The sequence below is a fragment of the Kogia breviceps genome, chromosome 15 (assembly GCF_026419965.1).
Source record: "Kogia breviceps isolate mKogBre1 chromosome 15, mKogBre1 haplotype 1, whole genome shotgun sequence".
Classification (NCBI taxonomy): domain Eukaryota; kingdom Metazoa; phylum Chordata; class Mammalia; order Artiodactyla; family Physeteridae; genus Kogia; species Kogia breviceps.
The window spans coordinates 26,692,267-26,814,957 of NC_081324.1; the positions used below are offsets into that span (position 1 = coordinate 26,692,267).

Sequence of the window (122,691 nt, forward strand, 5' to 3'; positions counted from 1 at the left end):
CCTCCTTTTGGTATTATGAATAATGCTGCTATAAACATTCGTGTACAAGTTTTTGTGTGGACATATGTTTTCATTTCTTTTGGGTGTATACCTAGGGATAGAATGGCTGAGTCACATGGAAACTCTATGTTTAACCATTTGAGGAACAAATTGTTTTCCGAAGCAGCTGGACCATTCCCACCAGCAATGTATGAAGCTTCTGATTTCTCTACTTCCTTACCTACAGTTGCTGTTATTTGATTTTTTGATTCTAGTTATCCTGGTAGGTGTGAAGTGATATCTCATTGTGGTTTGGATATGCATTTCCCTGATGACTAATGTTCATTTTTTTTTTTTTTTTTTTTTGGTGGTACGCGGGCCTCACTGTTGTGGCCTCTCCTGCTGCGGAGCACAGGCTCCGGACGCACAGGCTCAGCGGCCATGGCTCACGGGCCCAGCCGCTCCGCGGCATGTGGGATCTTCCCGGACCGGGACACGAACCCGTGTCCCCTGCATCGGCAGGCGGATTCTCGACCACTGCGCCACCAGGGAAGCCCTGAGCATTTTCTCATGTGTTATTGACTAATTGTATATCTTCCTTGGAGACATGTCTATTCAGATTTTTTTAATTGGGTTTTTTGTCTTTTATTATTGAAAGTGTTTATATATTCTAGATACAAGTCTCTTATCAGATATAGGATTTACAAATATTTTGTCCCTGTTTACTTTCTTGATGGTGTCCTTTGAAGCACAAAATTAATTTTGTTAAAGCCCAATTTATCAAATTTATCTTTTGTTGTTGCTTATGGTGACATATCTGAAAAGTACTGAGGGCGTCTAAAAGGAATCAGCTTCAGATATCACTCATTTCCACTAATATCATCTGGAACGTCATAAAGAGCTTTTATTCCTTCTGCTTGAGACAGAGAACAATTTTTATTATGAAATATTTAAGATATACATAAAGGTACAAATAATAACATACATCTGTGTCCCCACTACCCAGCTTAAGAAATTTTGCCCGTAAAGTTGAAGTCCCCGTGTCCCCTCCTTACCTCCCTCTCCAGAGGCAACCATTACTCTGAATTTGGTGTTTATTGTTCTCATGCATTTATTTATACTATTATTATGTGTGTATCAATTTTTTACCAATATGTAGTATTGTTTTGTCTGTTTGAACTTCATATAAATGGCATCATGTAGTACAGATTCTGCAACTTGCTTTTTTTCCACTCCACAGTGTTGAGGTTTATCCATGTTGATATAACTAATATAAGTGTATAAATATTGCTCTAGTTCATTAATTTTCACAGTGGCTACACCTTCTATAAACACAATGTTTATCCATCCTATAGATGAACATCCATGTTGAAATAGCCAAAAACTGGGGAAAAGTGACACTAAACATTTCTGAGCACGTAAACCAGTTTCTCTAGAACCAGGGCTTCCCATATCTTTTTACTGCGACCCACAGTAAAAATAAATAAAATACATTTTATATCTTGACCCTATGCACACATACATATGTCTGTGTGTAGATGTTTATCAGTATATAACAAAAGTTTCATGTAACAATATTGTCTCCTGTTATTTCTATGTTGTTAATATTTCCTTAAATAAACAAAAGATGGTTTACAGACACTGAACTGATTTCATGACTCCCCTACCTAGGCTACCACCTAAAAGTTGCTCACGGGTATCATCCCAGAGAGTGTAACTGCTGGGTCATGGGTGTCTTAGTCAGCTCCGGCTGCCACAACAAAATACTACAGAGTAGGTGGCTTAAACAACAGGCTTTTTTTTTTTTTTCCCCACAGTTCTGGAGGCTGCCAGTCCAAGAGCAGGGTGCCAGCATGGTCTGATTTGGATGAGAGGCCTCTTTCTGGCTTGCAGACAGCTGCCTTCTTACTGTGTCTTACATGTAAAGGCTAAGGTCTCCTCCTCTTCTAATAAGAGCGCTAATCCCATCATGGGGGCTCTGCCCTTAGGATCTCATATAAACTTAATTACCTCCCAAGGGCCTTACCTCCAAATAACATCACACTGGGGAGTAGAATTTCAACATATGAATGGGAGGGAGGGGAGACCCAAACCTTCAGTCCATAGCTTGAGGTATACACATATTCAGCTTTTTACTAGACAATTCCACCGTTTTCCAAAATAACTGTAGCAAATTATGCTCATACAAGAAGACAAGTGAATTGCCATGGTCCTGCCTCCTTACTGGATTTAAATGTATTCCTATCTGATTCTGCCTATGTGAAATGGTGTCCTGTAATGTAAGTTTGCATTTACATAATTGGGAGTGAGCCTGAGCATCTTTTTTATGTTTACTGACCATCCACATTTTCCTGTTCCATAAACTATGAGACAGGGAATCTATCTACGGGAAAAGTTTCCAAGGCCATTCCTGAGCTTGAGTTGAGAGGCATATGCAGGTGTGTGGTTCTGATGTTTAAATCTGTGACCACTTGCCCAGGAAAAAAGGGAACCAATCAAACATTACCTTCTCAGGAAGACTTCTTCCAATTCTTCTCAGGCCAGAACAAAGTAGAATCAGCAGCAATAACAATGAAGGAAAAAAACAGGTGGAAAAAAGAGGCTTTGTTTTTCTTAAAGCTAAAAAAGTCCTAATTTGGACCATAGAAAAAATCTACTCTTGCTAAGTCGAGCTATGTAAATCTGGATATGTTATTCTTCTGTTCTCAGTCTTCCAATCTGCAAAATCAGGATAACAATCTGTACCACTTCTTACCCCCATGTGAAAATTCTGAAATACATACTCTTTTAAAACTTTGAAAATAAAGAATTTGTAGAAATTCAAGGTTTTGTGGGCGTTAGTCATCCAACGCCTTCCAAAAGCTTAAGTGAGATGATAGAACTGTAGTCCCCTAAACAGCTTTCTGGAGTGAGCCACTCTCCTCAATTCCTGCCTGAAAAGCGACGGCTCTGCAGAACAATGAATTATTCCCTAAAATAACACAGTCCTGTCTTTCAGATTCAGAAAATAAATCTTAGAAATTCTCCATTTTAAGGCATAGAAATCAAATCCCTTAGTGGTCAGATAGTCTTTCTCTGGAGTCTCCTGCTCTCTGCTTCAGGCTATTTAAACATCAGTCCCTCTACCCTCTGGTCTAATTTCCCTCCTGTTGCAGATGCCAAGATCCATCCTAAAGTCACACTTGCTTGCTTTAGACTCAAGCACAAGAGTGAGGGCTCAATGGTCGACAACACTTCACCCTCCCACTCTTAGGACAGAGCAGCCATGGGAAGGAAACAGAAATGACTGCTTCGAGGTGTTAATTATCAAAGCACAAAGGAAAAAAACTGGTACCAAATAGTTTCCTTTACCAAAGAATAAGAAGTTAGATCAACAGAATTTACAACCAAGAGGTGTTCCCACCCTGAAGGCCAGGATCTATGAGCAGATCACACAAGCTGCTGCCGCCACCTTCTTTCTGAGGGTTGACTTCACTGCCAGCACTCGCTCTCATCCTTTACTAACATCCACCTACCAAATGGGATCTCGAGGCTCGGCAAAAAGGAAAGAAAGAAATGGTGAATCCTCATCACACAAAGGGATCCTTGCCTAAAGCCATCTCCACCTAGAAGGCATGCTACCCGCAAAGCAGCGCAATGGCAGTTGAATTGAGCCAACAGTGTCACAACCTCTGTTGGGCTAATGGATGCTCTTTCCACATCACTATCATGTTCATGACCATCACCTGCATCTTTTTCTGAGCACACTGCTCCTTCCAATATTTGACACTGCCTTCTTTTGCTCCAGGCATATTCTCCCAGCCAAAGCTCCACTGTATAGCCCAGGAACGTCTCTAATTCTGTAAATCACTGCTCTCAAACATGGTGTCAAGAAAGTAAAGAAAATCATATCTACCAGTGACCTAGGAGGACCACTCCATAGATCAGCAAAATGGTTAAAACAAAACCTAAACCTAGAAGAAATTCACCTTACTTCAACTGCAAAATTGGAGCTGAAGAGATGTTTATATATTTTGTAAAGATTTATATAATTTTTCTGTTTGGACTAAAGTTATAAATAGCTGTCATCTACTGTGAAAAACATATAAACAAGGGAAGGCAACGCCAAAAGCCAGCAAAGAATGGAAAGAGGAAGCCAGAATGAGATTAAGTACTAGCCACAGATTATTTTACTTACTCATGCTTTGTCTATTCTTCAAAAGCAGCATCCAAGGGCAAAAGGGTTCAAAAACAAGACCCTAAGTAAAAAATTTTCTTCTAGAGCCCAAGAAAAGAAGTTTCTCATAGGCACTAACATATTTAGGTCTCAGATACAAAGTAGTATAAAAGAACCATTTCCAGGCTTCCCTGGTGGTGCAGTGGTTGAGAGTCCGCCTGCCGATGCAGGGGACACGGGTTCGTGCCTTGGTCCGGGAAGGTCCTACGTGCTGCGGAGCGGCTGGGCCCGTGAGCCATGGCCGCTGAGCCTGCGCGTCCAGAGCCTGTGCTCCGCAACGGGGAGAGGCCACAACAGTGAGAGGCCCGCGTACTGCCAAAAAAAACCACACCATTTCGAAAAACTAAAAACGCTTCCTAACTGTTAACAGTGTACTTCCTAATTGTTAACAGATCTCTTTCCAGTGCAGGTAGGACTAAAAATTTGATGAACAGGAAGAGATCCAGGAGTGAGTATTTTAATAAACACAGGCTTTACTCTCTCTGGTTCCTCATTCTCCTTTACATTAAGTAAGTTACAAAAGTCATGAGATGTTAATGCAGTAAGTAGTTCCTGTCATTTTGATAACCAAATAAAAAACCTGAAAATAGAACCAAATTAGGAGGAAAGTTCTTTGGGCTATTTTTGAAACACCCTGTACTTGCTTCAACCATGAGCAAAGTGCACACAGTCACAGCATCTTACCCTGGCACGTTGGTCTCTGGGAAGTAACTGTCAGCTGAGTTTTGTTCCCAGGAGAAAAGGGGCCTAGCACTAGGGAGCCTTTCGCCAGCTTTGAAATCTCACTGGTTCTAACTGGAAACGGAAGTGGGGGCTACAGGAAAGCTAATGCAAAACTATTTTTATCTAAATCTAACACACCAAAGGCCACCTGCAAAACATTCTAGGAGTAGGATACAGCTGTTGCTTGGAAAAAATCAGGCAACTTTGACAATAAGATCTGATAACAAAATATAATTCACTTTCACATCCAAAAGCTAACTTGGGAGCTGCTCCAGGCACCATCTAATTAACTGAAGCAGATAGAAAAAAAAAATCCTCAGAAATTATCTTTGTTTAAATACACTCTATTTTATTTTGTCTTAAAATAGTTTAACCTTTATGCTACAGACTTATTTCAAAAAACAGAAAATCTTATCTTGCACCAAAAAATATATATATAACACTCTGTTTTATTATTTTTTTTTCTCCAAAGACCATTAAATACTAATTGGAAACAAAAACTAAATAATGAATGTAAAGAAGAACCAAATTTTGTTTTAAAAACTAGAGTCACACATTTTAAAACATTAATTCTAAGCAATGATTTGTCGTCACTGCATCAAGTCCACGCTCACACTCCAGCAACAGCAGATCTGTTAACCACCAAGTGCATTGGTTCCTAGCCATACAATGGCTAACATTTCATTTTCACGGTAAGAGGAGCAAAAGGCTTCAATGACCTTTGTACTCTTTAAACAACAAAAATATTTCCTAGTTATCCAGTGATTTTTTTTTTTTAAGATCACTACCCTTTAAAACTTGTTAAAAGAATAAGAAGTACGTAGTGTTTTAAATAAAATGAAAAAATACAACAGCATTGGACTAAAATACGTGATTATTTTAAACAAACAGTGCACAATCTGAGGAAGTTTGGTTAGGGCGCAATCATTTTTATATATACATGGAAGTCACATCATACACATACTGAAAAACAGGGATGGAGGGGAGCTCTTTGCCTTTAAAAAAAACCTTTAAACTGAAAGACAATACTGTGTCCCCAGCTTTTTCAAAAACCTTGTGACACAGTATAAAAAGCAGGCAACAAATTCATTTTTAAATTGCCTATGGTGCTAATCTGCTAAAAGTAACAGTGAACAATTGACTAAATTAGGAAATCAGATGGTTCATATTCACAATTGATAATAATAAAAGCAGAGTTTATGGGATGCTTAAATGTTATGAATAATGGAGTCCATTCAGTCCGGCCCCTTCCATCAAAATGAAGAGACAACTACTGGCGAGCAATAGTTACGTATCAATATTGCTGTACTGATGCAATAGCTAAGCTACCGCTCTGTGGTTTCAAATTGGGGGAAGGGGGGCACTTAACCAAGTTAGTGCCATAAACCAATCTGCGACCCAAGTGTACCATTTTAGTGGAGATATTACTTTGAAGAGACGGTGAAGCATGAAGTGTCTATGCTACCAAATGCAAAACTTTGGTTAAAAAAGACCCCCTTAAAAGAAATTTTAAATGTCAGAATTTTAAATTTACCACAGAATTTTATCATTAATACCTTGCCAGAAACCACATCCCTACTCTCCTGGATCTGGCAATGAAAGAAGAGCTGAAACATAGTCTCTCTATAATTAGTTAGTAGGTGGAAAAGTCCCAACCTAGTAGGGAGAAAAGCTATCTCTACCATCCCTTCCCCTCCCCGCTTTTTGCATATTAATTTTTGTTCTGGTGAATCAAGCCAGATAGGGTGCTGGAAAAGGGACAGGTCGAGGGCAAAGTGTAACCCAATCTAAAAGCAAAAGGCCAGAAAAGAGCTTGGTTACAACTCCGATCTCCGCTCCCAACCCACAGTGCACACAGCACACCCAAAGAATTCTCATTAGAGGATGACTGTTAGGGACTAAAGAAAATATGCCCTGGGAAATCCCCTGCTATACGGAATTGGACAAAACATTCTGCTAACGTAAGAAAAGGTAACGCAAAAATGTTCTTTAAAATGGGGCTCTGCCCTGATGGTGGGGGGAAAATAAGCTGCAAAAACTTCAAGTCATAGAATCCACTCTATTCTTTCCCCAATGGTTTTCCTGGAAAATATAGACCAGAAATTGTACATTTCTGCTCTGTCTAGTATTTTAATTCAAGTCAAAAACAACGTGTAACAGTAAAATTCAATAAATTAATCCTAAAGTAAAATGTGAAGGTCCAAGGATACACCAGTAGTGAATCTGCAGAAGGTCCTATTTCGCTCTGGCCTCTGGGTCTTTGGTTTTTGTCTAGAATTGTGGCCACGTGAGAGACTTGAGACATGAGGTGCTAAAACTGGAGATTCATGATCTCTTTAAAAGCCTCATCTATTAAAAGTAGAATGATAGGAAAATTAAAAGTTGATGAAGAACAGAGGCCAGATCAAATGCGATGTTATCAGAGAAGGTGAAAGAACACATGCTTAAATACACTCACATGGAAGAGGTGTAAGGACGAACTAAAGCAGCAGGAAGAAGGGTAAAGGAATAAGCGAGTCTTTACACACACAGGAGACGAAGGCCAGGCAGCTGGAGCCAGGCAGCCGGACGCACGCACATGCGGTGGGTGTCCTGTTCACCGCAGCAGCCCCACAGCACCACCACAGCGCCTTAGGCAGAACAGGCACTTGGCATAAATGTGTGCCCGCTGAGTGGAAACTGAAAATGGTAGTTCTCATGCTCTTATGATACGGAAGAGCCACCAAGGCATTTGGGAAGGGAGGCAAAGGGCTAGAGCCCCATTATATGGTAAAAATGGAAACAAAAGCAAACAAAAAAGCAGACAAAAACTGTGGAAAAACAAAAAGTGAGGTCTTCTAAGCCAGCATTACTTCACTCCTCCCTGTGCACAGTACATAGTGTTCTAATTCTAGGTATTGCTTGTAAAATAATTCACTAGTAACTACAATGTTATAGTAAAAAAGGTAGTAACTAATGCCACAAAACTCCAACACCGGCATTTCTTGAATTCCCTGATGCTCCTACTACCCTTTGTTATTCCTGTCAGATACTGTAAAACCTACAGGGCCATTCATGTGTTTTGCATCTGGTTTCTTATGATGTATTTTGAATTTCCCACTTTTAGAAGGTAGAGGAGAAAAATACCCAAATATAGCAACAGGTCAACTTCAGCTCAAGTATCAAACAGTTGTCATTACATCCTTTATGGAGAGACCAGCTACAGAAGAAGGCACTGCCCTCTCAGATTTTTCAAGTGCCCATAGCCTTAGAAGCCACACAACTTTTCATATTCTACCTAAGTAACAGGTTCTATGTTTCTCCCATTATTTGAACAAACCAGGGGGAGAAAAGGGATCTCTCAATACTCTCTTCAGATGCCCAACCTCATGGTGGGGTACCTATCTGAAATGCCTCTGACCCACAAGGAGATATTTTCCAGAGTTATGAATTATTGCAACAAGGAGATTAACTAAGTCACCTCAGCAGTATTTATAAACACAAAGGGTCATGTCAATTATTTGTGTTGTGGGAATTCAGCCAGGAGCAGTCAGGAAAGAAGGCAGAAGACTTAAGCTAAAAGAAAAGTAACACTTCTGTCTTCTATTTTTAAGGACAGGTTTTCAATGCACATGCCCTACTAGGTGCCAAAAAGGACCTGACTAATATGTGTGCAAATGCCCTATGGTAGGAGTGCCAATGGGTGGGCTGACAGTGGTCAAGTCTACATATTAATTTTATTACACAGAAAAATAAATACAAGATTCAAAAACTGAAATCCATTTCACCTGGTAATTAAAATATCATTCGAAAAGAAAGGCAGTTTCCTAAGATTGAAAGTCACCAAGTAAAATGAAGTTGTCTAATAAAATTCATCATTCTCAAGACTCCTACTGAGGGAAAGAAGAAATTCTTTTCTCTGTGATAAGTTACTTTCCTAAGTGACTTCTTTTAATTTAAAAAAAAAAAAAGGGAAGGGGGCAATTTTCCATGAGTTTCAATTATACAAATGCCACAAACAGCTTCTGAAGCTGAAGCTATGACAATGAACTTCCATGTCACAAAGAGGAGGAGGAGGAGTAAGTGGAAGGGAACAGTGCAGAGGAAACACAGTGACATTGCATTACAGTAGGTATTTACGTCTGCTATCCTCATCCAATGTAAGGTCAACAACTTCTGCAGGTGACGCCCAAGTCTGCTGGGGAGTCACAGCAGTCCATGACTGTGTTTGCCGGGTGCTAACATACTGCGTGCCAGAGCCATGCTTCCATGAAGAAACACTCTGAATCACACCTCCTCGAGGATGAACACATCTGCAATTGAAATGAAGAGCAAAAGCATGGTTAATCCTACAGAAGGCAATATAGCTTCAGTTATACTGACCCATACTTTTACTAAAATAAGCCTACTATGCAAGTTCATCAAACCCATAACCAATATCCCTCCCCCTTTTCCTCCTTCCCTCCATGTCTGTCTGTCTGTCTCCCCACCTCTCTCAGTTTAGCCTTATAAAGGCCAAGATTCTTGTCTCAGCCACAAAGTCCTGAGCTGCATCTAGATCTGTTACTGAAAATAGATAAGATGATGCTTCTCTGAATTCATTTAAGCCCTTGGGGTCTTCAAGATAGGGCAGCATATAAATCCTGAGCAAAATTAAGATGCCCAGACAATCTTAGTCTGAACTAATGAAACAGTAAGAAATACAGGTGAAACTTGTTCTTAAAATAAGTTCTGTGCCATATTTGTTAATAGTACTTACAAAAACAGAAGTAGTAATACCCCTTTTACAGATTAGATGTCTAAACATCTTTAAGTACTAGGTCATGAGTTAAAGATCAATTTCCCTCAACCTGAAGGTGACAAGAGAAACACCTGGCTAGTTCATCACAACCACTTATGCTTTAGTTCAGTGAAAATAACAAGGCTGAAGTACTCAGTTTAGACTCTCTAAAAGTATCCTATAAGAGGGACAGAACTGCCTTGCTGACAAATCTCATGAGTTCATTGTTTGGGAGAGAACTGTTTCATAAATACCTACATACTGAATTCCACATTCCAGTCAAATGACAGAACTGTGAACCTCCAGGATGAACCACTGAGTAAGTTTTGATTCATATGAGAGGAAGGCCGGCAGCTCAAGCTATCACTGCTCCTGATGTCCACACATCTAAATTATAGACCTGTCTCCATGCAGTATATGTGAGAAGTGACAAGTGGCATGATTCTAATCACACAAACTACTACAATGGATCATGAGCAGCTGTTCTCACAACATGTATACGATGAGTGATGCTGAATCACTTAAGAACTCCAGCTTCGATCCCATGCTACCTGAACCTCTAGGTTCAAAAGAAAACATTAGAGTAACAGACAAGGTTTAGCTGCAGAACTGACCTTAAGGACGCTTAAGCTTATGGAAAGAGGCCCTGCTCCTACAAAGGCTAGCCTGAAAATGACTCCCTTACCAAGAGAGGTGCCGAAAAACAGATCCCTTGGGGCCAGAGTAGGGGTAGATGCAGATTTGTTACAGTAGCAGAGGGCCATCACCTTTTCAGAAATGGGCCAAGAATAGCTACTAACCCAGAGGCGACCATACTTTCAAAGATTAGCTAGTAAAACGCATTAAAATAAGACACACAGGGACTTCCCTGGTGGTGCAGTGGATAAGACTCCATCTGCCAATGCAGGGGACATGGGTTCGATCCCTGGTCCAGGAAGATCCCACATGCCACAGAGCAACTAAGCCAGTGAACCACAACTACTGAGCCTGCGCTCTAGAACCTGTGTGCCACAATTACTGAGCCCGTGTGCCACAACTACTGAAGCCCACGTGCCTAGAGTCCGTGGTCCGCAACAAGAGAAGCCACCGCAATGAGAAGCCTGTGCATCACAACGAAGAGTAGCCCCCGCTCGCCTCAACTAGAGAAAGCCCGAGCACAGCAACGAAGACCCAACGCAGCCAAAAATAAATAAAATTAAACCTTTAAAAAAAAAAAAAAAGAAAAACAAGTCCAAAGTCTAATCCAAATCTGTCCACCCCTTAAAAATATTCAGATTAAATGACCAGTAGTCACAGAACAATGTCAGCCAAAGGAGTCCATCCAACATTTTAAAGAACTGGTTTTGATGACTAATGACAATTCAGTACTAAGCAGTTCCTCCTCATCTGACACGCCCGCCAGACAGACCTATGAGGTAGACGTGGGAAGTTCTTATCCATACTCTGACAGGGAAACTGAGGATTAAAGAGGTTACATGACTTGCCGAAGGTCATACTGTTTGAAAGTATAGGCAAAGGAACTTCAGGCCAAGTCTGATTTCTGGTCCAACGCTTTCCACATCAAGTTGTTGCTTTACAAATGTGCATATTAAATTAGGTAAGGCAAAACACGGCAAGAGTCAGCAGAGTGCAAAGACAGGCCCAGACCAACAATTTACAAATAAAAAGCTCTTGGGGCTTCCCTGGTGACGCAGTGGTTGAGAATCTGCCTGCTAATGATGCAAGGGACACGGGTTCGAGCCCTGGTCTGGGAGGATCCCACATGCCATGGAGCGGCTAGGCCCATGAGCCGCCAACTGCTCAGCCTGCACGTCTGTAGCCTGTGCTCCACAACAAGAGAGGCTGTGATAGTGAGAGGCCTGTGCACTGCAATGAAGAGTGGCCCCCACCTGCCACATCGAGAGAAAGCCCTTGCACAGAAACGAAGACCCAACACAGCAAAAATAAATAAATAAACTCCTACCGCCAACATCTTCTTTTATTTTTTTTTAACATCTTTATTGGAGTATAATTGCTTTACAATGGTGTGTTAGTTTCTGCTTTACAACAAAGCAAATCAGTTATACATATACATATGTTCCCATATCTCTTCCCTCTTGTGTCTCCTTCCCTCCCACCCTCCCTATCCCACCTCTCTAGGTGGTCACAAACCACCGAGCTGATCTCCCAGTGCCATGCGGCTGCTTCCCACTAGCTATCCACCCTGCGTTTGGTAGTGTATAATATGTCCATGCCACTCTTTCACTTCGTCACAGCTTACCCTTCCCCCTCCCCATATCCTCAAGTCCATGCTCTAGTAGGTCTGTGTCTTTATTCCTGTCCTACCCCTAGGCTCTTCATGACATTTTTTTTCTTAGATTCCATACATATGTGTTAGCATACAGTATTTGTTTTTCTCCTTCTGACTTACTTCACTCTGTATGACAGACTCCAGGTCCATCCACCTCACTACAAATATCTCAATTTCGTTTCTTTTTATGGCTGAGTAATATTCCATTGTATATATGTGCCACATCTTCTTTATCCATTCATCTGTGATGGACACTTAGGTTGCTTCCATGTCCTGGCTACTGTAAATAGAGCTGCAATGAACATTGTGGTACATGACTCTTTTTGAATTATGGTTTTCTCAGGGTATATGCCCAGTAGTGGGATTGCTGGGTCGTATGGTAGTTCTATTTTTAGTTTTTTAGGGAACCTCCATACTGTTCTCCATAGTGGCTGTATCAATTTACATTCCCACCAACAGTGCAAGAGGGTTCCCTTTTCTTCACACCCTCTCCCGCATTTATTGTTTGTAGATTTTTTGATGATGGCCATTCTGACCGGTATGAGTTGATATCTCATTGTAGTATTGATTTGCATTTCTCTAATGATTAATGGTGTTGAGCATTCTTTCATGTGTTTGCTGGCAATCTGTATATCTTCTTTGGAGAACTGTCTATTTAGGTCTTCTGCCCATTTTTGGATTGGGTTGTTTGTTTTTTAGTTATTGAGCTGCATGAGTTGCTTATAAATTTTGGAGATAATCCTTTGTCAGTTGCTTCATTTACAAATATTTTCTCCCATTCTGAGGGTTGTTTTTTGGTCTTGTTTATGGTATCCTTTGCTGGGCAAAAGCTTTTAAGTTTCATTAGGTCCCATTTGTTTATTTTTGTTTTTATTTCCATTTCTCTAGGAGGTGGGTCAAAAAGGATCTTGCTGTGATTTATGTCATAGAGTGTTCTGCCTATGTTTTCCTCTAAGAGTTTGATAGTGTCTGGGCTTACATTTAGGTTTTTAACGCATTTTGAGTTTATTTTTGTGTATGGTGTTAGGGAGTGTTCTAATTTCATACTTTTACATGTACCAGTCCAGTTTTCCCAGCACCACTTATTGAAGAGGCTGTCTTTTCTCCACTGTATATTCTTGCCTCCTTTATCAAAAATAAGGTGACCATATGTGCATGGGTTTATCTCTGGGCTTTCTATCCTGTTCCACTGATCTATATTTCTGTTTTTGTGCCAGTACCATACTGTTTTGATTACTGTAGCTTTGTAGTATAGTCTGATGCCAGGGAGCCTGATTCCTCCAGCTCCATTTTTCGTTCTCAAGATTGCTTTGCTATTCGGTGTCTTTTGTGTTTCCATACAAATTGTGAAATACTTTGTTCTAGTTCTGTGAAAAATGCCAGTGGTAGTTTGATAGGGATTGCATTGAATCTGTAGATTGATTTGGGTAGTAGAGTCATAGAGTCATTTCACAATGTTGATTCTTCCAATCCAAGAACATAGTATATCTCTTCATCTATTTGTATTATCTTTAATTTCTTTCATCAGTGTCTTATAATTCTCTGCATATAGGTCTTTTGTCTCCTTAGGTAGGTTTATTCCTAGATATTTTATTCTTTTTGTTGCAGTGGTAAATGGGAGTGTTTTCTTAATTTCATTTTCAGATTTTAAAACGTTAGCCAGACTCATCAAGAAAAAAAGGGAGAAGACTCAAATCAATAGAATAAGAAATGAAAAAGGAGAAGTAACAACTGACACTGCCGAAATACAAAAGATTATGAGAGATTACTACAAGCAACTCTATGCCAATAAAATGGACAACTTGGAAGAAATGGACAAATTCTTAGAAATGCACAACCTGCCAAGACTGAACCAGGAAGAAATAGAAAATATGAACAGACCAATCACAACTACTGAAATTGAAACTGTGATTAAAAATCTTCCAACAAACAAAGGCCCAGGACCAGATGGCCTCACGGGCGAATTCTATCAAACATTTAGAGAAGAGCTAACACCTATCCTTCTCAAACTCTTCCAAAAGACAGCAGAGGGAGGAACACTCCCAAACTCATTTTATGAGGCCACCATCACCCTGATACCAAAACCAGACAAAGACGTCACAAAGAAAGAAAACTACAGGCCAATATCACTGATGAACATAGAGGATGAACACAGAGGCAAAAATCCTCAACAAAATACTAGCAAACAGAATCCAACAGCACATTAAAAGGATCATACACCATGATCAAGTGGGCTTTATCCCAGGAATGCAAGGATTCTTCAATATACGCGAATCAATCAACGTGATACAGCTTATCAACAAACTGAAGGAGAAAAACCATATGATCATCTCTACAGATGCAGAAAAAGCTTTTGAAAAAATTCAACACCCATTTATGATAAAAACCCTGCAGAAAGTAGGCATAGAGGGAACTTTCCTCAACATAATAAAGGCCATATATGACAAACCCACAACCAACATCATCCTCAATGGTGAAAAACTGAAACCATTTCCACTAAGATCAGGAACAAGACAAGGTTGCCCACTCTTACCACTCTTATTCAACATAGTTTTGGAAGTTCTAGACACAGCAATCAGAGAAGAAAAAGAAATAAAAGGAATACAAATCGGAAAAGAAGTAGTAAATCTGTCACTGTTTGCAGATGACATGATACTATACCTAGAGATCCTAAAGATGCTACCAGAAAACTACTAGAGCTAATCAATGAATTTGGTAAAGTAGCAGGATACAAAATCAATGCACAGAAATCTCTGGCATTCTTATACACTAATGATGAAAAATCTGAGAGTGAAATTAAGAAAACACTCCCATTTACCATTGCAACAAAAAGAATAAAATATCTAGGAATAAACCTACCTAAGGAGACAAAAGACCTGTATACAGAGAATTATAAGACACTGATGAAAGAAATTAAAGATGATACAAATAGATGGAGAGATATACCATGTTCCTGGATTGGAAGAATCAACATTGTGAAAATGACTCTACTTCCTAAAGCAATCTACAGATTCAGTGCAATCCCTATCAAACCATCCTCTTTAAAAAAAAAAAAAAAAAAAAAAAAAATATATATATATATATATATATATATATATATATATATATATATATATATATATATATAAAGCTCTTCAAGAGTTCAAAAGCTCATCTGTCAAGTAGTAATCGAACTAAAGTTGGTTAGAAATTTAGAAAAATCAGGGAATGAATGACTACCAAGAAAAGTCAATGTAATCACTGACAGAATTCCTAGAAATAACTCTGAAATAAAAGCAGTATTTAGTCCCAGTTGTTACTCTGCACTGCTCCTTAAGTAATCATACAATGTAACATCAAGTAGAGACTTAAAAAGGGATCTAATCCAATCGTCCCATTTTACAGAAGAGAAAACCAAAACGAATAGACAACTGCCCAGGGTCTTAAGAAAGTAAAGCATGGAACCAGAAGAAAATCAGGTCTCCACTGGGGAGTTTATTTCCAGCTATGTCTTTCTCAGACTGCTCCCGAAGTACTATACACTATGTTTGATTGTAAGGGGAACTGCTTAGCCCCTGGGGGCAATACAATAACAAGCAAAGCAGATTCTAGAAAGTGTCCAGAGTAGGAGAGTGAGAGGTTTAGAGACAGTATTTACTAATGAGGAATGGCTGAAAGAGGTTATAAATAGTTCTAGTTACTGGAAACCAAATTGGGCTACTTTAAGCAAAAAAGAAAATTTACTGGAAAAGCACCTTTACTTGAGTACCTCAAAGAACCTAACGATGCTGGAACAAATAGGCCTCATTCATTTGACTCAAGTCCCAATCCTTAGTCTGTTTCTCTTCAAAATTTTAGATTCTCTGGAGAATGTGATGATGCTATCTTTGGTCAAAAGCTTTCCTGGGCTTCCCTGGTGGCACAGTGGTTGAGAGTCTGCCTGCCGATGCAGGGGACACGGGTTCGTGTCCCCGTCTGGGAAGATCCCACGTGCCGCGGAGTGGCTGGGCCCGTGAGCCATGGCCGCTGAGCCTTCGCGTCGGAGCCTGTGCTCTGCAACGGGAGAGGCCACAACAGTGAGAGGCCTGCGTACCACAAAAAAAAAAAAAAAAAAAAAAAAAAAAAAGCTTTCAACTGCAAATGGAAGGGCAATTGCCAAAGAAGTGAGAATCATCATGGAAGGCAGCTCCTTCCCCAGTACAGAGATCTTGAGAGCAGAATAACAACCATAAATCAGTTTCTAGAAGGCTACTTTTAGATGATCATTACTACACAATTACAGCCACTACAAAATAGAAAATCTGCCTTTTAAACATTCAAGCAATTGCTGGGGCATCTGTCAGGAATGTTAATAAGATTCTGAATACAGGCAAAGCTATCCTGTTAGAAGTCTGGATAGTGGTTACAGGGGGCAAGGCGGAGCCAAGAGGGACTTCTGCTTCTTAATCTGAGAGCTGGTTACTTGGGCATGGGTACAAAAGCTAAAGTGTACACTTATTACTTTTCTGTGTGTGTTATAAGCCAATAAGACATTCAAAATTTTTTTTTATGATTTAATGACCTCAGCCACCTTGAATAAAATGGTAGCTAGGAGATGGATGAGGACAGAACAAGGCTTTTAACACATTTTTTTAAGTACAGGGGAAAAAAGGTCGAGCTCTATTTTATAAGATGGTACATTACAGAATAACTTATACCAGATGCAGAGGGGGAAAAAATTTCAGGAGGAAATGGAACTACAACAATTGTTATAAGCCTTACAGAGATGCCCTATAAAGAAGGATGTGAGAGGCTCAAAATCTTGTAAGGCAACTAACAAAGCACAGTTTCGTGTATTATCACATATCCTTTTTCTATTATGAAAGATATGGGGTGGGAACATACTCAGCTGTTTTATAATTGGTCCAATCAGATTCTAGTGCAGACACAAGCTTTTCTTCTCACAAAGCATTTAATCTGCATATGACTGGCAATAGGTTTGCAAAACTACAGTCACATTTTGAGTATTATAACCAAGAAAAACTGCTTAGGCCTCACTTCCACAGACCAACCCCCCCATCCACTATTTATAAACAGTAAGTTTTGATAGAATAATTTCCTGCTCTTCATATATTAAAACCAAAAAAAGGAGACTTCAGAGTAGAAAGGAAGAAAAACACAAAAAGAGAGCAGGCTCTGATGATCAGCTGTTGATACAGTTAACCTACTATTCTAAGAAAACAACATTAAAAATTAATCATTTTTGCTCTCATTTACAGATTCTGAAGGTGACCTCTTAGATAACATTCCTACTTATTTTTTCTAACTGAAGGTAGAGTGAATCCTTGTAGCTTGAGGGAAATGCTTATCTGCCTCCCTTGCTTTTTTTAGAGTTAATGTTAGCAATTGGTTCTAAGCAGCAATCAGTCTTAAATGCAAAAGCCTCCCCACATCAATTCGTCTGCAGAGGGGTGAACCAACATTAACCAATGGACGGACCATGTGAAAGGAGGTAAGGGTCTGATTATTCATAAAAGCTTCAGAGAACAGGTACTGAAAGAACTGTTTCAGCACAGTTCCATAACATAAAGATACATGCATTCATCTTCCTAGGTCAATTACCAATGAAGCTTGCAGAAAAAAAGAAGGAAAACGGAACAAGGATAAAGAAAAATATTAGCAACAGGGTCGTAAGTTGAAACTTATGGCAAAATTAAGTGGGCACAGAAGAACTAGAGATGATGGAAAAGTCTCCATCTCATTGGCAAAGAGCATCTTGTGAAACTGGACTGTCCAAACATTAACATCTAGAAATGACATCTAGGTAATGACAGGAGTTCATCACAGCAATCCAAGGCAGCCATAAAAGATGCATTCAACCATTAGTTAGGAAAGCATGCCTTCTAGTCTATGACTAGAAGAAACACAGAAGCTAAGTGAACATATCAAAATCTAAAAGAAAAGAGCAGGGAAAGATGTTAGCATGCAAGAAAAGAAAAACAACTGTTTCTCACACACACACACACACACACACACACACAAAGAAGCACATCACAACTCGAATTACTGACATAAAGTTCAACAAACCGGAATGCTTCCAATATGGAAAAATGGCACCCAAACACAAGTCAGAGCAACCACAGTCCCAAAGAGAACAACTCAAGAACCAAGTCTGAGTTTTTTAAAGCTCTCAGAAAGCCCACAAGGTAGAATACCAAAAGGAAAAATAAGAACAGGACAACTAAATCCAAACAAAACATCTATGCATGCAAATCGAATTAGAACAAAAAGATGTGGATCAAAACCTAAAACCTTCCAAGCGATAACCCTGCCAAAAGCCCATCAATACTTCATAACTGCAACCCTAGACCTGTAAAAGAAATAAATTCCAGATGAGATACAGGCAGCTAAAGGGGCAATTCCAAAGCAACCAACAAGAAACGCTCTCCCCGGCACCTGCTTCTCAGCTTTTTTTCTTATTTATGTATTTATTTATTTATTCTTTGGGTCTTTGTTGCTGCACGCGGGTCCTCTCTAGCTGCGGTGACCAGGGGCTACTCTTTGTTGCGGTGCACTTCTCATTGCAGTGGCCTCTCTTGTCGCAGAGCACGGGCTCTAGGCATGCAGGCCTCAGTAGCTGTGGCACACAGGCTCAGTAGTTGTGGCACATGGGCTTAGTTGCTCCACAGCACGCGGGATCTTCCCAAACCAGGGCTCGAACCTGTGTCCCCTGCATTGGCAGGCAGATTCCCAACCACTGCGCCACCAGGGAAGTCCCACTTCTCAGCTTTTTAATCTCAATGTTTGAAAGATTATCATGCTTCTTCTAAAGAAACTGCTGAAAAATTTTTCAGAAAGACACAGCAGAGTCAGTAGATCCTACTCAGTCTTAGACCCAAGGGCCAAAATAAAAGATCCCCTCAAAATGATACAAGAGTCCATTCAAAGTACTCCAACAGAATTTGTCAACTCTACATTCCATTTTATGGACAATTATTAACCACCACTGAGATTTCAAGATAGATCTGTCACCTCCAAGATACGATTTCTCCAGGATTCAAATTAAAGGATCAGAATTTTAAAAACCAAAAAAACACAACTTTATGCTTCAGAACCTGTAAGAAAAAGTCCTTGAAAGTAATGTTATAGCATGTTATTTAAAATGTACCCAAAGTCACTTGACTTAGTTAAGAGTGAAACAAAGGGTAAAATGACAATCTGGATAAAAGACTTTAACAAGTTCAGAGAAGGGTGTACTAGAGACAATCTGTGTGCATGTGTGTGTGCTGGAGGTGAGAGAAACTTGGAATTTAAATTTCCAAGTTTTAATAGAAATACAGTAATTTCAACTCCAGATAACAAAAATATTGGTAGAAAAAGAAGCTTAAGATATCATTATGGAAGGAAAGTTTAACAAAGAATCTGAAAAGAAGGGTAGCTCACTCTGTAACATTTCTAGGCACAAGGAGACAATAAAGAAGGGAAAGTCGGTAGAAGTTAATAGAGAACTGGACCATATCACCGATATGTCTCAGAAGAGAGTAAGAGATCAGACAGACAGCACAGGTTATAACCTATTCTTTCCTACTTAAGTAGGAACACATGAGTAACACTGAATTAAAATTTGAAAATGAAGTCAAGGAAGTTGGTAACGATTAATGTGCTCCTGGCACAACTGAAGATAATTTACCTACATCAATCAGTCAATATGCAGAATAAGTTTTATAATACACAGTTTGAAATGAAAAATACTGTAATATTCGATAAAGATCTTGTCATGGGGCTTAAAAGTATAATAATATCTTCTATACTTATATAATGCTGAAATAAAATTATGACAAACATATACTGAAGTAAAGGAAGAAAACAAGAGTTCTATCTTCTTCATCTCACGGATAAGTCAGCTTGAAGGAAATAGATGGGAAAATGAAAGAGAACTTAATAGGAAAAAGTTTTTGACTAAGGTGCAAAAAAAGAGAAAAAAGAATGAGGTAAAGGAAAGATTAAAGAATGAAAATTGTTTCCCACCAGAATAAGGGAAATAACCATTTATAAAGAAAAAAGGAAGCAGCTATACAGGCATACTTACAGCATAAATATAGGATAGAGGATGAAGCGCTGGGACAATACTAGCTCTGACAGAGAATTAGCCACTTCTGGGGAGATGGCATGTTAAATTATGACTTAAATCTACATCCTTAAAGTCCCAATTGTTTAACTAAAAAATGCTTTCAGAAAGTATAATCAGTTCTCATTAGAAGAAGGATCCTCAATTTATGTGCATGTGTATTTTGCCCCCACTCTCCACTCCTAAATTCACCTTTTAAATAAGTAACAGAAGAATGCTGGTGAATGTTTCATTACCTTCCTAACCAAAGATTAAAATCAGATCTAAAAATAAGGTAAGATACTATGTTATATACCCACTAGAGGAAATCACAAAATCACAACTTAACTCTTGTGACATAGGAGAAAAACTCTACATAGAATACAGATTTTTCCAAAGACTAGATTTTGTTGTGTATGTATGTGTATGTGTTAAATGTTCCTCAGGTATATCTCTGAGAGGGCGGCAACTAATTCTTAGGACTGTATCTTTTTTTAAAAAAATTATTTATTTATTTATTTATGGCTGTGTTGGGTCTTCGTTTCTGTGCAAGGGCTTTCTCTAGTTGCGGCAAGTGGGGGCCACTCTTCATCGCGGTGCGCAGGCCTCTCACTATTGCGGCCTCTCTTGTTGCAGAGCACAGGCTCCGGATGCGCAGGCTCAGTAATTGTGGCTCACGGGCGTAGTTGTTCCACGGCATGTGGGATCTTCCCAGACCAGAGTTTGAACCGGTGTCCGCTGCATTGGCAGGCAGATTCTCAACCACTGCGCCACCAGGGAAGCCCAGGACTGTATCTTAAAGCAAGAGTCAGTAAATTTTTTCTGCAAAGAGCTACACAGTAAATATCTTTGGCTCTGCAGGCCCTAAGGTGTCTGATGAAACGTCTCAATTCTGCCACTGGAGTGCAAAACAGCCATAGACAATACGTAAGTGAACAAACATGGCTCTATTCCAACAAAACTTTATTTATGGATAAATAAATTCGATTTGAATTTCATATAACTTTCACATCACAAAACATGTCTTCTTTCCATGTTTTTCCCCCAACCATTAAAAAATGTAAAAACCATTCTTAGCTTGAGGTCCATATAAAAACAGGCAGCAGGCCAGATCTGACCCATTGGCTGTAGTTTGCTCATCACTACCTTAAAGAATGACAAACCTTATAAAACTATTTCCATAATACCGTACACTAATTTGATGCCTTGTGGCTTTTTTTTTTTTTAATTCCTAAGAAACAAGATTTCCTAAATCACACAAACATCACTAGAAATACACTATTAGGAACTGACCAAAGTAACTTGCAACCTTTCATGAAAGATAAGGAGAGGTGCTCTACCAGGACGTGGAAGCAACCTAAGTGTCCATTGGCAGATGAATGGATAGAGAGGATGTGACACATACAATGGAATATTACTCAGGCATAAAAAGAAACGAAATTGAGTTATTTGTAGTGAGGTGGATGGACCTAGGGTCTGTCATACAGAGTGAAGTAAGTCAGAAAGAGAAAAATAAATACCATATGCTAACACATATATATGGAACCTAAAAAAGAAAACAGTTCTGTAGAACCTAGGGGCAGGACAGGAATAAAGACGCAGACATAGAGAATGGACTTGAGGACACAGGGAGGGGGAAGGGTAAGCTGGGAAGAAGTGAGAGTGGCACTCACATATATACACTACCAAATGTAAAATAGATAGCTAGTGGCAAGCAGCCGCATAGCACAGGGAGATCAGCTCGGTGCTTTGTGACCACCTAGATGGGTGGGATAGGGAGGGTGGGAGGGAGACGCAAGAGGGAGGGGATATGGGGATATATGTACATATAGCTGATTCACTTTGTTATACAGCAGAAACTAACACAGTAACGTAAAGCAATTATACTCCAATAAAGATGTTAAAAAAAAAAGGTGCTCTAGGAAGAGGTATGAGGTCGAATGCAGATTTCTCAATTATTTGCTCCCAATATATTCCAAGATAAAGTGAAAGGCAAGAAAATATGGATTGGGGTGGGGGGAGTACGGTGATCTTATGCCATACCAGAAAACTCAGTCAAGACACCTAGACATTTGCTAAAAATAAGAGACAAACATTAGTTCTGGTTCACATACATGTGTGACCGAGATGTTCTTGATATAAGACAATATGCAAAACATTCTGAAACTCATATGTGTCTATAGTCAAAATGTATTTCTTAAACCACAGGAATTTGAGAAATAGCCCCACCATTCATTCCAGCCATGCCATACCATTTTCTTCTCTCCAATTAATATCCTACCTTGCATGTTCCTGAACTCCCACAATCTCCACTTCACTATCTGAAGAAGCAATATTAATTTCTTCATTGAGTGGTGCATTGCCAGCAGATGTTTTGTCACTTGCTAGGAATCCTGGATCCAAATGACCTGAGAGAGAAAGGGAAAAAAATAAGCACTACATTTTGACTCCTTATAAGCAGCAGAAACAACTCACTGACAGATTTCTCCTTCCAGTTTAATCACTGAAACAGAATCCCCTCTTGAAAGCTTGCCTCAGCGAAACTGTTACCCATGTCAAGGAAACTGGGCAGTGTCCTGTTAAAAAAAAATTATTAAACAGAATACATGCACATTGTTAAATGAATGTTGAAACAACATGGACGTATATAAAAGTAAGAACTTCAAGTCTCTCACTTTCTATTCACATCCCTTAGGAGAAAAAACTTTGGAGTACTCTGACAAGTATGTATATCTAACTATAGGTATATATAAACTGTAATTATACTCTACTTCATTCTATAATGCTTTTTGCATTCAACTCTAGTCAGCTTTTAAATGATCTGCATATGACAGGTTTGTCACCACTCAGAGGTCAATGGGGTTCTCTACTGCTTATCATTTTAACAGAACAAAATTCTAAACCAGAAAAGCTCAGAAGGGGACTTCCCTGGTGACGCAGTGGTTAGGAATCCACCTGCCAATGCAGGGGACATGGGTTCGAGCCCTGGTCTGGGAAGATCCCACATGCCTCAGAGCAACTAAGCCCGTGCACCACAACTGCTGAGCCTACGTTCTGGAGCCCGCAAGCCACAACTACTGAGACCGTGTGCCACAACTACTGAAGCTCGCGTGCCTAGAGCCCGTGTTCCACAACAAGAGAAGCCACTGCAATGAGAAGCCCGCGCACTGCAATGAAGAGTAGCCCCCACTTGCCACAACTAGAGAAAAGCCCATGCGCAGCAACGAAGACCCAACGCAGAAAGAAAGAAAGAGAGAGAGAGAAAGAAGTTCAAAGGCACAAATGGAGTAAATAATAGAATCATTAATATCATATTTATGCTGGGATGCCTTATGAAACATTTAACAATCTTATCTCAATTTTAAACAATTTTAACAATTTTCTCTTAAGGAATGTAGATTTGACAAAATCGGACCCAAGGAAGTTCCCTGGCAGTCCAATGGTTAAGACTCCAAGCTTTCACTGCTGAGGGTGTAGGTTCAATCCCCGGCTGGGGCCAAAGAAAGGGGTTAAAATTCAACCTATGTACTCAGCTCTTGAATGCTCTGACTTAAAAGGATGAATTTCAGAATATCTAAGAGTTAACATGGAATAAACAGAGTTGCAACAGGTACAAATTTTCATTTACTCTTTATTTTTATTTGAATATATTGTCATCTGATACAAAATTATTTTTCCCTACTTAAAAAAAATCCCTTGTGACACATCATAAAAGCTAAACCAATATAAATAAGATTTTATGTACACAACTTTCTCTTCCCCTCTCACCTCACTCACTTCAATGCTTCAAGGTCATTAAGAAACCTTGTACTTTCATACTCCTGCCAACTTCTAGTATAACCCTTTTGGAAAATTATGGACAATTCCAAAGCAAAAGCCTTACAATTTTTACACTCTCTGACTCTATAATCCCATCTCTGAGAATACAGCCTAACAGAAAAAGCTTTAAATAAGCAAAGTGTCATGACGTCAAATGATAGTCACTGGAGTGCTATGTAGAAATTTGGGGAAAGTGTATGTATAGCATACAAATAGTTACATATAACAAGATAAAAATATGTATCGGCTAGTTAAAAGCTTTGAAAAGTAATCAAATTTGAATATGATTGTGGGTCTTTTTTACAATTCTTTAATATTATTTTTACTTTTCTTCTTCAGTTGAAAATGATGCACATATGAGAAAACAGAATATTAAAAAGGCTTCTAGATACAACTGGTGATTGAGATTGTATTACAGTCTGCATAGGCTTGTTAACCTTCTGTATTAAAAAATAATCTAGATAGGATTCTACGTGGTATGGGCAGTGGTATTGAACCCTACAAGCATACAAAAGGTGGCATCCACCAGACAAAACCCAGTTTTGTTAAATCTAGGGTGGTTACTTAAGTGGAATTGGTTAAGTCTGGATTTGGTATACCCAGATTCTTGCTCTGACCCCAATACTTTGCTTGCGGCCAAGCCTTTTATCCAATTTCTACTTCAATGTTGTAGTTAAGACTGTCGTCATGAACACGGTTCCTAATGCACTGCTACAGAGGAATATAAATTGATAGTCTCCTTTTTTCCCAAACCTTCAACTTGTCCATATTCAGTATTTTGAGCAGCCTTGCTTTGCACAACTGTAACAGTCTACTTTATCTATTTGTTTCTAAAATAAATACTTGTTTATGATATGCTGTGCACTGTGCTCAGTGCCAGGAATACTACAGGGAATAAACAAGGGAGGCAGTTCCCACCCTCAACGAGCTTACAATATAATCAGGGATAATAAAAAGCAGTCCATTGCATTATGGCTTGAAAACTAGTCTGATAGGGAGGTAAATAATAATGCCCTGGATGCACAGAGAAAAGCAATGTTTCCTGGACTTGAGGATAATCAAGGACACTGAGTTCTCGGGGAAGAGTAGGCACAGGTGAAGGGAAGTACCATAAGGAACACCGTGTGCCCTTGAGGGTATAAAAGTTTGGTGAGGGCTTCCCTGGTGGTGCAGTGGTTGAGAGTCCGCCTGCCGATGCAGGGGACACCGGTTCGTGCCCCGGTCTCGGAGGATCCCACATGCCACAGAGCGGCTGGGCCGTGAGCCATGGCCGCTGAGCCTGCACATCCGGAGCCTGTGCTCCGCAACAGGAGAGGCCGCAACAGTGAGAGGCCCGCTTACCGCAACAACAACAACAACAAGTTTGGTGAGATCTGGGATAATGGTAGTAAAAAAAAAAGTAATGAGAAATGAGCTACCATAAGTCAGCAGAGGTCAGATCACGGGGTAAGGAGTCTGGACTTGACCTTACCAATGAAGGATTTCAGCAGAGGAATGACATGATCTGATTTTGTATTTTGAAATTTTTTCCTTTTGGAGTATGGAAATGGAATCAGTAGCAGGGCAAGGAATACTAGAGGCAAGGAAACCAGTTAGACTGCTATAGTTTCCTGGGTGAGAAACAACTATGGCTGAACTAGGAAAGAAACAAGAGGAATATTTTGTTTCTCTAAGTACAAAGGGTGAATAATGTTGGGAATCAGGCAAAGTAAAAAACGATGCCTAGGTTTCTGATTTAGGTAACTGGATACAGTGCCATTCAGTGAACCAATGAACATGTGAGGGTGGTTGCTTAGGATGATAATGTGCTTTTGAGATGTCCAATAGGCAGTTGAAGGTACTACTGTTCTAAAGCTCAGGTCAGAGGTCTAGAGAGGAAATAACAGATTTGATAAGTCCTCCCAATAGGTGGGGAGATAAAGGTCATCCAGAGGAGTGAAGGGGGCTTAGAATAGAACCTTGATAAACACCAATAATTAAAGGATGGGCACACGAAGAGGAGCTCACCAAGGTTCAGCAAGAGACAGAGAAAGAAAACCTGAAGATATGAAGCCAGGGCACCATAAAAAGAGCATTTCTAGGAAGAAGTGCTTAACAATGCCCAATATAGAGGCCCAGTAAGAGTAGGAACTAAGTAGAGGCCACTAGAAATGGTGATAAGATGACCATACATGACCTTGGCCAGGGGAACCTCAGAGGAATGATGGGGCTGAAGCTAATGTAGCAAAGCAAGCCGAAGAAGAATGCAAGGGAGGGAAGAGCAGCAGACACATTTTAAGAAGTCTCGCTACGGAGGAAAAGGCAATAGATGGTACTGAGAGGAATATGGGTTTGAGGGAGGGGGATGCATATGTGCATGTAGTATTTTTACTGGCCATATTTAGAAAAAAAGGCAGAGAATAGCTGTGATGGCAGAAAGCTGAGGTAATCTTGATCTGTAAAGAATGCAGAAAGGCCATCTGCAGAGCACAGGTGTGGGTAGAGAAGCAGAGTCGGTTTAGAAAAGTGAAGTAGCCACTGTGAGTAAGGAAAGGGGGAAGGTGCTGGGCAGCACTGAGAGTCAGGATGAGACTGCAGATTAGGAAGTTAATATGACCCACAACTTTCCAACTACATGAAAAATCATCTCCAGTGTGGATAAAGGCTGTGAGCGTGCATCCAGAGATCAGACTTGGCCAGCTGGGTACAACAGGAAAGCCAACTATACGAGGAGCTGAGGATATTGGGAAAGGAGAGTTGGGCTTAACATATGCTAGATAGGGAAAGAAATGCAGCTAGGGGGAGCTGAAAAAGGACTGGGTGATAGGTTCAATGAGGTAGAGGAATAGTGCAGTGGAAGTAACAGTATGAGTCCAAAAATACCGCCAGTGCGAAATGAGAAAGCATTAGGAAGAGGTAGGGGAAAACCAATGGTTATGAGACGTAAAACGTACTTCCACCCTCCTCTCCACCCACAGAATATACAACCGTCTGGGCCCATCCATTTGTCGGTCTTGTCCCCTACTCAGTTGTTCTTCTCCTTTGCTCCAGCCACCTACTACTCCCCTTCCTACAACTTTTCCACTCCACTGCCCTCTGGAATGCCAGCTCTATGGAAAACGGCCCTGAACCTTCTCTTCACCTCCTTGTGGAAACCTGACTTTCCTGAAGATGCTGCCTCCCCTGCAGGCCTCTGACTCCTACACCTCAGGTTGGGGATCAGGATCCCTTACAAATTACTGTCCTCCATCCTCATGTACCAACACCAGAAGTCCTTATCTTCCAAGGAGTTTTCCTTTCACTCTAGAAGCTTCACTCAATGTGAAACATTACTGGCACTTAGTTTCTTTCTTTCTCCCCCCTCTCCTTGCCCTCTCCACTTTAAGTCCTGCTATCACTATTACTCATTATTATATGAATGCTCATTATTTGTATGGACAGCCACTCCCAAGCTCTCCATGCCTACTCACTAAGAAGCAAAGAGTAGAGAGCCCCAAGAGACACTTAAAACCCCCTGTGGTAGACTCACAGCAAGGGGCTCAGCCCTAACCATCCTAAAAATAAAGAAACTAATTGAATTAAACCAAACTAAAAAGGAAAATTGTAAGAAGTCATGGTTGCTATAACCAAACTCTTAGTCCTTGATTACTCAATGCTTTTAAACAACAGAAATTAAGAAAACACAACAAGAACATGACAGAATTAGTTAATTCTTAGTAGCTCTGTGCCCAGCTCTATTTCCATAGCTCTAATTTATAATTCCAATTTGTGGAATGTTCTGTGAAAAGTCTCAGATATCAATATTTCCAAATAACGAGTCTTCACTGATTAGGCCCCTCATCCTGACCCTATCACTTATATAGCCTCATTTCAGATCAGGAAATATCATCACTCTGCCTTTTTCTTTTTTAAAGAGGGACGAAATGAAAAATTACTATGCTACTTTTGCTCATAATTTTATATCTTAAGAAAAGCAGGGGCTTCCCTGGTGGTGCAGTGGTTAAGAATCTGCCTCCCAATGCAGGAGACACGGGTTCGAGTCCTGGTCCAGGAAGATCCCACATGCCTCAGAGCGACTAAGCCCGTGCACCACAACTACTGAGCCTGCGCTCTAGAGCCCGCAAGCCACAACTACTGAGCCCGCATGCCACAACTAGTGAAGCCCACGTGCCTAGAGCCCGTGGTCTGCAATAAGAGAAGCCACTGCAATGAGAAGCCTGTGCACCACAGTGAAGAGTAGCCCCTGCTCGCCACAACTAGAGAAAGCCCGCGCACAGCAATGAAGACCCAACACAGTCAAAAAGTAAATAATAATAAATAAAATAAATATTTTTTTAAAATCTTAAAAAAAAAGAAAAGCAAGTTAACTATCACCAAAATTTAAGATTCTTCTAACTTTATTCATCCATTATATATTCAGAAACTAATAATTTACATATCGCTTTCACATTATCAGATCAATCCAAACCATTTTGGCAGTGCAATTTTGGCCATAAAATTTATAATCCAAACTTGCTGGCATTTAGTACTGTTAAAGAACCTGTATGGGCTTCCCTGGTGGCGCAGTGGTTGAGAATCCGCCTGCCGATGAAGGGGACACGGGTTCGTGCCCCAGTCCAGGAAGATCCCACATGCCACGGAGCGGCTGGGCCCGTGAGCCATGGCTGCTGAGCCTGTGCGTCCAGAGCCTGTGCTCCGCAATGGGAGAGGCCACAACAGTGAGAGGCCCACATACCACCAAAAAAAAAGAACCTGTATGATTCTCTAAAACTGATCACTTAAAATCAGGGTCTGCTCTTGTGGCCATTATCTTTATTGCTTGGTCTAAAAGTCAGTACAAGATAAAACAAGGGGAGGTGGGCAGGGCAGTGGCTGAGGTGGAGTGGGAGAGTACAAACAAATTTCCTGGTGAGTGTTAACAACTCTAGACTAATGGTGTGAGTGTTCTACCACATTTCCTCTCAGAGCCATTAAATAAAATATGCCACTCAGGTAACAAGTCAGCTGGGATCCACACCAAATCTGTGGGATCCCATGCTCTATAAGAGACACCATGGCGTTCTCCAACAGCCAGGAATGCATCCCCTCCTGTATTTCAGAGCCAGGACAATTAGTCCTTTTCTCTCAATGTAACCCTCTTCAGCAAGTCACACATTCTTTTGGAAGCTCTAGTGCAGAGCCCAACACTCTTCTGGTCTTTGGGCCATAACCACACTGCACAGCCCCCCTTGACCTCAAAGGAATCCAATGGCAAAGCAGTGCCTAAAGCATACACAAAAGCGAGTCAAAGATGTTATAAGGTTCTTCAAATACTGTCAGTGGTAGTAATCTACTCCTATTCTAGAACAAGAATAAGCTCTGTAGAAAAAGCATAAATACCACAATTACCATATATTAAACTGAAAATAAAGCAGAGTATTTATATTTAGTTATTGTGGCAGCTGGTTGTCTCTGTGTAGGTCTTTCCCCGTGTATCTCTTTGGAAAGATAACTGCTTTCACTCTGTAAGAAAATTCTAAATTTTTGTCCTCCCACTACAGATCTTTTCAACACATAAATAAATCAGAAAGTATAAAAGGTAGTAATTAAATTATCATGGCAAACATTTTCTTTTTAAATCATATATCTACTAAGAACTAGTCCTAAGACTATTTGAAGTATATAAAATTATTACATACTGGATGACAGTGGCATGCTAGGTATAAAAAAGATGACTATCTTAAATCACTACTCATTTAGCTTTAAAGCAAACAAACTATTACCATGTGTTAAATTTTTTCAACAAAAATATTAAAAACTTTAAAAGTGGGAGAAAAGGAGATCAGAAATCGAAAATCTTACAGTCCACATGTACCAGCTGAACAAGAGGAAACTTGATCTCCTTCACAAGACTTGATACAATGATTTTAAAGTGCTAACAATAGAGGGCTTCCCTGGTGGCACAGTGGTTAAGAATCCGCCTGCCAATGCAGGGGACACAGGTTCGAGCCCTGATCCAGGAAGATCTCACATGCCGCAGAGCAACTAAGCCCGTGCACCACAACTACTGAGCCTGCGCTCTAGAGCCTCCAAGCAACCACTACTGAGCCCGCACGCCACAGCTACTGAAACCCACGCACCTAGAGCCCGTGCTCCACAGCAAGAGAAGCCATCACAATGAGAAGCCCGCGCACAGCAATGAAGAGTAGCCCCCACTCACTGCAACTAGAGAAAGCCCACGTGCAGCAACGTAGACCTAACACAGCCATAAATAAATAAACAAAAAAAATATTAAAAAATAATAGTGCTAACAATAGAAACATGGTCATTCTGGTCTGATCATAAAAAGCCCTACTCTAAGAACAGGAAATCCAAGATTTTTTTCTCTTCACTACAACTAAGTTGTATTATGGACAAATCAAGATTACCAGAACTATTTTAAGGATGGGGAAAATGCTCATAGTCTACCTTCTTAATAAGAAGGCTGATGGAAAAAATGAGATCATTTGTTTAGAATTTTTAATTTCCAGGGGCAGAGGACCTCTAAATAAATTTAGTGTAATGATTATAAGCCTTCCACATCAAGAGTACTTCAGATTTCTGCTTCTTTTGGCCTCATCTACATTTATGTTTACAGTGAGCTATTATTAGCAATAAACAAAAATTAAGCTATTTTCAGATATACTGGTACAGTTTCCTAAACATGTCCGATGCAAAAGTCATTAAAAACAGACCCCATTTCAGATCTATTTACAAGATTTTCAGGAAGAAATCTACAAGTTTGCATATTTATAAGCACTCCAGGTAATTTCTATGCTCAAGCAAAGTTCAGGAAATACTGCAGCAAGAGCAACTCATTCCAGGGCAGGAGAATAAATCAGAAATCCACTGACTGGGTCCGTTAATCACTTCCTTAGTCTACTTCAGCATAAATCTATTAACATAATGCCAGTTAGCATTCCTGAGGGCCTGCTGTGTACTTCATCCTAGATGAAGCATATTATATGCTATTTCACATAACAGTATAATAACCTCTTGGGGCGGATACTAGTTTTATCCAAGTTTTGTAGAAAGGGAAAACTGAGGCTTTACATAATTTACCTCAAGTCACACAGTATGCAAGTGGCTGCTGGTTCAAAATCAGGCTGTTTGCTGGCAGCAGGCTGCCACACACTATACTGTCCACTTCTATCATCAAGTGAGAAAGAGTAAACATATGGCAAGAGCTGAAATGGAAAGTTCAGAAAGTTTTCTGGGTCAAAAAGTTTTCTTGACAATGACTTTCCTAATTTCAACTCTTTTTCCTCGATTGAAACTAAAACTAAACAGAAAAAACTATTTTGCATACAAGAACATCATCTAATTGCTTAGAAAAAGAGATAAACTACTCTATCCCAAATGATTGATTAATGGAGTGGGACTGTAGCCCCGGTCTGAGATGCTGCTATCAATTAGCCACTGATGCTATTATTAGTTCAGTGACTGGGTTTTTATTTTATTGGGATGGAGAGAAGGAAGACTCCGATTAACCATTACAACATTTATCTTAAACTCCAAATTCAAGAATGACCATCTAATTGATACTAATACTCCAAGTATCAAAACTATAAACTGGTAATGGAGAATAAATTCTATGAACATTTTGTTACGATATGGTAAGTATTCACAAGATGGGTTCACAAATTCACAAGATGGGTTCCCACTATGATAATTACATCAAGACTACAGTGTATTATTAAGTTTTATTTATTACTCACAGATCTGCATGTTAGATATTAAAACAAAAACAATACTTTGAATGAGCCAATAAATGGCTTCATAAGAAAATATCATGGGGATCCCTTGAACAGTGATGTCCATGTCCTACGATATACAAAAATCTACACATGATTTGTAATATATAGAGAAAGCACACACATGTGCTTTCTCTACACATGTACCAAGAGACATGTACAGGAAATGTCAATGGCAGCATCATTTGGGATAGTACCCTAAATGTCCAAGAAGAGAATGGGTAAGTCTATTTATTATGATATAGTCATACACTGGAATAATAAATAGCAGTGAAAAGTAAATGAACTATAGCAACACATCAACAAGAACAAACTTCACACCATGTTGAACTAAAAAAGCAAGTTGCAAATGATTACCTTCTATGTAATACTAATTAGTATTAAAACATGCTTGTTTACAGATACAAAACAAATGCAGTAGAAGTATGGAGGAATACACAGGAATACCAGACATTAAATACCAAATTCAGGGGAGCTTTGGAGTAGAGAGGGGCTGTTTCCCTCCTCAAATATTTTTGCCATGTTTTATTTCTTAGAGCTTAGAGCTAAGCACCAAAGGCTGGTGGTATTTTTAAATAATCAAGCTAACAATTACTTGAACCTGAAAATGTGATGCTCCCCCCCCACCCCAATGCTAGTGACTTTAATGATACTTTAAGACCCCAAGCCTTGCACTTTTAGGTTAACTCATATTAAACTGCTAAATTTGTTGGAGACGAGGAAGTCAAATATTAACAATTCCATATAGTTCAAACTAATATTAAAATTCTCTGTATGAAAAGCAAAAAAAACAAAAAGTAATTGTTCATATTTTTCCTAAGAATTTACTATAAAGTGGTCTACATTTCATGGCAAGACTAAGGAAACGGTAGTAAAATTGAAGTAGAAAGGATCACTTAACTGTCAATGGATGAAAATTAAGATAAACTACTCCCCTTTGATATAAAGTATTACTACTTAATTCTTTTCAAAGTACTTATACACATTAATAAATACTTAAATGATCCTTGTTGGGCAAATCAAGTATTTATACATATAAAAACTGAAGTCCAGAGGAGAACCACCTTGTCCAAGGTTAAATAGGCAGTTAGCAGTCACAACACAGTTAAAACTAAATCCATGTCCTGTTCCAAAATTAGTCACAATAAATTAATCAGAAGCTCAACAAATAAGAGAAACTTTTTATTCAGTTTCAATCAAAGATTATGAAATGAAGAACTAATGACAATGATCTGTGGAGTTCTGTCTCCCCTTTTACTTCCTAACAATTTCAATATAAAAAGTTCTAAATTATAACCCAGTTATTTTTGTAATACAAAACTCATTTCCCATAAAAATAATATTTTAGGTAGTTATTAAGCCAACGCAATTTATAATTTAACTAGAAAACTATAATCCTTCTATGACACTAAAGAAAATACACATAAGCAGTCTGTCTCTCAATCCCCTCTACCTCTTTTCTTAAACTTTTCTAAAACACTAGTACTTTTAGAAAAAGGTTTAAATTAGAAAGAATGTTGGAAGAAAGAGTTTTGAGGAACATAATGAAGGAGACTTGGAGGCACTGTGCAAGGTTTTCAAAGGTAATAGCAATAGGTTTCTCAGAGAATAAAATATCACTCTTAAGAATCATCACAGAACCAAGATAAACAATGCAAGACAGGGAGAGAAATTTTCCTGACATAACAGAGACAGCAACGGAAAGAAAGGAGTTGGAAAAGACAAAATGAGAACAACTGTAAAGGAATTAACAGGGGCACTGCACACTGAGAGGCAGAAGAAACAGTGCAGCACTGCACTGCAACAGCCCCACAGGGCAAACTGTAACAGCTCCCTCCCCAAACTACAAGGTCGGTAAGCGAGTGAAACCACAGAGAAGTGGGAATGGGATTGCTGGTGGGGGTGGGAGGTAGTATCAGGTCATCTGGGTAATTTTTACATGTTTGGCATTTTTAACTCAAGAAGTACATACACTGAAATCTACCGATGCCTACAATTACTGTCTTAGATATTCTCATTTTTGCTTTCTTGTGATTAGGAAAAACAAATGACATGCTACCCCAATCTTTTCTGTTATAAAGGGCACCCTGGAAGCCACAATCATCTAATGCACGATGTCTCTTAGTTGGCTTGCTCTCCTCAGCAAGGAAAATAGCTGCCAGGACACATGCATACTGTATCATCAGAGAAAGGGGTGAGGGGGGAGGGAGACCAACCTGCCTCCGCATTCAGCTCCTCTAGAAGCCCGCTGGTCCTCCAGGTAGCTCCTGTGTCCTGGCCTCCTACAGAATTACTGTGCTCTTGAACTACTGCAGCCGCCAATAAATTGTCCACATTTACCACTTCTGGCTCAGAGCTGGTGTCAGACATATCATAATGAGCTACAACTGGAGGTCCATCTAGGGAGGAAAGAAAATGTATACTTGTATCTAACTTGTGGGGTGAAAAATACTTCTGCAACTAAGAGCCCCCTAAATGCCAGTTGTCTTTATCTTATGATTCTACATGGTCAGAAAAGCTGCACTTTATACAATCTAATATTTTGTACATGATATGAACGTGAAAGAGATAACCCAAGCTTACAAAGATGAGGGACACATTTGGGAAGGAGGAAAAAGGGTGTTATTATGAAGAACAAAGACAAGAATATACTGAACAAAAGTTACACTGAATTCCTCTCATTCTCCTAAAGAGCAAAAGATTAAGAAAAAGGTGAAGACTCTACAGAGAAAGTGAAACTGATTTTTTAAAGAAAAACACTGATGCAAACTATTAAGCTCAATTTATATTTTAAGAGAATGAATCTAGTTTCTTCCTCTTAGTAGCTAATACTAGAAGTCCCTAATAGATTCAGAGAAGAAAATCAAACATATATTTTTCTACTTTAAGAGCTCTACTTGACTGACATCTATTTCCAGTAAAGCTCTTTTATAATATTAGGGATGTTATGCATCTTACAATATTCTACAAAAAGATAATGCTCATGAAATCCATCTTCAGGATTTTGCTTTGGATGTCTTATGAGGGATATTTCTATTTTCTTTTCCCTGAGAAAAACAACCAGCTCACACTCCAACGAAATGATACACGACCTTATGGGTTATTTGAGAGGAAGATATTAAAATTCTTAGAAAAAAGAGATCCCTCCTACCTCCAAATCACCCTAACTAGCTGAAAATGGCAGCTGAGCTCTGAAGTAATTACACTGCAGTGATTCATGCTAAAATAATTCAATATTCATGCTTGTAGAATCATGCTTTAAATTGCTACTCTTTTCTAATATAAAAGCAGAAAGCAAAAATAAAGTTTTCAGTCAACTATGAAATACATCCCTTACTACTACTGCCATTTTAAAATAAAATGCTTTTCCTCCCCCAACAGCTATTTATGAAGTGCAAGCAAATCACTTATTTCCATAAAGATTTTTTAATATCATCCAACAAATTAACATTAAACAGACCTATTTTATGAAACTCTTGACTATGAAGGAATACATATGCCAACGAATCATTAAAATAGAACACAATGAAGGATTACTGTTTTAATACAAACATCCATTGTGTAAACTGTCACTAAACAAAACATGGAACACACTTGGGGTACTTATCCCTTAAGACTAAGTTCCCAAGCCATAGGTTTATGTAGCAACATTTTTAAAATAAAAAATGACCAAACATAAAAGTAAATGAGTTGTTAAGTGCCACCGTATAAGGAACAGACATGTCACAATATGAAATTCTGACGATCATGACAATTTCAGTTGACTACTTAAGAATAATTTCCAATTCCCAAAAGGGTAAATCATGTTCATAAAATTCAAGAGTGTGGCCTCAGTATCAGTTAGTAATGGATTTTAGATCAAATAGCAAAAAACTGGTTTATGTCTGAGGTTTTTCTTTTCTAAAAAAGAAAAGAAAGCTGTAACATTTATGGAGTTCTCGTCAGAGTTCAAAATGATTATTATGGAATTAAGATACTGTGTGATGTCCAAATATTTGGTTGCAGAAGGGTCAAGTACAATATTGACTATTTGACCAAATGTTCTATTTTTAAAAGGGCTTTATTAAGTGTTTTGTGTTTGAAAAAAAATAGTGATTTATTTTAAAATTTATATCACAAATACCATTCACAACCTCTTGCCCTCACATTCCCCCCACCACAACCACCAAATTGAGGCAACAGGTCAAGTCAAAATTGTACCACTCCTACATGTGAAATCATGCAAAAAGTATAAGTGTATATGTACATGCAGAGTAACATCACCTACCCATGGAAATAACTTGTCTGAAAGTCTTCATCAGTAGGATATACAAGCATAAACTTGTTATCTGGCTTCATTCTTGTATCTTCCATATTTCCAAACAGCACACCTTATAGCTTAGCTTAAATTTAGTATTCATCATAAACAAAGACAGTAATATTTTCACATTTTAATTATACTTAAAAATGAAAATAAATTATCACTGTCAATTTTTATATCTAGTATATTCAAACAGTGACCAGTCAGTACTATACCAACTTTAATAAAGTAAAGGAAAGGTTGCCTTTCCAACTCTGCCTTCCAACAAGAAACCACAATTAAGGATCTTGTGTTCCAAGGTCATCTTACACTTATTATTAGCAAACCAAAATTAAATAAGATATGTTTAAAGCACTTAGCCTCAGGGCTTGAACTTTGAACCACTAAGTGTGAATATTAGCTAACTGATGGGGACAATTTGTGATATTCTTTTAAAACACAATTCTTGCTACACAGCAGAATTAAGAGACAGGTAAGATCCTTTTAAAATAAGTATCTCTTGAAGGAAAAAATAAAATCAAACCACTGAGGAGGAGCTAGAAAAACTCAGCATATTAATAACAGAAGCAGCTATCTACGCTTCCAGTTTGACTCTACCAATTCATTACAGGATGGAATAAACATGAAGCTACTGTCCTTCCTCTCATTGATTGTTAAAACAACTGCACCGCTACTAAGATTATTTTGACTTTCAAAAACATCAAAATAGTCACTTCAAGTAAAATTACACATGGAAACATTTCCAATTTAAAATGTAGTCACTAAGCAGTCCATGTTTACAACATAAAAGGTTATCCAAACCGTACATTCTCCCATTTGGTATCTGTCAATCTTACAACATCAATTTATAATAATGAACTTACTAGTTTTTCTATAGTCATTAAGAGCATCTCTCTATAAAGGTAAATTTAACACAATTATTTAATAACTATACTTGGTCTGTAGTTAATCCAAGTGCAGTTTCTTCTCCTGATTGAAATATCTTGAAATTTTTGCTGCTCATTACAAGGGAAGAAAAATAAAAGGTCAAGCAATCCACCGACTATGTTTTATTTAAGAACATCAACTTGTCTATATTATGCTAGATAGGTTTGCGTCCTCTCTCTGACCTCCTAGTCTATAAACAGGTTCTAACTTTTCAAATACCAAAATACAGATGTATCTGTTCATCACACATTCTTGATACAGTGAAGTTTACCCCTGCGTGACTTTAAACCTTCTGTATTATTATCGACAAATGTTTAATTTTATGAATTAGTTTCCTTTTATACAAATATGTTCTCTTCTAAATCTCATGAAAAAAACTGAATCACAAAAACAAAGCAAAACAAAGCCTAACATCCTTTACTACGTTTATCTCTGACAAATCCCTCTTTTCAAAGTTAACAACAAAAAGCACAGAATTTTAGAACTATATAATACATAATTTACCAGTCTCATTTCACAGATGAGAAATTTGAGTCGTCGGTAGGTGAAACCAGAATAGTTTACAGTTGTTAAGAGTGGTGAGGGAATGGGAAATATACAGAATGAGACTGGGAGCAGCATAGGAAGTACACAGATTTTTGGCAGCAAATACGTAGGTTAAAGTCCTGCCTACTTCTTAACTGTATGACTCAGTTTGTTCACAGGGTTATGGTGAAGGTTAAAGACATAACACAGAACACAATAGTTCAAACACTGGTCCAATGCCCCACCTTTCCATTATAATTAGCACCTACCCTACTTCATTATTTCCTTGCTCATCTTTGTATTTTGTATGTAAACTCTGCTGTACACAGCCTGCATGCAAGAAGCTTTGAGAAATCATCACTGACTAGGCTAGTGCCTTCTATATTGGTCATAGATTAACCCACTTGTTAAGTAAATGCTTTGCTGGGATTAATGAGGTCATTACACATGTGGCTTTCATATTTTTATTTTTGTTTGAAGTGAAATGTCAGCTTGGATGTATTCATATGAAAGTGTTTCAAAGCCAAATACAGATCATTTGGGATTATTTCATATTTGGCATCATTCTTGCCTACAGAGAGAGCCCTTCCACTAACACAAGTTTTGTCAGTCTCCCTAATGAAATCTAGGAAATAGGAATTCCTCGTGTATCCCAGAGATATCTGGAAACACCACTCCTCCTTCTCTCTCTATTGCTAAGACTTAGGCCCAAGAAAAGGTGGGGCAAATGGACAAATACAGTGTTTGCTCATTCAATTCCCATTTCAATGGCTATAGTAACATACAATAAAACCCAGAATAAATTCCTTCTCTCCTCTTTACTACAGCCAATCTCCCCAAACTCCTCACTAGGAGAGAAAAAAAATCGACCTTGCTGCAAAGGACCCCACAGAGGTTCTGTTGCCCCAGTCCTTAAAGGGCCTAACTAATAAACCCAGTGCCATTATCTACATCTAGAGTGGGAGGGGGTGGAAATCACACTCAGCCTCAATCCAGATAGTGAGATTCAAAAAAAGTTACATCTAAAGGAAGAGTTCTTAGAAATTACCTAGCCAAGGAGTCTAAGAAGGAGGAGCATGTGTGTGGCGACCAAGTAAGGAAAAGAGGTGTAGGGGAAATAAGGTGTGGGCCTGAAGGATTGAGAAAAAGGGGAAAACCTCAAGAGTTGCAGAAGGAAATCTGCATTTTGGTAGAACCTACCCAATAAGAAAACAGCTTTTTCATTACACATCTAAATATTTACCAAGATGAAAACTAATTATTTTGCAAATGAGAAAAAATACTTGAGAATACATATGCTGTATTTTATTACTATCAATCAATATATATATTAATATATATACACACATGGAGAGAGTTAACAAGTTGAATTTTTTAAAAAGTCATTTTCAAAGCGTCTCTTGGAAAAGATAACTACATCAACCAGAAAAGACAAAAAATCTATATAGAAAAGTGCCATCTCTAGAAAAACAACTTTAAATACCAAAAACTGTGTATCTTTTCTTTATAATAGTAGCATAAAGCTATTTTAACAAAAAGAAAAATAAGAAGATAGTGCTAAATGAAAATGAAATGCAGCAATATGCACTGAAATTTTATGTTTAAGAGTTAAAAAAAATTTTTAAATAAAACTGAGTCAATAACTATTTTGTAGTTTTCGCATTATATTCATCTCAATTATTAAAAATTTAGATGTTATAGTTTCCAAGGGAGGAATAAAGTTTTAAGGATTATATCTGTTCTTACATCATACTGACAAAAAACAGGTCATTTTGCCCACCCAGAAAAGTTACTACCTATGATACTGATGAAGCGTTAACTTTGAAAGTATCAAAGAAGAGGTAAAAGGAAATATTCAAGATTAAATACAGAAAACAAGGCACCTGAAGAGGTCATCATCTTTCAATTTATCTTTGTATTTCAGGGACAAATCCACAACCTACTGCTTTGAGGATTCAGATCTATAGAGAACAAAACTAAAATATCTGCACTACATACACGAAGGAAGAAGATGAAAAACAGATATGACTTTAGCTACATCCTCATGTTTATGTACCCTGCAAAAGATACATCCATTCCAGCTTTTTGATTATTCCTCAATGTAGTCTAAATTTTGATATTTTCTAAATATTCCTCAATTTTTAATAGGATAACTTAGAAGGACATATGAAAGAGAAGAATCTCCACCTTTTATGTTAACACTGGTATTCTGTTATTTTCTTTTTTGATATACCAACTAAAAAAAAACCTGAAAATTATCCAAAAAACATCATGTAAAATCTATTATTAGTGATACCTACAAACTAATGCCATTCATTTCATTATGGAAAAGCAGGTTTCCTGACTCAGGAACACCTAATGTGAATTAACTGGCACTAATGTAATATGATCCTAAATTGAGTAACAAGAAACATTTCTTTTTCAAAATTTTTATTTATCTAGGTTAGTTGATACACTTCAGATGCAGAGTTAGGTAAAAGATAAAAAGAAAATGCAATAAAAATTAAAATCACAGTAATTTGATAACATTCTTCCCAAATCTTAAAGTTATAATGAATACCTTCATTACCAAAGAATACATTTCCTCGTGGATTATTATTCCTTCATTTCTTAGGATGTCTTCTACTTTAAGTTGTAGTAATTTAAGATACTATGAAAAGATCTATTCATTACTAGTAAACTAACAGTTTGGTTTCAATCCCCACTAACTCTCCTAAACTTCACAGAAATTAAAAACAGAAATCAAGAAAAAATGAAAAGTATAGAATTCGGAAGTTATTCACGTTGATTACAATTAATGTACTCATACAACTGTTCTAGACAAGTTAAAAAGACAAGTTTCTTATCTGTACAATGATTAAGGGCATATACACCATTTTTAGAGAAGATTTTGAGAATCATTCTTTGAGAACAATTTTTATTAGAACAAATTTAATAGTAAATTAATAAATTTTCAGTTTAATAAATTTGCTGAAATTGTTTTGATACTGTATTTTCTGACATGTGGAACTCCACAAAATCTTTTTCATTGTGCCCTCACTGTACCATTTAAATAATACAAACAGAAGAGAGGAAATCAGTACAAGTTAAACAAAATATAACAGGTAATTATTTTTAAAAGTCACCTTCTGTGAAATAACTTGCCTATAATATGTTACTCTAAATAAATGATGATACATAGCATGAAGTCTATTCACCATCTTTCCTATAATTTTCATATAACTGTACCATCAGGCAAATTTAGCTGTATATTAAAAATGAAAATTATCAGTAATAATCAATCTGAGTGCTTTGTTTTGCTCAACAAAAGGAATCACTATAACATTTCTTTCATTAACAGCAGATTTAATACATTTTAAATGACTTCATTTCTAATATTCTGACTTGCATACAAATTTTAAGTAATAAATCTAATTAAATTGAGCTATACCTTGACCCAGAGACCAGAGTCTCTGATGTTAAATATACCTAACACTAAGGAATGATGTAAAATAAACTAGTTCATGTATATTCTTTTACTCAGTCGGCTAATGAAACAAACAAGTGGTCCAAACCTTCACTTGGTAATCTAAGAAATAGATTTTCCCCTCTTAACGTAATCACCCTAACTAGTATGTGGGCAACTCTTTTTTAACACACATTTAGGAAGCAATAAATGGATATATTAATGACCTGAATCCATTAAAATCTCTGTAGACTATTGCATAGTTATGTCTCCAGCAACCTGCCAACTATAACATTAATAAAACTACAGAATTAATTATTTCAAAATTCTGAAGGTGGGTACACATACACGAGCACGTGCACAAACATACCCCCTTGAGACTAGGCTTATTCCTTTGACTTTGTAACAAAAACCAGGCTTTTCTCTTGGAGCCCCAAAATGACAGAACCTTTAATCTAAATTAAAAAATAAAAACCACTTCATGCAAAATATTAAGTTTTAAGATCTTAATTTTACTGAACTGTGTTCTAAATTAAAATTTTATTTGAGCTCTTATTACACTCAAGTTTTAATAAGCACACAAAGTACACATCAATATAATTAAAAGTTATCATCTAATGAGTGGCTCGAATAACCTGATAATTATAACCTGCTGATTAAATTCTCTTAAAATGATTAGGAATCTAATGTCCTAGAACACTGAACTAGTATAAACTAGGCAGAAAACAGTCTATAGACAGATTATTAGAAAACACATTTATCTTCACTGCCCCCCCCTTTAAATACCAGCAACTAAATTCCATATGTACCCATTAGAGATGACATAATCCAGATACGGGATTATATTCTTAAATAAAAAGCATTTGCACCATGTCTAGATTAATGCTATAAATTGAAAGAAGCTTCTGTCCAGCATTAGCCCTTTATACACTACAAAAAGTCCAAACAGGATGTATTTCTTAACCTTCTTAAAATTCTAGGAAAATTAAGGGAATTAAAAGGAAGTTAAGGGAAGACCACTAGGCACTTCTAAAACAATATCTACATAAAAATGCCACCACATAATCCAAAAATAATTCCCACTTCTTTGTATTAGTACGTATAAGTACTATAATCTTAGGAATACAGACTTTGCTTCAGTGAAAGAGAATTCAACAATCCACAACAGCAGTCAAGTTTTTTTAAAACTACTTCAAATACTTAATACTTCTTTGCCCATAATACAAAACCAGATTTTTCTGAAAGAAGAAATTTTAAATTGTGCAATCTGGAAAAGGTATAATCACTTTAAAGCACAACTCATATAAAAAAACTACTGTTTTTCAAAATAATACTCTTTTAAGACGGCAACACATTTTCAAGGCACTGTGAGAAACTGAAAATTGGGGAAATCTGTATATATGTTTCTGCTATAAAATTATTCTTAAGGTTAAACTCTCCAAACCACAAAATGTCAACTTTTACTTCAGAATAAATTTTAATACTTTGGCATATATTCTATGAATTAAATCAATATTTTCTGGTGTTCCTTTTCTACCAAAACCTCTTTCCACATCTTTATCCAAAATTATGTAGAAAAGGATTCCCAAAATTATTGTTTAACACCTCCTCAAATATTCAAAATATTATTTTTACCATGAACATCAATTATTAAAACCTATGATTGATAATTCCATTCAATTGATATTTTCCTCTAAAAGGCAAAAAAAATCTGTAAATCTCCTACTCTGTTATCTAATAACAACAAGAATTAGAATATCCCAGTCAATACTAGGAATATGTGTATATGTTATTCTTAAAGGATTCATTAATTATTTTCTATTTTAAAATTAAAAGGCATTCCACTATATGCTTAATATATGAAATATTAAATCATGAAACAAAAAAGAAACCTGTTAAGTGCCTGAAGCAGTTTATACATGCATAGAAAAGCAGTCATGTTAACATGCTGAAATTAAATTAACATTTTCTTATATCTAAGAATCCATGCCTAGTAAAATTTGTGATCCCAGGGAGAGTTGAAGACAGAACAAACATCCCTGAAAACATCTCAACTACAAGTAAAGATTACAGATTAGTTAAAAACCTGTCAGTCACCCAAAACCAATCTGCTCTTCCTGTTGATATAAAACTTAATTTAAAAAAAAAATTGGCGGAAGTAGTTTACAAGTGTTGCACTATCATTTCAGAGAAACTCCCAATTCTCATATATCAAGTTCTAAAAAGAAAAAAACCACAATAGTCATTTTTCACTTCTAAACTAGAAAAGCAAAATAAATTGACTCAGTCTGTTACAGTTAATTTACAAGGTATAAATGTCTGAATATAGAACTAAATAGAAAAAGTGGTGACAATTTTTCTGAGTAGTTACTGGTAAATTACTAAAATAAAACAGAGGTCTTTATTGTTTATACAGTCGACCCTTGAACAACACAAGGGTTGGCGCTCCCACCCTCTGCACAGCTGAAGAAAATCCACATAAAGTGTTACAGTCTGTGGTTCTGCATCCACGAATTCAATCAAGCTCAGATCGTATAGAACTACAGTACATATTTAGTGAAAAAAATCTGCGTATAAGTTCAAACTCCTGTTGTTCTTGTGTCAACTATACATGAAACTCCAAATATGCATGCCACCTATCTTTCCTCTTGCAAAACACAGAATTAGATCTTTTCCAAAGTTGCAACTATATTAAATATTAAAATAACCTTATTCATGTTATAAAGTTATAAATTTGAAGGGAAAGACTACTAAGTTTTTATTATAAGTAAACCCAGCAGAAAGTACAATTTTAAAAAAACAGGTAATGTTACCAAAGTTATATATTCCTACTGAAAATTTTCTTCCTAATTTAGCTTTTTCTCACAATATTCCTACCAACCCAGAAAAGATAAAATACCAGTATCTCCCACTCCTAGGCCACACATTAAAAATCTATTATGTTGCAAAACCTTTCAACACCTTTCAACCCTTTGACACACTCCATGGGCTCTTTAACATAACATTTATTTTCAGTCCAGGAACTGAAAACAAAATTAAATTGGTAGTACATTAGCCAATACACTTAGTCACTAGTAATTAAAAAACCCATTCAATACACACCCTTAATAGAGTGACCATTTCATCTGTATCCTCTAGAGGTACCCTTTACATCAGAGTACCAAACAATTCCACTGGATGATGTTTGCCAGGTTATTGGCTCAGGCACTGAGCTTTAAGTTAAAGTTCAAAATAAAAATTTATCTATGTAACAATGAAAACTACTATTTTTCTCATGCATGAAATCAAACTTGTTTCTAATCCGCTTTCCCTACAGTATCTTACATAGTAGGTACAGAACATTAATTTGCTCGAAAAGTAATTCATTCTTCCTGCATACAAAGGCTATTTAATATAATTCATTAAAGACTAGCAACAAATTAGTTCATTAAATGACATACGAAAGAATGATAGAAAAATGTTCATGCAATATATTCACCCATGACCTCCAGAGCGGGATGAATTACATCATTCCTCCTACTGGAATCAGAAGGGAGTCAACAGTGTTTGTAGAGAATAATGCTAAGAGACTCTCAGGTAATTAACTACTTAGCTACTTTGGATTCACTAAGATTCCCTATTTTATATTTTATTTATATTTTTGCATGAAACAAGCATAAAGATGAGGATCACTCCTACCATCGTATAAATATGGTTCTATGTTCCAACCACATGTAACAAAACTCAAGCTAGAATTTATCAAACTCTGTTCTGAATATCTAATTTTTTAAAAAGAAACTGTTGGGCTTCCCTGGTGGCGCAGTGGTTGGGGGTCCGTCTGCCGATGCAGGGGACACGGGTTCGTGCCCCAGTCCAGGAGGATCTCACATGCCGCAGAGCGGCTGGGCCCGTGGGCCATGGCCGCTGGGCCTGTGCGCCCGGAGCCTGTGCTCCGCAGTGGAAGAGGCCACAACAGTGAGAGGCCCGCATACCACCCCCACCCCCGCAAAAAAAGAAAGAAACTGTTTACTATTATAATTTTTAAAACATCATCAAAAGAAACTTACAATGGGCAAAAGCATATTCTTTCTTACACAATTCAAAAAGCAGACAGTTAACACAATTTTGTGATAGATTCAAAGGTTGTTCTGTAATATTCCCATTTTCAGCAAAGTTAACTGGAAAACTGTAATGTCTTTGAGAACTCTAATGTACGTCAACATTGTGACAAGTCACAAAGGGCTGCTGTGGCAGTTCTTGGGAATCAGGCATCTGCATGTAAGCACCTGACTGGGTGACAGGGGAAATTCTTTGGCCAACTAGTTGCATTTTAAGTTCCCTGGGTTCCAGTAGCTGCTTGTTATCTTCGCCAGTGTCAAGTAGAGTTAGCTTTTCCATCCACACTGGGAACTTCTCTTTCTGCCTCTGCATCTTGGAACAGCTCATGGCCTCTTCTAGGACACTGCCTATGTAGCACCTATCACACACAGCACCCCTGTCAAGTAATCCTGGATTTTCCCTGGGCGCTCCTTCAGATCCCCCAGCACAACTGAAGTCAGCTTTAAAGACACTGAGGCCATTTGATAAAACATCGTTAAATCAGAAAACTGTATTTTTATTAAGACATGTTTATTCAGGAAAATGGCATAAGCATTTATTAAGAACAGCCATATAGGTATAGCACTCATAAGGGGCACTTAAATTAATTAACAACCAAACAAAAGTAGGTAATTCTGAGAAACATAACACGATACTACCATTTTTCATAGCTTCACTGAATCTGTGGGGGATTGTGTATTCTGTTACTATACAACTATTAATCTGTAACAGTGGTTTTCAACCTTTGCTGAACATAAAGACCTGGAATGGTTTAACAAATACCAAAACCTAGGTGGCTCCCAGACATTAGAGGTTTGTTTTGTTTTAAGCTCCCCAGGTGATTCTAATGTACAGCTTTGATTGAAAACCACTGCATCCCTGAATATTTTCACACTATGACTTTAAAATTCTAAAAGTTGTTTTGACAGCTGACCCATAATAAATCAGTATACAATAGTTGTCAGCTAATTGATTTTTATCAAATGCTCTTGTTTTAAGTTAAAAAATTTTTTTTCCTTATGGAAAAACCACATAAAGGGGACTTCCCTGGTGGTCCAGTGGTTAAGAATCTGCCTTCCAATGCAGGGACATGGGTTCGATCCTTGGTCAGGGAACTAAGATCCCACATGCCGCAGGGCAACTAAGCCTACGCGCTCTAGAGCCCACGTGCCACAAGTAGAGAGACCACATGCTGCAACTACTGTTGCGCACTCTAGAGCCTGAGTGCCAAAAGGAAAAATCCCGCATGCCACAACGAAGATCCCATGTGCCGCAACTAAGACCTGACTTAGCCAAATAAAAAAAAAAAAACCCACAGAGGATATGCATAATGTCCATGTGTACCTCTGGGTCAGTTTTTTATAAACCCTGGTCTGTGCAACGTGCTAAAAGGTATGCCTCAAAAAAAAAAAAAAAAAAACAGTTTTGTGGTTAAGTTTGGGATATGCTACAAATCATATCCTCCCCACTTTGGAGAGCACATTAACGGCTCCGAGTTGTCCTGCAGTAAAGAAATCTGCTTCCACATGATCCAGCACTTTCCAAATGTGTGAATAGTGTACAGCTATTAATAGCAAGTAGAACAGTGGTTTCATAGGATTCTAGTTTTAGGATATGCTCCTCTGCATACAGTGTTTTATCCTTGAACTAGGCCAGATCAGTTTTGGTTTGGGTCCCATATACTTTGGGTTTCTAATAAAACTAATTATACTGAACTCTTCATTTCTTCAGGGAGCTATTAAAAATGTTACATCCTCAGACCACTCTTCACTACAGTATCTAAAATAGCTTTTCTACCCCATCATTAGTCCATCTTTATCTCATCTCTTATATTCTGCTTTATTATCACAGTGTATATCCCTACCTGATAGCATATGATGAATTCATTTATTATCTGTCTCCTCAGAAAAGATTAAGTTTCATGAGGGCAGGGACTTTTCATTCACTATTGCATTCCCAAAGCCACATAATAGGTGCCCAAATATTTGCTGAATGAATGATTGATGGAATCAATCAATCTTGGCCTTATACCATCTACCTATACCAAGAAGTCTTATAAAGAACTACCCTATGAAATGCTCTGTTGTATTTATCTCAGGGTATTTCTGAAAATATGGTTTACTTTATCTCATAGTGATTTTTTATGAATAGATAAAAGAAAAATTTCCCAGGTCTCAGTATCAAGAAAAGAAGTGTTTCTCCTAGAAAATGAGAACTGCTTACATCATGCCACCTCTTTTCAATGCCTTAAAGGCTATGGGACAAATTTTTAGCCCAATTCTACCTAGCAAACAAAAACCTCATGAAGTTTATTGTTATCAACTTTCCCTCTAACTTCATTTCATTCCTCCTCCCCTGATTACTCCATTCCATCCCCTTTCTTCATATTAAAAAAAAAAAAACAAGGGCTTCCTTGGTGGCACAGTGGTTAAGAATCCGCCTGCCAAGGGAGGGGACATAGGTTCAAGCCCTCGTCCGGGAAGAGCCCACATGCCACGGAGCAACTAAGCCCATGCGCCACAACTACTAAGCCTGCACTCTAGAGCCCGTGAGCCATAACTACTGAAGCCCACGTGCCTAGAGCCCGTGTGCTCCGCAACAAGAGAAGTCACCACAATGAGAAGCTCACGCACCGCAACAGAGTAGCCTCCCCGCTCGCCACAACTAGAGAGCCTGCGCGCAGCAACGAAGACCCAACGCAGCCAAAAATAAATTAATAAAATTAATTTATTTTAAAAAAACACCTTATTTATAAGTAAACTTCCTCAAGAAGGGCATACCTTTCCCCAAAGTGTAACATATTTAGCTTACGGAAAGTCTAAACGGAATTTAAAGAACACTAAACTTTCTTTAAACTGTTTATCCCCATTAGAAGTGCTGGGTAAACTGAAGTGTACAGGACAGGAAATGATATGACTACTTTGAAGTTTCAGATTCTGACGCTGCTTATTTTTCAACAAACACTGGAAAATGAGTATTTAAAAGCTGAATTCAAAAAACTGGTGTGAGAATACTTATGCTAAGGACAGTGAGATAAGTTGCAGCCTCATAAAGATGACTACCAGCAATAAATACTGAAAACAAGACATTTTGAAGTCTTAAAAAGAGGACCCAATTATACGTTGTCAAAACCCACAGAATGCACAACACCAAGTGTAATGCACAACGTGTCAAAACCCACAGAATGCACAACACCCTAATGTAAACTGTGGACTCTGAGTGATAATATGTCAATCTAGGTTCATCGATTATAAGAAATGTACCATTCTGTGGGGGTGTTGATACTGCAAGAGGCTGTACACATGTGAGGACAGGAATAAGTGGGAAATCTCTGCACCTTCTGCTTAATTTTGCTGTGAACCTACAACTGCTCTAAAAAATACATTCAAAAAAACAAACAACAACCGGGGACCATATTCTCACCTTAAACACACGTCCTTTTATTAACACTAAAATATATCCTACTTTGAGAAAGACATCAAAAGCAAAGCTTATGCTTTTGCACACACAAAGTTTTTAAAGGCACTCACTTTAGGAAATAAGCTAGGAAAAGCAGGCCGAAAATAATACCTTGGTGCTTTAACATTAGAGATTGCCAAAGGATACCCACCAGTAAGATTTCAAAGCTTCTAAATTTAAGGTAACATTATCTAGACACTGTAGCATAGAGAAAGCCACATTTAAACAATGCATGCTTTTAAAATAATTACTTAAATGGAGTAAACTTTAAAGGTGCTTATGTTTATTAATTACTAATAACATATTTAAAAACTAGATGCCACTGTTCAGAACTTAACTGAAGCAGACTACCAGTTTTACAATGATTTTTAGCTATGGGAGACTTAACATATCACTTTGCTTAACTGAGTAGTTCTCAGCCTGGCTGCCCACTGTCATCACCTGGGAGTTTAAAAATGCTGGTGCCTTTATGCCAAGTGAAATAAGTCCGAGAAAGACAAATACTGTATGATCTCACTTGCATGTGGAATCTTAAAAAAAACCAAACTCATAAAAACACAGAGTAGTTTGTGGAGAGTACAGGGTGCAGCAAGGAGGAGTGAAGGTGATCAAATAGGACAAACTTCCAGTTATAAGATGAGTAAGTTCTGGGGATGTAATAAAGCATGGTGGCTATAGTTAACAATACTGTATTGTATATTTGAGAGTTGCTAAGAGAGCAGATCTTAAAACTTCCCAACACACAAATTATAACGATGTGAAGTGAGAGGCGTGTTAACTAACCCTACTGTGCTAACCATTTCACAATATATACATTTATCAAATCAACACGTTGTATACCTTACTTAAACTTACACAATGTTGTATGTCAACTGTATCTCAAAAAAGCTGGGAGAAAAATGCTGATGCCTGGGTCAGATCCAGAGATTCTGATTTAATTGGTCTGCAGTGGGGTCTGGGTATCATAAGTTTTAAATGCTCCCACCCCCCAACAAGTGATTCTAACATATAGCCAGATTGAAAACTGCATAGATATTACCTGCTTTGTTTGCATTTACTAATCACTTTTCAGGCAGTCTTCAACTGATTACTCAGTCTTGGTGTCTTGTTATCAATGTATTTAGTGAGTCTCCTAAATAGCTACCAAAATACAATCAGATTACAGAGGCTTAAATTGGGGACATGGGGCTTTTAGTCACTTCATATTCAATATAGGAAAAAGGTCATGGAATTCCTAACATGGGTTTGGGGGTCTTATCGTCTACCATGAGTTGCTTCTGCTTAAATTAATAATAATATTTTTCAAGTAATTCAATCCCCAGTAGGTTAAGAATCCTCACAAATCAATTTTTTTAAAAAAAGTATAGCAAGAGGAAAATGTGCAAAGAACACGAATAGACTGTTTACCAAACGAATACAAAATGGCCAATATGATTTTTCAACTTCATTAGTGATCAAAGAAATGCAAATTAAAACAAAGATACAATTCATCCATCAAACCAGCAACATTTTTATAAACACTCAATAGAAAGAATATAATGCAACAAATACTCAAGCTCCTGGATGGAATAAACTTAATAAAGTATTAAAAAGTAGTTTGGCAGTATGTGTCAAGAGCCTTAAAGTGTTCATACCCTTCCTCATAATAGCAAAAACTAAAAACAGCTCAAAGGGCCAGGAGTAGGGAAGTTATTTTATAGTTAGCTAAATTAATCAAAATCCATACATGGTTGTAGGGAGACTATTGTGTTTTGGTTAAAGGCTCAAAATGCAATGTTAGAGGGAAAGAAAGAAGTATACATAGTATGATAAATTTTGTTACATATTATGGAAGGCAATATACTTAAATGTTAACAAAAGAAGTACTTTAATCTTATACATCACATTTTTCTATTTTCAAAATCTCCTACAAAGGATTTACTAAAGAAATTCTTTTCATTTCCAAGTAAGAGTTAATTGATCAAGCGTAATAAGTCTCTACCTCAGAAAAACTGTAAGGTAAAATCATAGCTTATCATGAGGAATTTCACTGTATAATTGTGTGTGGTGAGTAGTGAGTGCTGAGATCCTAGCTTCAGTAGGTCTGAGCTGCGCCTGGCCACATGGATTGAGGATTCAGATGATCTTAAACAGGTGTCCTCAACAGCCTCCCTGACATTCTCCAACAAAGACCAATTAGATTTTCTAAAATGCAAAACAGCCAAGACAACTGACCCTTACCTACCAAGGTGGATACTATTTTTGGAACCTCAGTCTAAGTGGGCACTTGCATGGTGGACTATTAAACCACACAAAAGCAGGTCATTATAGCCAAGACAAGATGAAGCTACCCTGAGGTTTATTGTATACTAAATATTTATGAAAAACAATGGTCACTGGAAAAACTCTTCCCTGCTGCCCACCTACAATGATGCGTGTAAGCTGGTCTGTTCAGAGAATTTTTGAATTGAAGTCTGATGTCACAGACTTATTCACTAAAATCAAAATTCCCTGCAGGGAATTCCCTGGCAGTCCAATTGTTAAGGCTCTGAGTTTTCACTGCTGAGGGCCCAGGGTTCAATCCCTGGTCAGGGAACCAAGATCCCACAAGCCATGTGTCATGGCAAAAAAAAAAAAAAAAAAATCCCTGCAAGAGCAGACTTTACAGCTCTAGTCTCAAAGTGATTTTACAGAAAAACTGAACCCCCAACCCCCAAAGCAATAATGCTCTAATAATAAAGTACAAAGATTAATAATACAAAAAGATCATCTATAAATGAGACCCAATAAAAGCCTTGAATACTCAAGACTACCACATAGTATTTTCACAATAATATCCACTACAAAATACTCTATTTTTGCTCATCTCTAAGTCCCCCAAATGAAAGAACTGCCAGAATTATCTTGATATGATACCTCCAGATTCTTAAAAGAGCAATATAGTTTCAAAAACTTCAAGGAAAGAATGATCTAGCGTGGATACTAAGCTGCCTGTCAGTTAACTGTTAACTAAAGCAACAACAACGAAACCACTTCATAAACATCTACTGTTCCAAATATCAAACTCAATTATTAAGCATCACCATGTACTATATAAGTCTGCAGCATTAATTATTTCCACTCTTTAAAAGAAAATGCAGGGCTTCCCTGGTGGCGCAGTGGTTGAGAATCTGCCTGCCGATGCAGGGGACACGGGTTCATGCCCCAGTCCGGGAAGATCCCACATGCCGTGGAGCGGCTGGGCCCGTGAGCCATGGCCACTGAGCCTGTGCATCTGGAGCCCGTGCTCCGCAACGGGAGAGGCCACAACAGTGAGAGGCCCACGTACCACAAAAAAAAAAAAAAAAAAAAAAATTAAAGAAAATGCATTAATTGTTCAACTTTTTGGCATAAGTGAATATTTAGCATAATTCTTTCCATGTTTAAGCTGCTGCCAAACAAAAGTTTATAAATACAGCAATTCTGAATTACTAAATTAGTTGTACCTTGATGAAAGCATATAGCAAGAATCTCAGTTTTTACTTTTCCTCTTGGTTTCCATTCTGTATAAACAACTGGATTCAAATGTCAAATTCCAAGAGATTCGCTGTTAGGTACATCCAGTTTAAGTTCACCTGAATGTCCATGGTGTTGCACTCATCTTCTAAGTCAGTTCACAATTTATCCTATCTTTACAATCTATACAACTTTTCAACAACTGCCTTGCTATAAGGTAGAGAGTATCCCCCCCGCCCCAAAGTTATAATGTGATTCAAGAAACTGAGGTATACATAATTATGACATCAGAAATGAAAAATGTCGAAACTTTTCAGGGGTAACAATGTGGATAACTGAAATGAACTTCCTAATACTTAAACTTAGGATGTTCTATCTTTGCTGCTTTGCATAATTCCAGGAAAGACCATTCACAGCTGCTTATGTGTACAGCGCCTTCGGAAACTTTGTGGTGCACAGCCCAGGCAGTTATATACAGTGGCCCTGAAGCTTACCTCCCATTTGATTCTCTATGATTACCTTAGGAAACGCTACATATTTTCAAAATCCACCAACTTATTAAGTGGTGTGCACAACAGAAACTAAATTACAGATTCAGATAATTTACTTTGGTGTTTTGGTTAGTATACAATTCAGAATAGACAAGAAACAGAAGACTGATGTTTTAGAAGCTTTAGACACTGGTAAAGGTAGTGAATTAGCAAAGAGGTTTGGAAAATATGAACAAAGCACACCTAACCTATTTAAGCCAAATAGGGAGAATGCCCACGAAGATATTTCTCATGCCACCTCTACAATGGGGTCTATCTTCAAAGAGCACTTTGTTCACCCACCTTCTCCCTTTCCATAAAAAAACAAAGTATTGGGCAGTTACATAAAAATCTATTTAGTGAGTGGAATTAAGTAAGCACTATATCAAGACATTCATCATGATCCTGATTAATAGCTTAGAACAGGACACAAGAATTCATAAACAATTGTATAGGTGTTAATGTAGCTTTCTTTAAAATAGTAAATGTAAATCTGAAATACACCTAGAACCTGCCTTAGAACAACCCCAAAGTTTGCTTCTCTCATGCAGTCATCTGATGAGCTTCAATTAAATCCCCTCCCCCAGTAATTTTAACATAAGGAACTACCAAAGGAATTCAATAGATATTAAAACAGTAAGCATTTCTAATGATTGTTAAAAACTCATTTAATATACTATATGGATGATGCTTTTATTTTAAGTTGAACACCTATAAAATCATTCTTGTTACTGAGTTTCTGTAAGTTTGGTTAGCTATAGGTTTAATTAACCAATGTGATTTATCTTGAAATATTCTTTGTATATCAGCAATATGCTGACGTATAGAAACAAACATTTCAGAAAACTAGGAGGAAAAAACAGTCACCCATAAAACTTTGAAAACCAGAACTTCCCCCTTTAACGTAGCAATAAGTAATGCTGTCATGATCTGTTAAATGCCATGTACTTTACAGAATGTTCCTAATCTAAAGAGTTTCTTCAATAATGAGAATTCACCCAAGAACCATTCAGACCTCATCTTTCTTCCACTATGAAATCTCAAGACTGCCTTCGTAGTACATACACAGTACCAGATGTAGTAATACGGAGAAAGCGGATATGTCAAACATGTAATAAATTACACTCTTATACCAATAAGACCCGGAACAGCAGATTTTTCTGTACTTTTTAAACTTGGGGGCGTTAAGGGGGAAATTTTGCAAAAAACATTCCTTTCAATGCAAGTGACAACTAGCTAAACATGCACTGAATGGAGGGGGGGACACATAAAACTACTGTTTTAGGAGGAATAGTTATTAGAAACCTTTAACGAAAGGTAGAACATGTTATTCCAGACACCATAAGCTCGAGTGCAGTGGCTATATAATAAAGCAAGGTGCCTATTCCTGAGGAAAACGTACTTAGTAATAATGCTGAACAGTGAGTATTAAATCTAAGTAGTGCTAGAAAGGCAATGATGGGAATTCAGGTAATGTGTTACAGAGAAAGAGACTTTTGAGAAATTCCATTACTTAAAAATAATCCTGTCCCTATCATTAAGTACTTTTTTTTGGCTGATGTGCTAAAGTGCACTGGAAACCTCAGAACAGGTTTTTAAATTGGCCATGTCTTGTTAATACACTGCAGTCTTCAAATTTACACAGAGCTGCAGGTCTCCTGGATTTTTTCAAGTGTCACTCATCTAACTGAGCCTGAGAGCTGAAAAATGCCATCAGGTGCTCTACAGTCAGTTTAAAAAACATCCTCTACCTGGTATCTCTGCAGTGATTGTCTTGCTGCTCCCTGAAACTTCTTCATCATCATCTGATGAGCTCGTGCTTGAGTCACAAGTCAGGTCACTATCACTGGTACTACTGTCCTGCAACAAGTTATATTTCTTTCGTGCAGCAGCCTCCCGTTTCTGCCTCAGTAGCCTGATTCTCTCCTTGTGCTTTTGGCTCCGATGACCTTTAACCTTGGCGACTCGGCCATTCTGTTTATCACTGGATTGCCGGTTTTTCTTGGCAGCCATGGTGGATGTCTCACTTTCAGATCGGGACCGGCGAGACTTGCGCCCAACTGTGGCACCAGACACTCCGGAAGGGTCTCCTTCTACTGCTGTCTCTGCCTGGGAGGGTTCATTCTCCTCTGCAGAAGACAGTGTATCTGAATCGGCCAGGTGACCACTAGAGGAAGGGGAAAGCATGCAGTGGTTAGAGGAGTCACTCTCATAAACTCGACCAGCTGTCGGCTTGTCACTCTCCGTGGATGCTAACTGAGACTCAGAAGAGTCCCTTCTCAGTTCCATCAACAAGCAGGGCATTGAAGAAAGAACTGTAGAATCCGCCACACCATCTTTCGGAACTTGAGATTCCAGTTCTACGGATCCATCTTCCTCCTTAGCTGTCTCTTGTTCAGATGTTTTTGGTGGGACTTCAGACTCAATGAGTTCTTCAACTTTTCCCACTGCCTCCTCCATCTTCATTTCAGACTTTCAAGTTAAATCATGGAGCAGAGTCTAGGAAACTATGTCAAAGATGCAACGGGAAAGCAACCTGTACAAAAACACACGAAAATCAATAAACAGAAATGGCAGATTATTTACTCAACACAACATTCCTACCTTTCTAAGTGGGCAGCAAAAGTTACCATCATATAGGCCTTTAAAACACATGTATCTATTATTTGCTTGAACAACAGTCAAGTTCAGAGGACTTAATATGACCAAAATACTGGCATACATAGCTTCTAAAAATGGCAAAATATTAATCTTCTATTACTGAACTTGCAAGACCAGCAAGCAACCAAACAAGGATTTTCAACTTTAAAACTTTATTTAAACTGTTCAAGAAAAGGATCCTCGAAGTTTTGATATAGTTAGCATGTATGTTAACTTTAATATAAATGAAAAAGAATGCTCCAAAAAAACTGGTCTACAACAAGTGAACTGGAATGATTACTTTTACATTCAAATCCTCAAAGAAAGGAAGCAAGGGAGTGAGTTACAGTGAAGTGACATCAAATGTACACTTATGTTAAAGGGGAAAAAAACCCATCAATTACGTGCATTTGGCAAGTGAGCAACAAAAGTAATTACATGCATCAAAGCTGTCATTCCTCTCAATCGGAGTTGCTCTAGAGGGGCATTAAGATGAAAAACCTGAATCTGCTGTTTCCTCAGTTCTTCCTGGTTCCCACAAACCTCTCATCATGCTGAATATGATGAGTCTAATGTTTAAACATATGTTTTGTTTCATAAACAATAGCCACTAAATACAGATTAACTACTTTGTGAACCCAGAAAACCTAATACTCTCTATTCTGTGAATGACTTAAGGGGTTTAAAAGAAAACCCCCTACACACATTCTCCACCTCCTATGCTAACTTTAGAACCTAATATCCTTCCCCCACTGTGTGTGCCTACAACTCCACTTAATCACTGAGAAACAGGACATAATCTTTAACCACAAGAGTTGTGACCTATACAGTGCAAACTTCATTCACTGGTGGTTTTTTAAGAGGATGCTAGCAATGTGCAAGGCAAGTAAATACCTCACCCTGAACAACTGATGTTAAAGAAGGCAATGATCATAATGTGCCATAAGTCACAGACAGACACAAACATTAAGCTAGATGGTATGTAAGTAAGGTACAATAAGACATCTCCTTTACTTCATTCCATCAAGTTACTTGATAGTTCACTATATGATAGACAGCAACTAGAAGATATCTGAAAAATCCTTTTATTGATCTAACATGACAAGCCTACTTTTTTGCTTACTATAAACATAAATGTTCTATATATCTGGGTTTTTTTCAGGTCCTGTTCTCAGCTGCTGATAAAACAGGCATTCTGATGAATTTCCTTAACACATTCATGAAAACCAGAACATTCATGGCCACTGGAAACATTTATAAGTTAAAAACAATCTCATGGTGCTTCCCTGGTGGCTCAGTGGTTAAGAATCCGCCTGCCAATGCAGGGGACACGGGTTCAAGCCCTGGTCCGGGAAGATTCCACATGCCGCAGAGCAACTAAGCCCGTGTGCCAAAACTACTGAGCCTGCGCTCTAGAGCCTGCGAGCCACAACTACTGAAGCCCGTGCATGTAGAGCCCATGCTCCACAACAACAGAAGCCACCACAGTGAGAAGCCTGCGCACCACAACAAAGAGTAGCCCCCAATCGCCACAACTAGAGAAAGCCAGCATGCAGCAACAAAGACCCAAGCAGTCATACATACATACATACATACATACGTACATACATACGTACATAAAATTAAGGGGGAAAAAAACCCCAATCCCATGTGTAGTCTATTTCGTAAGCATATTTGTACCATTACTGATTTTTGAGCTAAAAGAAAATAAGCATACATCATTCCAAACACCATTCTAAAAGGAATGTAACACCACTGAAAGTCAACAGACGGAATAAAAGTTAAACCATCAGACTGCCAGTGTCTTAAATAAAGCATGTTGACCAAAAAAAAAAAAAAAAAACCAGAAATAAAATATTCGTAGATATGCAATACCCCCAGGTATGAGGAATAAAACAGATTTTCTAACTGAATAAACATGAGAGTTGATTCTTTTGTAGAAAATGAAGTTATACTCTGGAATAAAATTTTTCTTAAAGCTGAAATATCTGAGAAATGTACTCAAATGAAAAATGTGTTTAAATGATCCTTAAAACTATTGTTTCTTCAACTAAATAAATTATGTGGGCAGCACAAACGAATCTAGTCTGTTTTTCCTTTAAGAAAACATGACAATTATCAATGTCTTTCAATATGACACATCAATCGATTATCTTTCAACTTCCTTAAATTTAAGTGTTGAGATTTACAGTGACTTCTGCTGCCTAAAAAACAACCAGTATTGCAGTCAAAACCAATTAAATATGCCCACATCAATCACAAACACTGGCATCAACCATAAATAGGACATCAGTTAGCTCATCATGGTATGCCCATAATATGTGGCAAAAAAGAATGAAAAGGTTCTCCATATACTAACATGGAGCAATTTCCAACACATAATGTTAAATGAACAAAAAAGATACATTATACCATTTGTGTAAAGAAAGAACAAAATTATATATGAGTTTGTCTATAGATGCACAGAAATTTCTAGGAGGATACTTAAGAAAATGGTAATACCAGCTGCCTTGGAAAGGAAAGCGAGTGAATGAAGGAACAGGAGTCAAAGACTTTTCACTGTATATAGTTTTGTACCTCTTGAATTCTGTATCCTGTATAAGTTATTACCTATTCAAAACTCCATTCTAACATAAAAGTCTACTGAAAAGTCTCCTGAAGAAAAAAGGAGTTGTATTTTTTTCTGCTCAGGACACCAACTACTATTTAGGTCAAATTTAGTCAATGAATTCTATTAGCATTTCCCCCCATAGTGGAATTTTGTTGTAATTCATTAAACACAAGAAAAAAAAAGTCACAGTTTATAGAAATACAAGCTCTGACAAAACTCCCTGCAACGGAATAAAAATGAAGTACAGATTAATCTTCCCAAACAATCAGATTATTTACTGCATATATTGTTTTTGATCAGGGGGATAAGCGGGATGTTCCTGGTAGAAGTAGTCAAATGTAGTTGGCAGTAGAAATGATAAAACTATCAAATGGGAGCTGCATCCTTGAGATAAAAGTCTCTCAACCCTCTGGTTTAATGTTCACAGTGAACTTACATTCAAGTATGAAATATACAAGATAGCATTTATCCTATTAGAACAGCATTTCCTCCCATGCTGTTCTTCCCTCCAATCTAAAGGCAATCCCCTTCTGTGTATATGTATATATGTGTACATGTATATGTTAGTACAACTCATCCCCTCATCTCCCTAGAACCTTACATTATTGATTATTCCTTGGCACTCATCAACCTCTCACATTCATCTAGACCATCCATTCATTCATTCACTCATTAAAAATTTTTTTAAATCCTCCTTCTATCTACTACTTCAACCTCACATCTCCTCCTCTGGGTACTATTCTCTTCTTTCACAGCCAACCTTATTAAGAGAGTTGTCTAACCTCCCTTCCTCTATTTTCTTACCTCTCACAGTCCCTCTCCAACCAAATCCCACCTGACATCTGCTTCTATCAAACCAGTAACACAGTTCTTACCAGGGTCATTGATGACTCCCATATCTCTAAATCCAACAGACAAGAGTTTGGCCTTCATCTTACTGAATGTCTCAGCAGCATTCTATGCCTAACCACACTTTCTCCTCCTTAAACTGTCTTTCTTTGGCTTCCAGGTTTCCCTATTCTTCTGGCTGCTCTTTCTCAGCCTACTCTGTAGGCTTAACACTCTACCAAACCCCTCAGTAGTTAGTCCTTGGGCTAAGTCTTCTTCCCACCCACCAAAGTGATCTATTCTCCACTCACAGTTTCCACCACCATCCCTACACTAGTGATTTTGTTTCTCCAACTTAGACTTTCTCTGAGTTCTATACCAGTCCACTCAAATATCCACTTGATGTCATTTAGATTCACAAAGACAATCAATTCACTACATCAATCTTTGAACTACCCCAACTCTGCTCCTTCTCTAGCTTTCCCTAGCTCAGTTACTAGCACTACTATTATCTCAGTTGTTCATGTCAAAAACCTGAGGGTTATCCTTGACAATGCCGTCTCCTTTACTCATTGCATCCCATCAATCACTAATTCCTATCAATCCTACGTCCTTAGATTTCTAGTTTGTCCACTATTCTCTATCTCCACTGTCAACCACTCTAAACACAACCTCCATCACTTAATTTTCAATGGAATGACTGAGAGTCAACTCCTGTCTCTCTACATTAAGTCTTACTCCTACCCACCAACCTGTTCTCCATAGAACAAGCAGAACAATACCTTTACAAGGCAAATATGACAGGTTTATATGAGAAAGTGTTTTTTTAAGATTTCACATACTTTCTGTAACTATTTTTAAAATGTCCTATAAGGTTGGGGGTGGGGGTTGACCAAGAGGAGAGAGTAGTTAAAGGCAACTTGAGGCTTCCCTGGTGGTGCAGTGGTTGAGAATCTGCCTGCCAATGCAGGGTACACAGGTTCAAGCCCTGGTCCAGGAAGATCCCACATGCCACGGAGCAACCAGGCCCGTGTGCCACAACTACTGAGTCTGCGCTCTGGAGCCCGCGAGCCACAACTACTGAGCCCAAATGCCACAACTACTGAAGCCCATGCACCTAGAGCCCGTGCTCCACAGCAAGAGAAGTCACCTCAGTGAGAAGCCTGCGTACCACAACAAAGAGTAACACCCTGCTCGCCGCAAGTAGAGAAAAGCCCACGTGCAGTAACTAAGACCCAATGCAGCCAAAAATAAATAACTTAATTAATTTTTTTAAAAAAGGCAACTTGAGCTTTATCTGATGTTTTTCTCTCTCCCTTTAAAAGAATTATATACAGACTTCCCTGGTGGCGCAGTGGTTATGAATCCGCCTGCCAATGTAGGGGACACAGGTTCAATCCCTGGTCCGGGAAGATTCCACAGACCACGGAGCAACTAAGCCCGTGCGCCACAACTACTAAGCCTGAGCTCTAGAGCCCACGAGCCACAACTACTGAAGCCTGCGCCCCCCAAAGTCCATGTACCACAACTACTGAGCCCATGCACCACAACTGCTGAAGCCCACACACTCCAGGGCCTGCGTGCCACAACTACTGAAGCCTGCATGACTAGAACCCATGCTCTGCAATGAAGAATAGCCCCCACTAGCCTCGACTAGAGAAAGCCCGCCACAGCAACAAAAACCCAACGCAGGGAAAAAGAAAAAAAAAAGAATCATATGCAATAATTTTCAAAACCTGGTTGTCAATTCTGGACAATGAAAATGCACCATTTTATTAGTCCTGTAATAATTAAGAAACTAACACAAAAGAATTTGAGGACAGGAAGAAAAGTTAAACCATGGTAAGGAAGCAGTACACTGCCTGCTCTGAGGAGATAAGGAAGTGGTAAGTATAAGAGTAAATTAGGCTACGGGGAAAATCTGGAGGGAGTCTGTATCATATCAGACCTCCTCTTGGTCAGCAAAGCATAATACAAGGTGAAAAATAAGGCAGGTTTGGGGTTTGTGAAAAATGGAAAAGGGTTTAACATATGCTACAGAAAATCTGACAAAGAATAAAACTGCTAAGCACAATGATTTACACAGGGTGAAAAAGAATTCACAATACTCAATTTCTAAACTATGTAGAAACCATTAACAGAAACTTGAGGTAAAATGTGATTGCTCTTCCCTGCTCAAAACCTCTGTCCACATCTCTAGTTTCATCTTGGGCCACTCACACCCTAGCTCTCTTTAGCTACAAAAACTGTCACAAAAACAATTTCTTCAGATCTCTGGCCTTTCATCTTGGGCCACTCACACCCTAGCTCTCTTTAGCTACAAAAACTGTCAAAAAAACAATTTCTTCAGATCTCTGGCCTTTCACACTCATTTTGTGCCGGATCTCTTGCTGGCTACTCTTGGCAGGTTATCAGAATAAACACTGCTTCCTTGGGGGTAGCGTGGGTACCTTACAGACTAATAAGATCCCTGTTATATACATATTACACACCTATTTTCCTTCAGGACACTTTGCATAACTGTAGTTAAGTAACTGTGTCATTGTTTAATGTCCATCCCCCATACGTAAGGACATACAAAGGTTTAAAGGAAAGTAACAGAAAATTATATAACCACACCTCCCCAGCTGATTTATCTGTATGATTACAGGCAAAAGAGACCTTAATGCAAAAATTAATCATCAAAACAAAAGGTGTCGTTCTAATCTTGCATGGCCCAAAGATATACATAATGGGAAGCTGTGGAAGTTTTCTTCTGACTACAAGTTTCTCAAGAAAGTAGAAAGCAAGGTCATCAGTTAAGAGTGAGGATGAATAAGATGGTGGTGAGGCTGATCAGAGGACCAGGTGTGAAACAACAGTGAGAAAGTGAAGAAACTAGGCAAGTACAGTATATGATTTCCAGACAATAATAAGGGCCCACTCTAAGGGCTATAGCCATGAATTTAAAGTGAAACTGGTATACATGGATGTGTCTCCTCCTTTCAAGTTCAGCTGTATAAGTCCAAGGGCAGAGGAGGCAGACATTGGATTTAACCTGAACTGTAGTTTCACCAAGCAAGTAGAACAAAGCAAGAAAAAGCAAGTGTGTACAAGGATATGATTTAAATGATCACATTAAGAAGGTATAGGGTAGCGAAAATGTGCTAGGACCAATAGAATGGACATTGCAGTGGAGTAAAGGGTATACACTGAACTGGAAAGATAGAACGTGGTAGTCCAAGAGCACTGTGAATGAAATTGAGATTACAGAAGGGTTGCAGTTACTGGTAACTAACAAGATCTAAAATAGCACTCTAAGTGCTGTCCTTGAATGACTGTCTGCAATGAGGGAAGTGTAGAAATTAAGAGTAACTGATTAGAAATTTACAGCAATTTGATATTGTCATGACAACCAAAGAGCATTTCGATTATCTAGTATCTGATTTTGACTGTATTTTACCCCCAAAATCCACCAACGATGGATTTTAAATAAAAATATTATGGCCCTTTACAACAGACAGTTCGAGAAACATAGGTTAGACTATGACTATGGAAATAAACTATGACTATGGAAATACGTGGCTGAGGTAGGGAAGAGAACAAAACCATTAAGGGAACCGAGTGGGCAGTGTCAGAAGAAGCATCTGTGCGTATATTGAAATGACCAAGAATTAAGACAAAAGGAATAATGAACAAAATGACACTAAACAAGGAACAAAAATCATCACAATATAAAGGGGTCAGTGGCGGGACTTCCCTGGTGGCACAGTGGTTAAGACTCCATGCTCCCAATGCAGGGGCCCCGGGTTCAATCCCTGGTCAGGGAACTAGATCCCACATGCGTGACGCAACTAAGACCGCGTGCCCAACCCACATGCCGCCAACTACATGATCCTGCATGCCACAACAAAGACCCAGCACAGCCAAAATAAATTTTTAAAAAAACAAAGCACATCCACCCCTTGCAAGGTGAAGCAGTGCCCTCAGGGGAAAGCCAGACTGTTACTAGTATCAGAAGATAAAGGGAAAGTTCAGAGAGGAGGTTAAGAATATTGGTGACTTTGCTGATGATAAACCAAAGTGGAAGGAAGCTGAAGATGGAGGGGAAGAAACAGAACAAGGAATGTGCAGTGCTTTCTGGAGATTAGAGTGCAGGAAATGGGGTGACTAAGGAGTCTGGAGCTTCTTGTGATATTCATGAAACAAAAAACTTATGTAAAGCACTCCAATATTTTCTTTTCCATTCTATATAGTTAAAAAATTTGGTGCTGGTCATGACTCAGTAAAATGATTTCACAACTAATAGTTGGCAACCTGAAGCTTGAAAAACAATGTCTAGAGAAACATATGTGTCATAAAAGCACTGTTTTGTGATAGACAAAACAAAAACCAAACATCTATTAACAACAGAACAGTAATAAATTGTGGTAAATTCCTACAATGAAGGAGCATATATAGCAGTGAAACAAATAAAAGACCACTACACAACTATATCAGCATGGATGAATATCAAAAACAACAGTAAGCAAAAAAATAAAAAAGGAAATTGCAAAAAAAACTTTACAGTATAATTCAATGTATATCAAGTGCAAAATTAGACAAACTGAAGTGACATATTATATATGGATACTTAGTTGTGCAATAAAACTACTTTAAAAAGCAAGGTAATCATTACCAAAATATCAGGACAGTGGTTACCTCTGAGTGAAAGAGATGTGATGGATTATGAGTACAGAGTTTCATAAGTATTGTTAGAGCAGGACTTCTGGCTATGTGCAAGTGATGGGGTCAGCAAATCTTCTCCCCAAAATAAAACTATAAAGCAAGACAAAATTGACAGAAACAGCCAATCAGTGCTCTGGAAATCACTCAAAAAGCATACACAAACCAAAGTGTTGATGCTTGAAAACTGCAAAATTTTAATTAAGAACAGTGAAAATCTGTCTTGCCTGAGGCTGCTCCCATTTCCCCCCACCTCCCAGCTCAGTAGGTTCTACTGATTGAGATGGGGCATGCCCTGAGGATCTGCCAGTTTGCACTAACAAAGGGGCCTCATTCAGTTTGGAGTGGATGGCCACACTATGCCCTGGGCATTGTAGGTGCAAGTGACAATCTCAGCAGCAGGCAAGCAAGGCAGTCATGGGTTCTACTAACCTGAGGATGTAGTCATAAATGAGTCCAGCATATTCTTGGCTGAGGCTGCATGATTATGCAGAGGAGATGCCAAAGGGTCCAACAGAAAGTAAAAGCCCAGGCAGACTTGAAAATGGCCTGAACTTTAAAATGCACTCCCCCAACCACATATAGATCCATCAGCAGAGAATAAAACTCCGTCCTGGAATTAGGCGTTTGAACACAACTCTGCCCAAGCAATTAGGTGGCCAATAAGCTATGCTAGAAAGGACAACAACCACTAGAAGGCCAGGCTTAAAATTTTAAACAGGAAAGAACAAAAACAAAAAAGCAGAGACATAAGCAACAACACACTGCAGAAGAGACAGATTTTGCAAATTTACCCCAGTTATCTAAACAAAGAAATAGCAACATTTTCAAAGAGAAAAACAATCAGAATCCAAAGTTGCTACAATATTATCTAAAATGTCCAGACTTCAACAAAAAATGAAGAAACTTTCAAAGAAACAGGACATGTGCCCCATACACTGGAGATAGAAAGTCAACAGAGGGAATTCCCTGGTGGTCCAGTGGTTAGGACTCGGTGCTTTCACTGCAGGCCAGATTTGATCCCTGGTTGGAGAACCGAGATCCTGAAAGCCACGTGGTGCAGCCTTAAAAAAAAAAAAAAAAAAAAAGAAAGAAAGAAAGAAAAAAAGTCACTAGAAAAATTAGTGTCCCCAGATGTTGGACTTAGCAGACAAAGGCTTCAAAAGTTATTTCAAGTATGTTCAAAGAACTAAAGAAAAATATGATTTAAAAATTACAGGGGGGGGCTTCCCTGGTGGCGCAGTGGTTGAGAGTCCGCCTGATGATGCTAGGCGACACGGGTTCGTGCCCCGGTCCGGGAAGATCCCACATGCCGCGGAGTGGCTGGGCCCGTGAGCCATGGCCGCTGAGCCTGCGCGTCTGGAGCCTGTGCCGCGCAGCGGGACAGGCCACGGCAGTGAGAGGCCCGCGTACCGCAAAAAAACAAACAAACAAACAAACAAATTACAGGGGGGCTTCCCTGGTGGAGCAGTGGTTGGGAGTCTGCCTGCCGATGCAGGGGATGCAGGTTCATGCCCTGGTCCAGGAGGATCCCGCGTGCCGTGGAGTGGCTGGGCCCGTGGGCCATGGCTGCTCAGCCTGTACGTCCGGAGCCTGTGCTCCGCGGCAGGAGAGACCGCGGCAGTGAGAGGCCCGCGTACCGCAAAAAAAAAAAAAAATTACAGGGAAGGGGCTTGCCCAGTGGCACAGTGGTTAAGAATCCACCTGCCAATGCAGGGGACATGGGTTCAAGCCCTGGTCCGGGAAGATCCCACATGCCGCAGAGCAACTGAGCCCGTGTGCCGCAACTACTGAAGCCCACGCTCCTAGAGCCCATGCTCCGCAACAAGAGAAGCCACTGCAATGAGAAGCCCGTGCACCACAACAAAATGTAGCCCCCACTAGCCGCAACCAGAGAAAGCCCATGTGCAGCAATGAAGACCCAATGCAGCCAAAAATAAATAAAATAAATAAATTTATTTTTTAAAATTACAGGAAAGTATGATGACAATGATTCCACAAACAGAGAACCTCAATAAGACAAATCATTGAAAGAGAACCAAATGGACATTTTGTCCATTTGAAAGGAAAAATTCACTAGAAGGGCTCAATAGCAGATTCAAGATGGAAGAATTAAGAATCAGTGAGGCGCTTCCCTGGTGGTGCAGTGGTTAAGAATCTGCCTGCCAATGCAGGGGACACGGGTTCAAGCGCTGGTCCAGGAAGACCCCACATGTCGCAGAGCAACTAAGCCCGTGTGCCACAACTACTGAGCCTGCACTCTAGAGCCCCTTGCCACAACTAGGAAGCCCACGCACAGCAACAAAGACCTAACACAGCCAAAAATAAAAATAAATAAAGTAAATAAACTTTTTTAAAAATCAGTGAATATGATGAGAGCTCAATAGGAATTTACACAATCTGAAGAATAAAAAAAAATTAAAGAAAAATGAACAGAGCCTCAGAAACTTATGGGACATCAAGAATGCCAACGTGTATGCAATAGGAATCCCATAAAGAGAGTAAGAAGAAGATAGAAAAGATGTATTAAAACATAATAGCTCAAAACCTCCTCTAAATTTGATGAAAAACATTATTCCACACATCCAAGAAGCTCAACGAATCTCAAGTAAAATAAACAGAGGTCCACACAGACACATCACAGTCAAACAAGTGAAAGAGAAAAATACTGAAAGGAGTACAAGAAAAATAACTCATTATATACAAGGAAACCACAATTAGATTAACACTTGATTTTTCATCCAAAGCTCTGGAGGCCAGAAGATAGTAGAATAATATTCAAAGGGCTGGGGGGAAGTGGGGGAACTATTAACTAAGAATTCTATATCCAGCAGAACTATTCTTTCAGAATGAAGGTGGAGCAGGGGAGGGAGGGAGGGAACAAAGAAAATTCACAGATAAACAGTGACTAAGAGACTTCACTGGTAGCAGACCTGCTTTACAAGAAATAATAAAGGAAAGACTTTAGGCTGAAAAGAAATGACACCATACTGTGACTTAAATCCACAAAAAGAAATTCAGACAATGAAAAGTGATAACTATGTAAGTTAACATAAAAGATTCTATTGATATTATTTTTACGTCTCTCTTACCTTCTTTTAAAGAATATAAGGTTGTACAAAGCAGTGATTATAACACTGTACTGCTAGATTTATAATATACACAGATGTTACATGTATAAAAATAATAGCATAAAAAGGAGGGAGGAGATGGAGCTCTCCTATACTGGGGTACTGTTTCTGTATATATTGTTGGAATTAAGTATTAATCTGAAGAATACAGTAAATGAAGGTACAGATGTAATTCTCAGAGCAACCACTAAGAAAATAACACCAAAAATACAGTTAAAAACCAGCCCCCCCCCCCCAAAAAAAAAGCAGTGGAAGTGTTACAGAGGAACAACACAAAAAGGAGACATTACAAAATAAAAAAATGGCAAAAGTAAATCCAACCATATTAATAGTTACATTAAATATAAATGTCCTAAACACTCCAATCAAAAGGCAGAGATGGTCAAACTGGATAAAAAATATCTAATTTTATGCAGTTTGCAAAAGACATATCTTAGATTCAAAGATATAATAGGTTGAAAGAAAAGAATGGAAAAAGCTATACTATGCAAAGAGTAAACATAGGAAAGCTAAAACATAACAACATCAGACAAAATCGACTTTAAGATAAGAAATATTGCTAGAGACAAAGAGGGACATTTCATAACGATACAAAGGAAATGACACCAGGAAAATATAAAAATTATAAATGTATACATTACTTATAAATATATATGCACTTAACAAAGGTTCAAAATACACGAAGCAAAAACTAACAGAATAGAAAGGAGATAATTCAACACTAACAGCTGCAGATTTCAATTCTTCATTCTAAATGGATAAAACTAGACAGAAAATCAGCAAGAATATAGAAATTTTGAACATTATTCACAAACTCAACCCAGAAGACACATATACTCCACTCCTTGGGTGGTTACTGGCATATACAGCTGGGTACAGGGTAACCCCCCCCCAACTAAGATGCGGTCTACAGAAAGAGTAAAAAGAGAAGTAATCAACTTTCATTTGAATTAGATAGTGCTCATAGGAATACCGGTCTCAAAGGAAAAAAAAAAAAAAAAACAGAAATACAAACTTGGACATTATCAATATAAGCAGAGGTGATAGCTGAATATATCAGCTCATCCAGGGAGAAAACAGAGTGAACAGAGAAGAGACCTTAACAGTCTTTTTTAAAAATTGCGAACCAGGGGCTTCCCTGGTGGCACAGTGGTTAAGAATCCGCCTGCCAAGGCAGGGGACACGAGGGTTCGCGCCCTGGTCCAGGAAGATCCCACACGCCACAGAGCAACTAAGCCCATGCGCCACAGCTACTGAGCCTACGCTCTACAGCCCGTAAGCCACAGCTACTGAGCCCGCGTGCCACAACTACCGAAGCCCTTGCGCCTAGAGCCAGTGCTCCGCAACAAGAGAAGCCACCACAACGAGAAACCCACGCACTGCAACGAAGAGTAGCTCCCACTTGCCACAATTAAAGAAAACCCGTGCGCAAGCAAAGACCCAACGCAGCCAAAACTAAAATAAATAAATAAATTTATAATTAAAAAAAAAAACAACTGTGAGCCAGCTGTTTTAGTCTATAAACTGGTAGGTAAGAAATTATCTTTGGAAGAGAAAACACCACAAAGACATCCATAAAACACACCCACAGAAGAAAGTTTTCCTTCTTGCAGTATATTCTTGGATGTTTAACAACTTCCAGTACACTTAGAGTTGTGAGAAAGGGCCATGATAAGTGAGGTCTTATCTAAGATGACAGCACTATAAGGAACCCTCCTGAGGATTTTGACATAGCTATGTATAAAATCATTAAGCACCTAACATAAGAAAGTCTTGCCATTCATGCTTTTCAATTTAAGCCCTGTGAACAACCATCGTTAACCATTCTTTAACACCATTGCATGAAATGACACAAAAATGAATGCATAAACTGACACTGTATTGTCCTTCCTGATGCAGCAAATGCAAACTGAAGTCATTTGCTGTTACAAACTTACTGTTACTACAGGCACTTTTTCCGTTGAAACCACAAATTGACACAAGCACAGCCCGCTAAGTAAAACTGCTTCTAGGCAAGATTCTGCTCCAGTCTACAAAATGGGGAACTCCTGTATCTGTTTATTTCATATCACCACCCTAGAACTGTAAGAAACACAAGCAGGTAATGCCTCAAACATGAGCTAGATGAACCAGTTAACTTACACTGCTTCCTGACATGTGCAAGCCATAGCATTAGATAATTCATGAATTCCCACTTTGCTCTCTTGCACAAAACAAACAGCTTTCTATTTAGACAAAAAAGCAACTTTAAAGAGGGTTGTTTAAAATTTGTCAATGTTTTACTGACAAAATAAGAATTCTTTTCTGCCCATTTGAGTAGAGGCTATAATACTTTCCCTGTCACAGAAATTTAAGTTTAAAACAAAAAGTCTTACAACTGATCCTGTCTATTCCCTTGCAATGCAGGATTGGTCCAAACAGGTGACCTTCTACTGTTTTATCTAATCTAGCTTCAAGTACCAAGTGATAGGGCTTATACCAACCTCCCTTGAGAGATCACTATGTTCCAAATAGAATTTGAAACATGTTTTTTTTCCAAGATTTAGTCTACTGCAGCCATTCATTTTATTTAAAATTGATACTAAAAAGCTATCTATATCTGTGACCCAAAACCACCCAACATAAAAACAGTCTACAAGAAACACAATAAAGATCAATCTTCATGTGAGTCTGCTCTTAATTTCAATATTTAACTTTTTTAGTCACTTCTCCCCCCCAAAAAAAAAATCTATACCCACAAATTTTCAAAACGAGTACATAGGCATCAGACCACTAAAAAACAAATTTGGATACTGGGTTCTCCACTCTTTAATTCAAAGCAGTCAGACTCTCCTCTAAGTTTTGGGTTTATTTTTTTTTAAGAAATATTTGATTGAAATATTTCCATAGAAGAGTGTACACATAAGCATGCAACTTGAATTTTTACAAAATTAATATATCCATGATCACATACAGAATATTCCCCCAATCCCAGAAGCCTCCTTCATGCTACCATTAGTCATTAACTGCCCCCCAAATGTAACAATTATTCTGACTTCTATCACCACAGATCAACTTTGCCTGTTCTAAACCTTCAAGATGATATAAACAAATGGGGGAATATTCCATGTTCGTGGACTGGAAGACTCATTATTGTTGAGATGTCAACTCTTCCCAACTTGATCCACAGGTTAAATATATTCCTTAATACACAAGTCATCGTGTAGATATTGACATACTGATCCTAAAGTTTATAAGGAAAGACAAAAGACCCAGAATAGTCAACACAATAAATAAGGTTGGGGGACTGACATTGCCCAACTTACTATAAAGCTACAGTAATCAAGATAGTGAAGTACTAGCCAAAGAAGAGATACACAGATCAATGGAAAAGAACATACAAAGTCCAGAAATGGACCCATACAAACACAGTCAACTGACCTTTGACAAAACAGCAAGGGCAATTCAACGGAGAATGACATCTACTCAACAAATGGTGCTGGGGAGGGATAAACTGGGAGACTGGGATTCACATACACACTACTATATATAAAGTAGATAACTAATAAGGACCTACTGTATAGCACAGGGAGCTCTTCTCAATACTCTGCAATGACCTATATGGGAAAATAGTCTAAAAAAAGAGTGATATATGTATAACTGATTCACTTTTCTGTATAGCAGAAACTAACACAACATTTTAAATCACATATACTCCAATAAATTTTTTAATGGTGCTGGAACAATTGCATATCCACATTAAAATATAGATAGATAGATACAGAACTTACACCTTTCATAAAAGTTAACTCAAAATGGATCATAGACATAAATGTAAAATGCAAACCTATAAAACTTATAGGTGAAAAAGGAGAAAATTTAGCTGAACTTAGGTTTGGCAATGAGTTTTTAGATATAACATCAAAAGCACAACCAATGAAAGAAAAAAATTGATGAGCAGACTTTATTAAAATTTAAAACTTCTGCCCTGCAAAAGACATACTACAACTGCAGCCAGAATTGTTTTTGTTTAAAAATGAAAATCTGATCTTGTTATACCTCTGGTTAAACTCTTCAAAGTACTAAAACCATTTTTAAACGACTAGGACAGACGTTATTTAATTCAGCTAATATGTATTAAGTACTTATTGTGTCAGGCAACATGCTAGCTTTGGGATTACAAAATGAAAAAGTCACGGTACTCACACTCAAGTGTAATCAAAAATAAAGATCTGTTGAAAACCTACTATTCAAATGTTTCAGGGCAATTAAAGACAGTAAGTAGTTCACACAAATGAACTGGCTGAGTACAAGTAGGACAGAATTAGGTAAGTACTACAGGAAAGTATAAAGAACTCTGGACATTCATAAGATCAGAACTAGAAAAAGTGTCTACAAAGAGGATAATAAGTTAACTGGGTTGGAAAGATAAGAATGATTTCAATAAATAAAAACAAGAGGGTTTCCCTGGTGGTGCAGTGGTTAAGAATCCGCCTGCCACTGCAGGGGACACAGGTCCGAGCCCTGGTCCAGAAAGATCCCGCATGCCACGGAGCAACTAAGCCTGTGCACCACAACTACTGAAGCCCGCATGCTGCAACTACTGAAGCCTGCGCACCTAGAGTCGGTGCTCCGCAACAAGACAAGCCACCACAATGTGAAGCCTGCACACCACAAAGAAGAGTAGCCCCCACTCGCCACAACTAGAGAAAGCCCACAAGCAGCAACAAAGACCCAACGCAGCCAAATAAATAAACAAATAAATAAATATAAAAAGACCACTCTGGCTGCACAGTGGAGAATGGATGGATAAGGAAAGTAAAAGTAAATGTCAGCTGAACAATTCAAAAGCAAGGCTAAAAATTTCAGTAACTCTAGACTGACTGTAGTGGCAACAGAGAGATATGGTGAATATGAGAGATCACAGAGAGCAAATACAGGAGGTGAAAAAGGCAGGTATCGGAACTTGCCTGGTGGCGCAGTGGTTAAGAATCCGCCTGCCAATGCAGGGGACACGGGTTTGAGCCCTGGTCTGGGAAGATCCCACATGCCATGGAGCAACTAAGCCTGTGTGCCACAACTACTGAGCCTGTGCCCTAGAGCCTGTGAGCCACAGCTACTGAAGCCCACACGCCTAGAGCCTGTGCTCCGCAAAAAGAGAAGCCACTGCAATGAGAAGCCCGAGCAACGCAACAAAGAGTAGCCCTCGCTTGCCGCCAACTAGAGAAAGCCTGCTCACAGCAATGAAGACCCAATACAATCAATCAATCAATCAATCAAGACAGATATCAACGACAAGTTCTTGGTTTCTAGATTCTGCAACTAGACTGATGGTAGAACCAATCACTAAGGGAACATGAAAGACCTGTGTGGTGGGTGGAGAGCGGAAAGGGACATCAAGACTTTAATATCAGGCATAGGGAGTTTAAAGTTCCTTTGATATGGAGGTTCTTTAAAAAACTAGAAAGAAAGTTACCATATGATCCAGCAATCCCACTCCTGGGCATATATCTGGAGAAAAGGAATTCAAAAAGATACATGCACCCCAATGTTTATTGCAGCACTATTTACAATAGCCAAGACATGAAAGAAACCTAAATGTCCATCGACAGATGAATGCATAAAGAAAACATGGTAAACACACACACACACACACACACACACACACACAATGGAATATTACTCCGCCATAAAAAAGAATGAAAAATGTCATTTGCAGCAACATGGATGGACCTAGAGATTATCATACTAAGTGAAGTAAACCAGACAAAGATATATATCACACGGTATCACTTATATGTGAAATCTGAAAAAAAAAGATACAAATAAACTTATTTACTAAACAGAAATAGAGCCACAGACACAAAACAAACTTATGGTTACCAACAGGGAAGGTGGGGGAAGGGATAAATTAGGAGGATGGGATTAACATATACACACTACTATATATAAAGTAGATAACCAATAAGAACCTACGGTATAGCACAGGAACTATACTCAATATTTTGTAATAACCTATAAGGGAAAAGAATCTGTAAAAGGATATGTGTGTGTGTATATATATATATATATGTATATATATATATATATATATATATATATATATATAACTGAATCAGTGCTGTACACCTGAAACTAACAAGACATTGTAAATCAACTATACTTCAATTTTTTTATAAAGTACCTTTGAGACATGTAAAGAAATGTTGAGGAAGCACTAAGATATTTAATATTTAGATCTAATGCTTGGGAGAGGTGCAGATGGATTCTCCTGCCAATAATACTAAAATATCCTTGGCATTCCTAAGAAAACATGAAATAAAATCATGAACTGGAAAAATTCAAATCTTTGAGAATCAGTACCATTTTCTTCTATTTCTCTGCAGCTGACTCTCATCATACTTAAAAGTTATGACAGATGAAAAATAAAGGCAGCAAAGTAGAGAAGAAAAATAATTTAAGAAACTTGGAATAAAACACAGACCTACTAGAGCATGGCCTTGAGGATATGGGGAGGAGGAAGGGTAAGCTGTGATGAAGTGAGAGAGTGGCATGGACATATATACACTACCAAACATAGGGTGGATAGCTAGCGGGAAGCAGCCACATGGCACAGGGAGATCAGCTAGGTGCTTTGTGACCACCTAGAGGGGTGGGATGTGGGGGTGGGAGGGAGGGAGACGCAAGAGGGAAGAGATATGGGGACATATGCATATGTACAACTAATTCACTTTGTTATAAAGCAGACAGTAACACAACCATTGTAAAGCAATTATACTCCAATAAAGATGTAAAAAAACAAAAACAAAAACTTGAATTCTGCTCTTAGGTCTACCATTAACTGTATAAATAAGGATGAGTATATTTTTTCTTTAGTTCCTAATCTACAAGCCTTAAAAAAAAAGATAAGAAGAAGTAGGGAGTAAGGATACAGACTCTAATGGTTATTAAGGGCAACAAACATGTACACATGACAATGTTTACAGAATGCTTTAAAAAGTCTAAAGCACTACACAGCTCAGACACCTCTCAATATATACCCTGTATGTGTGTAGGAAAGCAGAACAGTTGTTTTAGTAGTATTTTAGTACTAATCTTCCATTCTTGTAAAAATAACTGCAAATAATTCAGCCTTTGGCATGACTTGATTGATTGTTTGATGGCCAAGGATACAATCTATCTGTGGGGGGTGGGGGTATGGATGTGTGCATATATGCTCAGTAACTATTACAATCAAGCACTCTCTACTCTGTAGAAAATCAGCTAAGCATTTAAATGCATAACCCACCCCCAACAATTCTGTAAGGTAAATACAGTTAACCCCTGAGCAACAGGTTAGGGTTGCCAACCCTACCCGCAGGCAAAAATCCAGTATAATATAGTCAGCCTTCCCTATACTCCTTTCTTCCATATCCTTGAGATCTCAGTATCCTTGGGTCATGTAGTACTGTAATATTTACTACTGGAAAAAAAAATACCCCTAAGTGGACCCACACAGTCCAAACTCATGTTGTTCAAGGATCAACTGTACTATTAACCCATTTTAAAGATAGGTACAAAGTTAGGCAATTTGCACAAACTCACAGAGCCAATACTGGAGTCAGAATTTTAACCAAAGCAACTCCAGAGTCCAAGTTCTCCCCTACTCATCACTCCAAAGTATAACCCACCTAGCACTATACCTTAAAATAATGTGCTGTTCAATAAATGTTTACTGTTGGTGATAGTAATAATAATAAAAAAGGGTGCTTCTGCTATAATTCTTTTAACACTGATTTTCAGCCAAAAATGGCTTAAGAATATACTGGCCCAAACTGGAAACAACCAAGAAGACATCCTTTAGTACAGGGGTCCCCAACCCCCAGTACCAGTCCGTAGCCTGTTCGGAACTGGGCCACCAGCAGGAGGTGAGCAGCAGGTGAGTGAGCGAGCAAAGCTTCATCTGCCGCTCCCCATCGCTCGCATTACTGAACCATCCCCCCCCTCAACCCCATCAGTAGAAAAACTGTCTTCCACGAACCAGTCCCTGGTGCCAAAAAGGTTGGGGACCGCTGCTTTAGTAGGTGAATGAATAAATTGTTACATCTGGACAGTGGAATATTATTCAGCACTAAAAAGAAATGACCTCTCAAGCCATGAAAAGACACTGGAGAAACTTAAATGCATATTACTAAGTGAAAGAAGCCCACCTGAAAAGGCTACATAGTGTATAATTCCAACTGTATGACATTCTGGAAAAGGCAAAACTATGGAGAGATAGTAAAACCATCAGTGGTTGACAGGGATTTGGGGTAGGGAGAGATGGACAGGCAGAGCACAAAAGATTTTCAGGGCAGTGAAACTTTAATTGTGGAAACATGTCATTATAAATTTACCCAAATCCATAAACAACACCAAGAGTGACCCCTAATGTCAACTATGGACTCTGGGTGATAATAATGTGTTAATGTAGGTTCCTCAGTTGTAACAAATGTACCACTGGGGGGGGGGGAGAACGTTAATAATAGAGGAGACTATGCATGTATGGGGCAGAGAGTACATGGGAAATCTCTGAATTTACATTCAATTTTGCTGTGAACCTAAAACTGCTCTTAAAAAATTAAGCCAAGGGCTTCCCTGGTGGCGCAGTGGTTGGGAATCCACCTGCCGATGCAGGGGACATGGGTTCATGCCCTGGTCCGGGAAGATCCCACATGCCGCAGAGCGGCTGGGCCCATGAGCCATGGCCGCTGAGCCTGAGAGGCCCACACAACGCAAAAAAAAAAAAAACAAAACAAAAACAAAAATTAAGTCAATTAAAATAAATAACTAAATAGTCTGTTTAAAAAAAAAAATCAGAAGTTGCCAGAGGGTGGTGGAGAAGAGGGAGGAATTAATAAGAGGAGATCTTCAGGGAAGTGAAACAATTGTTAGATACTATAATGATGGATAGACATTTGTCAAAACCCACAGAACTTTATTTCACATTATTCAACAGAGTATCTCTTTTTCAACACAAACAGTAACCCCTAATATAAACTTGAACTTTAGCAATGTATCAATATTAGCTCATCAATTTTAACAAATGTACCAAACTAATGCAAGATGTTAATAACAGGAGAAACTGGGGAGGGGGGTTAAAGTAACTATCTGTACTTTCTGTTAAATTTTTCTGCAAACCTAAAACTGATCTCTATTAGGTTTTTTTTAATGCTGAGGAAACTTGTTGGCTTGGAGCTGCTGGGGGAGCCAACTCTGTCCTCATGAGAGGAAAGCCTGACTGGAAAGGAAGCCCACAAAGAAAAGCAATAAACAGCCAGCATACAAGAGAGAAAAACAGTGCCCAGATGATATCAAATGAACTCCTAGATTCAGCTAGGCCAGCTGCACACTGGAGTTACCACAGTTAAATTAACCTATTAAATCTCATTTTTGCTTTTTTAAAAATGCGTATGATCACACACACATTATAGTCATCTCCTGAATAAACAGCTTCATAGGAACTAGGGTCACAGCACATAGAAAACCCTGTAGTTAGTGGCTCTCCTTGTAGACTTCATGGAAAAGGTAACATGAGCGCAATCTGCATTACCCTGGCCTTTGCTTCTCAGCATCAGAAAACTAGTGCCTCCAAGTGGCACTACGGGTGCTGCTGGTCAATTTTAGCCACAGCATAAAATACTCAACCATGAATTAGCCAAGACCTCAATGTTTTCAAAAAGTTTCAAGGATTATTTTAAAAAGAGAGTCAATTCCATTTGAAAAACCCACTAAAAGAATGTTTCTTTCAGTCACTAACGATTTTTAAAAAGAAATTGATAAATGTTTTATTGCTTATTTGTAGGCTTTTATAAAAGCTGTAATTTAAAAAGATACGCAGAATAATGTGGTCTACCCACACTGACAATTTATCTAAACAATTCTATTTAGGTTTTCAGAGCATTTTAATTATTTTCATTAATTATTGCTCATAGTTAACCTGAAATGATAATCCTCATTTCTAAGAAAAGAATATATAGGTCAATGGCCAAGTTATATTTAGATATATTTAGACAGATATATTTAGAACTATTTCCAAATTTCCAACCTGCTTCCTAACCTAAGACTAGATCATGCTATACAAAGTAGCCTCCTTTAACCAAAATAAAAGTTCTGAACACATGGATCTTTACAAAAGATGAAGTAGGTTATATATTTAAAAGATAAGGTTTTAATACAGATTCCTTTAAAACAAGTTTTTGTAATATAGTTGAAGTCTGATATTTAAAATTCATTTTTTGTTGCTAAACCATTTGTAGATGACCTGTTTCTGGGCAGCCAGAAAGGCCACCCATCACACACACACATTCGTGAGGAACCTGGCGCTAAAATTTGGTTTTGCCCACAAATATACAAGAATATATCTCCTGTGTAAATCAAGGCACATCTACATTTTACACTGGAGAGGGTAAACAAGACTGCTCCTTGTTTAGACCCACAGTTTCTTTATATACATTTCCTTACAATTAGAATAAAATTTGAATTTTTTTTTTGAGGCTTACAAGGTATGTCTTGCTCAATCCTCACTTCAGCATCATTTTGTCTCTTTAGGCTCCAAAATCTTCAATTTTTCTGATTCAGGGTATTTTTATTTTGCACCTGCTATTCACACTGCCAGGAAAGCACTCCCCTAGCTCTTTTTCAGGCTGGCTCTCATATTTCAGGTATCAATTCAAATTTACATTACAAAGGCCTTCCCTAAATGCATTAAATGCATCCTCTCACCCATACCCCATTATTCTTTTAAGTGTCTAAAATTATCTTGCTTATTTATGTGCCTAGGTTACTGCCTATCTGCTTCATAGAATGTAAGACACAAGAGGGCAAGGATTTTGTCTCATTGATTACTATACCAGCACCACTAGAAAAATACCCAACACATAGTAGACACTTAATATTTCTTGAACATATACTTTGGGGGGGGGGGAGCAGCGCCAGATGGCATGCAGGATCTTAGTTCCCCAACCAGGGATCGAACCTATACCCCATGGAGTGGAAACGCGGAGTCTTAAGCACTGGACCACAAGTGCAGTCCCGTTCTTGAACATATACTTACAGTCAGTATTTATTAAGCAAAAGACATTTTGCTAGGCCCTGTGGATAAGTCCCATATCACTTAAAAATTAAATGTTTTACTAAAATAGAATCTTAAGGACATCTTGATTTTTTTTTAAGTGGACATTTTAAAATCTCACATATTTGTTAATAATGTCCAAACCATTTCAAAATTTTAAGTACAAACTCTGCTACAGTGCAGTTACTGCAGCACTGACTTTAACTAAAAACGCATCATTAGCATAGCATGTGTCCTTTCAGATATGCATAATGATACAAGGCTTTAGAAATTTATTTATTTTTTCAAAACAGCAGCTACCGCGGATATGCAAATGCATGCCATATCTTTGCTTAGATCTATGGCTCAATTAGTACAAGCTGGTAATATTTAAATAACAAATACCAGGAATTCCCTGGCAGTCTAGTGGTTAGGACTCTGAGCAACTTCCATTGCAGGGAACACCAGTTCCATCCCTGGTCACGGAACTAGGATCCCACATGCTATGTGGCGTAGCCGGAAGAAAAAAACCCAAGGCCACTTCATAATTTGGCTTTGCCCACAAATATACATCTTTTGTGTAAATCAAGGTATATCTACATTTTGCACTTAAGAAGGTACACAAGACTGCTCCTTTGATAGTTCTCCCTAAAAACAAAACATCCATTGTTTTGATTCATCTTATAGAAACCACACAACCACCATTTCTTTGGTATCTTTATATTTGAAGAAAATGGTATAGTTTTCCATACACATTGACTTAACATTATGCCCAATGATGTGAAATGGTTAATCAATGAAAGTAAAAACTATGCCATGTAAGGAGGGAAAAGAGGAATTATTAAGCAAAGGAGTTGCAGTTTAAATAGCCTCATAGCAATCTAGTCTAAACAAATTTTTTATTTATTTATTTTCTATTTATTTATTTTTGGCTGCGTTGCGTCTTCATTGCTGAGTGCGGGCTTTCTCTCGTCGCGGATTGCGGTGGCTTCCCTTGTTGCGGAGCACCAGCTTTTAGCACCAGTAGTTGTGGTGCATGGGCTTAGCTGCTCCACAGTATATGGGATCTTCCCGGACCAGGGATCAAACCCGTGTCCGCTGCATTGGCAGACGGATTCTTAACCACCGTGCCACCAGGGAAGTCCCTACTTTTATTTTTTAATTTTTATTTGGCCACACCGCACAGCTTGCGGGACACTCGGTCCCCTACCAGGGACTGAACCCAGGGTCACAGCAGTGAAAGCACCAAGTCCTAACCACTGAATCGCCAGGGAAGTCCCTAAACAAGTTGTCTAAATTTTTTTTATAAATAGGCTTAGCTTCAAAATCTAAAAATTGTTAGCTGCCTTACAGTTCAAATATTCAACTATGCGTGTCTATTACTGAACTTATGATTCAAAAATGATGCACTCTCTCAGCAGTAAAAAGCAAATCAATTGGACTGTTTCTATACTTTTGTTAAAGTATTTACTTCTTATATGGATGAGACTTAAAAAAAAAGGAATGAGACCACCAATAAGAAGGTATCTAAGATAACAGAAGTTCCTGCTTTCTCGACAGTTATGATATGAAACAGATTATAGCTTGCGTCTACTGCTAACTCATTTTTTTAAGCAGTAGTAACTTCCCTAATATGTAATTGGGACCAAGGTTTTAAAAAAAAAAATCCATGACCATCAACCATGGGTTTTTAAAACCACTCTCTTAGGTTTTTGTCAAAATTTGCCTACTCTACACCCAGAAACTTAAAAAAAAGGCCTAACGAGTTCTGAAGTTTTGCTTGGTTTTGTTTTTCAAATATAAACAAGAACAGGAGACTAGGACCAGAGACAAACTGCAACCCGTGAAGATAAAGCTAGAATGAAGCAGGGCTTTCAAACAGTATTGTGTGCCTACTTCCTGCTGGTGTGGGAAACTGTCACAGAAGATTATAATATGATTCTACAGTGTTAGACAAGTTCAATATCAAAATAGATATTGTGACAAGCTAATTATAATGGTGGAAGAGAATCACAATACCAGTAATCATCAAAAAAATTAGCACCTAACAATTATTACCTGAATTTTATACTTGTGGCACACAAATACACTGCTGTAAGAGGGTGATTTTTAAAGCAAACCACACACACACACACACACACACACACACACACACACACACACACACACACACACAAGGACTGAGAACATTTAACCCCAAGAAATTAAGAGCTAACCTTATATATGAGGGAGAAGGGAAATAACACACCATGAGAAAAGTAATTAAAAAGATACAACTTATTGGTATAAATGTTTTACTCCTCCTCAGCCCCATTATATTACAGTCTTCTTTGAAAAGAGATTATGTTAATCATCTTCAGTTCACTCACAGTTCCTAACACATAATATTTAACAAATAGTGGTTGAATTTATGAACCGAATCATTTTTAAACATCACCAAGACCACTAATGAAATACATACCTTGTTTGCTTAATAGTACTAATGACTTGTATATAAAAATACATTCCATTACAGGGACTTCTCTGGTGGTCCAATGGTTAAGACTCTGTGCTTCCACTGCAGGGAGCATGGGTTCGATCCCTGGTCAGGGAACTAAAGATCCCGCATGCTACATGGCAGCCAATTAATTAATTAATTAATTAAAATAGGGAAGTTTAAAATATATATATATTCCATTACATAGAATCAGCATGATTTCTGATAGAGTAACTCCTCTTTTATTTTATCTTTCCAGATAAAAACATAAGACAAGGGCTTCCCTGGTGGCACAGTGGTTGAGAATCCACCTGTCAATACAGGGGACATGGGTTCGAGCCCTGGTCCGGAAAAGATCCCACATGCCACACGGAGCAACTAAGCCCGTGCGTCACAACTACTGAGCCTGTGCTCTAGAGCCCGTGAGCCACAACTACTGAGCCCACGTGCTGCAACTACTGAAGCCCGCGTGCCTAGAGCCCGTGCTCCGCAACAAGAGAAGCCACCGCAATGAGAAGCTTGCACACTGCAACGAAGCGTAGCCCCTGTTCGCCGCAATTAGAGAAAGCTCGTGCACAGCAACGAAGACCCAACACAGCCAAAAATAAATAAATTAAATAAATAAATTTATTTTTTAAAAACACATAAGACAAAACAGACACAACTGCTAACAGCCTAGTAAAGCTGTTTCCTTACATTGAGAACACTATATAAAATGACTGTATATTTATAAAGATGCAAAACCAGAAACTATCTTAAGCCACATAACACAAATAATGTAAAAAGCAGTATCTTATCAAAAATCAAAATGAAGCCCCCTCTCCCCAGATATTCAGTTCTAGGAAGAGATTCTATGCATCTTTAACAGTGATGCTCTCAAACCGTTTGAAATAGAAAAATTAACCTCTTTTCTAATTTGTATACATAATACTAACATATTTTAATGACAACAATATTCTTATCTTAAATAAGCACCATCTCAAAACAAATTCTGCTTTCGAAGGTCTTCTTTCAATTATTTGTCAGGATTCAGGGTAAGTTTTTCCACTGAGAAGTTGTAGCATGGATAATGTGGACAGTACAGGAATCAAAAACTGAAACTGAAATAAAAACATCTACAGAATTACAGTACAGTGGAAATAGCCCTTTTCTCCACAGCACCTCATCTCTTCCTTTCCCTTAGCTCTCAAAAGGAAGAGACTGAAGAGGCTGTAACTATAAACAAGACAGAGTATAAAAGACTCAGAACTGGGAATGATGAAAGGCATTCAAAGTAAGGAATTATGAGTAATTAATTAATGGAGCAAAGCAATGAGCATCATCACCTGCTAACATCACAGAGAACTAAATATTATGTGCCTTCTGATGCAAATACTCAGCATCACCTATAAAGTATTTTTGCCCCCTCAAAGAAAAAAACAAAAAATGAGAGACAATACATTATAGAAATCAAACCTGATCAAGCCTCTAAACCTAATGTCAATTAACAAGAACCCCAGGAGACTGGTACACCACTAGCAATGTTAACTGGAAATCCAAACTGGGAAAACTGTTTCTTCAACAAATAATTTGCCAGGAAAAAGAAATGGGGGGGAGTCACCTATACATTACAAAACAATGCACAGACCTTATGTGACTCAATCTGAATAACTGTAAAAACACATTTATGAGATAGGAGAAATCTGAACATTGAATATCATATGCTATTAAGGAATTATTGCTAATTATTTTTCAGTATGATAAGTTATTTTGTTTTTTTCCTTCAAGAGTAAAGTTGACTAAGAAACTGGAGTGCGGGGCTTCCCTGGTGGCGCAGCAGTTAAGAATCTGCCTACCAATGCAGGGGACATGGGTTCAAGCCCTGGTCCGGGAAGATCCCACATGCCACGGAGCAACTAAGCCCGTGGGCCACAACTACTGAGCCCACGGGCCTAGAGCCTGTGGTCGGCAACAAGAGAAGCCACAGCAGTGAGAAGCCCACGCACCCCAATGAAGAGTATCCCCCGCTCGCTGCAACTAGAGAAAGCCCACGCGCAGCAACAAAGACCCAACGCAGCCAAAAATAAATAAATTTATTTTTTAAAAAAAGAAAGAAAGAAATTGGAGTGCAAAAGGGTTGGAGTACAGAAAGGGAACACTAAAACTTAATGCAGATGAATAGATGTGGCCTACCTGGAACTGAAATATAAATTTCAAGACTGCAACCACGGGAAGACAGCCGCTTTGCTTGCTTGCCAGCCAACTTTTTCTCCACTGATATAAGCTCTATAAATAGGCCACAAGTGATAATGGCTGCTCAAATCACTTCATGTTGCGGATACTACTACTGACGAGTATCTGGCCTAGCACCAGGGCTGTGAATAAACTAGCATCAAGTAAGAAGCCAAGGAAGTTACCAAATGCAAAGAATGCACCATTGCTAATGAGAGACTCAAAAGCACCATCAGCATAAATCCAAGAATAATTTGAAACACAGGTTCTAGATTTCCTCCAAGATTTCTCTCTGGCCATTTTCTATCTCCCTCACTAGACAGTACAAATAAAGAGGGGTCACCACATGCTGGGATCTGAGGTCCCCAAAATAAATATTGCCAAAATCCTATCCACTATACATGCCCTCAGGCTCATAGCAAATTCTTTAGTGGATAGCAGTGGACATAAATAATGGGAAACCCTTGATGATATAATGCTGATTTAAGACTAAACTGCTTCTATGCTAGTTAAAACTAAGGCAGGAAAGATACTGCTTAAAATCCTAACCACATGAGGTTTTTGTTCTTAGTACAGAAAGGAAAACAGTCCTGTTTTCCTAGAGTTTTAGTCCATACCCAACTTCCCTATCCCCAACAATACCTTTCTCTAATTATAAGGCACCTAACAAAATGCTGACTCTGAACATCAGAGTTTTTTTTAAAGCCAGACAACTCAGTAAAAAATAACTTCTACTGATGCCTTTCATCAGTATCTGGTTTCCCTAATGTTAACCATGCTAATGAAAACTTGAATTTCTAGATTACCTAAACACAATCCTAGTTTATCCACATTCTTGGGAATGGCTGCTATAATAAGTTCTAACATTTAATTTTGTTGCTCTTTGGACAACAATCAAAACTAATTTACGAATACATGGACTTGTATTCCAGGCATAGGGAAAAGTTATTTCATACATGAACTGGCAGTACAAAAATGCACATGAAGTCTCCAATCATTTTCTTTTCATCTTAGAGACCCATTTAAGAAAAAAAGCTATTTTCCAATACTTAATATTAAATTATTTTATAAAGAAAAAAACTAACTCCATACTCTAGTTATTTTGTACAGTACTTTTTGTCCTACAGTCTACTTTTCTTCTCCACATTTCAGAGCCGGAAAGAAACTTAGAAATCATCTGGTTCCCTAGATTTGAGTTCCTTGAGCAAAAATTTCTTTTATCTTTGTACCCATCTCCACCTGGGCACCTGAGTGCTCAGTAAATGGGTTTTTAATTTAACCAGGTATAACTGCCCCCACATATGAATTAAGTTCTTCAGATAATTTCTACTTTTGATTAATCTTAACTAGAAAATACTCATCCAGGTAGTTTTGAAATTAGATAAAGTCAAATTAGTAACTTAGGACTTACACCATCTATTGGCTATTTTAAGTGACAGAATCTGAGCAAAGAGGTATGAGGTATCTATTTGGAATAAAGACATAAAAGAGAATAGAAACAAAACTTAAAACAAACACTGTAACATAGAAAACAGACTTGTGGTTGCCAGGGCAAGGTGGGAGGAGGGGATGGAGTGAGACTGGGGTTATCAGATGCCCACTAGTATTATGTGGATGGACAATGGGGTCCTGCTGTATAGCACAGGGAACTACATTCAATAACCTGTGATAAGCCACAGTGGAAAAGAACGTAAAAAAGAATGTATGTATATGTACAGCTGAATCACTTTGCTGTACAGAAGACATTAACACAACATTGTAAATCAACTATACTTCAATAAAAACCACTCACTGTAAATTAACACCACAAATTTTAAATAAGACAACCACCAAACCTGAGTCATACTGGTCACTTTACAGCATTTTTAAATCAGTTACTATTATTGGCTTCTACTAATGTTATGATAAATATGTATAATATATATAATACACATTTTCTCTCCTAGCAGTTTAGGAATATAAGAGAGTAAAACAAGCAAGATAATTTTAGTTTCACCCTGCTCCTTCCTTTCATCACAAGGACCAGTAGGCTGTGTGTGAAAACTGACTGAACATCAGTCCCACTTCTGCTAAGAGAAGGTGTCCACACAGAAGCAGAAAACATTTACTTCCCTAAGTTCAATCATTAGTTCTGAAAGAGTAAGGTAAGTAGTTTCAATTAAAGATAAAGGCTGAGACTTCCCTGATGGTTCAAGACTCCGAGCTTCCAATGCAGGGGATCCAGGTTCGATCCCTGGTCGAGGAACTAGATCCCACATGCATGCCGCAACTAAGAGTTCACATGCTGCAACTAGTAAGTCTGCATGCCGCAACTAAGACTCAGAGCAGCCTAAATAAATAAATATTTAAAGAAAAATAAATAAAGATAAAAGCTAAAATAGGATTGAGAAAAGTTTCACGACACCAATCAAATTTAAACTTAAGACTGAAATTTGACAACTAAAGAAAAATAACTGTCAAATTACTTTAGTCTGGCTATCAAGAATCAACCCATAATAAAGAAATAATACCAACAAAACTTCTACTCAGTGAACTTAAGGATAAAGAAAAATCTTTCAAAGAATGTCTACCTCATCCTTCATATTCCCCTTAAAGAAAAAAATTAATAACTCACTAGCAGACTAAGGTACTTTTATAAACCTGGCCCTACCTTCCTCTACCCCACAGAGCTTACATCTATCCCTCCGTAAACTCAAGGCACTGGCCACACCATCCAAGATCACTGATACTCACAACTTTGCTTAGGCTGTTCCCTAGCCTGGAATGCCCACATGGAAATCCATCTCAAACTCCAGGTTTAAATGTGTAAGTTTCTTCAACCAAGATATCTTTCAGGAGGTGAATAAATAAATAAACAGTGGTAGATCTGGACAATGGAATATTATTCGACACTATATAGAAATGATCTACCATGCCATGATAAAACACAGATGAAGCTTAGATATGCATTACTAAGTGAAAGAAGCCAATCTGAAAAGGCTACATACTGTATGATTCCAACTATATGACGTCACAGAAAAGGCAAAACAGTGGCAACAATGAAAAGATCAGTGGTTGCCAGGGGCTGTTGGGGGTAGGGTGGGGTGGAGGAGCAAAGGACAGGCAGAGCATTTTTAGGGCAGTGAAAATACTCTGTATGATACCATAATGATGGATACATGTCATTACACATTTATCCAAACCTACAGAATGTCCAACACAAAGCATAAACAGTAATGTAAATTTAAAATTTTTTTAAAAGTGTAAGTTTCTTTAGCATCGTGACCTGTCATATTCACCACTAGAGCACCAGCAACTAGAGCACTATTGGCTCACAGTAAGCAATCAATAAATTAGTGTTGTGAGAATAAAGAAGTTCCACCTGAATGTTTTGTTCTGTTTTCTCAATAGCTCTTCCCCTCTTCTATAGTCTCATAGCTTTTTCCTCAGTTATCAATACGTCTATGTCACTTTTACTTCCAATTACACAAGAAACTTTATTTGGCCCTAAACTTTTCTAAAATAATACAGAATACCGAAATCAGTGTGGTTCAAAAGAAAACACATTAATAGTACAACATTTTTCACCTTTTACAGATTTTCTTTTTTCTTTTTTTTGGTGGTACGCAAGCCTATCACTGCTGCGGCCTCTCCCATTGCGGAGCACAGGCTCCGGACGCACAGGCCCAGCGGCCATGGCTCACGGGCCCAGCCACTCGGCGGCATGTGGGATCCTCCCGGACCGGGGCACGAACCCGTGTCCCCTGCATCGGCAGGCGGACTCTCAACCACTGCGCCACCAGGGAAGCCCCAGATTTTCTTAAGTATTGTCACTTCAGTAAACATGAATATACAGTTTTCATGTTGCTAGTTACCTGGAGGAAAATTAAGATGATCTCGTGTGTGTGTGTGTGTGTGTGTGTACACACTAGTTCCAAGCTTTAAAAAGAAAAAACAAAAACATTCTAATTGCCCATATATCAACTCTATTCATGCACACATTAAAATAAAACCATAAGAATGAAGATCCTGGCAAAACAACCCCTTGAATGAGTAACTACAACACCTCCCAGAAACTACTAGTCATACACTAAGGACACTCAAGGTACCAATATCATATATGAAATAGAAATCTTTGAAGGACCAACACTGGGCACTCAGTTTTCTCAGAACTGCATTAAATTAGAATCTAAAGCTAAATCTATCTTTAATCATGAAGACTATAAAACAAAGACCATTTATGACACTTTCATAAATGCAATTAAGAGTAATATAAACTGAATTAGTGAATAATGTAACAACTACACTGTGAACTTAATATGAAGCTAACAACAGGGAAAGTTTCCAGTTTAGTCCATCTCATTTTTCACAAAATGATGTCAGGAAAAAAAAATTTTCCATTAGAAAATCATATTTAGCTGATACCTCAAGTATAATTACCTTGAAGTTTCTCCCTTCCTTTTATATTTTATCACCTAATTGGAAACTTTGTTAACATTATGAAAAAGATATAGTTTGAAGTTTTAAGATTATTGAAAAGCACTCTGAAGGAATCTGATTTAGAAATGTCTAAAAATATTTTTCTCATTTTATGGAACTGCATGAAATTTCAGTAAGGTTCTTCATAAAGTAGCATACAGGTCATCACAGTAAATACCATCTTAGTTTCCTGATTTCAAATTTAACTCATAATTTTATTTATTTATTTAGCACCTACTGTGCATAAAGCACTCAATTAGGCATTTTATTAGCCAGATTATTCAGCCAAAATATCACACTTCCTACTAAAAAAGATCAGCACTGTGAACCCTCAGGACATCAGGTAATAACTGTAGGCCTCTAAAAATGCTTGTTAAATCAAAAGGCAATGCTCTTACTGAAGGAATCTTGATTGCCAGGATCAGCAAAACCGCATTATAAAGGTAACAGCCTCCATCCTTAAACTATCCCAGGAGAAGAAAAGGAGTAATTCAAACTGTTAACTTGTGCCCAACGACACTACATAATAACAGCCTAAGCAAAACTGCCAGATGTATTTGTAATTAAAAGGTCCAACCTTGACAAAGCATCATCATCAGTGGGTTTTTCATCCTACTGGGTGGAAGGATTCAGAAAGCAGAAGCTCAGGCGAGAAACGAAAAGCACATCCAGCACAAACTGTTCAAGCGGTTCAATCTGGAACAAGTACAGATGTTCATTCCTTCAACCTGTGAGCATCTATTCTGTGACAGCGGAGAGGACGATTTAAAAGGGAGAATGACTGACGATGTTCTGTTGGGGGTTGCTGACCCAACAATACACTGAGATCGGTGCTACAATTAATAAAGTACAAAGACGAAGTACTACTGCGGAAAAGAGGAGAATTCTCTCTGAGAAGAGTCAGAGGAGACGATGATCTTTAAGCTGAGGCTCGTCAGTTTACATCCTCGCCGGGTTTCTAAATAAAGTTGACAAACTCGCCAGAAGAGGTCAATTTTGGAGACTGACACATCCCTCCCATTGACCGGAGGCCGAAGGTAGTGAAAGCACTGCCGAAACGCAGGCGGCGCCACGCCGGAGAAAGCCTTCCTCCCTCCTCCTAGGCCTCGGTAGCCGCGGTGCTGGGGCGGCAGCCCGGGCTCTCGAGAGTCGGGGCAGGTGTCGGCGCCAGATCCCGGCCCGCGGGGCTAGCATGGCTGGCAAAGCCGCCGCCGCCGCTCCCCCAGCGACCTGGGGCGCCAGAAAGTTGCGTGAAGACAACTCCAGTGCGGCGAAGCCGCTCCCCCGCGCGGCCCACGGGCTGCGGCACCTCCAGCCTCCTCTCCGCCGCCTGGTAAAGGAACCCGCCGGGGCCAGGGAAGAGGAGGGAGGCTCGGCCCGCCAACTCAGCCGGGCCCGGAGGACGCGAGGGTAACCAGCGAACGGGCGAGCCAAGGGTCGGACTATTCCGCCCCTATCGCTGGCCCCAACCCGGGCCGCGCCTCCCGCCACGCCCGGGCTCAAACACCCGGCGTCCGACAGCCCTGCCCGTAACGACCCGGACGCCCAGACGCCGCAGAGCCTCGCCCGTGGCCCGCACCCCTCCGACTCAACCCGACCCCTTCCCGAGAAACAGCCCGGGTCCCGCGGCTCGACCGGTAGCCGGGCCGCGGCCCTGCGCCCCTTCCCACCTCACCTGCGCTCCACGGCGGCCCCGCACCTCCTCGCCCGCTCCGCGCGCCCCGTCGGGGCACACACCGACCCCCCGGGCCGGGTCTCTCCGGGCCGCGGCGACTCTGAACGTTACGGCCACCGCCGCCTTCTCTTCCTCGGCACAAGCCCCGGCGGCGAGCAGTGGGTCGCGGTCAGAGCCCCACCGGGGCCAAAGCGAATCTCGCCGCTTCCGCAGCCTCCACCGCCAAGTCCCTTCACTCGTCCGAGCCGCCCGGAGAAAATGTCACCAGAGGCCGTTCCGCTCGGCGCCTCACTTCCGCCCGGAACCACAGAGCCTGAGCTGGTCGGCTAGAGGGGCCGCTGCGGCTGGGGCCTCTAGGGACTCGAGCGGGAGGCCCAGAGAAAGCCAGACAGCGCCATCTGGCTGGGCTGACCCGCGCTCCTACAGCTGCAGAGCGCCAAGCGTGGGAGCAGCGGCTTCCTGGGCTTCTTTCCCGCTCTCCCTTCATCTGCTCAGGCAGCTCCCTAACAGAATTTTCCCAGAGGGTCGGAAAGCCAGTCAATACAAGCCACGGTCAATGCCCTAAGAAAAGGACGTCGCTCCATTTTCCGTTCGCTGCTCAGTACTCACCCCTCCTGAAGCCTTCCCGAATGAAGCTTGTGGTGTCACTACAGGAGGGAGTGCGCTCCCTTCTCTCCCCACCTTTTCGCGGATGCCGACAGCTCGGCTCGGGGAGATTTGGCTGTGCTCCTCTCATGCAGAGGCATCAACATCCCGTTCAAGTTTCTGGATGAACCTTGCACGCCTCGCAGACAGATCGCCACCTGCTGGTGAGTCAGGGTCCCCCAGGGAGACCCTGCTCCGCCCCTACGCGCGATGCAGACGCCCCAAATTCCACCTCTGCGGTCACTTCTGATTTTCACCAGCGAGCCCTGAGTTTTCGACGCCCTTCGTTGAGGTCTGAGATCGTGAAGGAAACGTGCTGGACGCTTAACCGGAAGAAAGGTAAGGTGGGCTTAAGAAGGAGAAAGAACAAACCTCACAACTCAAGATCTGGCCAAGGCTTTGCGCTCGCTAAAAGCAGGGTTTTGAGAAATAAATGAATACATAAGGGCTTGAAGAGAAAATGTAAAATGTATTTACCTTTTCAGGAGCCATGATGGGACCTGGGGTGACACTCACCTAGAGGAGATTCTGAAAATCACAGCGCCGGCTTCGCGCTCCCCTTAACATCAGTCTCCCGTTTAGATCAGGCCCGCCAGCTCCCCCATTTCTCTCATTTATGTTAACTGCCTACAAGCATGGGAATTTTCCATTCCTAAATGAGTAAATTGATAAAATAGTTTTACAATTAATAGCTAACTTCTCTGAATGCCTATTATGTGCAAGGCACTATACTATGCATCTAAGTGGATTCATTCATTTAATCCTCACAAGTCTATGGGTTTGGTGGTATTCCTGGCCCCAGATGACAAAAGTGGAACCAGACAGAGTGATAAAGTGACCTGCCAGAGGTCACACATCAGTAAGTGTCAGGAGCCTGCATTCTCAACCACCACTACCAACTGCCTCCTTGAAATTCACTGAGAACATACTGTGTGCCAGATAAACATTTTGTCTCTGTATGTTATTTCACTCATTTATTTATTTCCCTGCTTCCTTAGTCCTCAAGGAATTTGAGAGTTTGTGGGGTAGTGACAAGAGCCCAGTCTCTTTCAGGAGAAAAAGAGAAAAGAAAAGAACTACTAAAATCACAGCTGTCAGTCTGGAAATGAATAAATGAATATGGACAAATACATTCAGTTTTAAAATGGCCCCTCGATGGTCTTATCTCATCAATGCTGTAGAGATGCTGAAGTAGGCCCCTGACTACTGAGGTACCATCTTGGCTCCTTCTGTTTGATACCAATAAGTCAATTCCCTACAGTGAATGGACTGCGCTTTTTTGGAGTCTGGGATGTTTGATATACTAATTACTAACATCCCTATTACTGCCATATTTAGATTGCTAAATAGGGCACTTGCTTTCTTCTTCCCCTTCTGTAGGAGCAGGAAGGGCTGGGCAGTTGATCCTACTTCTGCCTTGGAATTGTCTCCTAGAATCTCCTTTGCACTACATACTCAGCTCTCCAAGCCCCTGAAATCCCATCCCCATAAAAACAGCCCAGTCCAAATCACACCATCACCCACCCTCCATCCTGTTGCCTCTATGGAAATTTCTCTCAAGATTCCTCTACTCACAGACACTGTCCTACCAACATGTCCACCCCTTGGCCTATCTGTAGTGTTACTACTGGATCATATCAGTGGTTCTACGCTCAATTTCTTTTATAAACCCTGGAGGCCAAGGCCAAGGCCATCTGAATCACCCTTCAGCTTCATTGCTTGCACCTGATGCACCACTGGGACTGGGGCTGGGCTTGCAGCAGGTGCCTATTAGAAACCGTGGCCTGAGCAGCAGCATGGCAATGTGGCTGGCCTTGCTTTGACTATAGTCTGTTCTCTCTGACTGAGCAGGCTGCTTCCAAAATTTGCCCCTGTAAGGTGGATGCTGTTTTTAGAACCACTCGTTAGATAAGGAAAACGGGGGATCCAAGGGATGGAACCCTCACCTCAGCTCTAGGCTACCCCTCCCTCAGTGTAACCACCCTTACCTCCCCCCTCCCACCCGCATAACCAGCATCCACTACAATCCCCCAGCACCTGCTATAAGACAGTTGAACAGTTGAAGGGGGGGGAGGGGTGATGTTGAACCTCTTGACCCTGGTGGCCACATAATTGCAGACAAGTCACCATGTCCAGAGTTAGCATCACCTGTTCTGCCCCACGGCATTATTCCACAGAATTAAATTATGCCCTCCATATGGAAGGCCATCCGGAAGCAGCCTGAGAATTCCAAGTAGTGGAAGGTGACACGGTCTCCAGGACCGAGAGCTCTGGAGCCTGACAGATTTGGATTTGGACCGGGTTCTGCCTCCCTCAGCAGAGTGGCCTCTGGGCACTTCTGCAACCTCCCTGTGCCTCAGTGTCCTCACCTGTCAAACACGGCAAAACCTGATACTACTTTGCAGGTTCTTGCGAGGGGTGAGGGTGAAATGAGCTTGTGTAAAGCTCTTAGCACAACTCTTGGCTCCGAGAGAACACTCTCAACAAGGCCGTTGTTCTGATGGCAACACGCCAGGCCAGCACCTCCTACGAGCACAGACTCACACTGATCAAGTATGGTGTCTAGGGACTCATATTTCCAGAGCAACAAGTTCACACGGAACCAGAATGAAACAGGGCAGGAGGATGCCATGAAGGTGGAGTCACGCGGTGGCCAGGGGTGTCTGGGAGCAGCACCACCCACAGCCCCCCTACAGTTCTCTGGGGTGGATGGTGGAGGCGCCTCTGTCTTGGGCTCCAAGTTCCTCTTTCCAATCAGGTGACACCCCTTCTATATGGAAAGTCTGTAAATCTATTAAAAAATGGAAATAAATACAAAGGACAGTGTTAAATTTTTCAACAAGTATGTATTGGCCTTTTTTTCAATAAAAGAATAGCTTTGTGGGACCTCTGGGGTGGGAGCACCCACCACCCATCACCACACCTGCTTGTTCCCCTCAACATTTACCTTCCTTTGCACCTGTCGTGCATATTCTTTCTCATCCAGCTGACACACCAAAGAGTAGCAAGGGAACCGGGTCATGTTGTCCTGCTCTGTAGTGGACACACTCAGTACACAGGTGTGGATGGAGGAAATCCATCTAAGCATCTAGCTGGGGAGACACAGGAAACTGAAAAGATGTCAAAACAAGGAAATGGCACCAGGTGCCAAGTGGGTGAGAGGCTGTGAGGAGGGCAGGAGGCCTGACAGACAGTTGTTGAAAAGGAAGAAGAGTCAGTGCCTCAAGGGCAGAGCTTAGACAGTCCTCCCTCACAGCTCCCTTGGTGTCCAGCACAGGGAATGGCAGACAGAGCAAGGAAATAAATGTCTGTGACTGAAGGACAGCTGTGCAGAGAAGCTGACATTTGGGGGAGGAGAAATAGAATCTTTCCTGCCATATCAGTAAACAAAGGATGTCACAGTCATCAGCAATTACAGCCACTGCCAACTGATGACCTGGGTGAGCCCTGAGGGAACTCAGGAAGGAAAAGAATACCTGCCGTCTAACAGCCATCAGACTGCAGCCCCGCCCTATGTTGTGCATTTTTTTTAAGTCAACGGAAAAGGAACAAGAGGTGGAAAAGCCCCTGGGATGTTTGAAGGACAACAATCCAAGGGCCCGGCTGCCTGTGACCGGACAGCGGAGGGATGAAGCGGAGACGGCCAGCAGGCGTGTCAGGGGTTTAATGTGGGTGGAAGGAGTCTGGGCTTCATTTTTAAGCACTAATGGGGCAAGCAGGGTCCGAAGTTCTCACCAGACTTCTAGGGACTGTTCCGGTCAAGGCCAGCAGAAAGCATATTGTCGTGGCCCACTAACAACTTGGAGAAGAAGGAGAGCACTGACCCCCAGGCTGACCACAGCAGGGGACATGTGGACCTCCAGGAGGGGAGGGAAGGGAGAAGCGAGAACTGCCAAGAACCGCCAAGAACCGTCTGCAAGAGAGAAAGAAGGTGTGAGGAAAGAAGGGAAGGGCCTGCAGCCCTAGGGGCCTTCCCTGTGGGTGGAAGATAGGATGCATTCCAAAGACACAAAAAGATCTGGAAGAAAGGATTTGTAAAAGCTTCTGAGCAACACCAGCTTTGAGGAGACCATCTCCAGTCCTCCACCTTCTCCCCTGCAGCTCCAAAAACTGCAGTATTTAAGTAAGAACAACATCAGGGGATCTGTGTATAATTAAAAACATGTATTTGGTCTTTGTCCCAGGTCTCTGGCACAGAGCTCCTTTAAAATGCTTGGAATTTCCTGGGTGATAGGAGTGCCTTTTTTTATTTGCAAGAAACCTGAGTTTATGCTGAGGTGATTTTTTTTTTTTAATTGGAGTATAGTTGATTTGCAAAGTAGGTGATTCTTGATGGGCCCCTGGGGTAGCTTCAGGAGGGGGGCAGCTTCTCAGAGGAACTATCCTTTGAAGAGAGAAAGGGTTGGAACTTTCAGCCCCTCCCCCACCTCCGGGAAGGAGATTGAGTTCAATCACCAATGGCTAATGATTTAATTAACAATGCCTACATAATAAAACCTGGATAATAACCCCTACGTGATGGAGTTGAGAGAGCTGCTGGGTTGGCAGTCCCACTCCCACATTCCTCTTCCACAGGCTGTTCCTGGCTTGTTTCCTTTATAATAAACCAGCAATAGTAAAGAAAGTGCTTTCCTGAGTTCTGTGAGTCATTCTAGCAAGTTATCAAACTTAAGGAGGAGCCATGGGAACCCCTGAATTTATAGTCTGCAGAATATAAGTGTGGGTAGCCCAGGGCCCCTGCTTGTGGCTGGCGTCTGAAGTGGGACAGTCTCATGGGACTGAGCCCTGAACCTGTGGGATCTGCACTAATTCTGGGCAGTTAGTGTCACAACTGAACAGAACGGTTGGACGCCCAGTTGTTGGAGAATTGGTGTCAGAAAAGAAACCACACAGGATCCTAAACTTTGACTTTAAATAAATATGTTACATTTGGCTTCAAATAAACATGTGACATTAAGCAAGACCAGTCCTAGGCCAAATCTCTCTTCAGACTCCTCACCTCCTTTCCCTGTGACCACATCCAACTCTTTGCTGGCAGTAAATGCAGAGTAGTTTAATGCTTGCCTTGCACAGTGGTATGGAAACATAAAGGAGTGCCTCTGAAGAGGAATTCCTCTTTCCTGGTGAAGGTGCAGGAAGCAAAGGCTGGGTGGGGATGATCCTAGCATTCCTCATTTGCATTTGCACACAGTTAAGTGGAACTTCCTCCCCATGTCTTAGGAGAAGGCAGCAAAGTATGCCTGCCATTCAGTCTCCTTCAGAAGACATCCATCAGAGGCCTGCCCACTAAGCACAAGGCACACTGTAGGCCCTAAACGTGGTATTTCATTAATCCTCACAACAGTCAGCAAGGGGAGGGAGGTTTTACAGAAGAGGACGCAGAGGCCCAGAAAAGACAGTGCACCTGACCAGGGTCACATGAGCTAAAGGGCAGAGCCAGGATTCCTGGAGAACACATCACCTCCCTCAAGACCATTGGTCAGTGTAGTAACAGGGGTCCATCTAGAAACAAATCGCAGAAGCAGAGGAGGGGCATGAGGGAGGGAGAAATTAATTCCTTGTCGAAGAGGAAGTTTTGACCAGGGCCTTGGAGAAAGAGCAGGGCTTCCAAGGACAGAAATGTAGAGAAAGGTATCCCGGGCAAAGCAGGTCCAGCTTGAGGAAAGACTGAGCTCCGAAAGTGCAGGTACCACCGGACAGCAGAATACATGTATTTCTCACACAAGTGATATATCTATCAGGTGTTGTGGTTTGGGCTCTTGTCCCCCACACTCCAATTTTGTTTTTGTCTTTTTGCTGATTAATACCGTCAACGTACTCTTGTTTAGCATTTACCTTGACCACTTCATAAGTACGACTTCATTAGCTCCTCCAAACAGTCCTGGAAGGTAGTGGGGCGGGTGTTGTTAACATTTTGCAGAGATTATATAGCAGACTGACATGAGAAGATTCAGAATAAATGCTTATTCTGAATGAATGAATGAATGAATGAACGACTTGCCCAAGGTCACCAGTGACCTTGCTCTGCTGCCTCCAAATCCCAGACTCTTTCCACTACTGTTCATATCTGGAGGACTTAGCAGTGTCATTTTGTGTCTGTGTGTGTGTGTGTGTGTGTGTGTGTTTGTGTGTGTGTGTACTGGGGGGTGGGGAATTAGACTCATTATTGTGTTTTATAATGTGCTGATCATTTGAAAAAGGCTTGGGGACTGAGAACAATACAGGCATTCATTACAGAACTTCAATAGACTGACAGCAGCAACAATAACCTAAAATTAAATGAAGCAGAGTATCTCATGTGACTCCTCTCTTGAGGAGTCAGTGCAAAGGCACCAGGCTTTGGGAAAACAGGATAGGGTCCCCGAGGAGAAAGACAAGGCAGAGATTTACAGAAACTATGGGGGTGTCAGCAGGCTGGGAGAGCCCCACCAGCCAGGCGGACAAGTCCCCGGGAACACAGGACACCAGACAGCTTCCAAAGGCCTCCCCCGTCTTGAGCAACTGTGATTCAATGGGAACCACGAGTAACCACCAGGCCTAAGAAGGAGGCTTAGAGATCACCCTCTTGTTTTGCAGAAAACTAGTATATTTTTACGAATTATACTTTTTTGGAAAAATGTGTTCCTTAAAGCACTCAGTAGAGCTGTTCTGGCTTTTTAATTCTGCTTGTGGTTTCTGCCACGAGTCCTTCAGAGTCACTAGAAGGGTACGAGTCCAGCTCTGCAGGGAGGCGTCTCAAGATCCCTTTCTGGGGCAATGGGGAGGCCTCACTGAGTGAAGCCAGGCCCACCACAAGTCCAGTATGTTTACAAAGTTGGAGAGCAAGTGCAAAGCTGGCTCCATTCTTGTCACCCAAGAGAACATGAATCCATATATTGTGGATCAGACTGAGCGATGTATACTGGCCATCCCTGCCCTCAGAGAACTAATGGATAAGACAGTGTCTCCTGAATGAGTTACCTCTGCTATACAGGCAGCCTTACAGAAGGTGAAACTATAAAATCAGTTTGTCTTTGGTGTGTGTTTACCTGTGTCCAGGACCCTCCCTGACCCAGTCAGTGCCTTTACCTCCCACCACTCAAGGCCTTAAGGCTTTAGCCCTCCTTGTCTCTCTCCCCCACCTTCTGACACCCAAAACTTCCTGGTCTAGGACTCAGTCTCTAAGGCTTCTACTCTTTTTGTCTTAAAAACAATTAATTAAGGAAACTAATTCTTGCTAGAGTGGTAGCTGACTAACATATTACCCCTCCCAGGTGAGAGAATACTTTGTCCAATTAAAATAAACACTTCTTGGGCTTCCCTGTTGGCGCAGTGGTTAAGAATCTGCCTGCCAATGCAGGGGACACAGCTTCAAGCCCTGGTCCGGGAAGATCCCACGTGCCACAGAGCAACTAAGCCCGTGCGCCATAACTACTGAGCCTGCGCTCTAGAGCCCGCGAGCCACAGCTACTGAGCCCACCTGCCACAACTACTGAAGCCCGCGTGCCTAGAGCCCATGCTCCGCAACGAGAGAAGCCACCTCAATGAGAAGGCCGCGCACTGCAAGGAAGAGTAGCCCCCGCTCGCCACAACTAGAGAAAGCCCATGTGCAGCAATGAAGACCCAATGCAGCCAAAAATAAATAAGTAAATATATTAGAAAAAGGTGAACGTTTTAAAAAAATAAAATAGGCACTTCTCTAGAAGCCGTCAGGAAGTGACATAAAAGGAAGGCAGGTCAGTTGGGGAGAGGAAGATATTTTTGGTTCACCGGGTTTTTCAACATTCTCAAATCACAACACGCTGATGACCTGGGAGAGCCAATCCAACAAACAGTCATCTGTACGTTCTCAGCGAGCCCCAAAGCCAACTGTTTTTGCGTTCCCGGTATACCAGGAACCTGGGAAATACCAAGAAGCTCTAGAATTTACAATCCAAAAGGTCAAAAATAACTCAAAGAGAAAGAACAATAGGAGGAGAGCTGAGAACTAAGTCTCTGTTATTGGTTATTAGTGCTATAATAACTCAGAGAAGGAAAAGATTGATGTTGTGTGGGAAGAGTCCCACTCTATGGTGGGATGAGACTGGGTCTAAAGTGTAGGTAGAATACAAATATGGAATGTTCCAGGCTATTTAAACTTCAGAAGTTTCAAGAGCCTCTCTCTTCATATCACGCAAACTGGATTTCTCATTGCCACAAGGACTGCAGGAAGCTTGCTTCCAGGCTGGCTGGTCACATCCTTTTGTATAATCATGTGCCTTCCACTGCCCCTTGGGAGACATGTGTTCTCAGCCAAAACCCTAAATTGACGTTGTTGAACTGTAAAAGCCAGGAACAGCTAGGAGAGAGCTTATCTTCCTGGGAGGCCCAAAAGACATTGCCCCTGTCTACAAGGGTGTGGGATGCACAGTCGCTGCCAAGGAGACCCTGTCCCTGCCAGAGGGCATGCCAGAATACAGGGGCAGAAGAGACTGACATAGAGGGCTCTCCCCAGCCAGTGCCACTTCTGCTGCTCATGGGCTGCCTCTGCCCAGCTCCTATCTCTCCCCAAAACAGGGACCGCTCCTGTTTGTCCTGTCCTCCCCTCCCCACCACCAGACAGTAGGTCCCCAAGGCCGACCCCCAGGGAGCAGGCAGAGATTCCCTCACCACACTGTCCCCAGGGAGCCCGGTCGCTGCATGCAGGGAGGGGAGAGCAGAGGGGACAAGGTGGGGCTAAAGAGAGAAGAGAGGTGCTGGCGCTTTCTCAGGAGTCTTAACTGGGCTGGAGGTGGCTCAGCATGGAGAGAGATCTGTGTGTCTCATGGTCCCTGGCACCATGCGCGCTGGAGGGATCTTCCCATCCTGCACAGCCTCCCCCTTGCCCCCCACCCCACCGGGCTCAGTCCCCTGCCACACCCCCGGGGGAGCATCTCCTCCAGCTGCTCCACTCTCCACCTCATTGAGGGGAAACTAGAAGAACCATCCCCTCTGGGGCCTTTAGTCTCTGGCAGGAAACATCCACTGGCTGAAGGATTCTCCTTCTGGGGCTGCCCCGGGCTACAGTGAGGGCATTTGTACAGTCTCAAGAATGATGGGGCTTCCCTGGTGGCGCAGTGGTTGAGAATCCGCCTGCCGATGCAGGAGACACGGGTTCGTGCCCTGGTCCGGGAAGATCCCACATGCCGCGGAGCAACTAAGCCCGTGAGCCATGGCCGCTGGGCCTGCGGTCCGGAGCCTGTGCTCCGCAACGGGAGAGGCCACAACAGTGAGAGGCCCACATACAGCAAAAAAAAAAAAAAAAAAAAAAAAGAATGATAACACACTCCCCAAACTGCCAAACTGCTACATTCCAGGCAACAGGTAAGGGGACGATGAAGTAAATTATGGGCCAGTTCAGCCCTTAGCAAAATTTCCTGGGAGTTCCTTGGTGGCCTAATGGTTAGGACCGTGGGCTTTCGTTACCGTGGCCAGTGTTCAATCTCTGGTCACAGAACTGAGATCCTGCAAGCATGCGGTTAGGCTGAAAGAAAAAAAAAGTCAGGAACGGAAGATGGGGAAGGGGCAGCAACATATCAGGACCTAAACAAAGGATCCAGAATTCATTTCTTTCTTTTTCTTTTTTTAAAAAATGTTTATTTACTTATTTATTTATTTATTTTGGCTGCTCCAGGTCTTAGTTGCAGCACATGGGGATCCTTAGTTGTGGCATGTATGCGGGATCTAGTTCCCTGACCATGGATCAAAACTGGGCCCCCTGCATTGGGAGCACAAAGTCTTAACTGCTGGACCACCAGGGAAGTCCCTCTAGTGGATGATAATCTAGTCTTCCAACTCAATTTCTTTTCTTTTCTTTTTTGAGTCTTTTTTTTTTTAATTGAAGTATAGTTGATTTACAATGTTGTGTTAATTTCTGCTGTACAGCAGTGATTTAGGTATACATATATATACATTCTTTTTATATTCTTTTCCATTATGGTTTATCACAGGATATTGAACATAGTTCCCTGTGCTATACAGTAGGACCTTGTTGTTTATCCATTCTCTATATAATAGTTTGCATCTGCTAACCCCAAACTCCCACTCCATCCCTCCCCTACCCCTCTCCCCCTTGGCAACCACAAGTCTGTTCTCAATGTCTGTGAGTCTGTTTCTATTTCCTAGAGAGGTTCATTTGTATCATATTTTAAATTCTACATATAAGTGATATCATATGGTATTTGTCTTTCTCTTTCTGACTTACTTCACTTAGTATGATAATCTCTAAGTCCATCCATGTTGCTGCAAGTGGCATTATTTCATTTTTATGGCTGAGTAGTATTCCATTGTATATATGTACCACATTTTCTTTATCCATTCATCTGTTGATGGACATTTAGGTTGTTTCCATGTCTTGGCTATTGTGAATAGTGCTGCTATGAACATAGGGGTGCATGTATCTTTTTGAATTATAGTTTTGTCCAGTTATATGCCCAGGAGTGGGATTGCTGGATCATATGGCAACTCTATTTTTAGTTTTTTGAGGAATCTCCCTACTGTTTTCCATATTGGCTGCACAAACTTACATTCCCACCAACAGTGAGGGAGGGTTCCCTTTTCTCCACACTCTCTCCAGCATTTATTATTTGTAGACTTTTTGATGGCAGCAGTTCTGACCGGTATGAGGTGATACCTCATTGCAGTTTTGATTTGTATTTCTCTAATAATTAGCAATGTTGAGCATCTTTTCATGGGCCTGTTGGCCATCTGAAGCCAGCTCACTTTCTTTATGTCCTATAAACCAATTTAATTTCTACTCTAAGTCCCCCACCTGGCAGGAAAGTCCATGTCAGTCATTGCTGAAGCTTCATTTCCCTTCCCCACTCAGGACCCACAAGTGCCTTGAAGGTTAGGATAGAGTCTAGTCTCCCATCCACATAGATCTGTCATTTGCCCAAGCCCAGTGGTGGGCAGTAGCTGGGGTCTGTTTCCATGTTATGCATGGGGAGAAATCTTTGCCAAGGCTGGATCCTCAAAGGCCTCCCACTCCGCGAAGGAGGATGGGCCACCTCCATCATGGACAGCTGTGCAGGGATGAGGTCACCCACACGTCTCTTACCTTCCAGGCCCCCGTGATTTCTTCTCTCTCAAAGGCCATCTCCCCTCCCCCTACAACACACATGAAACCCAGTGAGTTTAGATTTTTTTCAGGGAACAAGAGTCACTGACCTCAACCTCCTTCTGCTTTGCACCCAACCTGAATCATGGGAACAAGAAATTACCAACCTTGCTGTCTACTTGAAATGGAAGGGGCAGGCAGAATACTATAAGAAACACACAAATTAATATGTCAAAACAGCATCCTGAGACTTCCCTGGTGACGCAGTGGTTACAAATCTGCCTGCCAATACAGGGGACACAGGTTTGAGCCTTGGTCCGGGAAGATCCCCCATGCCGTGGAGCAACTAAACCCGTGTGCCACAACTACTGAGCCTGCTCTCTAGAGCCCGTGAGCCACAAAGACTGAGCCCACGTGCCACAACTACTGAAGCCCATGAGCCTAGAGCCCGTACTCTACAAGAGAAGCCACTGCAATAAGAAGCACACGCACTGCAACAAAGAGTAGCCCCCGCTCACCACAACTAGAGAAAGCCCGCACGCAGCAGTGAAGACCCAACACAGCCAAAAATAAATAAATAAATTTATTTAAAAAAATAAAACATCCTGCCACTCATTCATTCTCCAGCACTTTATGCACACATGCTTCGCAGCCAAGCACCGTGCTAGCACTGAGGACACAAGACACAGAAGCCCTTCCAGGTACAGCCCTTCCAGGTACAGCCCTTCCAGGTACAGCCCTTCCAATGTCACCTAACATTAGGAGCATGTGACAACATAATGGGAATGTGCACACAGAGTCATAATAGGAGCTGAGACCAGGAAGCTGCAAACTTGGCCTGTGCCCAGGGAGGACACACCTGGGAGGAGAACTCTGAACCAAGACTCTGAGAATGAAGAGAATTTGCAGCATAGAAAAGAGGAGGAGGGCTTCCCTGGTGGCGCGGTGGTTGAGAGTCAGCCTGCCGATGCAGGGGACACGGGTTCGTGCCCCGGTCCAGGAAGATCCCACATGCCGCGGAGGCCACAACAGTGAGAGGCCTGCGTACCGCAAAAAAAAAAAAAAAGAGGAGGAAAGGCTTCTAGGCAGATGTCACAATGGAATCAAAAAGAGCCAAGCTGGGCCTTCCCTGGTGGCGCAGTGGTTGGGGGTCCACCTGCCGAAGTCGGGGGCGTGGGTTTGTGCCCCGGTCCGGGAGGGTCCCACGTGCCGCGGAGCAGCTAGGCCCGTGAGCCGTGGCCGCTGGGCCTGTATGTCCGGAGGCTGTGCTCCGCGAGGGGAGAGGCCACAACAGTGAGAGGCCCGCGTACCACAAAAAGAAAAAAGAAAAAAAAAAGAGCCAAGCCATTCTGGGAATGAGTGGGCCCCACCGGAGTCAGAATGCTCATTCGGGAGTGATAAGGGCAACAGTAAAAAAGGAGTTTAGAAAAAAGAACAAAATCCCCAGGGAAGACTTGTCTGTAACATGGTCTGAGACGGTTTTTTCTTTCTTTTTTTCTTGCTAGGGTCAGGGGTGAAGGTGCAATAAATAACCCTCTCTTTCCCTCTCCTCAAGTTTGGAACCAAAAAAAACATAAAAGTTTGGAACCAATTGAGAAATAAGACACAGGCACCAGGTGAACATTTAAGTGTCAACTTTATGATAAATAAAAGCTAGATTGGAGGACACGGTTTAAATGTGCAGGCCCCACGGACTTCATGATATGTCACGGCCCCTGTCAACAGGCTGGACAACCTCCGCCCTTCCCCCAAGTAGTGGATTTACTGCCTGGTGAGCAGCCCAGAATATACCCTCTCTGCAGTGGGGCAGGCCCTAGAGTGATATTTTAATTCACTGGGACTTGCCATTAATGAAGTACCATAGATTGATGACTTAACAGAAATGTATTTCCTCATGATTCTAGAGTCTCAAATTCCAAGATCAAGGTGTCAGCTGGTTCAGTTTCTTCTGAGGCTTACAGTTGACCTCCTCCCTGCTGTGTCTTCACATGGTCACCCCTCAGTCTGTATTGTCTGTGTCCTAATCTCCTCTTACAAGGACACCAATCATAGTACATTAGGGCCCAACCCAACAAACCCGTTTTAACTTAATTATCTCTTTAAAGGCCCTGTTTCCAAATACAGTCACATTCTGAAGTCCTGGGAGTTAGAGCTCCAACATATGGATTTGGGGGGAACACAATTCGGCCCATAACAGGTACACAGCTGGTTTTAGCAGAGCATGCTCAGGTCCTTCCCTCAAACTTTGCTGTCAGATGTCTTTCCTCCGAAGAGCAACACCAGAACTGGGGCTCAAATGAAGCCTGCTCCATATGGACGCACCGGAGTGAGGAATAGAGTTCCAGGTCACACCCCACATCCCTCTGTGGGTGCTCACATTATTATTGTTTTCTGAAATAAAGGACTACATCACATCTATGTAGAAACCAAACTTTTCATAACACTTTCACATCAAAAACAAAGCATAAAACAAAGGTAGGAGAGTTTTCAGAAATCATCTAACCATACTCCCTCCTTTTACAGATGAAAGAACCCAGACCTGGTTGGAGTCCAGCCAAGAGCCACACAATTAATTATTGGTCACCTGTCTTCCAGCACTATCACATATCACAAGTTCACTTGACTTTAAGGTCCCCAACACAAAACTTTCTTCCCTCTTTATATTCACTTCTCTGAGGCACCTATCCTAAGGATCAGCACAACTGTTTGAAAAGGGAATTGAAGTAAAAGAGATTCTGAGTCACTAACTGCTCTGAATGCACTCAAGTCACTTGGCCTAAGAAGTATGTTTGTTTACATTTACATTGCCCAGACCTCAGCCTGGGTCCAATCTGGTAAGTACTGAATTCACGTTAGCTGCATGCATGCATGAATGGCTGAAGAGCCAGAAGACTGGAGACAGGAAATGTCGCTTTTTCAGAAGTGGGTGAAGAGGGATTCTTCAAACAATAGAGCCCTGAACTTGGCATTGACCTGAGGCCTCTACTGGGCTTGTACTCTGGCACCTCTCCCCATTCTGCAGGGATCTTGCAAGGTCATCTTGGGTTCTTTCCTCTCCTCCAGCCCTATATCAAATTTGTTTCCAAGTTCTCTCATATCTCCTTCTTTTCCATCTCTGTTGCCATATCCTGGCCTAGGCCCTTATCGTATCGCGCTGGTCTGGACTCACGTGTCTGGGCAGGGTTGAGCGCGGAGGCCTGCGAGGCAGCTAGGAGGCTATCTCAGCAGATCAGGCTGCAGTGGACGCTTGTTTTGTGTTCCCTCCTCCTCCTCGGCCTGTGTCTTCCTCCTTATCGTTTCCCCTCATATGTACCCCCTGCCTCCTCCTTCCCACCAGTTCCCCACTCCTCACCCTTTCAGGCTTTCTCCACCTCCTCACTCGGGCCCACCCTTCCCCCAACCCCTACTTCAGGTTTCAATTAACTAGATGTCCATAGAAAGATTCCAGCAAATTTATTCTCCCTAAAATAGAAGTGACCCATAACAAGGCTTAATGAGGTCATCCCCCAAGGAATTTAATCAGGGACCATCGCTTCAGCCAGTGAAATGAGAGTGTCAGCTGTGTCTGAGGAAGTCTTTGCAGGAGGGAAGGCTGCAGCTCCACCTCTGGGTCACATTGGTAGTCTGGGGCCCCTGTGACAGGAGGCAGGAGTGTGGAAAGCAGGGACACATGGCCAGTGGGCTCAGTGGGAGAACACAGAAGTAAAAGCTTATCCTCTTCAGAGGTTTGCCAAGAACTCACAGGAAACCTGATGCCCTCCCTGACTCAGCTCCCTGCGAGTTCCCCGTCCTGAGGCCACCAGCCCAAGAGCTTCAGGTGTCTTGAGATGAAGATTTCTGAGAATGGACTTTTGCCCTCACTAAACTGATAGAGATGGGGCAGTGTCCAGCGTGTTGGAGCTTCCCTTACAGAGCAGGGAAAAGAGGATGTTTGTTTTTCCCGCTTTTGAAAGACGATTGCCTCTGCAGCCAGGAGTGGTGCCAGCTGTGGGCAGTGTCCAGCCTGGCAGATGTGTCATCGGGGACTCAGGGGGAGTCCTCAGCTGTCTACATTTTCTCTGCCTGTGCATTGTTTTGGGACCCACAGTCCCCTGCCTCACATCTGCTCACCCACTAAAGGACCATTATCCCTTCTGCCCAAACCAAAGCACCCAGCATCTCAAGAGAGTCTCCAAAAGCTACAGCCAGAAAGACTCCTAGATATGACCTTAGTCTACCCATTTCCCCAGTTTGCAGAGGAGCAGCTGGGGCTCATGGAGGTTAAGGACTGTCTCTAATGTGCTAGTTCTCTGTGTTGCAAAACCAACAACCACGATCTGGAGGATGGAGACAACACACACTTACTAGCTCAGTGTCCATAGGTCAGGAGTCTGAGCTTGACTTAGCTGGGTCCTCTGCCTCAGAGTTTTGATATGTTGCAATCAAGGTCTCAACTGGGTTGCCATCTCATGAGAGTCTCAAGCCGGGAAAGATGTTTCCAAGCTCCCTCAGGCTATTGGCAGACTTCCTCTGCCTGCTGCTGCAGAACTGAGGTCTTTTTTTTCTTGCTGGCAGTCAGCCAAGTGCTCTCAGTGACTAAAATCTGCCCACAGTTCTTCGCCAGTGGCCTCTCCATAGGCCCTCTCACAGCATGGCAAGTTCTTCAAAGCCAACAGGTGAGAGAGTCTTGGCCCCAGGGAGGGCCCAGTCCCTCTTTTCAAGCTTTTACCTGATTAAGTCAGGCCCACTTAGGATCATTTCCTCTTTGATTAAATAAAAATCAACTGATTTGGGATCTTAATTACATCCTCAAAATCTCTTCACCTTTGCCATATTCTATTAGTTAGAAGCAAGTCACAGGTCCTGCCCACACTCAAAGGGCATGGATCTCACAGGGCAGGAATAAATGCAGGAGACTTGGAGCTTAGGGTCACCACATCACATGTCACATAGCTAGATAAAAGCAGAAATAAGATATAGAACCTAGGTTTCATAGAGAAACAGGTTTCAGGGGCCAGTTATGTTTCAGGATTCAGACTGTTCCAGATCTTTAAAAGACAACAGCCACACCTTAGACTCACAACACCCATGGTGCAGTCTGGGACAGGACTCTAATCAAACACTGTAGATTTCTGCAGTGAAACATGATTACTCACACCAGGTGGTACATGTAGACCAAAATTAGCTGCATGGTGGTTCAGATGTGGTTTTGCCACAAAATAAGTTCAGGTCAGATTGGGTTTTGCCAAATGAATTATGAAAGAGTTTTAGGTTTTTAGAGCTTTGGGGCTTCGGAAATTCCAGTAAGGGACTGTAGACATCTAATAACTAATACTCATTGAGTTCTTGCTCACAGCAGATTTGGGCTAAGACTTGTGCATTCTCACAACCCTGTGGACGGAGAATATTTTCAAGATATTAACAATTTTCCTCCTTTTTCCTTCTTCTCATTCAAGTGGGCTCTGCATTCATTGACTTGGGGGTGAGGGTGTTACCAAATTGGTTGACTGGACCTGCTCTGGGGTCCCAGCCCAGGCTGAGACCCCTTGTCTCAACCAAGGAGGTTCTTTTTCCAATCGAATTTGTGCAGCCAATAGCAAAACCGATGCTAAAACTGGAATAGCACAAGCTTTATTCAATGGCCGAAGAATGGAGAGGCAGGAACCTAGTTCAGAAATCAACTTCTCAAACCAGTTAGGGCAGAGACAGCAAATATACAGTATAGCAGCATCAAGTAAAAGGGAGTGATTTGGAAAGAGTAGGAAGAATATTAATGAATTATCTGAAAACAAGGGTGTGCTTTGGACCTGGTACTGATACAACTCTCCTTTTCAGCCCTGGTATGGGCTTTTCCAGTAGTTGTCATGGCAATTGTCAACTGTCACCGCCTGTGGGTGTGTCATTTAGTTGCTAATGTATTAGGAAGAGCTATAGTTATTCCCCCATTTTGGGCCTAGTTTGTTCGAACTGTTTTTTTCTCTTCCAAGCTTTTTCCTAAAACTGAGATAAGAGCAATTGGTTTCTATTCGAGGGAGGGGCAGGGCTATGATTCTGGGGCAACAGCCTTGCTAACGGGGAGGCTGGATGGGGAAGGAGTCTGAGAGTCTCTCCTGCTTCTCTGTTCCCAAAGCTGCTCCAGCTCCAGATGGGGAGGGGATGTGGGGCTTTGATAAACCACTTTGGACACAAGCAGAAACCAAAATAAGACAAATCAATACACTGGAAAGAGATGCCTCACCCTAGGCTACAGAGAGAACAGAGAAGAGTTGGAGCTCCTGGAAGCACAGCTATGCTGGCAGGACCCCAAAGGTAAGGGCTCATGCTGCTCCTGGAGAAGCTGGGGGCCTGGGTGCTCTGTGTGCTTCTCCGGGGGCCGTGGTGGGGGACTCCTGACTGGACTCTGTTTTGCTCCAGCTGTCCTTACTGCTCTCTCATAATGTTGTGCAAGCGAGGCCTTGCTTTGTAGCCAGAGCGTCTGAGCGTCTGCTTTTCTCCCGCCCAATACAGACCGGGCAGCTGAATAGATAGTGCTCAGTAAATGTTCACTCTTCAGGGAGGACTTCAAAGGTGATGGGAGTGGGAGGTGCTCTAGGCCCCTCCCTCCAGGGGTTCCTGTGCAGTTAACTTCCTCTGAAGTGTTTGGTTTGGGAGACCCTCTGATCTACTTCATTACAACCTGGGTCAGGTTTCATTACATCATCCTCCACTCAAGGCGCCAGGGCCTCATGACAAACTGGTGCAATCTGCAGGCCTGAAGTGGGACAGTGCTGTGCTGTGTCCCCGTTGGAGTGAATCCCACCATGTGATTTTTGACTCTGGCCCCAGAACCCCAGGGCTGGCCTTTCAAGGAATGGGTTTGTCCGTTTTCTTCGCCTTTGGAAGCAATTTTTAAAATATGACTGCCCCCTGGTGGCTAAAGTTATATATGTAAATACCCAGTGTCCTTCAAACACAATCCAGACAAGAGATTCCTGTCACAGGGATGAGAGAATTGCTGATCGGGTTACTGAGTTTGTTTGGGATTAGGGTAGGAGAGCAGAAGGGGGACACCTTTTTCTGTGCTTGCTGGCACAAAAACCAGATCGGGCAGTTAATTGGATCTGGATCGTTTTGGCTGTAAACTTCATGAGGGCTGGGAACCACTTCTGTTTGAGTTCAGTGTTTCATCCTAGTGTCTAGCAGAGTGTCTGGCACACAGTAAGTGCTCAGAAACATACTGAATGAATGGATGAACTGCAGACCTGCCTCAAACGGAGCAACCACAACCTCACTCATTTTTACCTTATTTTACTGCCTCTTCAAAGGTGCTGAAAAAGCATTTGAAAAAATTCACCATCTATTATTTATTTTTAAAAAACTCAATAATTTCAGAATAGAGGGACTTCCTTGACATGTTAATAAATAAATCTGAACCCAGGCTTAAAGGTAAAAGCCCTTTTAGTAGAAGAGTCTCCACTCAACCCAGGAACACAACAAAGCTGTTCCTTTTGGCAGGTTGTATTTTCCAAAGACGACCACAGTGATATCTTCCATCCCACATGCTCCTCTTAGAATGTAATCCTGACAATCCACCCACTGGTTAGGGAGTCTATGTCCCCTTCTCTTGACTCTGTGGGTGGACTTTTGATACAGTAATGATGGAAGTGAGGCTTTGTGACATTCAAAGTTGATCGTAAGAATGCTATTACACTTCTGCTTGCTCTGTTAAAATGTTCACTCTTTTTTTGGCTGCATTGGGTCTTCATTGCTGCACACGGGCTTTCTCTAGCTGCGGTGAGCGGGGGCTACTCTTTGTTGTGGTGCACGGGCTTCTCATTGCAGTGGCTTCTCTTGCTGTGGAGCACGGGCTCTAGGCACACGGGCTTCAGTGGTTGTGGCTCGCAGGCTATAGAGCTCAGGCTTAGTTGCTCCACGGCATGTGGGATCTTCCCGGACCAGGGCTTGAACCCGTGTCCCCTGCATTGGCAGGTGGATTCCCAACCACTGCGCCACCAGGGAAGCCCAAAATGTTCACTCTTAAAAGCCAGCTATCATTTTGGAAAGAAGCCCAAAACAGCCATCATGAAGAGACCACACAGAGAGGTCATGTGTAAGTGTTTTAGCCAGAGGCTGACAGCTTGAGACCCAGCCCAAAGCCAACAAAGACTGCCAGGCCAGTGACTGAAGACATCTCTGGTGATTCTACCCCTCAGCTCTTTAACCATCCCCAGCCTTTAAATCTTCCCATCTTGAGGCTCCAGATAGTAAGGAGCAAAGATGAAAAATGCTCACGGTCCCCCACCCAGATTTCTCACCCACAGAACCCATGATTGTTTTAAGCCATTTGGGATAAATTACACATGAACAATTACTAAAACTTTTGCTGTTACTTCCGTTGCCACGTTGGTGTGATAGTACTTCCTGAAAAAATTAGAAGAACCATAATTGAAAAGGAGGAAGTAAATTATTCATTATTTGCATGTGAAATAATTACATATCTGGAAGAGATTCAACTGAAAAAGATTAGAACAATGAGAGAATTCAATAAGGGACTAGGTTCAAAACTTAATTTCTTTCTTTTTTTTTTTTTTTTTTTTTTGGCCGCACCACACGGCATGCAGAACTTCCCCAACCAGGCACTGAACCCATGCCCCCTGCAGCAGAAGCGTGGAGTCTTAACCACTGGACAACCAGGGAAGTCCAAAACCTAATTTCTTTCTACTTTTACTTGCATAAATGACCAAAGTTGTGACTCCCATTGTCAAGATTTCTGTAACGTTGGCTACTCACAATTGGAATTCTAATTTAGAGACATTATCAGTGGAGAATACACACTGGTTGACAGTTTGGCAAATAAAACAAAATACAAGACACCCCGTTAACTTTGAACATCAGGTAAACAACAAAGAAAGTTTTAGCATAACTGTGCCTCATGAGTCCTATTTGTTAGAACGAAGTCATTAAGCTCAGCCCACACTCAAAGGGAGGGGTGTAGCCTTGCAACCATCAGTTGTCTGTGCCCTTCTGATCCCATACCTTGGTGCGTTCAGTTCCCTACCCCCTCTCGTCGATTGTTGCTGCACTTTGAGGACCCGCCGCGGCTGGCGGCAAGTGGCACCCGAACAGGGACCTGACAAGAGGGACATCTGAATCTCGGTAGGTGAATCCCCGGAGTGAAGAGTGAAAGTGTGGCCACATAGTAAAGTTGATAGTAACTGGGGGCAATAGTCAGAAGTAAAAAAAATATGGGACAAAAAGTATCCAAGAAGCGACCTGAGATCACTGATCTAGAGAAGGAGTTGTCCACCAGTGCTTTCCAGGCTTTTACAGCTGGAAATTATGATATCTGTCTGCAACATCTTGCCTGCCTACAAGATATAAACAAAGACGATTATAAAATAATTTTGAATACGGCAGTAGCTGAGTTTTTCAAAAGTAACCAGACAACAACAGATAGTTTAAGACAGACACTTAACCAATTGAAGAATCAGGTGCACTCGGCTGTTGAAGAAATGGATGGACTAGATGATCCTGAAAACAGTATGTTGTATTACAATCAAGCAGTCATCCTGTATCATGTCCGACAGTATACAGAAGCCATATCCATTGGTGAAAAACTTTATCAGTTCATAGAACCTTTTGAAGAAAAATTTGCCCAAGCAGTGTGTTTTTTGTTCGTAGACCTGTATATATTAACCTACCAAGCTGAGAAAGCTTTACATCTTCTTGCTGTTCTAGAAATAATGATTTCACAGGGCAACATTAACAAAAATGGAAAGAATGAGACTGGTAAAGATACTATTTTTGTGTTGAAATATATGTAGGAGGACAAGGGACTTTATTGGCCGGCCATAGTTTAAAGGTAGTTAAAGCTGTTACAAGTTTGAAGTTTCCCTCCTTTTTTCCTTCTGATTTTCCCCAATCTGATTTTGAAGTCTCAAATCTGGTGCACCTTAAATTATAATAATGGTACCATTCTAATTTCTTCAGTTTCTGTTACTGATAGTAGTTTGGTTTTTTATAAGCATTGGGATTTTGGGAACTTTGCATTGTCTTATTCTTATCAACCAGTTATTGCTTGTGTTACACCCTCATATGCCTTGCTAATAGGAGATTTACAGATTGAGTTTACTTCTGGTTCCTTAGGATATAATATAACTTGTCAGAATTGTATTTTTAGTACTTGCCTTCTGCCTATGAAAGGAACTTTTTCTGTTATGATGTTAAAACAACCTTCCTATGTAATGCTGCCTGTAAATATTTCTGAACCATGGTAGCATAGTACTAGCATACAAGCTTGGCTAGAATTATCTGAAGCTTTAAAAAAAGACCTAAATGATTCATTGGAATAAGTGTATGGACTGATGGACACATTAGTTTGGACATACAAAAACTTAATGCGGAAATACAAGCAATTCAAGAAGCTCATCTACAAGAAGACGGGCCCCAACAATTAATTCAAGGACTCTTGGATCAGCTTCAATGGTTAAACCCAATGCATTGGTTTCAAAATGGACTCACAGGATTGATTACCGTGGGGTCATGTGTATTGTTGATGTTAATTGCATTACCTTGTTTATTACGCTTTATTGTTGGCCGTCTCGCTGCTCTTTGTCAGGAGGTGTATGGGTTGAAATTGCATTATCAAGCTTTAAAAAATAAAAGAGGGGGGAATGTGGCGAGCATTGCCCTCTGAGGAAGGCACCATTAAGACCCTCATAAGCCTCAGGGCCCGATTGTACTCTCCTTGGTATGCATCCTGGACTTTATGGGATGAACGTAAAAAGGGAGATGGCCTTTGGCCAAATCGCTCCAGGGACCTGCTCAGTTACTGGGAGTCCCTGGTTGTTCCCTAAAGCTAGGAAAAGCAACCCTGGAGGGGAAATTGGTGCCTTTGAGGGAGAAGCCGAGAAGCCAATCAACCAGCTGATGCCGATAAGGCGTGACTAAGCTGAGAAGCCAATCAACCAGCTGATGCCGATAAGGCATGACTAAGCAAATTCCCTGCTTTAGGGGTATATATACGGCTACGCTTTGTTGTTAAACTTGCCTTGCAACCATCAGTTGTCTGTGCCCTTCTGATCCCATACCTTGGTGCGTTCAGTTCCCTACCCCCTCTCGTCGATTGTTGCTGCACTTTGAGGACCCGCCGCGGCTGGCGGCATGGAGGAAAACAGAATTGAAAGATGGGGAAAGAAACAAGGATTTAACAGTATCTTTTAAGCTTTTAGATCCAGCTGTAGTTAAAGGCAATTCTATCCCTGGACTTCCTAGTAGTAACAACAAATAAATATTCCTTCTTACTGAAAAAAAAAAAAAAAAAAAAAAAAAAAAAGGGAGGGGTGTAGACAACACAGAGGATCCCAGAAGGCAGGGGTCGTTGGGGCCCTGTCCAGAGGCCGCTGTCATACCCTCCTTCGTAAATTTTCCTGAGAAATCCATTTTATTCCAAATAGACACTGTTTCTCAGAGAGCAAGCCTGGGTACCTCCTCTCCAGAATTTCTTCCTTGGGCAATGATTTTATTAGATGAACCAAGGGCTTAGAGGTTGTCCCACTAGGTTTTCATCTAGGCAGTGTTGAAGTGAATGGGTGTGTTATTACTGGCGTCCTATGTGAATAATAAAATGGAAGATGAAAGATGAATTACAGTGTTTGCACTTTATACATTCCAAGTGTTGCTGAGGTCTGTAAGTTATAAATATATATACTGATGTATGTATTACCTCACAGCCCAATTGATATCAGGATTGTGAGATGATGTTTGCTTCCTGTAAAAGGATTTGAACTGAGGTGGTAAATGTGACTGATGTGTTCAAGAAAAGACGAAATGGAGAACTTCGCCAGAGAACTGGAAGTTACATGTTTTTTAAAAAGAACAAAATGGAAATTATAAACTGAAAAATACAATAACTGAACTTAACGAAATAGATGTGTCTAACAGCAGATTGAGAACAAGATTAGTAATATGTAAGATCGGTTAGTAAAAATATCCATACTGAAGGAGAGAAAAAAGATGGGAAAAAAATTGAAAGAAAAAAAGAATGGAAAATACAGAAAAGCATGTAAGATATATGAGCTACAGTGAGACAGTCTAACATCTAGGTAATTGGGAGTACCAGAAAGGGAAGAGAAAATGAAGCAGAAGCAGTACTTGAAGACACAATGGCTGAATTTTCCCAAATAGATGAAAAACAACAAGCCACTAATACAAGAAGTTCTATGATCCTTAATTAAGAGAAGTTCAAAGAAAAACACACCTTAGAACATCATAGGATTGCTGAGAACCAAAAGCAGTCACAGAAAAAATACACACACTACTTTCAAGTGAATAATGTTAACACAGGTGACTTTTTAGCAGAAATGTGTATATAGACTCAGGGGGTCCCCCATGATCCTTGCCTCCTGGTGTTCACATCCTTGTGTCATCCACCCTTGAGTACAGGCAGGGCCTGTGACTTGCTTCTAACCAATAGAATAAGGCAAAGGTGACAAGATGTACATGATTATGTGTGTGAGTACATTGTGTTAATTATGAGAATTCATGATTATATTACATAAGACCATGGTGCCCCTCTTACTGAGGTCTTACCACCCTTGCTGGCTTTGAGAAGTAAGTGGCCATGTTGGGGAATCTCACTTGGCAAGGGACTTTGGGTGGCCTCAGCTAGTAGCTAGCAAGAAACTGCTGCCTGTATGCCTACAACCTCAAGGAACTGAATTCGGCTAACAAACTAAATGAACAGGGAAGTGGATCCTTTTCCTAGTCAAGCCCCAGAAGAGAACCCAGTCCTGACCAACACCTTAATTGTAGCCCTGTCGAGGACCCGAATAAGCTGTGTCCAGATGCCTGACCCCCAGAAACTGTGAGATAATAAATGTGTTTTGTTTTAAGATGCTAAGTTAGCTGTAAGATTATTACACAGCAATAGAAAACTAATCCATGACGGAAGTAAGGAAGTACTTGAATTATATATTTAAAGAGTTAAGGGACTTCTCTGGTGGTCCAGTGGTTAAGAATCTGCCTTCCAATGCAGGGAATGCGGTTCGATCTCTGGTTGGGGAACTAAGATCCCACATTCCTCAGGGCAACGAAGCAGCTCAGTGAGCCAACTACAGAGCCCATGTGCCCTGGAGCCTGTGCACCACAGCTAGAGAGAAACCCGTGTGCCACAACAAAGAGCCCATGCGCCGCAACGAAAGATCCCTCGATGCAGCCAAAAATAAATAAATAAATATTTTTTAAAAAACAAACAAAAAATAAAGTGTTAAAAGAAAATAACTGCCAACCTATAACTATAAACCCAGTGAAAACAGCTTTTAAAAATGAAGGTGTAAAGCATTAATGAAGAGAAAGATTGATAAATTGGATATTAACATTAATTCTGTTCATCAAATCTGCTATTAAACGAGTAAAGCGACAAGTCCCAGAATGAGAGGAGATATTTGCAATACTTATAGCTGATAAAAAAACTCATATCCAGAAGATATAAATAACTCTTACATACCAATAAGAAAAAGGCAAAGAGCCTAACAGAAAAATGGGCAAAAGACTAAATAGGCAATTCACAAAATAAAGTACCCAAATAGCCAACAAGCATGTGAAAATGTTCCACCCTCATCAGTCATCAAGAAATTGCAAATTAACACTACAAGGGGGATAATACAACCCAAAAAATGGTTTAAATTTTTTTTAATGATAATACCAAGGATTTATGAAGATGTGGAGCAACTGGAACTCACACACAGCTGGTGAGAATGTAAATTAATACAATCATTTTGGGATTGTTTTCGCAGTATTTTCTAAATTTGAACATATCCAATGTTCAAAGTGTATTCTTCACATGTTCAAGATGTATTCTTCACATACATGCAAACATATGTGCACCAAAAGACATGTATAAGAACATACATAGCAGCTTTATTCATAAGAACCCCAAATGGAAGCAACACAAACATCCATCCACAGTAGAATGGATAAATAAAACAATGAAGTATTCTAAAGTAGGGCACAGATAATTCTTTTGGACCAGATAATTCTTTGTTGTGAAGACTGTAGTATATTTAACAGCACCCCTGGCCTTTGCCCACTAGATGACAGTAGCACTCTCCTAGCTGTGACAACCAAAAATGTCTACAACTATTGCCAAATGTTTCCTCGGGGGACTATTACCACCACCCCCGATTGAGAATCACTGCTCTAAAGCAATCAAAATAAGCAAACTTCTAGGGCTTCCCTGGTGGCGCAGTGGTTGAGAATCCGCCTGCCGATGCAGGGGTCACGGGTTCGTGCCCTGGTCCGGGAAGATCCCACATGCCGCGGAGCAACTAAGCCCGTGAGCCATGGCCGCTAGGCCTGCGCGTCCGGAGCCTGTGCTCCGCAACGGGAGAGGCCACAGCAGTGAGAGGCCCGCATACCGCAAAAAAAAAAAAAAAAAAAAAAAAGCAAACTTCTGCAATATGCGACATTGTAGACAAAGGTCAAATATACAATGTGTGAAGACAGCTAGACACAAGAGTACATGTGGTATGATTTCACTTAAAGTTCTAAGACAGGGTGAATTAATCTGCCTGACAGAAGTTGGGATTTTTTTTTTTTTTTTTTTTTTTTTTTTTTTGGTATGCGGGCCTCACTGTTGTGGCCTCTCCCGTTGCGGAGCACAGGCTCCGGACGCGCAGGCGCAGCGGCCACGGCTCACGGGCCCAGCCGCTCCACGGCATGTGGGATCCTCCCAGACCGGGGCACGAACCCGTGTCCCCTGCATCGGCAGGCGGATTCTCAACCACTGCGCCACCAGGGAAGCCCCCAGAAGTTGGGATTTTCATTACCTTTGTGAGAGTAATGACTGGAATGGGGCATATGGAAGTGGTCCCTTGTTGATATTCTATACACAACCTAATCTGGGTGATATGCACATGGGTGTGTTCACCTTGTGAAAATTCATCAAGCTATATACCCTGATGATTTTGCTATATGTGCTCTGCTTCAAAAAAAGTTACTTAGGGTTTCCCTGGTGGCGCAGAGGTTAAGAATCTGCCTGCCAATGCAGGGGACACGGGTTCGAGCCCAGGTCCGGGAAGATTCCCGCATGCTGCGGGGCAACTAAGCCCGTGAGTCACAACTACTGAGCCTGCGCTCTAGAGCCCGCGAGCCTCAACTGCTGAAGCCCGCGTGCCTAGAACCCGTGCTCCACCACAAGAGAAGCCACCGCAATGAGAAGCCTGCACACTGCAACGAAGAGTAGCCCCCGCTCGCAGCAACTAGAGAAAGCCTGCATGCAGCAACAAAGCAACAAAGACCTAACTCAGCCAAAAATAAATAAATTAATTAATTCTAAAAAAAAAGTTACTTAAGAATAATATATTTGTAAACCTAGAGTTGAAGAGAGAAATTATTCTTCAAAAGAGTTACTTTACTTACTTACTTACGTACTTATTTATTTTTAGGTCACATGTAATGCCCAAATTTATTGCTCACCCAGTATTCTAGATTATATTGCACCAAAAACTTTGAACTAAATTTACATGAGTTTGTATCTACTATTATCTATGGTCTATACCTTTCATTAATGATGTTTTCACACTTACAAAATTCCAAATGTATGTGCTTTTTTCTTATAATCTCCCCTCTAATAATTTCATCACTATTAATCATCCACAGTTCTGTGACTTGCTTACTCATCCATTTCACATTTATCTCTAAAAGATTTATTTTAAAAATACAAACAGGGGCTTCCCTGGTGGCACAGTGGTTAAGAATCCGCCCGCCAATACAAGGGACATGGGTTTGATTCCTGGTCCGGGAAGATCCCACATGCTGCAGAGCAACTAAGCCCGTGCACCACAACTACTGAGCTTGTACTCTAGAGCCTGCAAGCCACAAATAGTGAGCCTGCGTGCCACAACTACTGAGCCCACAAATACTGAAGCCCACGTGCCTAGAGCCCGTGCTCCACAACAAGAGAAGCCACTGCCATGAGAAACCCACGCACGGCAACAAAGACCCAATGCAGTCATAAATAAATAAATAAATAAATACAAACAGAAGGGAGCTCAATGTCTCAAATTGGAAGAGAATGAATAATTGAGCTTTGTTAGAACAAAAATGGCAGAAAGAGAAGTGACAAAACTGAATAAAAAGAAAGGAAATCTTATTTCCACAAAGAAGAGAATGGGAGCTAAAAGAAAATTCAACCCAGGACTGGTAGGTAAAAGAATTTTGTCTGTAATTAGGGTGGGTAACTATAAGTCCCTACTTGTTAATCCTCATTCTCACTCTTTCTTAACTAATAGAAACCCAAATTTATTCTGTGCAACAATGTGCCCATAAAAATACTACATTTTCCAGTCCCCTACCCTTTGTGGGTAGGATTGTCCAAGGTGATGTAGACGTGAAAGTTGGTGCTACAGCAGCCATCCTATGACTGTGAGGTGACCTTGAGGATAGAAACCAGTGCTAAAACCATGTGAACCACAAAGAAGAAGCCGATTTCCCTGGTGACTAGAGAAGTCCCCATCTCTACCCTGAACTGCCCACTTCTGGCATTTTACAAGAAAGAGACAAGCCATTTCTTTGCGTTTTTTGTCATATGCAGCTAAATGCAATTCAAAACCGACACAATGATTCAGAGGGACCTGCTGGCTGATAGAGAGCATTTGATACTACAGTATATACTTGTGCTAATGATCCTTGGCAGCATTAGAGCAGTGGCCCCTAACAAAGGAACAGGGGATGGGACAGGGGCAACAAAGTTATCAAAAGGACCCAGAATCTATACATACACACAGAAAAACCTTCAGGCTGAATATATACCATACTCACACACATATATGACAACTATTTTTCAAATATCTAGAGCTGCTGTTTGATGAATAAGTTCAAATTGACATAAAAGTCTTAATTTCTGAATAATATTAGCTTTTTGTTATTGTCTACTTTCTCAATCATTGGTTACTAATTTTACAACCCTAAAAGGGGAGGGAATATCTGATAATTTTTGATGTTTATAAAGTATTTTGAGTTGGAGCCATCTGAAAGACATAAAGTATAATATATCTGTACATTGAAATATTACACTGTTATGAAGAATATAAAAATATGTGGGGACTTCCCTGGTGGTCCAGTGGCTAAGACTCTGCGCTCCCAATGCTGGTGGCCCGGGTTCAATCCCTGGCCAGGAAACTAGATCCCACATGCTGCAACTAAGAGTTTGCATGCCACAAATAAATGTCCCACATGCCCCAACTAATACCCGACGCAGCCAAATAAATAAATATTTTAAAATATATATATGTGTGCATGTTGGATTTGCATAGATAAAATTCTAAAATGATTCACTCTAATGATAGTAGAGAATAAGTAGTCAGTTACTCTTGAGAAGTAGAATTGGGGCTAGGAGTAGGAAAGAGCTTAGACTTCAAATTTTATATACTTTTGAATTGTTGGAATTATTTGTAATAAACAGGTATTACTTTTGTGGTTACAAGTAGTTTGGAGGTTTTTTTTATTTTCTTAAGGAAACTTTTTTTTCTAACATTTGAGGAGCTTGAGCATCCCCAGTCTAGATTTCTAAAGTAGTTAAAAGCTAAGCAGGGAGGGCTTCACTGGTAGCGCAGTGGTTAAGAATCTGCCTGCCAATGCAGGGGACATGGGTTCGAGTCCTGATCTGGGAAGAGCCCACATGCTACAGAGCAACTAAGCCCATGTGCCACAACTACCTAGCCTGCATGCCATAACTACTGAAACCTGTGCATCCAACAAAGAGTAGCCCCCGCTTGATGCAACTAAAGAAAACCCACGTGCAGCAACGAATAAATAAATAAATTTATTTTAAAAAACAAAAAGCTAAGCAGGGAAATTGAGACTTATTATGGTTTAGCCAAAAGTAGGTGATACAGAGGAAAGATCTTTCGGCTGGGAAATAAGCAATCTGGGTTCCCATCCCAACTTGGTCAGTGACTGGGTGTGAGATCTGGGCAGTCATTTTATTTCTTTGGGCCTCAATTTCCTTGTCTATAAGACTAAAATTTGGACTGAACAATCACTTCCAGTCTGATATTCTGTGAATGTATAAGCTGCCTCTCTGAGATTGAGGGGAAATTCTTATTTATCTTTGTGGCCTCAGTACCCAACACACAGTATTTAATAAAATTTGTTAATAAATAAGTGAAAAACAAGTAAAAGGGCAGGTAGGGCGACTATTATATCCATTCGATTCCTAAGTTTACCTGATGTCTTTAAGGTCACATTGCTAGGTAGTATAAGAGCCAGGTTTTATGCTCAGTGTCTGAACATGCTGTGGAAAATACAGCAATTCTCCCTCCCAACACAGTGGAGGCAGGCTGTCAGCCCACAGCTGTTGCTGCAGAATTGAAAGAAAACTGTAAATACGAGATCTGAGCACTGTAAGATAAACCTGAAAACAAACCTGCACAATGTGAGAGGAAGCTGTGCTAATAAGAGGACATCCATGCATCATAGTACTAAATAAAGTTGGCAGAGCAGCCTTTTTGAGTGGTGTGTCATCAAAGCCCGGGCATCAGCTGTCCTGGCACAGGGTCAGAGCCAGACTATGGTGAGCCAGCTGTCACGTGCTCCTGTGATAACTCACAAGAAAAAGTTCCCCTGGCAACCAAACAGGCTCCAAGGACATCCACACACAATCCTCAGTCTTCTCTTAAAATAGCTTCAGACACATTTGATGAGGAGCATCTCTTCATTCAAGCTGCACTTCTTACCCAATATTCAGTTTCACATGCTTCCCAAGGAGCAGAAGCTGCAATAGCTAATCCCATTCTGCTGGTAACTCAAGCCCCTGCCAAGGTCATGAGTTCTTAATTTAGTATAGGCAAAGGCAAATCTATTGACAGTACAGCACCTCCCCTTCCCCCACCCACAGGGCAGAACTTTGGGCAAAGGATAGTGACTCTGTAGGGCTTGGTTGGACCTACATATGCAATGGTCCCTAGGTCTGTGCCATCCTGACTGGACTCGCTCAGACAGCTGAATTGGAGTGGGGGGAGTTTCATAGACCTAGAAATGCGGCTCCAATGAAACAGTAAAGGCAAAATGGTCAGAATCAGATATCAAAAACTGGATTAAGACAGAGACAACTACATACAACGTATGATCTTGGATTGGAGAAACAATTGTTACGAAGCACATTGAGACAATTGGAGGAATTTGAGTATGGACTATATATTAGATAATAAAATTTTATCAATGTTAAATTTCCTAAATTTGATCATTTTGCTGTGATTATCCAAGAGTGTCTTTGTTCATTGGAGATAAATGCAGAAGTATGTAGGGGTAGGGGTGTGGTTCTCATAGACAGACATGCAGTCAGAACTAAAGACAAAAGAACAGAGGTCCCTCTCTCACACACACACCCATACATATGGGTATATTTGATATTTCCAAGCAATATGCAGGTTAGAGACCTAGAAATGGCATTAGAGCAAGAAGGTTTAATTAGGGGCTGCTTTAGATGCTTGTTTGCCCACACCTCACATCCCTCCTGGCACATCTACAAATGGACGGACTGTCAGCCTGAGCCATGCCCCTGACTCCTCCATGACCTAGTCTACTTCTCTTTGCCCTCTGTACCCAGGTTTCCTGGCTTCCTAGACCAGCCCTTTTTTAAAACCCCCAATCCTACTGGAACAAGTAACCAAAGGGGATTCACTTCAGATTCTGGAAATAGAGGATATAAACAACTATACACTTAAAAATTTAGACGAGTGACTTCCCTCGTGGTCCAGTGGTTTAGACTCCACGCTTCCAATGCAGGGGACGTGGGTTTGATCCCTGATCGGGGAACTAAGATCCCACATTCCGCATGGCACGGCCAAAAAATGTAGATGATGCAGCAGATTTCTAGTTTTATTTTTTTACAGAACCAACTCTTCACTTTGTTGATCCTCTCTATTGTATTTATTTTGTTTTATTAATTTTTGCTCATATCTTCATTATTTCCTCCTGCTACTTTCTTTGGGTTTATTTTGCTCTTCTTTTCCTACCTTTCTGGCATGGATGCTCACTTTACTAACTCCATTTGTGAATAAAAATGTTTTTACTTCTTCCTTTTTAATCTGTATACCTTCTCTTCAGCAGCTTTATTGAGATATAGTTCCCTTACCCTACAATTCACCCATTTAAAGTGCATATAGGACTTCCCTGGTGGCACAGTGGTTAGGAGTCCGCCTGCCAATGCAGGGGACACGGGTTCGAGCCCTGGTCTGGTAAGATCCCACATGCCACGGAGCAACTAAGCCTGTATGCCACAACTACTGAAGTCCACGCACCCTAGAGCCCATGAGTCACAACTACTGAGCCCGTGTGCTGCAACTACTGAAGCCCACGCACCAAGAGCCCGTGCTCCACAACAAGAGAAGCCACTGCAATGAGAAACCCATGCACTGCAACGAAGAGTAGCCCTTGCTTGCTGCAACTAGAGAAAGTCCCCGCGCAGCATCAAAGACCCAATGCAGCCAATAATAATAATAATAGCTATCTTTAAAAAAATTAAGTGTATATAATTCAATGGTTTTCAATGTATTCACAGACATTTGCAACCATTACTTCAAAAGGAACTCTGTACCCTTTAGCTATTACTCCCTATCCCTCATCCTTCAGTCATCAATTTGCTTTCTACCTCTATATATTTCTGGACACTTCATATGAATGGAATCCTACAATGTGTGATTTTTTGTGACTGGCTTCTTTCCCTTAGCATATGGTTTCAAGTTTCATCCATGTTGTAGCATGTCTGGGTACTTCATTCCTTTTTATGACTAAATAATATTCCATTGTATGGCTATACCACATTGCCCATTGATGGGCATTTGGATTGTTATGAATAATGCTGCTGCATAAATTCATGCATAAATTTTTGTATGCACATGTGTTTTCATTTCTCTTGGGTATACAGCTGAGAGTTGAGTTGCTGGGTCAGAAGGTAACTTGATATTTAGTAATTTGAGACTCTGCCAAACTGTTTTCCAAAATGACTGTACCATATTACCATCCTACAATTAGTGTATGAGGGTTCCAATTTGTCCACATCCTCACCAACACTTGTCATTATGTCTCTTTTATTCTAGCCATCTTAGTGGGTATGAGATGGTGTCTCACTGAGTTTTTGATTTTTATTTCCCTGATAATTAATGATGTCAAGCATCTTTTCATGTGCTTATTAGGCATATATATATATATATATATATATATATATATATATATATATACACATATACACACTGGAGAAATGTCTATTCAAATCCCTTACCCATTTGTAATTGGGTTGTCTTTTATTATTGAGTTGTGATTTTGTTTTGTTTTGTTTTGTTTTTTTTGTGGTATGCGGGCCTCTCACTGTTGTGGCCTCTCCCGTTGCGGAGCACAGGCTCTGGAAGCGCAGTCTCAGCGGCCATGGCTCACAGGCCCAGCCACTCCACGGCATGTGGGATCTTCCTGGACCGGGGCACGAACCCATGTCCCCTGCATCGGCAGGCAGACTCTCAACCACTGCGCCACCAGGGAAGCCCCCGAGTTGTGAGTTTTTATAGATTCTGGATACCAGTCCCTTATCAGATATATGATTTGCAAATATTTCCCCACATTCTGTAGATTGCCTACTCACTTTCTTAATGGTGTCCTTTGAAACACAAAAGTTTTCAATTTTCATAAAGTCCAATTTAACTATTTTTTTCTTTTGTTGCTTGTGCTTTTGGCTTCATATCTAAGAATCCTTTGTCATATCCAAGATTGTGACTTGTCTCTAAGAGTTTTATAGTTTTAGCTCATATTGAAGGTTTTGATTCATTTTGAGTTAGTTTCTATATACACTGTGAGCTAAGGGTCCAACTTTATTTTTTTCATTTGGACATCTAATTGTCCCAGCACCATAAGACTATTCTTTCCCCATTGGATGATTTTGGCTTCTTTATCACTATGAAATGTACAACTTTATCTCCTGTTCTAACATCTATTTTGATATTACTATAAACTTTAAGTTACTGTTTACATTGTATATAATTTCCATGATTTTACTTTTAATCTACCTGTTATCTTTAAAGTGGGTTGTTTGGGGACAGCATTTAACTGAGTCTTGATTTTTTAATTCTAGCTGACAATCTCTGCTTCTTAATTGGAGTATTTAAATCATTTGCAGTTAATGCGATTATTGATATGGTTGTGTGTAAATCTACCATCTTGTTTTCTATTTGTCTCATCTTTTCCTTTTTTTTCATTTCCTGACTTCTTTTGGACTGAGCATTTTTTATGATTCCATGCTAACTCCACAATTGATGTATTAGCTATACCTCTTTGTTTTCATTTTATACCTATTGTTGTAGGGCAGGAGTTGACAAATACTATCTGTGAGCCAAATCTGGCTTGCCTCTGTCTTATTATTTATTTCTTTATTTATTTAGGCTGCGCCAGGTCTTAGTTGTGGCATGTAGACTTCTTAGTTGTGGCAAGCAGACTCTTAGTTGTGGCATGCATGCAGGATCTAGTTTGCCATCCAGGGATCAAACCCAGGCCCCCTGCATTGGCATGAAGCCTTACCTATTGGACCACCAGAGAAGTCCCTGTTTTTTGATTCTTATACTGTATGTTTTTTGCTCTCCTTTTTCTTTGAACGTTAAGTTTCAAAAGCTACTTTTATCAACTAGCTACTGCAGCTAACAACCAGCCCCAAACTTAAAATAAGCTTCAAACAATCATTTCTTATTTCTCATGATTCTAAGGGTTGACTCTGTTGGCTTCTAGCCTGGGTCAGTGTGGTTGATCTCTGCAATCTGCTAGTGGCTCAAATGGGGCTGGACAGTATAAGAAGGACTCATTCACATATTTGGCAGTTGGCAGCCTGTTTGGTCTTGGGGTTGGAACAGGGCTCAGCTGGAATTAC

At 40.4% G+C, this 122,691-nt stretch overlaps 1 protein-coding gene across 6 annotated transcripts; it reads right to left on the reverse strand.

Annotated features, from left to right (window-relative positions):
• Positions 1-896: 896 nt before the first annotated feature.
• ARK2N (arkadia (RNF111) N-terminal like PKA signaling regulator 2N) lies at positions 897-88,924 on the reverse strand. Of its 6 annotated transcripts, XM_067014481.1 has the most exons (6): positions 88,124-88,411; positions 87,026-87,144; positions 54,091-54,875; positions 33,819-34,001; positions 22,314-22,440; positions 897-9,210 (listed from the first exon to the last, which is right to left on the reverse strand). In XM_067014481.1, exons 3-6 carry the CDS (start codon positions 54,803-54,805, stop codon positions 9,021-9,023), a joined length of 1,215 nt encoding a protein of 404 aa, XP_066870582.1. In that variant the 5' UTR covers positions 54,806-54,875; positions 87,026-87,144; positions 88,124-88,411; the 3' UTR covers positions 897-9,020. The 6 variants fall into 6 exon arrangements, with proteins under 6 accessions (XP_066870582.1, XP_066870583.1, XP_058897011.1 ...); XM_067014482.1 differs by lacking the exons at positions 87,026-87,144; positions 88,124-88,411 and adding an exon at positions 88,733-88,851; XM_059041028.2 differs by lacking the exon at positions 87,026-87,144 and having other exon boundaries at positions 88,124-88,424.
• Positions 88,925-122,691: the final 33,767 nt, after the last annotated feature.

What these genes read in the sequence shown, in the direction of transcription:
- ARK2N (XM_067014482.1), bottom strand. Translation starts at nt 54,805, where the DNA reads ATGAAGATGGAGGAGGCAGTGGGAAAAGTTGAAGAACTCATTGAGTCT. An exon ending in AATCACTGCAGAGATACCAG is followed by an intron (nt 34,002 to 54,090) that starts GTAGAGGATGTT and finishes TTTCCTCCCTAG; the next exon opens with ATGGACCTCCAGTTGTAGCT. An exon ending in GGAGCTGAATGCGGAGGCAG is followed by an intron (nt 22,441 to 33,818) that starts GTTGGTCTCCCT and finishes TTTCTCTCTCAG; the next exon opens with GTCATTTGGATCCAGGATTC.